This window comes from Labrus bergylta, chromosome 10, assembly GCF_963930695.1.
Source record: "Labrus bergylta chromosome 10, fLabBer1.1, whole genome shotgun sequence".
Taxonomy (NCBI): domain Eukaryota; kingdom Metazoa; phylum Chordata; class Actinopteri; order Labriformes; family Labridae; genus Labrus; species Labrus bergylta.
The window spans coordinates 24,044,397-24,188,575 of NC_089204.1; the positions used below are offsets into that span (position 1 = coordinate 24,044,397).

General features: G+C 40.2%; 4 protein-coding genes across 4 annotated transcripts in view; 1 reads left to right on the plus strand and 3 right to left on the minus strand.

Moving 5' to 3' along the window:
• Positions 1-16,267: 16,267 nt before the first annotated feature.
• sfrp5 (secreted frizzled-related protein 5) lies at positions 16,268-31,250 on the minus strand. Its single transcript, XM_020650982.3, has 3 exons — positions 30,228-31,250; positions 22,190-22,267; positions 16,268-17,875 (listed from the first exon to the last, which is right to left on the minus strand). Exons 1-3 carry the CDS (start codon positions 30,784-30,786, stop codon positions 17,547-17,549), a joined length of 966 nt encoding a protein of 321 aa, XP_020506638.1. The 5' UTR covers positions 30,787-31,250; the 3' UTR covers positions 16,268-17,546.
• Positions 31,251-60,212: 28,962 nt separating this feature from the next.
• golga7bb (golgin A7 family, member Bb) lies at positions 60,213-80,184 on the plus strand. Its single transcript, XM_020651001.2, has 5 exons — positions 60,213-60,346; positions 66,122-66,247; positions 68,064-68,216; positions 73,072-73,173; positions 74,992-80,184. Exons 1-5 carry the CDS (start codon positions 60,335-60,337, stop codon positions 75,073-75,075), a joined length of 477 nt encoding a protein of 158 aa, XP_020506657.1. The 5' UTR covers positions 60,213-60,334; the 3' UTR covers positions 75,076-80,184.
• A 4,764-nt stretch (positions 80,185-84,948) lies between these two features.
• Positions 84,949-112,581, minus strand: crtac1b (cartilage acidic protein 1b). Its single transcript, XM_065959675.1, has 15 exons — positions 111,713-112,581; positions 108,361-108,548; positions 106,476-106,672; positions 104,516-104,652; positions 101,715-101,871; positions 98,835-98,969; positions 98,591-98,733; positions 94,057-94,193; positions 92,211-92,293; positions 91,890-91,990; positions 91,630-91,798; positions 90,149-90,294; positions 89,340-89,382; positions 89,103-89,246; positions 84,949-87,944 (listed from the first exon to the last, which is right to left on the minus strand). Exons 2-15 carry the CDS (start codon positions 108,540-108,542, stop codon positions 87,817-87,819), a joined length of 1,902 nt encoding a protein of 633 aa, XP_065815747.1. The 5' UTR covers positions 108,543-108,548; positions 111,713-112,581; the 3' UTR covers positions 84,949-87,816.
• Positions 112,582-125,848: 13,267 nt separating this feature from the next.
• Positions 125,849-144,179, minus strand: part of loxl4 (lysyl oxidase-like 4) — a 26,926-nt gene continuing 8,595 nt past the window's right edge. The window contains exons 5-15 of the mRNA XM_065959214.1: positions 141,204-141,242; positions 140,022-140,235; positions 139,763-139,940; positions 134,858-135,012; positions 134,600-134,767; positions 133,993-134,155; positions 133,666-133,909; positions 132,528-132,643; positions 132,082-132,218; positions 129,249-129,360; positions 125,849-128,682 (exon numbers count right to left, since the gene is read on the minus strand). Coding sequence (XP_065815286.1) covers positions 128,612-128,682; positions 129,249-129,360; positions 132,082-132,218; positions 132,528-132,643; positions 133,666-133,909; positions 133,993-134,155; positions 134,600-134,767; positions 134,858-135,012; positions 139,763-139,940; positions 140,022-140,235; positions 141,204-141,242 — 1,597 coding nt within the window. The 3' untranslated portion in view covers positions 125,849-128,611. The remainder of the gene's footprint in view (positions 128,683-129,248; positions 129,361-132,081; positions 132,219-132,527; positions 132,644-133,665; positions 133,910-133,992; positions 134,156-134,599; positions 134,768-134,857; positions 135,013-139,762; positions 139,941-140,021; positions 140,236-141,203; positions 141,243-144,179) is intronic.

Here is a 144,179-nt window from a genome sequence, read left to right on the forward strand (position 1 = left end):
ACATATGGTTCCCATCATGTCTATGCTAATCAAAATATTTTAGTGAACTTCAGGGCCCAGCCGATACTGCCAATGTCAAACTGGCAGTACACCACGCTTGTCAACAGACGAGACAAATATGATCACACAGGTTGGCTTTGGAATCATTGATAGAGCTCATGACCTTGACTAGATGAAACATGTCAGAAAAAAAGCCCCTGAACTAAAGTTGAACCTGAGTTTTTAGTAATAGAATAAAAAATGAATGACTGTGGGGTCGGATAGCCTAGCAATTATGTTGCATTCCTCATGTATGGAGGGTATAGTCCTTTGGGGGGGGGAGTAGCAGAGAGAACTCCCATGATTCCCTGCAAGCCTCAACATAATCTTTCGTTATTGTATTGATTGAGAGCCCCCTGGTGGTGGAATCTACATACTGTGCCTTTAAATCATTGGCTAAAGGATGATTGAGAAAGTCGGTTTACCTATTCTTTCAGCAGCCACCCTTGTTGTCAATGTTGGCTGAGTAAGTGTTAAATGGTAAAAAAAGCTTTGTCGTTAGCGTTATCTTTCCTGCGCCACATTCTGACCCCTCTCTGCCTCAGCGTCGCAGAAGCTTTCATCAGTCATCAGAGCTGCTCTCCTCAGCCTATCATCAGCTGTCATTAGTGCTTTGAGAGGCCCCTGCTCTCACTCACACACATGCACACACACTAAGGTGACACAGCACAGGCTATACTTCAAGGTTAGGACTGAATGCTTCAGTCTTTGATGATAATTCAGCCACAAAAAGAACGAGAGCCGTTTCATCCTTGACTCGTTTGTTTTGTACAACGTTCACTGTAATCTGATATGTGACTCTTGCCTTGTGTATGTTTTTGACCTTGTGTAGGAGAAACAACCTTTACTCAGCACACACCCTAATTGATTGCTATTTGTCATTGACCTGAAAGGTTGCTACACCCAAACACACACACACACAAACACACACACATACATACATTCAAAACGCCCCTCTCTGATACGATATCTTCTCCAAAGGCATAGCTTGTTGACAGGTAGCCAATAAAGCCATCATCTTCCAGAGCTAAGGGATGAATTATTGTAACCATTCTGTCCCTGTCTCACTGAATACACATATCCGTCTCCCCTGTAGTTACTTTGACAAAGACATGACCCAGTTTTCACCCTGAAGGCGTGCAACAGGCCTTTATCATTACAGGCTTTTTCATGGTACATGCGTATCCCTTCCACCCTGTCAGCGGACACCGCAAGCATACTTTTCCTTTTTCAACTACTCTTATGTAAGTAGTCTTAATCCTTGGGAAAAAAATCCTTGGGAGCTCCCTTTAAACATTCAGTTTGGCTAATAAAACATGAGCGGTTACATGTGCTGCCTGCTGCTTAAATACATCAGACATTTACATGCCACATTAGAGAAGGGTTGCTTTGTGGGAGTAGCTTTCTGCTGATCCTCTAGCTTTAGGTTTCTTCATGCATAAATGTTGAGAAAGCAAAGCTAAAAAGAGAGGAAAGTATTTTATTTTTGATTAATCATGTCTTTACTTGCTGCTAGAAGCTGAAACTAAGGCCTCTTCTCGGGCGCTGTCTCTAGTGTGACTAACTCTCAGAGTCCCTGATGCTGTTGGGAAAATCTGTGTGTTTGCTTTGGCGCTGGGAAAACCTGTAAAAGTCTATTCTTAGCCTTTGAAAAATTAAATCAGGCAGCCGCAAAGCTGCTGGCTGTGAACTGAGTGACTGTATCATGTTAGCGCCTGGTAAACATGGATAAACACTGAGACACACATCAGCGACAAACCTGAGTGTTTCAAGTGTAACCATGAGGTTAATTAAAGGCGTGTACATGTGCATGTATGTTCTTTATGCTGCAGGTATGTACATGTATGTTTGTAAATGTCCCTCTACATCAACAGAGCTGCCAGTAGTTGATCTGCACTCAGAGAGAGAGAGAGAGAGAGAGTCAGGGGGCTTCAAGGCTGTGCTCGACCAAAGAGTTGTCATTGCTCCAAACAGATCATTCTCTCTTCTATACTTCTCTTAGCATATTCACGCTCTGGTCATAATAAAGACAACAGTCGTAATATCAACACATACAGTTAAATGCCATTTGTATTTGTTACAGGGGTCAAGAAAATCAAATACTAACTTTCTTGCACCACTATGGCATTAAGTACACTATAGAGCACCTTTAAAGGGACCCAATGACGCTTTGCATCAGAACACACAAACAAAGACATTGTAATTATAAGTCCATTAGCTGAGTTGAACCTGAAAGTACGCAGGTCGGTGTGGGGAATGGAGGGCAAATTAGTGTCCGATGGGGTCTGGGGAATCATGGGAGTTCTCTCTGCCACCCCCCCCAAGGAAGAGAATATGTTTACCAACAATGACCCAAGTATAATTTACATGACGTTTTTTTTTTTTTTTATCAAAGCAGCACATACAGAAACAGCAGCAGCTTCCAGTAGCAATTTTCGCCTCCTTATGTAGCGGTCTTTGACGTAACATCTGGTGTTTCCACGGCAACGATGAACATTCTTACTAGTGGACGCCTCGACAAGACCGTCCCGTTACAACTATGAAGTACAGATTTTTCTGGCTTTGATAACTGTTGGAAATATTTGAGGTAATGTAAGTACTCAACAGCAAATAAAATGAATGAATTAAGATATTTTAATGTAAACTTTGTTATAAAATTTGACATGTTGTACGTTTAAGTCAACATTGGCCCCCAAACTCCACCCCTAGTGGACGATGGTTTTCTCAAATCAATGTTGCTTTAATTAAACCCCTCATCAATACAATACAACCAGGGGTCTACATCCACAAAATGAGCTACAGGTCACATGACAAATTGGGCCACAGACAAAGCGGCTGTATTTGACGACTTGGAAGTGACAAGTGGCGAAAGGAAGCACAGAGAACAAAAACACTGAAAAATAAGCTCTCATCGCACGGTCATTCAAAGAATCAGGTCACCGCATTGAATTTTTGGGAATGAGGGTAAGTGTGGATCAAAAGGTGACGCCATGCCTTCCAGGCAAAGGCTTTGTCCCCTGGGAAGCACCCATGACACATCCAGCAAATCCAGCTCATCAAAGGCCTGGGGTGGTGAGTAAACAGAGACTTACTGGTCATTGCCCAGTGGTCAGAAGTGTGAATGAAAGGTGGAGAAATGAGAGTAGCTGGGTGTCTGTTAGAAGGAGGGATGTCCGGGAAAAGGGTATTATGGACAAAACATGACAAGAGAATGAGGTGGCAGGGTGGTATTTTGTTTTCTGCCATGAGAACAGATCAGCACAGTCTTTTTCACTTGCAGGGCACGTCCACAGCCTTGGAATCTCCCTTTTGTAGCTGCCTGCCATTATGTATCACAGAGGCAAGTGCGCTCCTTGAAAAACGCTGCCATCCAGCTGTAACTGCAGATATCTATTCTGCAACTGCTGCGCTAGCTGCTCGTGTCCCGCGTTTTAAAATATTACTGTGTGTATCTGCAGATGTGTGAACGTTTGTGTGTGCTGACTGGTCGTGATGGCTCTTTTCTTTATACGCTGGCGTTGACAGGCAGAGACAGAGGTTGTGTAGAGTGAGATGAAGGAGCCAGAGGGGCTCTTTCAGATAGCTGAAGGTCAAAACGACCAAGGGCTCCATCATCACTCACTCACATTGACTGGACTGACCACAAGATGACTGGCTTTTGCTCGTGTACATGCCTGTTTCAGTGTGTTATTACATAGATACACCATAAGGACAACACAGACATTCCCTGTCTTTTTTTATTCACGTTTTATGCTTTTAAAGGTTAAATTTAAAAAAAGAAAATGGACTGTTGACTGAACAAAACACAACAAACATCAGCACTTTGTGTTACCAGAAGTCATGAATTAGCATCCTAGGCCAGCACAATTGGTAGGGAGCTTACATTTTTATATTATTGAACTGCTGTCCTAATAACATTATACTAACAACTTAATTGCTGCCTGGTTTATGGTCACATATATTTTTTGTTGCTTTGTAGAATGAATCACAAACAAAATGAATACCAAAATGTTTTTAGTTAAGGTTAGAGAAAGAATGGGGTTTAGATGAAACTGTGTTTGAAAAATCTGTTGTAGCAACCTTTGTTCATTATCAATTAATCTCCAGATTGTATTTGCGGTTAATCTATTTGTCATTGAATCTCTGCTCACTGTTTTAATGTAAATTCTGTAAAAATCTACCTCATGTAATTCGACCCATCTGTTGCACAAAATATATAAATATTTTTTGGTCGTTTTAACTTTAGTATCCTTTGCACTCCTACCACTGCATCCACTATCTTATGTAGGGCTGTACATATCATCATAACAGTCACATTTCATATATTTGTTCTTGCACCTGGCCAGTAAAACAGATTCTGTATCTGATTCTAAACAATTAGTCTAAATGCTTTTCAAAAGCTTAATATTGTGGCCTAGGGGTTAGTGCGCGCCCCATGTACAGAGGCTGTGGTCCTCTGGGTGGGTGGCCCGGGTAGGGGTCTGACCTGTGCCTCTTTTCCTGCATATCATTCCCCACTCTCTCGCTCCTTGAGTTCTGACAATTTCCACTATCCTGTATTTACTCATGCAAATTAATCTAAACAGTATAAACTTTCATATATTCGTAAACTACTTATGTCTTTGGAGATTGGGCTAGACAAATACAACCTGTACTCCTTGCTGTTTCTTCTTCAGACTCCCATTGGACTGAGAGGATTTAACAGCAAGCATTGAGGCAACACTTGAAAGAATATACAGTAATCCACTGTAGATTATAATGCTAATTTATTGCACTTATCTGGATTTGTACATTTTTGTGACTTTTTTTTGTTTAAGGATCGGCTTAAAAACATTGTACTTGACAGCTCTAACAAAGCATTGTACAGGGGGAGCAGCTTCTCACTTTTACATAATGCAAGTAGAAGGATTGTGTAGTCTGTTGTGTGGCTTGAAAAAGAGATCACGCTTATCCCATGATCCCTTGGGCTCATAACACCCTTTAAGTCCTTGAGAAAACCACAAAGATTGCATGGTGGTCCATCTGACAGCAAGGGAAGTTTCTCTTACTTACAGAAAAATCCATCCATCCCCTGCAGACATAACTCATTTAATGCAGGTCATGTGTTATGTTGAAACGATCTGAATGTTCACTGTGTGGTGCAGTGTAATTAAAAAGCAGTGTATTGTCCCACCATGCGGTCTAGATGGCTGCACCCGCTCCCTCTTAGTGGCTGTGATCTCACTGAGTCTAACTAAACAAATACTTCATCCCTCTGAGGAGGAGGGGCGGGGTGCAGACACTGTGAATGAAGGGGAGAGAAATCCGTACCATGCAGCATAATGAAATATGTATTAAAGGAGAGAGAAGGGAGATACGGACATTAAAAAAAGACACATCCATATACAGTGCTTGACCTTCAGGGCTTCAGATTTTCATTGTATGTAAGCTACAAAAACCTGGCTGCTTTTTAAAGCTTCATCCTGACCCACCTGAAGACCCAACGTCAAGATATGAAACCAGAAAACCAACAAACATGGTGGTATTTAAAGGGCTGTAGGTCATTTTCAGTGTTTTCTATAACATTAGAATGTTGTATGTTGTAGTGCCTCTCTTCATCCTGTACTCCAAACTAACTCTGTCACCATGTGCCAGCTTCACTGCTATTGCATATCATTTAGGCTATTAAGCAATCCGCAGAGCAATGACTTCATCACAGGAAGATTGATTTAAGTGCTTTCAGATGCACGTGCCTTAACTGTATCTACTCATGAAACATGCTGAGGGTCTGTTTCCCCATATTACTTTCAGCTGGTGCATTTTTACCACATGTGCATTGGGTTTACAGTTATTCACGTGAAAAAAAAACCTGGTTTTAAGTAGCACTTTGCAATTAATTGCAATTTCATGGTAATCACAATATGAGCTGCCGCAATTAACACATCACAAAAGTCTGAATTAATCCAATAAATAACCAAATAATTAATGATTATATATAATTGGTATACAGTATGGTCATGCTTTTACACCTTTTTCATTTTAACCAGCCGTCAAATCTTAGATAGAAATAGGGAGGGCTAAAGTAAAAAAGGTTGGGAACTAATGTTTTAAAGCATGTAGAACAGCAGATAGAATTACAATGTGATTTATAGCTTCAATACACTCTTTGATATTTGTCTATTTATTTATTTGCCTGCTTCTTATCATTATTGTAATATGAAGCAATTTTATCTCAACTTTCCAGATTTCCAAATTTCTTTCTTTTTTTTATTCATGCTCAGGCCTAGTTTTAACACCATCTCAACAAGGTTTACACAAGTACATTTATTTTGTAAATAAAAGTCTCCCTCTGATGCCCTGTGTAACCTTTTAGTGTTAATGTGTCATAACTAAAACGAGATTGGACAGAATATAATAAAAACCTGTATGTAAGGGTTTTTCCACTGAGGCGTCTTCCTGTTTGTTCTTTAGTCTCGTTTATCTGTATCCAAAAACTGCCTCGTGACTTTTTTTCTGTTTTAGAAAAAGCTCCAGCTCTTTAAATAGGTTCAGTCTGGATTTGGAGGAGGCTGACTGATGTGTGGTGAAAACCTGTGTCCTCTCGGTCTCTCTAAAACGTCTCCAGGAAGCTCTGCACTGTGTCTCTCATCCCTTAAACTCTGATGTCTGAAACAGAGAGGCACATGCAGACACAGTTATGTAGAGATGAACAGATAAAAGTGAAAAGCGACAGATCCATTAAAACAACTTTGAATGAACAGAGGGTGGGTCTGCTGGAATGCCTAACGTGCTTGTCCTGGCCAGAGATCAGTGTTCACAATATGTGAGAATTACTCAACCTATTTATGAAAATGAACAGGATTGCTCCAGTACATTGGTACATGTTTAAAGAGTCCAAAAGGTTTAAAACCCATGTTAGCAAAAAAATCTGCATAAACCATTTACATCTGGCCCAGGTCTGCTAGATGTCGACAAAAGGTCTGTGGTGGAATCCAGAGCTGTCTTTTTCCTGCTCCCTCTGCTGCTTATACGTCCAACTAACTTACGATTTGTTACATCGTGACATATTCTACATCAAAATACAGAATCTGTAGGCAACGGACACAATTTTGGTACTGGAAGTTCTCTATGAGTAATACTGTCGACTGGCTTTTAAGAAGCGATTTGCTGTATGCAGGAGAACAGTTTGCATGGATAGCAAAAGAGGCAGAAGCCATCAGCTGTAAAAACCCATCTGAAATCTAATAATCTATATTTATCTTAAATTTATCTCAACAAACAGACATCCGCATACATGCATAGCCAACAATCCACTCTTGGACGATGATAGCCGACGACTTCTGAGATTGTGTTTTTGATCATTTGATTCTAAAAATGTAACAAAATGGTAACAGAATGGTCGACACAATCTCCCATGTTGTGTTTTAACCCTTTATTGTCTAAAACCAACAGTTTGTTCCACAATGGTACAGAAAAATACATATGTCTACTTTCTGGAGCTTGCCCTGGCAACTTTGGGCCATTTTTCGAGGACAAATTGCTCGAATCATTTATTAATCTTTGTCTGTCAACTGACTGATTTTATTCAGTACCGTTCTATGAAAGCACTGCTGGGTGCGGCATAGCAGTGGGATAGCGGATATGTTCTTCTACACAAATTATTCAGGTTGTAAACTTTACAGAACACAGTCACACAATGACCACAAAACTAAGCGTTATTAGGTGTAGAAAAGTCATAGAAATTGAGGATCTGCAACGCTGGAAAGTATGTCTCTACCCTGTTGCACATCCTCCCTTCAATGCCTTATCGGTGCTCTGCTCTCAGTGTTGACTGACATTGATTTTGCCAAAACAAGATGGTTGGAACCCGCCCAGCTGCCTCCTCTGATACAGTCAACTGGCCAAACCCTATCATAAATATTCACATTTTTTAACCAAAACATCTGCTGCTTCAGGTTTTCAAACATGGGAATTTACTGTTTTTATCTGCTATACTGCACTGTTAGTTTAATATCTTTAAGTTTTACACTGACAAATAAGTAATATGAAGATGTCATTTAAGGCTCATGGAATTAACATAATCAACATTTCCTTTTATTTTAGCAACTTAAGAATGATTTTGAACAATCACATTTTATAATGATCCATAATACATATTCAAAATTTTTGCATCCTTTCACTGTGTTTTACAAGAAGGAGCTGGTTAAGTGTTATCCAGGTCTGACTGGAGAATATCATGACACCGGTACTACTTGAAATCTGTATTCACTGCTAAGATGCTCTCACAAACCTGTTTTTGTTGCACGTCTCGATGTCTCTGTGGTCAGATTCTTAATATTTTGGCTTCCGGCGGGCGCTCACTCGACTTAGACCACACAACCCTAGTATCCCACAATACAGAACAACACAACTATTATTTTGAAACATTTTCCATTGAAACATGCCTCCTCCTCCTCCTCCTCCTCCTGCCCGAGTGGTCTGCATTGCCAAACATGTGCTGCTCTTTTTGAAATGCTGGATCATTAATGTCCATAAACACTTCAAACGCAGAGAAGCGATCGCTGTGGAGCTGGCTCCGTGAAGCTGCATTTGGTGGGGTTATTGTTTTAGGCAGTGGAGGAAAGTACAGAGAGTTTTTGGGCAAACAGTCTGCTCATGGAAAGGATTCAGATGATCAAGTCTGAGTAGTTTGTATTCACACCAAGAACAAATACCAGGGGGAAACATTTAAGAACTTAGGTTATAGCAGATTTACGTGAATATTTATTCAGGAAGGTTTAATGGTAAAGACTTCTGTCTTTAAGTGGTAAGACTTTCTGCTTAAGTTTTAAAATCAGGGTTTCATTTGCGTATTAAAATTCTAAGCACATGTTGGAGACGCCCTGCTTTAGAAATATGGATAAGTGCTTAACTCTAATCTTTAAGTAATCCCATCTTTTCAGTGCCAGATAAGCATAATGTTTTTTCAAGCACCATTACAAGGTTGCTAATTGAATGTTGTACATGTTTCCAGCTGGGAGGAGTGTTTTCAGTCTTGTAGTTATAGGACAGATGTATGTTTTGTCATCCCTGAGACCTTTGTGATGATATCCTTGGATTTATTGTAAGCAAAGCCTGGCAGAAAAGAGGTGTGAGATGCAGAATGGGATCAATGATAATGACACAATGATAAAAGTTATTCTCTTTGTCTGAGAGTTAATAATAGTTTGAACTAAGGAATTTCATCAGGGAGCAGAGTCTCTTGGCCTAAGGCTAAAGTTGTTCAGATGATTGAAAGACTGAGCAGGAGGCTAAAACAGGCTTAAGTAGTGCTTTGAGACTCCCTAATTAGGATGAAAACACTTGTGTAATCCAATCAAGCTTTTCAGTAATTGCTGTGACTAGGGTTAATAGAGAGGGCTAAACTAGAACTACAAGATATTTAAAAAAAAATCAGTTAGTAAGTTCGTGTTAATCAAGAATTCCAAATATTTCCTTGTTCCAACCTCTCAGATGTGAGGATTGGGAAGCTTCCCTTTTCAGTCATTGAATTGTGAATGTCCTACAAACAATGTTAAGTTGTCACTGTGGCTGGTCAATTTCCGTTGATATTCATTTAAATCAATACATCCAAGCAAATAATAATGTATATTTTGATTATGGAAACACTTACTTGTCTCATTTGAGGTGAAGAGCAAAAACAAGGTGGCAAACTCAGACAACAGTGAGTTCTATGTGTTTTTTTTTTTACAACTCTCTTGCATGCATTCAGATGAAGCTAGAGCTAGCCGTCGTGTCTCTCAAGGAACCGTTGACTGCTCTTGGAAAGAGGGAAGACACTTGATTACAGAGCTCACAATAGCACAGGGACTGTTTCCAGCTAACAATAGCAGAATGCCACACTGACCTCACTGAGCTACACTGATTAGCCTGCTCTGTCTGAAAAGAGACTGACATGTAGGAGATGGGAGATTATGTCAATTAGTGGCCACCGTCCCTGCTGACCAGACTACCTCATCTCTTCGGGTCTGATGGGGTCAGCGGTCACGACCTGACTGCCAAAACATGGAGGCTGCTAAACCTTCGCCACCAAGGGGGGCTTTGACGCTGTGTGTGTGCGTGTGTGCATGCTGACTGGTTAAACTGTGCGCGCACATAAGCACACTCTCATCTCCTTGTGACCTTCTGCCCATCCCTGCCTGACCTTGACCTCTGCTGACAAACGGAGAGTAAAAGAGGTCAACAGGTCTCTGGGGAAACAGATTTATTTATTTGCTGATGCCTGTCTTTCATAATACGTGTAAATCTCTGCGCTTGTTGAGGGTTGTAATTGTCCGTGCACTATGGGTGTGTAAACTTTGGTTTCCACTCGTCTGTTGATGTCAATATTTGTTTTTATATTTGCCTTTGGATCTTGGCACTCTCCTGTATAAACACAGATGGGTGTTCAGCTGCAACTATTACTTTATCCTCTTTCATGATTTTGTGAGTTTGTGTATGTGTGTCACTTCTTTCCACACGGCTGTAAATCTTGTCGCTGACATGTTGGTTCAGTGGGGAAACAGCAGGTTTGGGACACACTGATGGCCTTCACATATGGCGTCAGGACCGGGCCCATGGGAGGCCTTCTACTCCACCTATTCATTTATTCATTTTCCACTGCAGAGGAGACACTGAGGCCAATGTGATTGTTTCCGAGAGCCGAAGTCCCTGGAGAGCAGCTTGGGTGTTTTCTTATCCAGGCACCCCCCCCTTCAATTCTTTCCCTGAACCTTCTCTGTCCCTTTGCCCTCTTCTCCCCAAGTCGATGTTAATGTGCATGTGTGTGTGTGTGTGTGTGTGTGTGCATGGTGGATCTAACCTTATCACCCCAGTGCAGCAGGTCAGCTGACAGGCCTTGAATGTCATTGTTGCAGTGTCATTGTGTCACTAAGTCAAAGGGGAACACAGATTGAACAAGGACACGCTAATATGTGACAGTCACCCATTACTTCTCTCACTCAACCGCATCATGTTGCTATCTTCATTGGATAGCTATGTGGACAAAAAGGATATGCAGCAGAGTGCCGTTAAAATAAATTGTTGTTTTATTTACTACTGTAAAATACATTTCCAATCACAGTCTAGATTGCATTGAAAAAGTTCAACTTTTTCATTTTTTTTACGATTACTTTTTATTAACTAGATGAAAACTCATGCAACGTCACGGTATGCCATTTAAAAATATATATATAAAAACGTAAACCTTAATGAACTTTAATGACTTATATTTCATTATGAGACAGGTTTAGACCAAACCTTAAAGGAAAAAAAAAATAAAGAGGCAGATAACATATCAGACATTGTAAAGAGTTAACACAAATTAGAGACAATAATACAAAAAGCATCATCAATGCGTGAAGAGCATGACATAATAATAACGTGCTTTAACAGACAATCAACATCCTGACAAAAACAGGTAGCTTTCTTCAGATATAGTTAAAACTGTCACATAGCTCCTTAGGTGATTCATTTTTCCAGTTCAGTTTTTCACATTTTCAGTGTCAGGGTTTTTAGCTCTTTCCAATATCTCAGAATTGACCGTGGACATGTTATTAAACCAGTTGTTAACGTTGTGTATGATTATTTACTTTAATCAAAGCTGAGGTGATCGGGGTAGTTGGCATTTTAAACAATCCTCTCTAAGTTGTAGAGTTTTTTTCCATAATGGGAAAACTATTAGGCATTCCCTTGAAGCACGAATCTCCGTGCCACTTTCTGTTTTACACTTCCAACATAGACTGTCCTTTAATAACCCCATACTATTTAGTCTCGCAGGGGTATAATAATATCTATAGAGTATTTTATGCTGAATAAATTTGCCTCTGGCTTCTCTTAGTATGTAGTATCTATTAGTGTATTGAATATTAACCACTGTATCCTTTTATGTATTATATGACCAATGTCCTGCCAGTATAGAGCCCTTATGAACACCTTTTTGAAATAACTAAATTGGTTGTGAAATACAAGGACTATTTTTCTTATTTGGTTTGAAAACATAGTTCACATAATTCATTCATCGACTGAATGACTCACTGGGTGGAGGAACTGTGGAGGAATTCGCTCACTCCTGCATAATTTGAGGAGTTGAAAGCTGTCAGATGTGCTGAAGTCAACTGTCAGTTGATTATTAATAAGTAACAGAACAAGTTTTAATTAAAACAATTCCTGATGACTGCTCAGTTACTGATTATTACCGTTTTGAGACATCAGGTCATCACTGAATGTAGCTAATATACATTAAAATATGATAACTTAGTCACTGAAAGATGCTAAATGGATGGAGGATTATTAAATCACTCCAGATAATCTATAACCTATAGAAAAACTATAACCTTGTATTACTGTACAATAAAGAGAATGATGTCCTTTCTAGGCTAAGGCTTAAATTATAGGACTAATAATAACACCCTCAACCTCATGTGTACTTCTGGGCAAAAATAAAGAAAGCATTCATGATTCAGAATCTATATGTAATGTTTTTTTCTCTGTAAAACCTAATTTGAATAACTGTTGAACTGATGTTGGTTCTGTCATTCCTGTATTCATACGTAGATTCGCTAATTCACAGTCAAATATATCAAGTAGAATTATTGATAACACGGTACACCTGTTTCCATAAAGTCCTTGTAGCTCTATACACATCAATCAACCAAGTCTGATAGAAGGGTTGTTACCCACAAAGGGCGGAAGGGAAACATCTGTATCAGATACACCTTTACACATCTGGAGAGAAGAGGACTATAAGCAAATCAGCAGAATGAAAAGCAAGCCGTCACATCCACCAGTCTGAGATGATTTAACAAGTTGCTAAATTAACTGAGAGAGTGTGACAGAGAGAACAAATTATCCCTGTAAGTCTGAAGAGCACTGATTTCATATTCCACATTCATTGTTAAATATATTCAGACTCCACATGGCAGTGGTTTAGAAATAAAATTACTGTAACAATCCCCTTTTATCATTTATATTCATCATGACTGAGAAAATCACTAAGCCAGCTGAAAGCGGCTTATCAGCTGGAGCGAGTGTGCATGTGGATGGGAGCTGTGTTGTGGAGAGCAGCCTGCTCACTGTGAGTGTACAACATGGAGAAAGTTTCTCTGACTTTATTATAAGGAAAAATTTATTCCCTGGCTCGCCCCGAGGCCTTTTAAAGGGAGTCTACACGGCATGCATACACACATCAGCAGACACACAACAACAACAAAACATCACATCTTTAATGCATTTTACTGAGTGAGGCAGGCCAAGGCTCGGAGCCACTGCAGTCCTCATATCCATGTGCTGCTGTTTCCATTTTCTCCCTTCTTCTACATGAATGTACGACTCTCTCCATGCTGTCCTCCTTTCCTGCAGACAGGTGGTCTGTGGTTCAGACCAGAAGGATGTTGGCTTACTTACTAATGCTGTTTTAATGGTGCCTTGTGTAGTGGGTAAAGAGAGAGGCATGCTGCATCTAATATAAATTCTTCTGACCCTCCAGAATGTTATATAATGGCCTTTTTTTTTGGTGAGGTAGACCAGTCAAATCCGATTAACGTGCACATGAGGTTGTGTGTACATGTGTTTGGGTGTGTGTGTTTGTGTTCAAGAGCTGCGTTCAAGTTTTAGTTAAAAGAAAATTGACAAGATCCAATTAAATCTTGATATTTCCAATTTTTCCGGACTTTTATTTAACAACTGGTAACAATTTCAGTCATTAGTGCAATTTTACTTGTTTTAAGAATTTTTGTTATCTGTAGCCAATGTTCAGAACTTGTCCAAAGACAATGAATGGAACAGCCAAGCAGGACAAAAACGGTAACCAACACCACTTTTCTTATTTTTAAAGTGGGAATTTTCTTACCAGATAAAATACTAACCTAAGGATGTAAATAAAATACACCAGGGTTGTATGACTTTAATGTCTTGTCTTTGTTGATGATGATGATAGTCTAAAGTCTCATCAACTACTTGTTCGAGACTTTTTAAGACACCTCAACTCATGTTTGTCATTTTTACTGAGGTAAATTGTCAAAACAGAAAAGGTGAAAATATTATATGTTAAAACCGGAGCCTATCTCAGACATCTAGCCAATAATCTATATTTATAATATAATATTTTTATTATTATATATATTTATTTACATCTATAATTAATATAAAAAAAAACTCTTTGACTTTGGCTGCCGATAGCCTAGTGGTTGTATTTCACACCACATGTTTGGAGGCTGGACTCACAGCGGCTGTGGGTTTGGATATGTCCTCGGGCCTTTGCTACATGTCGTCCCCCCCTCTACCATCCCAGTGTTTCCTGTCTCTCTTCAGCTGTCCTGTCTGGTAAAGACAAAAAGGCCCCCAAACTTAAAAATAAAAAATAAAAACCCTGACTGAGAATAAAAAACAGGAGTGCAGAAATGCTATCTCATTTCATGGTTAAAGGAATCATTTCTGCTCCTCTTCTAAAAAATATGAATATCTTTACAGTGTAAACATTCAGATTTCATCAGCTCATATCCCAAATAAACTTAATCAAAAATTATTTTCACTATTGTGAAAAAAGTTAATTTGGGTCGATCACACCAATCTCTCTGGTTTTAATCAAAAGACATGGAACTTTACAAAACAACCAATCAAAAACAAGTTATACAATTAACTCTAAGAATATTCAATCTGTTTTTCTTTTGTGTGCATGCGTGAAAAAAGGTGCTTCTTATCAGCACAGTGCAATAAAAACAGACAATGTGGCCTTTCTTTGAAAGTGTGTGTGTGTGTGAGTGCACTTGAATACCTATCTTACAGTGGCCTACAGCATCGTAACATATTCAGTAAAAGAGGACATTTTTTAGATCACTTGTTGAGTATGTTCTTAATCAAAAAATATTGTCACAACCACTCTGGTCAATTTTTTAGTGTTTTATGTGTGTCATGTCGTAGTGCTGTCTATTAAGCAGCACATGTAACCAGTCAGTGTTACAGTTCATGTATGTTGATTGAATTGGTTTATGTTTAAAATGAGGAGCTAAGTGAGACAATGGAAGCTTGTATTAAAATCTATCCCAAAAGGTGTCTTTTAAGTTGTAGTGTGTGTGTGTGCGTGTGTGTGTTTCTTTGTGTATTGAAGGTCCCTCATCAGCCCCTTATTAACTAGACTAAGTGACCTTTGAGAAGGTGCTGATCGACGTCTTTGGGATCCAGCCAAGTTTCTCCCTTGTCTCCTGTTTCACCTTCCCTCTTCATTGTCTCGCTCTGCATTGAGTTCACTGATTAAAAACATCTTGTTTTATGAAAGCCGCTCATTGCATCTCTCTAAGCAACATTGTATATCCACCTGTATGACATTAAAACTTCTTCCATGATTTTTATCTTGTTTGATCATGCACAGAGGATTTAAATGTTTTAAAGTCTATAAAAATCAGTCGTGTCCAACACATTTCTTCTTATTACCCCTGTCCTGTCCTGTTTCTGTCATTCCACACTTTAGAGCCAGAGTATGCTCTATCTCAAAAATCAGATGGAAAAAGGTCATCACTTTACTGGCTTTCACACTCCAAACAGTTTCCAAAAGTCTCCACATTTCGGGAAATATGGGCGGAAAACTATAAAAATTGTACAGTTTCACAATTGATCCATTTTGCAATTTTGGAGAACAAAGATGCCAAATTCTTTTCACTGCCGTGAATTTGTTATGTGTGCGTCTGGACTGATTAAGTTCTGGGTGGTTTTGATAAACTTGGTCGCTCACATTGCAGCCTGCTGTCTGTCTGTGTCACCCCTTTACTCTTAAGAATAAAAAGCTGGTGGTTCTGTAGCCCAGGCTTTGTGTAGAGCCAAAGGCCTAGAGTGAATCTCGAGGATTTCGGCATTTCGAGGAGTAATTGAGGTTATATAAATGAAGGGTATCAGGCAGTCTGTGTAGAAACTCACAATCTGTTCTTGTCCAGTTAAAGCTCTGCTGTATGTTCTAGTAGGACATCTGGATTGTTAAATGGAATTAAGAAATATTAAATTGGAGTTTCCTTTTCTATCAATGCCAAGTGTTGACTGCAGTTGATTCGCTGGAAAGGAAACTCAGTAGTTTAACCAAATATATTTTAAATGCAGTGGAATTAAAGAGAACCACCTATATGTGTCTGCAAATAGTACAAGTTCCCGCTGTGTGTTTCTTAGCCCAACAAACAAGTTGTCCAAAAAAAAGTTCTTTGTAGGTCAATCATAATGGCAAATAAATGGCACATTTCAAAATAAATTCTTTATAAAAATTTCAAATATATTTTATTCATTTACTTTCTTGTAAAACAAAGTCGTATTTCAGTAACAGGACTACTTACAGGTTAACTGATTAGAAAGTATTGTAAAAGTTAAATTTTCATCTTTAATTGCTATTGAAACAATGAATTCAGGTGCTATGTCTGTATGTATGATTTCTGCTTTTATACAATATAAGTTTAACTGAAGAAGATTCAAAACTTGAGTACAAAAAAAGAAAGATTGAAAGTGATAGTCAAAAGTCGCGAGTACCAGAGACTTATCAACCCAACACTGTAGGTTCTGTCCAGAGTCTCTTTCTCTCTCCTTCTTCTTTTATTCTCCACTCGTTTTGAGAAACATGTTTTCTCTACCACAACCTCACTCCCTCCAATTGAAAAAGCAAAATATATTCAAGTTCCCCTCTTTCAGGCCACAGAAACAGTGCTGTACAAAGTCAGTGGAAGCATCATCCAGTCTGCCAGTCTGTCTTGTCCAATCGGTCTTCTTTCCCAGCAGGGATAAAAGAATAAAAGCACAGTTTTCTAATCATCTAGTATTAATCTGAGTTACTTTTTTTACATGATCAAAAAATACAGTTAGGTGGATCATCTACATGTCTTTGCTTTGATGTTGTTCTTGGGGCTCTGTGCCATTCTGCCTTTTGCAGAGTCTTATTGTTGGGTATAATTTCTCGCCTTATACAGAATCAAAGCCCATTGTCCTGTTCTGTACATCTAATCAAGACATTATCAAACATAATTTCCCTCCAATAATTGCCTCAAATATTAAGGTTACTGTTTCTTAATGATACTGTCTCATTTTTATAGTTTCTTTAGGATAACATACAAGTGATTGATTTGCACTATCAGACGAGTAAAGTATAATTGCTAAGGAAGAGTATTCCCATTTAAGTGGAAATATGACATAGTCTGTTTTTAAAATAATCTCATCCAACTTGTTCAAAATCTGTTGTTTCTTCTGAGATTGTTTCATTCTTAGGGAGTTGCCGATAGTGCAACCTGTTCAACTCTCTAACTTAAAAAAACTGTGACTGATCTAAGCAGATCAGGTTGACCCCTAAGACTACCAGAATTATCCTTAATCTCAGAAGAAACCTCATTTATTCCCATCCTCTTCTACGATAAAGTAGTGGGCCAGAAATAGAATTTGCCAGGATCTGGATTTTAAAGATACAATATTGAAAATGATATTAAGATCTGCTTTGAACAAGGTAGAATGTGGGAAATGATCGTTAAATCTATGAAAAGTGAGACACATCACTGGAAGACGGTGTGGTAGGTGGGACACTGGTGGGACTTCATGTACTTGATGGCAAACTTGAGCTCCTTGCTCTTCTTATCCCACTTGTGAATAGACATGAGCAGCAGCTGCTGGTCCACCTTGCGGCCCATGATTAGGAAGTTGGTGCCCAGGCTGTCCAGCTGGGCGCATGGGCAGTTGGCTCCGTTCTTGATGTACAGGGTCAGCTTCTTCAGGTCCTTCTTCCTCAGGACCCCCTGCTTTAAAACTTTCTTCTTCTTTTGCGCTGCAATCAGCTTTCGATCGCCCTTCTCCTTTTTCACCTCCTTGATTTTCATCTTGAGGACTGAGGGAGAAAGAGAGTTTCACTCTGTTACACTTTGACGCTGTATATATGACAATTGTATTGCACTTTTACCCTCTACCTTAAGCAGCTGTAATCTTTCTGTAAGACCAGCACTAAGCTCTTTGCCGGGGGAAGCAGCTATTTTACACCTCTCCTGAGTATCATCATTTACCTTTTCCTGCAGCGTATAAAAACTGCATCCTGTGGGTTTGTTTGTATGTGTGACGTGGGGAAAAGCCATTAAAAACTAGTGACAGCTTTTGTGAGTTAGAACCAAGATATTTGGAGTCAACCCTTGATCCCTTGACAGTGAGGACAAGTCATGAGTCTTCATAGCTAATGGCAATTCTCTGAGTTTTCTGAATGCTGACAATTAGACAACACTGCAACTAAACATTTTTCTTAAAGAACAAGGCCGAAGTATTGCATTTAAGCAAGCTGTTTGGCTATACAAGCCCTTTCTGCTGTTTTGTTTATGCCATGGTATTTACCATGCAAAAACTTGAAAATTGGTTGCATGTATTGTCAAATCTCAGTCTACATCAAGCCTTGGGAGTAAGGTATGAAATAATTCATGTCTCATGGAATTCAAGTCCAAGACGAGGCTCAAGTCTTCATAATTTGGACAATACTCTCACCTGAGACAGATTCTCAGTTTGAAAGTCTTTACTTCTTAGCTATGTTTCTATATAATCCCTATCAGTTTGGAACTGTCTCTGATGTTTTAAATGCTGATTTAAGTGTTTGGAATATTGTTCTTACTATGCGCGACAATCCTATAGTTTTATCAAAATATAAAGAACATGGCATCTATTTACAATTTTCAGTATATATTGTGAGTTCAGTTTCAGTAAAATCCATTTGAACAATCTCAGTTTGAGCCTTGGGATTGAAGTTCAAAGTTTAGCACATGAGAGATTACAATTTTAAACTGCCAAACATTTGAGAAAGGAATTCTCTGGATGAACATTTTGACAGCTGAAATTAATCATGGGCCGGGCAAAGGCGCGGGGTCGGTATGAAACATTGCTATGTACCCAGGCCGGTTGGATGATCGCCATTTCACTTCTCGCCTGCTCGTCTATGGTTGCATAAACATCTCCGGGTAAACTCTGATACGTGTACACAGTGCAGTACATATTAAGCGATAACATGTTAAAGAAGGAATGTTTGTTGGGCTGCAGCTTCTCATCTGCAATCTGATTCACATCCAACTCCTTCACTGAGGACTGGTGTTTTACGTGCGTGCCTACATACATTAGTGAGTGTGTGCTTTTGTGAATGAATGCATTCATGTGTAAGTGTGTGTTTAAAGATGAATTTGATTGAATAATTTCCCTTCCGGAATCACTTTGAATGCACGCCCATATTCAGTCCAAAGTGATTCTGTGGGACCCTAAGTGCAGCCTGGCCAGTGTCATCTTGACAAGCTTTGCTTACGTATTTACACAAACCCTTCTCTTTTTAAAGTGAGCTAAGGGGATGTAGAGGTGGAAAAATAGGAGAAAAGTGGCTCTCTGTACAGCACAAATACACATTTTTAATTAATGTTTCAATAAACATTTTTGGTCTCAATAGTTTATTAAGGTATTTTTTTCAAAACTCTATGGATGGTACATTTATTTGCAAATCATCTTTTTATATTATATTTAAGGCTCAGAGTTCTGTCTGCTTCTCGATTGGCCAGAAGTTATTAGTCAGCATTTCCAATATGGCAACTGCCATAGTTAATTTATAACGCTTCTTCACAAACCAATGCAATGGGTGACATCACAGATACCATGACCATGTTTTATACATTCTATGGGGAAAAGATGAAATTTGATATACATACTCTCTTATCTGAGAATCTATGATGGCCTATCAGAATATCAATAGGTAAAGGATTAGTGAAGAGGCGGCCCTTTACAACTTAACTGAAGTAAAAACAGTGATAAACGTAAGTAAACACAATGTTCTAGGCAGGTCAAAAGAGATCCAGCTTCTTAACAATGAAAAATCTGACTTTAGGCTCAGCGTACCTTATATACCTATTAAACTTGCTTTGCAGTTCACCCCTCAGGTGTAAGCTTGTCTGTACACTTTAAGACTTACTTCCCTCCCTTATTCTTTTCTTGTACTTGTCATTTACTGCTGAATGATACAACAAGGAATGCGAAGAGATCAGACATCAAAAGTAGGCTGTAATAAAACACTGAGTACATAAATGCTCTGAGGGCAAATAGTGTCTGAAGATGAATAGGTAAAACATTCAGGAGGCGTGAGATCAAGCTGGAGTCAGCTATCGCCTTATTCTGAAACATGGTGGAGTCATTCTTGCCTTGATCTTCAAATCCATACGTCATGTTTATCTTGACTTTTCTACTCATCCCAATGCCACATACATTAATAGCCAATAAAATGTCCGTCTTTTGCCGGCTATCTGCTCACACATGTGGTGATGTTTCATTGTAATGAACAGAAAGAATCTCTGTGTTGTTGTCTCCCACATGTTATACGATTGAGAAGTGTAATCCCTGAATAAAGCAGACAAATAATTATCTTGAGTTGTGATTAATTATAGGGATGAGCCTAAGTTTTGGCCGCAGTTCAGATTATGAGCAAAGTGCATAAAGATGAATTTTGTTGTTGTAGCTGGACACAATGTGTTGGGTGTTCATCAAGTTATGATTTATGACGGGTCATGGTCTGTATATTCAGGACATTTTGTAGGTGTTGGTGACTAGGAGACACATTGCGAAACTGCAGATAATTCCTCCGTGGGATTTTACAGCATAGGAAAATGGTTTTCAGTTTTGGGCAAGCCCCATTTCATTTTCAATTACACTATTCCCACTAATCTGTTTAGACACATGAGCCAAGTTCTTCATGAGACCCCTGGGTTAGAAGTTTTTTTTCGCCAGTAGAAAAAGAGCAGGATCATCTGAACAGTGAAAATACAGAACACTGTGTCGTTAAGTCTCAGGACTGAGGCAATAGTCCATGTAGGCAGAAATTCTGCTGCTGTGAAGTGTGAGGGGCCAACAGCCTTGATGAGCAGGAATAATGGAATAATTGCGTTTTGGCTATGAGTGCCGATCATAACTGCGGTAAAGCTGGAATGTCGGAAAGTTTAAAAAAATGGTGTTGAAAGCACCATTGGGACTAAAAAAAATTCAAAATAATTTATCAATTCATGTGAAGAAAAAGGTCATGGGAACATTGATACATTAATGTGTCTTTAGCTTCTTACTGTCTGACTTAAAAAAAAAAAAAAAAAAAAGAAAAAAACATCTGGTTCCGCTAAAGACAAAAAATTGAAGCAATAAATTAGCAGTAGAAAAAGCCCAAACCTTATTTCATACTTGCCAGCAAAGTAACTTTTAATTCAAAGTAAAGCAGAACTTAAGTGATTAAAGCATTTTAAACATGTTAGATAAGATTGAAGATAAGCTATCACCTGGAGCTATGGTTTGTCTGAAACCAAAGGCTTTAGTTAATTCATATTTATACATGAGCATAGAACTGTGCATCCTATTTGTAATGTACAGAAATATTATTTTGTGCAGTAGCCCAGCTACTAACTATGTTAATGTAGTTATTACAATAACAGTTGAAGATGTTTAGACTTTTATCATTAACTACCAAAACTATCAGTCAATCATTATTCTTCATTGTTACTGTTTATACAACACATACCCTTTTACCATTATTACCAACATTGTATCTATACAGTAAATGTGTTACATTAGTTGTTGTTGCTGCTGCTGCTCTGTTGGGCTGGTCAACATCTGGTTCAGTTCCTGTTTCTGCCTGTTAAAACAGTTTTTCCCTTGCCACTGTTGCTTTGCTAAATGAACATTTTTGGTCCCTGTACAGTAAATAAAATAATGTGTACAGTCTAGACCTGCTCTTTTTGTTTTAAGATAACACTTGTTATGAATTGGTGCGTTACAAATAAAGATGAATTGATTGATTGATTAAATGTTTGATACTTTATGTGCAATTACCTTACTTAAAAGCCTTACCTTTCTTAAAACCCTTTTCTTTTCTTTTTTTTTACAATTTTAATACCGTGCCTTAACATTTTCTTTCCTCTAATGTATTTATTTATTTTATTTAAGCAATCCCACTTTGGTTGATATGTCACTCATCATCTCATTATAAAACATTAAGGCAGACAAATCAAAGTTATGCTCAGATTATTAAATGTGTATCCAAAACTCTGGAAAACAAGTTATTGTTTAAACTTAAGATTGGATCAAACCTTCCTTTATGCGGTCCTATATTTTCCTCACTCACTCTTCCCCCGTACTCCTAAGTGCTCCTACTTACCAAAGTCACTGGCACAGTAGTGCTCCATGATGTTGTCTGCTTTCAACTCGTTGTCACAGGGAGGGCACACCTTTGACACTGAGGGGACAGAAAGATAATACATCATTAGCATCTACACCAGATCCATTTTTTATATATATATAATGGCTGAGTTGGGGTAAATGTTGGTGAGGTGCAAACAGAAGCCACTCAGTATGAAATCGTTAAGCCATGGACACTTTTGAACCACTTATTCTCGCCCCCCTCTTCGTGTCAGAGGCTATTTGCTGTGGAGCGAATATGCAGTCCAGCAGGCTGACTGATGTTTGCCCTGCAATTAAACCGTACAAAATGTTTTTATTCTGGGCCTTGTATATTTTGGTGGTGCAGGCGTGGTCATGGCTGTGCAGAAAGGTAAATGCTGTTGCAGGAACAGCTGAACATGGTGAAAAGTGATTCTGTAGACAGCCACAGCTAGCAGCACTTAGGCCACACAGCAACCACACATTGTGAAACAGCCAGAGAAAACCAAAGAAACAAGTTCAGTTTATTTTTAACTCCAAATTTATGGTCATGTCTGCTTCACTCCAAAAGCATGTTTAACCTCACTTACTGTGATTTTGGTCTGTGTTTATATTGTGCACCCACACAATAGAGATACACAATGTGACAGAGGATGATTTTCTTTCCCTATTTGAAACATTTTGCTTGTTTATAAAATGAAACACTCACGTTTACAGTATAGACCATGGACTGTATAAAACTATAGTCAGCAAAAAAGCTATCAGAGTGAAGCCAACATATTTAGAGCCCCTACTGCTGACTTGCTAGCTCATAACCTCTACCTCCTCCATGTTAACAGTTGGGACATGGGTCAAAAAGAAAAATGCATTTTCTCAAACCCGATTTCAGGTATCATAGTTAGTTTTTATGATGATGATTTATATCAAGTTTTTGTTTTTTTGCCAAAAGATTAGTTTTAATAAACTATTTGATAGCTGACAAAGGTGACTGGAGAGTTCTCTAAGGGTTTATCAGAGTAGAGGAGGAACTACGAGAGGACATTTTATGAAGACTTACACAAGAGTTGTTTAACTACAGTATACATAACCATGAGTATCTTCTTCAAACTGACATGAGAATCTGTACAGCTCATACTGTCCTGAGGGATCTTTGCCATTATATCTGTAAATTGAATATTTTGACAAGCAGAATGGGCAGCACATGGCTCCAAATGACACAACCAGCCTTTATCAGTGCCTGTCACAATGATATTATTACCAAATTTCCCCCTGGGGATACATAAATGATTACTGATTCTCGTTCTGTAATAAAGCTTCATTTTTGGACACTGGAAGGAGATAGAGATGATTCATTGATAATATGTTGTCATTGGTACATACCTGCCAAAATATGCTTGTAAATGTGAAAAATTATTATCCATTGACCATCTTCCTTCTCAGTTTTATTTTTGTCTAGGCCTGTAAATCCCTTATTCTGCTCCTTGTCAGACACACAAACACACACTACCTTGCAATTTTCTCCAAAGGCTCTTCAATATAAAACTTTATTATGAAAATTACGACATAAACTCCATGTAATCCTAGAGGGGCGGGTTGTAGCTGCACACATCTCATATCAATCCACTCATCTGCAAAACAGAGCCCTGGGCCAATCCAGACAACAAGGAATAATATTAGAAGGAGTCAGAGAGAGGGGAAGGATGTGGTTTCTAAATTGTCCCAACATCCCATGTATACAGTCAACCTACAGGGCGGAGAAATATCATGAGCAAAGATATGCCTGAGTGAGCAGCCTTTTTCAGGGGGACTGTTTATAGTGAAGCTAAATTTTCTGTCATTCAATTACTGCGAGACTCAAACTATGTTCGGATAACTCCCACAAAAGCTCTTTTCAGATGATTGTCACACTTAACAAGCTCACACTTGTACACTCAAAACTTTGATACTTTTCCATAACGTGTTTTATAAAGATACAATCTCTTTTTCTCTAATGTTCGACATATCTGAAAAGTACAAATGTTTTTTAAACCAAAGCTGCCACGAGCAAAAGAGGGAGTGCAGCAGTGGTCAATTCAAATTCACAGGTTGGTTCAACTGAATTATGAGTGATAACACTGTGTCTATATTGTCAATGTATTTGTGCAGTTTACACATTCCATTGCCTAGGACTTCTTTAATTGTTGCTGTGGCATCAGAACATGAATTGATATCGTTTGATTTTTACTACATTTGTTAAAATTCTGGTATCAAGACATACTTAGTACACACACACACACACACTGCACTGCACACAAAGGATTATCCCAGCACAATCCAGCCCAGGCCCCTGGGTTAAGAGTCAGAGCTCAAAGGTTATCACCTCTACCCAAACCTCAGCGTCTGGGCAGATAATGACAAGGGTCAAAGTTTAGCATGCTTCGCTGCTTGGGTCGTGGGGAGGTGAACCCCCGAACCGCCACCGAGTGTATAAATGTGTGTGTACGTGTGTGTGTGTGTGTGTGTCAGAGAGAGTTGAACCATGTTCTTGAAGAGTAGCTGCCAGTTTTTCTTCCTTCCCATGCTTTCCATAGCGGGACCTGCGAGGCCTACAGGGTCAAGCCTCTAATTGTCTGGTGCTGACATGTAGACTGGCATGGAAACATACAAGCACACATCTCACACACATCTCACACACACACACACACACACTGATCAAGATCAACGCCAAAATCTGTATTTGTCTGTTTTGAATGATTCCCTTGAAGCTGTGTTGCATTTGATTCAGACTCCACCGCAATTCATTCTGGTTTCACAGGGGTGGTATGTTGGCAGGATTCCCAGTTGTGTGGATGCCGGCGCATGTGTCAGGAGAAACTGGCCCCCTCCATGAGACTTTGCTGAGCTCGAAGCGAAAAAACAACCATTTGGATGCCACTAAGAAATCAATTAAGCAATGACTGGCTGCCCCTATCAAGGTCTGGTCTCTGTTGGAGGTTCACAGTCATGCGTGATGGAAATCAGTCCTGCGTGGCTAATGTGTTTTTTTTTCTTTTAAACATTTATCCCCAGCAATATTTTGACATGAGCTCATTCATGTATTTTGAGCTCATTCGTGTATATTGCCTTCATATCAAAGCAGGTTCTACCATTCAGTGCGATAAAACTGTGAGCACAGCGTTCTTGCTTTGGTTGACTTTGGACTTGGACCACTTCTCTTGTGCTGCTTTTCATCATTTGCATTCTGGGTTACACTTAACTTTGGCTTTATTACAGAAACTTTAACGCTCCAATCATGGTGATAAATGTTGAAGTATTGTCTCCCAGAGCTGTTGGTGGGGAGGAAGAGGTCAAGAGTCTATGATTAAGTATAAGGAGAGGAGGATGGGAGCAGGGTGAACAGGGAGGTGGTCTGTTGTAAAAACCCGTCTGTTAATCTTCAAATGGTGAACCAGAGTGGAAACGACATGCGGCAGGAGTCCAGTAATTTAACCACACAACTTGACTTAGTCATAGCTCTGAAGTTAATACACTTTCTCCTTCTACTCCCTCAATGTCATTTTCTTCTTTCTTTCAAATAACCAGGTTTAAAAGAAGATAGAGACATGATTAAACAACATCCAACCTTAACAAAATCTCCTAGGTACTAAAGACACTTTTAAAAGTCTATTGATTGAGACTTTTCATGTTATTGGTTAAAGTTCTAGTTTTTCAAGTTTCAAGTAACTATATAGTTTTGGTAAAGAGAAGCACTATAAGGAAGCAAGTTTGAGCGCCAAAATAAAGGTTTTCCTCTAAAACATATGTCTGCTCTGACATCTGAATACATGACAACAAAATGAAGATATTTTCATTTTGTGGTGACTAGATGGTGCAATAGGAAATTGCTTTGTGCAGTTTCTATAATTATGTTGACGCCCTGATTATAATTGATTCCTTGAAGACTTCATTAGTCATTAGATGACACTCAGAAATCCTTTTCCGACCACACACTGTTGAAAATATTCAAATGACATTACTTGTTTGCAATATTTCCCAATTTCTCACTTCCAGAAAGTGCAAAGCGACAAACCTCTGTTCCTAACCGTTTTCTTTCTCATTCACACATATTCACACAGAAGACAACTCAATTCATCCAATCTGTCATTTGACCCCCTGAAGTGTCTTGTATCTTGTCCCTTGCTGCCCGACCGTCACACTGACTTTGTTTTATGTTAGGAACGTTCCATTTAAACTATGCATGGGTCACTATCTCACACCTCATTTGGGCCCTGTAAGTTACGAGCAGGGCAACACTTATGACATAAAACGGTACTGTGCCGGAGATGAAATGCAGCGTGTGATTTATGTCCGAGGTCCTAACATCTGTTTTAATGCGGCATGCAGACGGACAGAGGAGGACTTAAATACAACCCACAGGCAGCCTTCGGGGCCCCGAAAACACGGCCCTCCTCGCATCTGTAGGAATCTTATACAGCAGAGAAAATACATCCTCAAAAGGCAGAGGCAGTCTTCCATGCACAAAGCGTTGGATCACATTTTCCCTTTCATATAGCAGCCAGGGCCACATGAGTAGCACCCATTGTGCTGCTGGGGACCCGACAGTGCGGCCTGTCTCTTATAGCATGGTTGTAACTTACACTAAGACAGACAATATCTTTCACACTACGCAATCTTACCACTTTCACTAGACAACGTGCACATTGTGTTGAAGATTCAATGAAACATGCAATTTGCTTAGGAAGTTTACCCCATGCACCTTAAAAGAAAGGGCATCATCTTGGCTATGCTTTCATACCCGAAATGATGAGCTGATGCTGATAGCGGCTGAAGGCAGCATGATTAAATCCTTAAGTTAGCATTAACTTTGCTCTAACAGACAGACTTGGCTCAGCTGGCTTTTTTCACTCCCTGGATGCTTCTGCCCTCTTTTGTCAGCACTCTGCTGGTCTCCCCTGCCACAATATCTACCTCATCATCACAACCCATACACACACATACACGCAAAAATGTCACCACAAGTACGCACACGTGTCAAAAATCAGTCCCACACTCACAAAACCAGAGCTCAGCCGGTTGGGATGTTCCTCTCTTTGACACAGACAGAAAGTTGGAAAGTGAACCTAAATTCTGTACTGCTAGTTTCCACAGGATCCCTCCAACCGTGGTATATCATGTAATCACAGAACAGCTCAGATAGCATCGGGGCCTCCAAGACAGGGAGGTAGGACGGCACTTAATTCCTGCACTTGATCCAATTCCCAAAGATTCACCTGGATTACCACCAGAGTCCTCATTTGATCCTGGGTGACGAGAATAATCCATGTCCTTTGACAAAAAGGGTTCCCAGGAAACTTTCTCTAATAGATTTAATCTGAGATTTCTTTTTGTTATTGCTGGCTTTGTTTTTGCATGTGTGCATGTGTGTTTGTGTGTGCGCGTTTGTTTTAGAGCCAAAAGCTTGTCCTCAGAATGGCCTTGTCGGCACATCTGAGAATCTCTGGTTCTTAACAAAATGTCAGCGACTGAGCCTCCGGGCTACAAGTGATACGGGTTCACTCTCGGTTTCAAAAACACACATTTACACCCTTTCACACAAGCACACATTTAAATGTAATCATTTAAGCTCAACCAATCAGCCATGTTTTATTCATTTCTTCAAAATTCCATGCAACATGTTTGTTTCTTTTTTTTCTCCCGGCACAACATTTCTCAATAACAGATATCCCTCAACTTATTATCCCTGATCCGCTATCTCACCACTATCTGTAATCTAACTGCCTCTGATCATGATTTGATTAGATAGCGTCAACAAGCAGTCTCCTGTTTGGAGGAGGTGACATATTAGGTCTGAGCTGCCTCCCTCTCAAGGAGCGTGTACCAGAATGAGTTATGTTCCTGCAAAGCCAAAATGTCACATAGCTGACACCAGTCCTACAAAAACAGCCACCATTTTTCTTCTAATGGATTAAGACAGCTCTGCATCCTTGAACTATTTGTTCTTACTTTCCTGGAGAGAAAGTTCAGTAGCTATCAGATCACGGTGAACATTATTGATAAAAAGCAAAGTTATGTCACACAGCTGGTTTTAACTCACAGGAAAAAAAAAGTTGTTGGCTGCCATTTTAGTAATAAAAAAAAACAATATTAACTATCAAGAAGGAAACAAATTCCCTTTATACTTAAAAAAAAAAAAAAAAAAAAAGCATTAAAGAAGCAATAAAAACGTTTTTAATTTGAAATGATACCGAAAAATTACGCAAAGTTCTTTTAATTTTTTTTTTAAAGTTAAGATAAAAAGAGTCTTACTCAACAAAATCTGACTTTTATAGGAGAACAGATGATCCACTGAAAAAAGGGGGCTGAAATCTAAGAGTTTTGGATTGGAAAAAAATGTTTTCCATTTAAGAACTTTTCAATCTTTATTAGATAAGAAATGGCTATAAACTGTAAAAGGCAAGAAGTGGAATAAAGAGAATAATAAAGCATTTTCTTGCAGTCCTTATTGAAAGCAGAGCCTGTAAGAAGCAGCTTTTTTTCCCCCCCTTTTCTCTGCACTGTCTGCCTCTCTTCACTCCCCAGCCTCCCTCTTCTCTCCTCTCCTTTCACTCCTCTCCATTCGGGACAATCACACTTTAGCCATTCCCATTCTCCCTCTGCCTCTCTTGTCCTGTCATGTCCACTAATTAGCAGGAGCTCAGTAATTGGCCTTCTTGCTAATTGGCCGGCTGGCTGCCAGACCCAACAAAGGCCGAGCAGGCTGGGACACAGTGGGGACTGTCCCCCCCTTCAGTGTCTAAAGACCCTCATCGACTCTCTCTCTCCCCCTCTCTGAGCTGACTGCTTTTGTGAATAGGCTGCTTAAGTTCTCGCTGTGAATTCACACACATGCACGCACACACTTATTTCTTTCTATTTAGTTCCCACTCTTTCTCTCGAACTCACTCCATCTGTCTGTCGTCTTGCTCGCTGCCTGAGAGAAATTAAATCACATTTTCCATTTTTGTCAATTAAATCCTTACTAAAAACCCTGATGTTTCCTTTCATATTTAATCCGTCTTGGTTTTCTTTTGGTCCATTTAAAGACACTCTGCAGGCCAGCTTGCATGCATGACAGCTCCAAATGAGACATTCTCCATCCACTCACTTGTTGGATTGATTGATTAGCTGTTGATTGATGTCTGCTGATAAAGGTGTGTGTGTTTGCATGTGAGTGTGTTTCACCTTTCCACTTCTGATGTGTTTAACATTACAGGCCATTCATCTTAACTCAGGGAGCGATCTGACTGCCGGAGTCTCTCAGTCTCCTGTCTGTCTGTCTCTCTTGGCCTGTCTCTGTGGCACCCTGAGGGGGGAGAGATGGCAGGGGAGCCGTCCTGAACCGTCCTATCACTCAGGAACTTTCGCCTGTAGCCTCTTCCTGCTCACGTCTACCTAACTAAACTTCTCTGGATAGTCTCTCATTTACAGCTCTGTCTGTCATCATTTTAGTTTAGGGAAACCATAAGAGCCTCAAAGCCATTTTCAAGTTCCTTAAGTATCTGACTTTACAGGCGCTTAGGCACTCGACTGTCTTCAGTAATGTTTTGAAGCAAGATGGTTCAAGCCATTAACTCAAACTACTCTATGTTCGCATCTCTTTTCATTGTAGGCAGCTTTATTTTATTTCAATAGTAGAAGAAGTATACAACACTACATTTTTTCAATTACAAATATTTTATTTTTCAACCCATGTATCTTTTTAAATTGTAACGATTGTTTAAAATCTAATTAACAAACATGTGTGTACCATGTTTTGGACAGAATATTAATAACTAATACAGCAGTATGACTCTGTGTTGGAAAGATTTGCAGTCTTTTAAATAAATTAAGAGTTTAAATTGTTGAATCTTTTTATTCATGAATGAAAATTTGATCCATTTTGAGAGGACACAGAAACAAGGGTTTTTGCGTTCAGACTTTTGTCCAATTCCATTATGGACTTTTTCATTCTAAGTGTGCTCTGCAATATTTACTGCGTTAATGCTTGTGTGTTAGAATGGTTTCATGTGCACACCTACCTGGTGGCGGGGTTGCTTGGTTCCCAGTGAACTGCATGGGGATGCAGAGGTCGTTATCAATGGGAAACTTATCACAGGTCAGCATCTCCGGCCAGGGGAAGCCGTAGGTCTCCATGACCGGAGCACAGCTGTCCCTCACAGCCTCACATAGCGAGCGGCATGGGTAGATCGGCCTGTCCAGACACACAGGTGCAAACAGGGAGCACAGGAAAACCTGGGTGTCAGCATGGCAGCGTTTGGCCAGGAGGGGCACCCAGCTGCCTGCCTGCTGCTTGACTTCTGGCATGGTCTCGTGGTCCAGCAGGTTTGGAAGCCTCATCTTCTTGTAGCCAACGTTGTGGCACAGGCGCAGGTCAGCTGGTATGTCCACACACTGCGGCTGCTTGGTGTAGAAGCGGCCATTGTGGAAGTTGTCCGACTGCCAGCTGTAGTAGTCGTACTCATCTGCGGCCGAGACTGTGAGGGGGAGGAGGAGGAGGGAGAAAAGCGACAGGCCCAGTGCCAGGCTGAAGGAGCCCTGGGTTAATGCCCACCTGGGGCTCTTTTGTCCATGTGCCATGCCTCTCTGAGCTCCTACCAACAGTTCAAGAAGGTTGTATCCAAAGTCTCCAAAGTGACTCAGTGAGGACAATGTGCAGCGAGAAGAGTGGAACAAGTGGTGAAGGCAAACAAGCTGTAATCCTTTTTTTTGTCCTGAGTACAGATGCAGAGGATTGAAAACAAAAGTGTTTAATTCCCTTCTTCTCTGGAAAGTCGGCCCTCTTAGCCTCCCTGAAACACCTCCCTGTGTGTGTGTGTGTATGTGTGCCTCAGGTAGTGCAGAGGGGAAGAAGCATGGACACACAAGTAGGACTGCTTATAGTCTAACTTTCCCTGTTCACAGTTTCTCGCTGTCCTTCCCTCTCCCTCTCTCAGACCTGTCTCCAGCCCTCTCTGCTCTCTGTCTATCAGTCTGTAGCTGTAATGAGGACTACCTTAGGCTTTAAGAGGCAGTGGTTGCTGCTCTGTGCAGCTGCCTGCCCCCCTAGCAGGCTCCCAGACCACTCACCTTCCTACTGGCCTCCCCTGTACTCACTCACAACAGTGTCAGCCTATCAAAGCCCCGGGGGAGGCTCCCAGTGGCCTCCAGGACACTCCTCCTACCCCTTATCCTCCAAGAAACCCCTCCTCCAAAACAAGTTACCAAGAGAGAGAGAGAACAAACTTTGGCAAGTTTCTCAAGCTCCATATTTATGTTCATCTCTCAAATATGCACTCAATTATTTGGTTGGAAACACACCCACAAACACAAAGACATTTTTCTTAGTCATGCTGTTTTTTTGTAATTCATGTATAAACTTTCTACCCCTCTAACATTTCCTCATCAGGGGCTCAACAAGCTCCCTGCACATCTCTCTACAGATAACAAATTATGTCTGCTTCTCATTTTGGCCTGCTCACTTCTGCAAATCAAAATATTTCTGGCATAACAATTCTTCAGATGACATCAACAGTGATAAAACAGGCTCAAACTCTCTTTTGCATTAAAATAAAAAATCTAGGCAGGCTATTTGTAAAAGCAGATAAAACAAAGTATTTCTGAGCTATATGGCGTGATCGTTTGGGAGATGGGCTTCATTTTGTGTTCGATTAGTGTACAAATCCCAACTCTGTTTCAAATTAGTACATTTTTGATTAAAGTCCTTTTCACACATGTACTGCACTCCTGAAAATGTCCTTACATTGTCAGGGTGGGTTGCATTTGTGAATCTAAATAGTTAAATCCATAGACCCAGAGTTTATGCCTAGCTTTTCCCTAGTTGTCCACTCGTAAAAAGTCTACTTAAGATCAGGACGAGCTTATTTGTAAATGCTGCAGGTAATAATCAAATTTTATTTTACTTTTTTACTTTTTTTTTTCTAAAATGTTGCCTTTAATTGAGAGATAGGACAGTGGATAGAGTCAGAAAGCAGGGGGAAAGAGATTGGAGAATGACGTGCAGGAAAGGAACCAAAGGCCAGATTTGAACCCTGGCCGCCTGCTTGGAGGACCACAGCCCCGGTACATGGGGCATGCGCACTAACCAGTAGGCTACCTGCACCCCTACTACTTTATACTCTTTACTACTTTCATGGGTGGCCAGGATTCTGTTAATCTTGTGTTTGTATTTCAGAACCATTCTAACACATGTTGTGCTTATATTACCCAGAAATGATCATCATTAGGAAGACTCCTCCCCCTCCTCCCCTTGAACACTCTACCCAGTCCCCCTTTCCTAAACCAAACAGAGAACTTTGAATTGTGAGAGGATGCCTGACACTCCTCCTGTAAGAGATGTAGGAAAGGCAATTTAGGAAAATATCAGAAGCTAAATGTCTTTCTTGTTTGAAAGGGACTTCAGAGAGGCCAGTAGTTTATAGTTAGAAAATGTCCTCCTTTTGTTATAGTTACACTTCTTATAGCCATGTGGTTTGCTATGGTTTTGTAACTCTTATGTATGCATGTTCTGTTGTTGCTCTGTAAAACATGGTCATAATCTGAAGTCACATATGTGAAACACTTTCACAAGTGCAAGAAATTAGCAGGTAAAGTAATGAGAGGAGAGACTGTGCAAGAGGTTTCCGAGTGTTTCTTGTGCAGCTACAGGTGGCTAGGTGGTTTACTCACACCATGGGAGTTATGCTAATGTGTGTGTTGGTTGTGAATAGAAGCCCACTGCGTCTCTGTCTCTTTCTATCAGTGCCACTGACACACTGAGGGCCTTCGCCTTGGCTGCAAATTCACAATGTATTGCATTTCAAACAGGATGTGGGATTGGTGGCACATGTGAAGGGTTTTCTTTAATCTTACGTTTGATCTACGGCCTTGCAGTGATGCTTTTCTGCATGTGAATGGCCTGTAAATGCAGATTCAAACAAGGGGTTTGTTAGCCGGTGTGAGCTGAGTTTTTATTGTAATAGAGCAATAATGAAAGGAAAAGCTGGATGCGGGGCCCATGTCGTTTTTGGATCATTGTCATTAACTGTATGTGGCAGTGCAAACAATGAGTCTAGAAAAAAGCATGTGTGTGTGTGTTTTGTGAACAGTTGGTGGTGTACTTGGATGGGAATCTTGAACACTGTTGTTCTTTGCCTGTAGCGTGGAAGATAAAATTCCAGAAACAGCAGTGAGTCCATAAAGTTTAATTCAATAAGATGAAATCACACAGATAAAAAATGCGCTTCAATATCAGACAACCAGGCACATCCATAAAACCCTTCAGTCAACTCTATCCAAGCACCCGTATAGTTTTATGATACATTCCTTTAATTCCAAAGCCAAAGGATTGCGAATACGATTGCTGCGCCGCCTAATCATTTTTTAACTTCAGGATGAAGCTGACTATGTTTGGACCTTATCTTCCTGTGCTACAGTTTAAATCCCTGTTGACTTATTGGTGTGTGCAGACACTGCAAAGAGGTTTTTCTGGGAATAAAAATGCTGCCAAACTCAATCTCCTCTTGGAGCAGTTTTCATTACCTGCAACGTGGGAAGAAAGGACGGCGTTGAGCTGTAATCAAACCTAAAATGTCGTCAGTATTACAAAAAGTAATTTCTGTTGCTATAAAGTGATGATTTGGTGAAATACGTTTGGCCATAGCTTTGGATCGTATTTCCTCACTTCTTCTCTTCCATCACTCTGCTCCTGGTCTTTTCGCCAGAGGGTTTTGTTATTCGCAACTCTGCTAACCTTTGCACCAACGCTAATCAATACAACTCACAGCTAATAATCTGTGAACCTTACTCCGTCTGGAAGGGATGGTGGGACAGTCTCGTGCACACCTCACTATCTGGTATCTTGTACACACGTTGGAGCAATGACCTATTTTAAGACTGCTAGCGTTTCCTCTCGCTACAGGCACAGTGCACTGCCTTCAAGTCACTAACAAAAGTGTCTTTCATGGTAATCAATCAACAATGGTTGTCTCCTCTTGTTCTCTTTCCCCTAACTGGCCCCTGTGGCCACAGGCCAATCAATTCCACTCTCTAGTTTCCAGCTCTCTCATTGGCTAAGAGATACAAGATTAGCCTGTATTGTTGGGCCTAAAGGTTTAGCATGGTCTGAAAAGAGTGTCTCAGCAATTGTATGAGTGAGTGTGTGTGTGTGTGTGTGTGTGTGTGTGTGTGTGTGTGTGTGTGTGTGTGTGTGTGTGTGTGTGTGTGTGTGTGTGTGTGTGTGTGTGTGTGTGTGTGTGTGTGTGTGTGTGTGTGTGTGTGTGTGTCTTAAACGGAAAGGCTTGTGTGTAAGGTGGCCAGCAGCCCAGATATGCAGCCCAAGCGGAGTTTGAAATCCAAACCACACAAGAAGATGGAGTGTGAAAGACAACAGACACAGAAGTATGTTGTATGTCTTTTCTGTGACTGAACACAAGAAACAGAAAGCATGGAAAAATATCTTCTCTGAACCTCGCTAGCATATAACCTACTGTGTAGTCTCAGCAGCTCAGTGATACTTCAATTCTAATCAGGGGAAAGAGTAAGGAGGTCTAACAGCATAATGAAGTTCTAGAGATACAGTAGTGCAGCTTCTTGTCAAAGAAATCTCTTCTATAAAAATACATTTTTGCATTACAATACACCTAAAGAAGACACACAAATGCAAAGCTCTGTGACTACAATGTACAGCAATGTAGAGGAGAAAGCTGAAAAGACCCCCACCACCACCACACACACACACACACACACACACACACACACACACACACACACACACACACACACACACACACACACACAGACACACACACACACACACACACACACACACACACACACACACCTCCCAGCTTGCAAGGCAGCAACAATAGGGATTAGTTTGCTTAACTGTCAAAATGTGTGAAACACACAGACCACTGTCTCTCACTAATAATTGTATTTTCTCTCTTTTTCCTTCTCACTTTCTAACACACACACACACACACACACACACTTCTACACACTGACCATGACTCTAACTGCAAACTGTGACTGGGAAATAACTGCTGAAGAAATGAAGGAAATAATTGCACAAGAGGAATTGTCAGACCATATGTAAGAGCAATTGTTTTATAATAAGTAAAGTTCGTTTAGTAATTAATTGTAATTTTTTCCCTCTCTTCTCAGTTTATGTTTGACATCATGTCAGATGTAAAACAGGGTGGGGTAACTTCCACAACTGGTACACTTTCTTTGTAAGTAATAATATTTTTATGAAAAATTATTTGGATCCCTCAAATATAACATTCCAAAGATGCAAAAGCAAAAATCACTCCCCGTCAAAGCACTTCATAAATTCTTCTAGTTTTCCAAATGAGCCATATAATCTGAAAGTCTGCCTCCTTATCCTGCTGGTTTGCAAACAATGTTTGCAGGGTCAGCCAGTCCACACACCACAATGGATAAAGATCCATAATCCTGCTCATGCAGACACACAAACAAACAAAATAAACCTGTGGCAGAGAGCTTTAGTTCTCAGAGAATGTCGCAGACCTGCACAAAACCTGGCAGCCTGAGTGACACCGGGAAATATCCGGCTTACACGGTGTGACTGCTTTCTGCCCGAGTCCAGCCGGCTCACTGAGCCACAGGTCAGGAATGACTCCGTCAAGGGCGACTATTGCACATAGTTGCTGAAATGTGATGAAATTATGTTGGAAGACTTTAGCACCACACAGTCACATAGTGCTTGACTCGTAGATGCCCATCACTCTGGACAGCTGTGAAGAGATACTGACAGGGGTTTGCTCTTTCCTGTCTTTGGCGTTCATGTGCACAATTTTTGTCACCTCGAGTAATTCTTCCTTTTTTTATTTCTGTTTCACCTCCAATCTTGCTTCTTCTCCTGTTGTTCTTCTAGCATTGAATGCTTGAGACGTGTGGGTTAATACATGGGGTCAGAATCAAACAATGTGACAACCTCTCCTCCCTCTGCCACACACGCTCAGCCACAGACACACACATACACCTCTCCCCTCACTGTCAACCCTTACAACCAGCTTCAGCGCCTCCTAATCAGATTCTTTGTAAAAGCGCTTTGACCAGATCACCGTCATGGAGCCCAATGTAACAGACAGAAAGGAGAAAGGGATACCCAAACTGGGGCAGAGGGCCTTTTTTAAAGTATGTGTGTGTGGTCAGTTTCCAGTTAAAACCTTTGACTAACAGGATCCCTCTTCTGAATCTTGTGACACACATACACACCGCATACAAACACAAGCAGCCGCATAACTAGTGTTATTGTACCCTGACCATAGATGACGGCTCTCGTCAGCGTTTTTGGGTTAAACTTCCTACCACAGTGTTAGAATTCACACAATTGGTACATGTGTGTAAGCGTGCATATCCAGCTCAATATCTCTGCACGGAAAAAAATGTTTCCTCTGACTGGGGTATGTAAGCTTGAGTCTTGTCTGTCAGCACATTTTAAGAAACACAGGGGGAATGTTTGATTTCAAATTGCACATGGATGCACGTACCTGTGACTTATCCGCCCGGTCAGCTAAAATGACAAGAAATGAGATGGGAGAGGGGGGAAAGAGAAGGGAAAAGAACAATTGCGAGAGTACACACCCCCTGGAGGAAATGATCTTTCACAGATCTCTTTACTAAGCTCACACGTGGCACATTTAGTCAACTTTAGAAAAACAGAAACCCTTATTGAGTGATTTCACTAACTTCATTACGAGCTGGACAAAGTTAAGAGTAACCTTTACCCCATGACGTGTTTTCACCACTTGATCTGTGTAGTTTTAAGAAAATGGGATAGGATCATTTCAAAGTGGAAATATTATTAGATTCAGAACAGGCTGCAGTTCGGGGCCAGACAGTGAAACTTAATTGTGCTGAAGTGGATTTGTTTTTACCCCAAGTTAAATTCTCAAAGCAACCTAAGGTCAGCCTGAGCCCCAGTAATTCCATCAGCATCTAAATGATTGGAAGTGTAGAAAAAATGATCGTCTGGCCTTCTGATGCACTCATTTGTTGGAATGAAAGATGTCAGCTGTTTTGACCTCACTGGTTTCCATCTGACCCCTGACATGAAATCTGAAGGATGTTCATCCCACCCTTTCTTTTTTTTTTCCTTTTCTTTACAAATTACAATATGGAAGGTTATCCGCCATACCATTTAGTAATTCTCACACAGCAGATGCAGAAATCCTGCACAGATTTACAATAATGTTAACAATGTTTCAGTATGGACATTGCAAACAATTGCTCGGTTGTGCAAAGAACAGACAGGCCGGAGAAGCTGCATCACTTTGGATCATATGCACACCTGCTCGCTCTCTTTCTCTCCCCAGCACACATGTATTCAGGCATCACATAAGGGAAGCTACTGACAAGGGAAACTGTATATCTCATTAACACACATACAAGTTAATTGCCATGAGTCAAAACAACAGCAAGGTAGCCTATAATGTCTCACTGAGGGTTCAAGTATGCCCAACACAGATGTGTTATCTTTTGGCTGAGTGTATCGCTTTACATCTAAAACGTTCCTGTCTCAGCTGTTCAGTGTTTAATACTAACACAAGCTATGAACCAAAGGTGGTGCGAGCTAGCGCTTGACTATTTTTGCTAACATACTACCTCTTCAACCCAGTCGTAATATTAGCATTAGCTAGCTTATGCCAACGTTAGCTAGACTCAGCGATTACTGTGGCCAGGCGGTTGTTTCTTGAAAGGTGTTCTGTTTAATTCTAACAACACACACAGGGAACCGAACAAGAGTGGTGATTTTATTGTTTGTTTGAGTCTGCAGGCAAGTGTAAACCTCTTACATAACCATACAGTTTAGTTTGAATCTGCCCTGATCAGATGCCTAAACCAGATTTGTTCCTCGATTGTTGGGACTCACAAATCAGGAATGAATTGGCCTAAAACTCCAGTAGTCTGAGCCTGGCTTCAGAGAGTGTTTTTGGTGTTGTTCCAAGTCTTACTGTTCCTAACGTGAACCCAAACACAAGACCTGCCGTGACTTATGAGCTGTATTGTTAAACACTTTCCTGTCACTTGATCTGTTTGTAGCCTGTGTAAATGTGCGAGTGTTTATCGATCGATCTGCTCGTCCTTCAACATAAAATCCTAAACATGTCAACGAGGACAGTGAGGACCCGTTTTTCCCCTCTCTCGCTATCTCCTCATCTTTTTGTTTATGTGTGCGTCTGTGTGTCTCTGTAACGGCCGGGGTCATCAGTTAAGGATCAGACTTCACCTCTGTTGAGAAACACTGAGATAGGAGTTTCAACAAACAGCGACGGATTTTTCCCATATCTCACTGAAAGATCGCATGATAACATGTTTTGGCTGATGGGAGAAAAGCATTTGCGTCAGCTTTCAACAGCCACTTTTTGAAACATTCAGAAAGGTCTCCTATTGTCTGATATACTGAAAACCCAACACTCTTTCACCGTTTTGTCAAATAGCTGATTATCCGGAGATTTGTGGTCTCTTCTGAGCACTTAAAGCTGCTGATTTGCAGCACGAAAGTACCTAGGGGTCTTTTTTAAAATGAAGTATGTAAAACAAAGCTGATGGTTGAAATGAGTTTCATGTGGTTTAAAAGGCTTCAATAAAACTCCAGTTTCACTTAAATGAACATTTATTATATTAGATTCCTGTGACATTATATTCCAGTCCTGTGACATCCTGCTGCTGAATATTTTGACTTTTCCCCTCTGTAGTTTCATGAGTATTTTATTATGTACAGATTACGTCCTTTGCAGAGCAGCTCACACAAGGTTATTTTCACAACCTTCCCCATTTATCAACATAAACAACTCTGACACAAAGTTTAAAACACGAGAGTAACAGCTCTTTTTATGGCACAATTGCAATAAAAATTCTGGATGTTCTCCAGTAATCAATTTTATGGACAGAGTGAAAGCACTCAGGGTTATTTCAGTTCAAGATGAAAATGAAGTGAAGCTCAACCGGATGGAGAATAGAAACAAGTCTTTAACTAATTTCAGCTGTACGGTTTTATCTCACATCGAGAAATGAAAAGGTTCTGAAATCTTTGGCAACAACTTCTTTTCCCTCCTCTTTGAAAGCATTTAGGTATATAAACCAATAATAAAAATCATTATAATGGATTCATTTGGCAGTCGCTTTTGTCCATAGCAGAATTATATAGCAAGGAGAGCTTTGGGATTGGAAGAGTCACAAAAAAGTTGTTATCTTCTTTTTTAACATCAAATAGAACTCAACCTACAAGCATTCCTTACGTAAAAATGTAAAAAAAAAATGAAAATAAAAGTCAGTGCTCAACAATACTTTTTACGATTGGTATAGAATCTTGTTTGGGGAGGGGGGGGGGGTGTTATATGCTTATGTGTATAGCTATTGCTATAAGGGAACCAAATGTTGGTTTAGTAGAGCTGAAGAAATGAACTTGAACTCGTCGTCCTTTTCCTCAATGCGTCTAGCTGTAGGGCGGCACAATACAACACAATGTCATCCTTATCACAATCAACACATCACAAAAGTCTGAATTTATCACAAGAGAAAATGATCATATTTAAAGAAAAAAGTATTTCTCAATCAGTATGTGCACATTTCACCTGTTTGATGGATGCACATAATGGTCATGCTTTAACAAAATGTTGATGCAGTCAGATGAAGCTCCAGCTCATTATCAGCTACCTTCAGATTAGGTTTACAAATAACACATCATAATTACAGTTGCAAGAAAAAGTATGTGAACCCTTTGGAATTTCCTAGTTTTCTGCATAAATTGGCCATAAAATGTGTTCTGATCTTCATCTCAGTCTCAACAATAGACAAACACAGTCTGCTTGAACTAATACCACACAAACAGTTATATGTTTTCATGTTTTTATTGAACACAACATGTAAACAGTCACAGTACAGGGTGGAAAAAGTATGTGAACCCTTGGATTTAATAACTGGTTGACCCTCCTTTGGCAGCAATAACCTCAACCAAACGTTTCCCGTAGTTGCAGATCAGACCTGCACAACGGTCAGGAGGAATTTTGGACCATTCCTCTTTACAAAACTTTTTCAGTTCAGCAATATTCTTGTGATGTCTGGTGTGAATTACTCTCTTGAGGTCATGCCACAGCATCTCTATCGGGTTGAGGTCAGGACTCTGACTGGGCCACTTCAAGGCGTATTTTCTTCTGTTGAAGCCATTCTGTTGTTGATTTACTTCTGTGCTTTGGGTCGTTGTCCTGTTGCATCGCCCATCTTCTGTTGACCTTCAGTTGGTGGACAGATGGCCTTAAGTTTTCCTGCAAAATGTCTTGATAAACTTGGGAATTCATTTTTCCGTCAATGATTAGCAATCTGTCCAGGCCCTGATGCACAAAGCAGCCCCAAACCACGATGCCCCCTCCACCATACTTCACAGTTAGGATGAGGTTTTGATGTTGGTGTACTGTGCCTTTTTTTTCTCCACACATGGTGTTGTGTGTTCCTTCCAAACAACTCACCTTTGGTTTCATCTGTCCACAGGATGTTTTGCCAGTAGTGCTGTGGAACATCCAGGTGCTCTTTTGCAAACTTTAAACGTGCAGTAACGTTTTTTTTAGACAGCAGTGGCTTTCCCCGTGGTGTCCTCCCATGAACTCCATTCTTGTTTAGTGTTTTACGTATCGTAGATTCGTCAACAGAGATGTTAGCATGTGCCAGAGATTTGTGTAAGTCTTTAGCTGACACTCTAGGATTCTTCTTCACCTCATTGAGCATTCGGCGCTGTGCTCTTGCAGTCATCTTTACAGGACGGCCACTTCTAGGGAGAGTAGCAGCAGTGCTGAACTTTCTCCATTTATAGACAATTTGTCTTACTGTGGAGGCTTTTAGAGATTCTTTTGTAACACTTTCCGGCTTCATGCAAGTCAACAATTCTTAATCGTAGGTCTTCTGAGAGCTCTTTTGTGCGAGGCATGGTTCACATCAGGCAATGCTTCTTGAGAGTTGCAAACTCAAAACTGAAGTATGTTTTTTATAGGGCAGGGCAGCTTTAACCAACACCTCCAATCTCGTCTCATTGATTGGACTCCAGGTTGGCTGACTCCTGACTCCAATTAGCTCTTGAAGAAGTCATTAGCGTAGAGGTTCACATACTTTTTCCACCCTGCACTGTGAATGTTTCCATGTTCAACAAAAACATGAAAACATATAATTGTTTGTGTGGTATTAGTTTAAGCAGACTGTGTTTGTCTATTGTTGAGACTTAGATAAAGATCAGAACACATTTTATAACCAATTTAATCAGAAAACTAGGAAATTCCAAAGGGTTTACATACTTTTTTTTGCAACTGTAAGTGATTTTAAAAAAAAAACTGCCTTTTTGTTTCAGGAGGAACATGTTGCAAACACAAACATTGTATCAAACAGCAGAATGAAACACAAACTGAGTTAAAGATGATATGCCTGATGTAATATTTGTTTAGTAACCACATTTTAGTTCATTATTTTATTTATTTTTTATTATTTTATTTAGACAAATAATCACACATCGTTTAATTTTCTCAAATCATGCAGGCTTAATATGTTCATTAAAAACAGACAGCTGTTATCTGGGTTGATTTCTGTATTTTTATATCACAAAATACTTAAAAATATTGCAATGTCAGTTTTTTCCAACATCATGCAGCCCTATAGCTACCCCCATAATGCAAAGTGTAGATATAGTGATACATTCGTATGTCTTCAACATCCTTAAATAATTTACAAGTACTTTTTTAACATACCTGTAAAAAAATGTGAATAGGTATATGAACACTTTAAAATTCAGTAATTTTACAGCTTTAGTTTTCCATTTGGTTGAACTTCCCTTTGGAACAACCTACCTACATCTCTACATTATCCTCACTTAAAAAGTATTTGAAAAGGTCACTGACTGAACAAATACAAATAATGGTACATGCTTCTTGGATCGTATTCTAACATATTTGTCTTGTAAACACACACTTCTATGTCATTGTTCCTATTTTATCTCATGTCACTAAGGTAGGGCTCCTAACCTCCCCTGCACAATGTTTTAACTTGTATCACTCTTTATTCTTTTTTTTTTTTTTTTATAATAATGTGCAAATGACCTAAGCTTGAATTAAACTAAGACATCTCAGTGGGTAACTTAGACTGCAATTATCCATTCTAATGGTCTTCCATAGCAACCACTTGCCGTCCTTGAGAAAAGCACTTAGTGGGTTTTGTTAGTGACCAGCAGGAGCGGACGTCTGGGAGGTAAAAGTGAAAATTTCATGAGTGAAAGAATGTGACATGTTGCATAAGAACATGAGTCCAGAACAAACCCTGCCCTGATGAATGAAGGTAAGAACAAACTGCTTAATTGTTAAGTACAATGGTGCTTTTCAGCAGTCTTGTGGGCAGACGGAGCTACTGTAGTGTGTTAGTGGAAGAACAGCATTCTCACATTGGCAGCAGGTCCGCTGTTCCAAAACCACTTCATCTGTCCTCTTCCAGTCTGGCTAGCATACACCTCTGCTGGTTTTGGACAACACAAACTTTGGAAAAGGAAAAGCATAATTCTCTCCTCTCTTTCTCTCACTTACTGACTGTTTCTCTCTCTTTAATGCGAGTTACCCCACACATACCAAATTTGCACGGATGAAAAATGTCAAGGGCAGACCACCTGGCTATTCCATGCCTGGTCAGAGGAAAGTCTTCCCGTTCTCATCAATGAGGCGCAGTGTGCGGAGCGTGCTCTGTCCCACTCACATATCACTGCCATTAGACAGGCATGTGCTGGGCCGTCTCCAGGGCAGCGCCTGCTGCTCCTCTCACTAAAGTCCCATTCAAGGTAATCTACACCAGCCCAACCAATTTCACAGGTGCAAAAATGTGTAACGAGGAGAACTTGAAACATTATTGCGATGTTCAGACGATCCGTGGGTGAATTCAGCAGCGTGGAAAGCTCTATTTTATGAGCCCAGGAGCTGTTGTGTTGAGTATGAAAAGCAATAAAGGACAACAGGGGTTATTCAAGCAGACACATACAAGTATAATAATACTTCAATAAAAGAAGGGGAAATAATCAACACAATGTTTGTGATTAAGAATCAAATGTGTGTTTGTCGTTCCAGTCTAGTAAAATGTCAAAGACAGTGTAATCAGGTAGTGAATATAAAGAAAGGGAAGAAAGGACATAAAAACAAATATGAGATGAGATGAGATGAGATTCAACTTTATTGTCATTACACATATGCAAGTATAGAGTAACGAAATGAGGTTTGGCATCTCACCAGAAGTGCAAATAAGCAGAAAGTGCAAGAGTCTGTGCTATGTACAGTAATTACAAAATTTACAGATGTAGACAAAAAAAGTGAATTTTTAGGTATATAAATATATACAGTCAAATTATATAATATATCAAATCAAAAGGTAAACATTATAAAATGTTCCCCTAAAGTATTAAGATGTATGGTTGTTTTCAAATTAATACTTTTTCGGACTTGAGTGTGGATTTTAAGCTTTTTAGTTTTCTTTATGTCCTGCAACTTATTTTGTCCTTTGACAGACGGCTGCTTCCCCGTTAGTTCCTACTGCTGCCATTAGTTTTTGCAGGTTTGAACCTGTGTCTTTAAGTTTGTCAAAGTCAAGTTTAAACCAAAGAGAAAAAGGTTTTGTGTACAAGAAAAAAATATTTTTTAATCTTTGCTAATTTGTGCTGATGTTGCACGAGTCCAATTTTGTTTTCGACGATATATCTTTAAAATATTCACTAATCTGTCCATTGACCTCATCTTCTGTCTTATTATTTCCTCCTCAGTTTTCTATTTCGGGGTTAGGATTAGTTTACTCAGCTCTGAACCCTTTTTTTGTATATATTTATGTGTATATGATCGTAACAGTGTATTTTGTGTTTTATAAAGTATTGTGTGCCGACTCACCCTCCGCCCCCCAAACGTGTTTTGTCTTCTTTTTATGGACACCAGATACCCATTCAGACATACACACAAACATTTTTCTTCCACTCATTTTGTTCTGCATCATATGTGACCTGAATTAGTAAGGAAAACAAACATTTAGCTTGTGTGTTTGTGTGCATAAATGAATGTCTGTGTTGTGTATGTGCTCTGATTTAACATGACCATTACAGTTCTTTCCCTCGGCCTCCAGTCATACAGTGTGTTCAGATAGAGGTAGGGGAAAGAGCTGCAGGCAGTAATGTGGGGGAACTAGATGTCCCAGGCTTAAGCAGAAATGTCTCTGCAAGATGAAGAAACAACCTTAGCTGTTCTTTGCTCTTCAATAGAAAAACGATCCAAAGTAAAAAAGATTGTACAAAAGTTGATTTATTTGGATGGACGGACACAAATTTAAGAATCTCTCCCTTTCTCTTTCTCTCTCTCTCTCTCTCTCTCTCTCTGTCTGTCTGTCTGTCTGTCTGTCTCTGTGTGCCATGTCATTTTAGATTAGCCGGCTAAACTCAGTACTTACTGTAATTAATCTAAATCTATCCAGATGGGGAATGGTTTCAGTTTCATCCGCTACAAGGAACAGTTATTAGACGCTGTATCCTTTGGGCATTTTCTCTCATTTTCTCTCATTATTTCTTTTTTTTTTCTTCTGACAGTCCAAGTGTCCTTCTCGTGACAACAGATTTGAGGACAGGCTCTGAGTCACAAGACATCTGTTCTCCTCCCTCCATTTATTCAGGTCCGTTAGTGCTGACAGACACCCTCTGTACCCCTCTCTGTGTGACGGGCACTGAAGACTTCCATTGATCATCCTCTTGGTCTTGATCCCTGAGCTCATCCGTCTGTGATTATTTCTTGTGCATGTTCGTTTCCTGGGTCACTGTTTTGATTATTGTAGCAGTCTGGTTAGACTTTGTGCCATTTGTTATAATTTCCAGAAAATAAACTCCTCCCTTCCTGAACTCGACTGCTGTCATCCTGTATGTATGGCCTATTATGGCACTAATTGTTTCCATTGGATACGGTATATAAGGCATTAGCCATGGTGTTATGGAGCTATGAACAAACAGTACCACTTTGTCCTGCTTTAATATATATATATATATAATTCAGAATATAACCATTAATGATTTAAATCTTCAATTTCACTGCCTGGAAAATGACCAGAAATAAATTCCAATGTCGGTTCAGCTCTTTTTTCTCTCTCATTTTGCACTTGGACAAGCTCAAAAGGCGATTTAATTCTGACAAGTGTTTGGAAACCATCATTGTTAAGATCGATCATCACTGCTGGAAACAGTATTCCCCCTCTGTAAAACTCATTCTTTTACTTCAGACCATTTGGCAGAATTTGAACCCGTGCACAGCTACAGAACCACAATCAATATACTCTGTAAGATCTCAGACAAATGTATCAAGGGCTCCAGATGAAATGGTCTCAGTTTTGGCTCCTTCAGTCAGACCATCCCACAGATTCTTTGCATTATCCTGTTCAAATGTGTATAAAATACAAGCCATTTTTTTGTACCACATGGACATAGAGCTCAAAACGTTATTGCACAAATCAGTCACCTTCATTCTGTTTCCCTCACCTACTCTCTCCTGCTGTGGTCTCACCTTTCTTTTTCATCCTATTACTTCTTGAAAATGTCAAAGTGATTGCTGCTGATGCTTTGAGGAGTCTGCTAGTTTCTCTGTCGCTGTTAGGAGGTGATGGGACGTTTGGAGGACAGTTCAAGCTCATGTTCCTGTGAGACAGAGAACAGGAGAAGGTGTAATTTCCTGAGTCTAAGACCCCGGTGGGCTCTAAAAATAATCTGGGCTCGCTGTTACAGTTTGGAAAATGTCTGGTTGATTAAAGGTAGCTAAGCCAAGACATTGTGTGATCTGGTCCGGGGCCACCCTGAGCAGCTTGGTAGGTATAGACCAAGGTACTGCCTATAAGTCCAGGGCTGTGGATCATCTCAGTACAGCTGCTTGAAGAAAATGAAAAAAAAACATAAAGCTAAGAATTTCTAAAGGGATTTATTGGATGATCCAGGGATCAGAAAGAATAGGGAGGGACCACAGACTTTATGAATGGACATAGCCAATTTGACAATGCATAGGTTTGTTGACTGATTCCTCAAAGCCATGAGTTTGACATGTTGGCCGCCGCTTCTTTGGTTTGCTGGAGCCATGAGTGTCCTGATTTGGACTACAGGGTGGCTCTGGAGATGAGCAAGGGGTTGACAAGTGCAAAATCGTCACAGTGAATTGATCTACTCCAGTGGCTAATTAATAAGCTGATGGATTCTATTTTTCAACTTGCTGGCTGGAGTTTATTATTCACTAGACCAAAGAAGTTAAGAATGTCGCAAACTCTCTTTTAGCATGCTCGTGTTGCAGTAGGAACAATGAGTGGCATGTGGACAAATTTTGTGCAATACACCATAAGCATATCATTGAACAAACTAAGTAAGCCAAGCGCACAAACACAGTCTCATACAACCCACTTAAAAAAAAAACAACAACTATCCCTTTAATTTAATATAAATAGGTGCAGGTGTAATGAATACCTACCTGAGTGTTTTGCTTTAGAGTGGGGATGGGCATCTTCAGTAACTTCAATATTTGTCAATTATATATTTTGTATCTGGACCTCGACTCTGTAGTAACAGCGACTTCATGGACACATTGTGTGCTGTTCGAATACAACGCCGTTAGCTGGTGGAAGCCTTCTCCTTTCACAAAACTTAATGGGAGCATATGTCCACCCAAAATCTTTGTTATTAGCAGGCTAGTCTTCTCAGCTCTGGTATCATCACAGCCACATGTGATAACAGGGCTAGATAAGATGTGATGCGAGACTTCCTCTTGTGCTTTAAGTGCATGTGGTTAAGCATAGACCTAGTATTTATTTGATATGCAAGTTTAACGCTGCGTCTACTGCATGTTATCGTCTGCTTTTTTGTCATAGTACTTCTAGAAAACACTTTTCCTGGTCAGTGCTAACTGAGTTGAACTATCATAGCCTAAAACAATGTGTGCTCAGGTCTGCAAGTATAAACATTACTCCAAAGATGACGTCAAAAATGAGTACTCAAGTAATCCTGTCTATCCACACTATAGAGACCAAAACCATCCTTTGTATCAGACTGTAAACACGTTTAATACAGCTGCAAAGTCGGTCATTGTAATATGGGGTCTGAAGGGGGTTGACTCGCCTTTGGAATCAGCCTCAAGTGGCTTCTCAAGGAACTGCAGTTTTTGGCCCTTTTTTCAGCTCCACAGTTTGCCCAATGGGAATGACAGGAGAAGACATTGCATGGTTTAATTAGACGTAGCAAGCCTGGGGAGATGACGATTGTGCACATGTGCAGCTACACACACACACACACACACACACACACACCACATACACACTCAGCTGTAATTAGTTGCATTTATGCATTAGTCTCTTCCCTGTCAGGTTCGTGCCAGAGCCCAGCACAGGGCAGGAAGGCTGTCTGAGCGAAGAAAGCACAATACACTTCAAAGCAAAAGAAAACTGGCAAAGACAGCAAGATGGCTGGGTAGATAGAGAGAGAGAGGCAGCACGCATAGAGAAACAAGGGGAGCCGAATGTCTCTCCAAAACACACTCCATGGAGAGAAGTGGAGACAAGAGAAGGGAGGAAAACTGAACGCACTGCATGCTGAAGTTATTATCTTCTTTCTTTCTCTGCATCTCAGCATACTTTTTTTTCTTCTTTGGTCCTCTGTGAGAATTGATGTTCATATGATTAGGGGAAGATTTCCGACAAATTGTTCGAGATTTTTTACTGATGAAAAATGACTGAAATTACTGTAATTGTAACAGACATGGCTGTGCTTTGTCTCTCTCTTCCCTTCTAACACACACAGCCTTTAGTCCCTCTGATTGAGCTTAAATAAAGTAGCCAGCACTTCTGGGAAGAAGTGGGCAGAGTTCTGCATTGTGTGGCTGCTGACTGATACCTGCGATGATACAAACCCTGTGAATGTGTGTGTTATTCCCTCTGCATGTTACTGTATGAATCACTGCGTGCAGCTATCACATTCTTTTAATTGCACTAAAAAGCTTCTGTGTGTGCATAATGAGGCCTGACATACACCTCTCAACAGAGAGCAGCATTATTTCATTTTTAAAAGCCTGAAAGCTGTCAAGAGTTGCTGTTAGTGTGTGCGCTTCCTCACATCATATTTTTTGTTGATTGCCGGTGCTCTTAGACGAGACTTGGATCTCCTGTTTTCCCCCCTTTATGTGACTTGTTTGACAAGAGCTTTCTCGGGATTGGCTTTCAGTGCCAGTGTATTGCAGAACAAAAGTGAAGATCTACTATCCCAGGTTCCTCTCAGGGTAAAAATGCGTTCACACAAGAAATTTGCCTTGAAATTTTGTAGCACATGTATTTGTCACTTGCCGTGACCAAAGGCATGCAATGTATCGTTGAGGTTATGATCTTGTCGTAGAGTTTGCTGAATTTCAAAACATCAATTAATAATTTGACCTCTCCTGCTTGCGTGTATTACTTCCAGCTTAGCCATAAAGTATGTGTTTCTCATTAATAGAAACCAAGGTTAAAGCAAGAATAATTTAATTTTCAAATGCAGTGCACCGTGTCAATTTTGGGTGCTGCATCAAGCAAAGGGTGGCACCACTCTTCCCATAGAAAAACAATAGCGCTGCCAGCACAGAGCGGTTTTTACTGCTGATCGTGGGTAAGAAGCCTAAGTCTGATAACACAAATGTGCCGACTTGTCAGACAAAGTATTCAGTATTCTAGGCCCACATGCTGAGAACTGAGGCACTGTTTCCCTTTAATCGTTCCAAATGTGTGTTGTGACTGGACCATTAAAACATTAATTGTGCCTCTAAAACAAAAGATGGTGGTTTATTAGAAACAGGCAAAAACAACCCAGCTGGATTTATTAAGTTCCTTCTGCATTTGTGCCCAGATGATAGAATAATACGAGCCCTTCTGTTCTTTCCGTTATTAGTCTCAAGCTCTGCTCCTTTTATGTTTCTCATTTCCCAGACACTGATGCATGGAAAAGAACTGCAGATATTATGTGTAAGCTCATCGGTCAATGAATACGCTTCTCTTTATCAGAGGAATTAGCTCAACAAAATCCTAAACCACATTACTTTATATTATTGTAACTCCATGGAGATAGCATTCAACTGTTGGATAAACTTGGATATATGTTATCCTCGTGCCTTTTTTTCTCTGACTTCTGACTTCTGTCTTTTGCATTACTTTCTTTCATCATCCACTAGAGGGAGCAGTGGACAGGGTTGATCTTTGGCCTCTGGCTGACCTCTCCTGCTTGGGTGACTTTCGATCTGAGGGGGGGGGGGGCTAATGTTTAATATACCTTGATCCCTTTGTAAAACTGGCAAGAATCGAGTCAAATCTCACAGAATGAAATTGTTGACCCAGGTTTCTATGAAAAGTGACAGGTATCAAGCTGTTTGTTTGTTTGTTTTTATATATATTGTATGAAAGGAACGCTAAGTCATACCTGGTACCTCTTAATAATGAGGAGGATTCTGCTGATGGAGAGTTGAATGACATGCTGAAAGGTCGGCCCTCAGGACCGTGCCATCTGCTCCACCATCTGAAGACAGGAAACTGACTGGCTTCACTTTAATGTCTACTACAGACTCAGTCTGTATTTCAGCCACAGCAAGAAATGAGCTTCCCAACAGCCCCAAATCCTGCTGTCACAACACGGCATTCTCGTTTGATGGGCTGAATCCTCACTTTCATTTATGATTACAGTTGTTTATTTAAATGGTGAGAAAAAGAGATGACATGCATTTAGATTTTTTAAATTATGGCTTATTTTGAGACTGTTAAGGGACATTCATGTGAAAGAAACCTTTCTGGTCTATACTGTATACTGTACACCTGGTGTCTTTATTGTAGACCTGCTCCTGTTGTGCTCCTGGAAATGGAAAAAAAGAATCATTCATATATAAAGAATTTACCATAAATAAACATCACTTTTTTTTGAAGAGCATGAAACTACACCACAGTTAACAAAGCTAAACGTATCACAATTCTAACTGGTAATTCAGTGTTCAACACTTTTTAATGGAATAAAGAAGACGTGAGTATAGTCAGCCTCTCAGATTAAGACCACTCTGCAGTCAGAGATAAACTTGTCTGCAGGTAAAAACAGTACACAATGCAGGTATAAATGTTAAAGGACCACATGTCTCGCATTTACAAAATATTAAATCATTAACCATTAACCTTGTTTATTAGGTTGCATTGTTTTTTAAAGATTTCTTTTTGGGCTTTTTGTGCCTTTAATGGAGAGATAGGGCAGTGGATAGATTTGGAAATCAGGGAGAGAGAGAGAGTAAGGTATGACATGCGGGAAAGGAGCCACAGGTGGGATTCAAACCTGGGCCGCCGCTTGCATTGTTTTTAACCATTCCTCATGAAAGTGGAATATTTTACAGACAAAGACATTTACTCACCTCTGTTCACTTTTTGTCTTTGTCATAGACTTCACATATCTAATGTGTATCATCTTTCAAGTTGTCCAACTCTCAATCCTCATTCATAATGATCTTGATTCTTCCGTCCTGTAAACAAACAGCAGCCAGGTACCTGGCAGGCTGCTCTGCTGGATGTTTCATGGAATAAATGCATTTTAATCTGAGCAGAGACTTGGCTGTGAAAAACACATCTTAAGCCAAACGGCACACCAAAACTTTGAGGGGGATTTTTTTTCTCCTCTCTCTCTTCTTCTGTCTTTTTCTTTTTTCTCCCCCCTGACAGCCTCATTTTTCTTCTCTCAGTGGGATGGCTGCGGGTGCTGGTATCATTACACTCCACTACATTACAGAGCACTCTATCATGGGGCTCAGTCCGGCAGCTTTCACGCTCACTGCTGTCAGTATCACTGACAGGCCTTCACTGAGCAAAGTCCTGAGAGCTCATAAATTCTGTATGTTTAACAAGTCGCCCCTTTGTGTCTGCTGTCTAACTGTGTGCTGCCAATATTTTCAGAGCACCATACAGGGACAGGAGCTCAATGTACACAAAATGCCTAAAAGCTGTGGCTGTCATCAACTCAGTAAGAACTGTTTTATTTGAGTTTTTCTTGTCCTCTGCTCACCCCTGCGTTCATTCAAGATGGCGTGCACTTTGGAGTCTCAAAACTCTCAAAATCAATTATTATGTAAGAAGAACAGAGTCCTCTCTCTTTTTCTCCCGCTCCCTTTCTCCCACATCTTTCCTTTCTGGCAGTGAAGACTCATGCAGCGTCATCTTCCTCCTGGCAGGACCCTCACTCTTCATTAGAGGCTCATTCTGATTATTGGAACAAGGCCCTTTTTTCCCACCACGTGTTCCTCAGCTTGTGTGTGAGTGTGTATCTGCATAATTTACTCCCTTCCCCTCATTATTATCAATACTGCTGAGCATAATCTAGGTTAAAACCCCCAGGCGGATCATGAGGGTAGCTCACATTTAAACTATTAAAATGACTGTATATGCTTTCTTTTAAGTCAAAGAGCTATTCATATTGATACAGTAGTATTTTTTTAACCATATTTCACAACTCTTCTCCAATCAATGTTAATAATCTTGCTTTTCAGATCAAATCAATGTGACCACAACAGCTTCTGCACTGCTGTAAGTAAGATGATTTAGTTAATGTCATCCATGTAAAGCAAAAAAAAGCAAAAGTAGCAGAATCCCCTCACCAAAGCATGAAATCACATCATAGTGTTACTGTTATAAATGGGTTTTTTTCTAAACCAATGGCCTCTATAATAATTGTGCACAGTGGCTTCAATGTTTGCAAAGAAAGTTCTGACACAAAGCGTTTATTTTTAGTTCTTATCGCTAAAATCAAACGTGCTGAAAATAGTGTAACTCAATGGATGAAAACGCAGAAACACTGTCTGGAAAAGTCGCAGTGCAACACCGGAGTGAAGTGTTTGTGGAAAGTTAACTCATCATTTATTCATTAGTATATTTTCACTGCACTAGTAACTATTTTAAAAGAAAAAAAAACATATTTTCATGCCTTATTTTTCAGATATTTTTGGGACTGTTTTTACAAGACACAAAAACAGGTACTAAGGTGAGGGAAACTATGGAAACGAACCAAAAGTATACGTATGTAAGAGTGCTGTAAGTTCCACCAGCTCAGTGGAAAGGCACATGTGTCTCAGAACTCTACAATGCTCTTTTCCACAGAGGCCCATGTCAAGCCTGTAAGGGCAGAGAGACCTGATTTTACTCCATGGTTTTCTGAAGACAAAAAAAGTCAAAAGAGAAAATAAAGTCTTCTCATCCTGTAGCCACGGCGAGTTCATCGTTTAATTGGAACGCAAAGTGAGAAAACAAGCCCTGAGGATTTCAGGCTTTCACTGCACTGCCTGCTTGTTTACAAATCTAGCTTCATTATTTTACAAAGCCCCAGATTAAAGCTGGATAAACATAGGCACTGAATGAAGATGAGCCAAGGCTTGCATGTTCACATTGTGACTGTGTTTCAGCGGGGAGGGCTCTTCTCTGTGTGTATCTTTAAACAAAGCTGAATGTGTCTTTATATGGCAGTGCAGCAGTGCACATATCAGCAATCTAGGCTGGAATCTGTTGGCTCCTCTCATTTCTCTCATCCTATTTTCCCTCTGGCAGTGGGTACACTGAAAGACCACAGTTGTCACCAAGGCAAACAGCGGAAAAATTATTATTCAGTCAGACAGTGAAAGCCTGTGAAGCATCATTTTAATGGGACTGTAAGGATGTAATGGTTTGCATTTCAAGTGGTTGTAACATGAAGTGCGTGTGTCTTTCTGTATCAAAATATAGAGTCAAAAGCAGTGATTGTCTTGTCATTTGTCATTATTGAAGCAAGAACACCAGGCTTGTAAATCATGCATTCACTTCACAGTGCAGCAACACAAAGTACAGGAACACGTCTATGCATATATCTGGAGTCAGTTCATTACATTAGCATTTAAATCAAATCAAATCACTTTGATAATATAGCACATTTAAAACGAACATGTTGATCCAAAGTGCTTTACAGTTGATGCAGACAATGAGCAAAAAAGTAATGTATTAAAAAAAATTTATAAACAAATTATTTATAATCAACTGTATTTTAATAGCACTTTACGGCACTTAAGTAAAACATAAAAACATAAAAAAATTGGTAATAGGTTGGAAATAGATTTTTTTTAAACAGGCAAAACTGATAAAAAAAACAGTTGTGAGTCATCAACATAGAAGTCGTATAAGAGGTTGTATATTTAAAAATAGAGCCAAGGTGGAGTATGCATATTAAAATTAATAGAGGCCCTAACATTGAGCCCTTGAGGATGCCACATTTAATGGGAGCAGGTTATGACGAGCATCAGTGAAATACTAATCTGCACTCATATTCCTATAAAACAAGTGTAATATCAGTCCCTCCTACACATATGTTGCCTCAACCTGGCAGGAGGATTTTTCATCTCTTGCTTGTCACTATCTCCCTGACTGCTTAGTTGATATCATTGTAACGATCCTAAGTTTACACATGTACACATCACATCCTCGCATCCTTCATTTTTGTTTTTATCTATTGTTTTCTGTCTTCCCCTCTTTTTTCGAAAAAGAGCTTCCTTCCCTTGCAAACCCCATCTGTGATAGCTCAGAGCAGCTAAATCCTGCTGATGTATGTCCCTTGATCGAGAGTTATTAGAGGAAGACCTGTTTTGCCTCAGGGGTGACACTCTGCCTTTTCCAGCTGTTTGATTCTGTTGTGTTCTATTTTTAGCCTGGCTTTGAATAAACATTCATACAGCTTAATTAATATTCAGTTGAGTTGGTGTTGTCCCTTCTGTCATGTTCATGGCTTTTCTGTTCCCATGTCAGCTGATGGACTACAGTCATGAAATCACATTTGGATTAACATAAAAGGAAGTTGGTCATCACCTCTGATTGTGTTTTGGCTCATTTTTTACTTTTTTCACTTTTTAAACTCTTAATCAAAGGCCTACCTAGGGACCTGCAGGTGTCCAACACATCCTATAAATAGTCTCTTTTTTTTGCCATTTATTCATCCTTTTGATTGGCCCCCATCTTCAACTCTTTTTTTGCGGTTGTAAATTTTGGTTGATGAAGCTATTTTCACATTATCTGCTGCAAACTGAACCAATGTCTCTGTTGATTTGCAACATTTCCGGCCATCACCTATATCGAAGCGAGAACATGTGTTGGTTCAGAAATGAAAAGTCTCCAACTTTGATCCGATTTCCAGCAAAAGGGACAGAACCACATCCCCGATGGACCAAGCCAACTGTTGACAGGCCACACAAACAAAAGCCAAATAATTTCACCGGTGAAATATAGAGAATGTGTTGCAAATGGTTCCAAATGCAGACTCACTGAAAAACTTGCTGTCTTATTTAGTTTGACTTCAGGATCCTATTTGTTGAAGGCATTTGAGGAGATGTTTATTTGCTTTGATAGATTCCAAGTTAATATATGTTTTTGGTCTCAGCGTTCTCATTTCCTCTCATGTTGGAGGAGAACAAGATCTCTTTCTATGAGCTCCTCTAACAGTATCTGCGTATTTGTGTGTGTGAGAGATTCCCAACTTGTGGTTAAGTCAATAGAAGAAGGTTGTTTGCTATGGCACAATGCCCGGACATCTTGGAGATAGAAAACACGACGGTACGCCCGAGTACAAATCCCATGCATCAGTCTCTTGTACAGGTAGCTTGTTCCTGCAAACAGAGACGCCGATAACCCTGTGAGACGCATACAAGCTGCACTCCATAAACAAATCTGCTCCAGCGCTCCAATCCCAGCAGCAGAGGATAATTTAAACTGTCTATGTTAGGAATGCAGAGGAAATACAATCCTCTCTCTCCAGCTCTGATTTGATGGCCAGGAATGGGGGACAGGTCAGCAAACCAGGCAGCAGAGTCGCACATAAATAAACAATAAATGAAAACAAGACAACAAACACACATAAATAAAGAGATTGACCTTGAAATGTTTTCACAGGGCAATGTCTCCACACTGTATTTTTTACAAGGACACAAATATGTGGTATTTTATTTTCAGTGTAAGGATCCAAAACAACAAGTTGATGCTGACCGTGGATAGACAGTAATTGCCTTCTATGTTATTAACTCATGGGGATCTATTTAATAAAGTTTCCTGCCCACAACAAAAACAAACCAATTTAACTGTTGCAACAGTATTTCTTTGTCTGTGATTATCCATCTTTAATGAAACACTTAGAAGACTCTGGTAGAAGCATTATGTTTTCATGTTGGCAATTTATACCCTTTCTTGTTCCCTCAATATCTCAAGAATGCCTTTGAGGAATTTATTCAAACTCAGTCCATGTCCATTAGACTTAGTGATAAACTGGTGGTCAAAGATCAAGGTAATTGTTAGCTCTCATACATTGTGTTTTTCCATTACTCAAGATTTGATAAGCGTATAATTACACAATGTCTAATAGGATAGAAAGATGAACTGATGACATTTCTAACCCCAAAAGTCAAATGTCAATTTTACGTTGATAGCATTTTATGCTTAAAGGTCACATATGGTGGAAAATACACTTTTACATGTTTTTCAAACACTAATATGTGTTCGTAGTCTGTCTACCAACCCAACAATTCTGAGAAAAGTCCATCCTCTCCATTTTTTTGTCCGGCTCCACTTTTCAGAAAATGTGTGCTCAAACAGGCTATTGAAGATTTTCCCTTTGTGACATCACAAAGGGCAGTAACCCCTCGACCAGGTGGCTGACACTCCCACAGCTAGGTGTTTGTTCTGATCTCTGAGTCTGCAATCTCACCGTAAACAGTCGGATGGCGAAAGAAAGCCAGAGAGGCGTGCATTTAAAGCTACAGACACAGAAACCCAGAAAAAACAGACATGTTTTGGGGGGCTCTGAGATTTATTTAAACTTGTTGTAAAGGAGGTTAATCCGCACTGGATAAAACGCAGGATAAGCCAAAAGCCGCGAAGGAATGGGCATCAATAGATAACAGATACTATGCATGAGTACATGACTGATTTGTTTAGTGTCCATACAAGTGAATAGTGGACCATGTCCTCTCGCTTGTCACCTCTGGTACTTGTTCTTTCTGCCAATGCAAAAAGAGTTTTGACAATAGCATGCTCTGCAATAATCTGAGAAATGTAAGGCATGTAAGGCCTTCTTATACTGCTTGGTTTTCATGGTAATGTATTCTGTCACATACTTTTTAATATACCAATCCCCCCCCCCCCACTCAGTAAAATACCTACAAGATAGAAATAATATTAAAGTCAGACAAAACATGTTTTAATGTACAGTAGGGACTGGTCAGTGAACTCTCCTCCACAGCCCAGGTGACGGTTTGATTAATCCAACATGTCAAAACCACATCAACCAAGAAACCTCCACAAAGTGCTTAATGCTACGTTAACACTGCAAGTCTACGGACACAAGAGCAGAGAAACCACAGTCATAGTTAGTGTTTTCTTTACTCCTTTTTTTCTCTTCTTTGCAGGGTCAGTATCACCGTCTTCAACATCTCACAGCGCAGGCTTCAAATAGAAAATGACAGTTTTGGAGTAAAACGGAAACCAAGAATGTTTTGCTGAAATAAATATTTCATGAAGTATGAAATTCAACAAGGCGATTTTATGTGTGGTTGTTTTGTGTGATCCTCGTTGTGCATGTGTGTTAGTGTGTGTGTATGTACAGTGGTATGGGTCATTATGATAATTTCAGGCTGCGGTAGAGTTATTATTTTCTGCTGAAGTGCAGATTCAGACACAGTGGAAGACCAGAGAGAGCTGTAATATGAAGGCTTCTTCTTTCACTTCCTCAATATGAATAGGAATGCATATGTTCAGCTGATAGAAGATTAAACGTAATAACCCAGTCATTTTCTTCCTGTCCACTTACATCAACTGCTAACCCAAAATAAAGTCAACCCCAAAGACCAAATATATATTTTAACAGAAAATACACATTAGTGTGTCAATCTTGTGACAACGTAGAAATATCTGTTAAAGCACTTCACATAATTACACTGAAATATACACACTAACAAGCTGAAAAAGAGCTACATTCTTGAGCTTTATAAAATACCAAGTAACTGCTTTGTTATTTTTCTGTCCCAGAATATACATCCCTCTTCACTGTACAAACAGCAAGGCTTGAGGGTTGTCAACGGCAGGTCACTGTGATGGGAGCAACGATCAGATGGACTGAATATGAAAAATTAAGTTCTGGCATTAATAGTCCTTAGTGGTGAAATCCTAATAACTTTGGATACCTCAGTTTATGACCTCTTAAATGAATAATTGCATGCTTGTCAGATCTTACTGCCTTGAGATGACCTCAAAGAACGCTTAGAGTTCCTATCAGAGATAATCTGTGAGCAAAAGGAAATTAAGGTATAAGTTGTGGTTATTTTAACCAACATTGCACTGATCTTAAGCCCCCTCAAGTAAACACAGTTAGTGACATCATGCATACGTTTTCCTATACAAAAAGCCAAAGGTGGGTTACTTTTCTATGACTACCTAACTTGTTTTCCCCAACAACAAAAAAAGTGACGGTGGTTAGCTAAACTTTTACTAAATCTTGTTAGATGTAAACCAAAGCTTTGGGTACAATAATTTGTTCTTCTTTTGAAGTTAATTTACAGCTTAATGTTCTAATACTGACCTGAAAGCAAACACAATAAATCATTCTACTTTCTGTTTAAAGGTATAACATTCAACATTCTACATATAAATATAGTAAAAATCTAATAAGATAATAATAATAAAGATTGTGGAGATAAGACTTTTCAAAGAGAGAGTGAAGTGAAACTCCTTCTGGATTTGATGTTTTCTGGTCTCTTTTCACATGGACAGGGCAGCGCTTCCTTCAAATATGTTTCATACATGTTTCTTTGAGTGGACTATTCCATGTCCAACCGTTAGCCATGCCACCACATGGGGAGGAGTGACAGCCACGCCCACTCAGGGACGCTGTTTGTAGAGGTATAATAACAGACAGTCCAATAGAAGGAGAACCAACAGACTTTCCAAACTGAAGAAAATACTTTTTCTATGCCCCAAAAAGACAAATATATAACAACCGAGTTTAAATTTGTTGCAGAATAAATTTTTCCCAAATGCTTATTAGCACCGATCTGTTGCTGTCTCTGTCTTACAGAACCCTATTAGAGAAACCGGACAGGAGCAGTGGGAGAAGTGTGGAGACCACAGGGAAGGGGAGAGTTTAGGTAATATAAAGGTCTTTAGAGAGCATTTGTTTTGATCTGAAAATCTGCTCTGCATGAAGTTGCATTGTAAACCTTTAAGAAAATGCCTCAAAGGCGCCTTAATAGTTTCTGTAACCTGCCCCGTGTTAGAACAGATGTTATTGGCCAGACAAGGGTCAGGTCTGCAGTTATATACAGTAATATTAGGGGAGAAATTAGTTTTGTTTTCAGGGACAGTTTTGCTCCAAAAAAACTCCAAGTAAAAACAACAATCCAAATTTAACACCAATCCAATGGCTTTGTTTTTTGTAGCACTCTAGCCTCCCTGGGTTGAAAAGATTTAAGTGTCATTATATTGAGACTTCCTACACATTATGCACATGCGGTATAATAGGCACTCATAATGAGATATTTCTGCTGCATAGGGGAACATCTTAGGCTTTTGCTTATGTGATGCATGAGCGTGTAATGTTTGAGTGTATTTGTGTGTATGTGTGTGTATGTGCCTGAAAGCCTTGAGGAGAAAATGCACTGGAGAATGCCAAATAGGGAATACACACACTCACACTCACATACACTAACACACACTAATTCAAAAATACATTGATGTATACATATCTCTCCCCCCTCCCCCCAAGGAATGTAAGTACTGTGTGATTAGATTTGAATTTTTTTAAGCAATCTAGAGCAAGCAGCATGCTCCTGGCGTATAATATTAGTTCTGAATAGTTCTCGTTTTGTTTAAGCGATTCCGTCTTATTTTTGGATTCTGCTTCGATTCACAAGTTGGAGGCTGCTGTGTCTTTATGGAAAGAGTGGAGTGTATAAATATGCCAGTTTGTGAATGTGATCTCAGCATACCTCAGGCAATGTGTATAAGTGACTGGCTATGGGACACATTTCTGCACATGTATTGAGTTATGATTCCCAAAGAAAATTGGACTTATCCAAAAAAAAAAAAAAAAACGCCTCATCAAAGTTAGTTAGGTCATCAACTTTCCTCTTTATTTTTAATCGTATCCTTAACATTTTCCCGTCCTTGGGAGAATCAAGAGCAAGATCTTTCTTCCCCGGCTGCCACATTTTCTTCCATAGCCCTATTTGTGAATTTTAAGCCGACCTTGTAAAAAATTCAAACCCAGTAAGACCTTGATCTTTTTGTGTAGTGGAAGAATTTGCTTTTCAAAAAAGGAAAAAACGGGAAAATATAGAACAGCCAAGTGGGCTGTGATAAATGTTTAATATCAGCACTTTCTAATGGTGCATTAAACATATGGGCTCTGGTATGAGTCATCACTGCATGACCGAACCAGCCTGCTTTTAAAGGGTAGCCATGTTCACCACAGTGAACACCTCCAGAATGACTGTACAGCCCTGGCTGATTATAAACACAGGTTTTTAATTGAAGTAGAGCCTGACTGTGCTGACAGTAACAAGTGATTCATGGTGGTATATCCCTTGGAACTCTTTTTTTTTTTTACCTCTTGGCTAACACTTTGGTATTATAGCTCTATCATAGCATAGAGTTGCTTTGATACTACGTTTACTAAAGTTCTAAAAACATGAACATTGCTCAAATGTTAATGCATTGTATGGACATCAGTGTAAAGTTTTTATGATCAGAAAGTGTAATTCCACCTGTGCCTGACAAGGAATCTTCAAAGTGACCTTGAGGACTTTATCTGAGAGCCAGTTACTCTCGGTTAATGTATTAAAAATCAAATTCTTAACAATTAGCATATCCTATTCTCAGTTCAGAGATAACACTCGCAGGCTCGCGCTCAGGCAAGCAGGCAAGTAACAGTCTCGCACGCGCACAAGCACGTGCATATGCTCGCTCGTGCCTCCAGTTTTCCTTGCCAAGCTGTGAAGTCGCGTGGTCCCACACGGCACGAGCATACGGTTGTCGATTTCAGCACGGGACAGATCCTTCACCCTGTTACTGCAATATGGCGACAGAGGTAAGAAATGTTTACCTTTCGCTGCCTTTCCTCTTCGTTCTGTCAACAAGAACCGAAACATGACTGTGCACCTGTTTTTTTTTTTAAAGAACTGCAGCTTGACAGATGCAGCGTTGGAAACTCAATGTCTTGCTTGTTGAATCTCCGGTATCTATAGCTTACTCTGGCTATGCTAAACATTACCTTAAATCAATTAAATTGGTCTAATAGGCATTGCTGCGATTAAAAATGCAACAGAGCATCACGTTCATTCTTAGACAAGAAAATGTGTTTTCATTCAGGAGCTTCACTTACTTTCAGCAGTGTTTATGAGCTCTGTTATTGCGGACCGATACCTCCAGACCCTTCTTCTCTTTTATTTTCATTTTCATCGTTTTGTTAAGAAATGTGAGGCAAATAGACTCGTAGAAACGAACTCACTCTTAAGCTCAGGAGACTAATGAGAGTTATGATGGTGATGGAGAAGTCAGCACCATGGACAGGGACATCCCCTCTTTCCCTATGGTATACTTCTAAATAAGCTTGACAAGGTTTAGTCCTTGCATTTTGAATGAGCTTGATACTCCATACTAATCTCTCTGGGACTTGTCATGCCTGCACTAAATGTAGTTAACATGATTGGCACCAAGTTCACCAAGCTCCTTGAGACAACAACAGAAACTCCTGTTACTATTCTGTGTCACAGTTGCAGTTTCTAGTTCCCCCAGCATCAACAGTGTTGCTTATGTATTTTTAGCCTCAGTAATGCCTGATGGCTCTCAGGCCAGCAGCACGTCTTCCTCAATGCCACCTCTACGTGTCCTTGGTGATGTCACCATAATAAAGCCATTACTGCCTTAGTTACCATAATAATTACCTCATCAAAGGCGGCTGCATTTAACTTTGGTGGGACTCTCTTACATGCAAAGCATACATGGATGTGAATGTATCCAGTACATGTTTATTCCTGTGTGTATTTGGATGTCAGATACACCTGAAATTATCTAATTTATGATTGAGTGAAGTTATAATTCCGGCATAATGATGCAGCAGGTAAAGGTGCAGTGGACAGTGTGCCAGGCAGGATTTGTGAGTGTGTGTGTTTTTTTTTTTGTTCTTCCTGAGCCTGCAAGGCATTGGCAGAGCAGCCCTGATTTTCCTCTGGTGAGCTGCCAGTGTCCCTGTCCAAGCCCCATCAATTACACGAGCACACGCATGCACACAAACACACCATGCTCACGCACAGAAAAACGTAGAGTGTGTGGAAGCAACACAGATTTTATGTCCAAGTCCATCAATTATCTATGGCATATTTAATGCTGACAGGCTGCTGCAGTTGGTAACCGTCAGTGATTGGAGTTTGAGCTGCACAGTTTGCTTCCTGTTCATGGTTTTATCCATCTGTCGCTCTCTCTCTCTCTCTCTCTCTGTCGCTCTCTTTCCCCATCTACTTTAATATTACAACTCATTCTTATTTTATGCATAGTCAGCAAATATTAAGTGACCAAGTAACCTGCTCGTACTGCAGACTGTTTGTGCTGCATGGTTGCTCTCTGGATCCATTACATCCACTCCTGCCAGATCCTCCTCTCAGTCTTAAGGCTAGCCCGGGCTGGAGAATGACACTGTTGATGAATAATGTGTGGAAGCTCAGAGGTTGGCATGGGATCAGCTCTCTTTTTAAACAACGCACCACTTTTATCCAAAGAAAATTTCCTTCTTCCTGCATTGGCTCCACAGTCACTAATCTTCCATCTAAATGTCAGAAAATTTGACTGTTTAGTCAACACCGTCTAATCTCAATGATTTATAGACCTCTGGGTACCTCAGTTTGGCAGCAAGCATGACTAACTCTGCTCCCAGTGGCAGAAAACCAGTTTTATTACCAAGAGATGAAAAGAGAGAGCTGACAGAAAGGAAAAGGTAGGAGATTGAAACGTAACTCTGAGAGCATTTACAGTGTGTGTTGTAATTGTGTGCCCTTTGCAGCATCTGCCCACTGGCAGCACTCACCCATGCTGTCGTTATGTGTTCCTTAAGCTGGAGTGACTAAAGTAGGAAACATGTCAGGGCAATGAGAGTCACACAGCCCTACAGATCCAGGCTGGGGAAAATAACTATAGGGTATGGGGGAAGGTTTTGATAGTAGGAAACGACACAGCTTCGAGGTGCATTATGTGACATCTTAAAGCTCTGGTTCAAACTGAAATTGGTCTGTTTCTGTGGATAAAATATATTTTTTAAAGATGTTTTTCTGCACCAGAGGAATTTTCAAGGGAAATCCTTCATGCTAAAATGTGAAAATTAACTTGGAATAAGTTGAATTCCTTTATGTCGAAGAAGTGGATGAAATTATTTACATGTGTTCTAACATCTTCCTGCAGTTAGATTTGCTGAAATTCTCTTTATGTTGTTGTGTTCAAAATCAAAAAATAAATCATCTTGGGGTAATATGTAATGAACCAACACAAAATACACCATGAATTTTAGTTTTGGGACATATAACTTGGTTTTCACATTTTAAAAATATTGACAGCTTTGAGTGATTTGCTGTGAACATCATCAGGTGCAACCAGTGCCCTCATATTCATAATTGTGAGTCCAATAACATGTGTTTTATTCACAGCTTTTGTTTGTTAATCAAACCAAACTGTCCTAACACTGGTCAGAAATTATAATGCTGTTAAAAAAGAGACTTATTCAAGGCACTGTTTGTGTTTTGGCCTCCCTGTTTCGTTAATTTGTTTCAATCTTTTCTTCACTTGATCCATTATATTGGTCTCTACCATCGATATGTCCTTCTTCCGTACTTATTTTCACTCTTATTTATTCAATCTCTGTGTTTAAATATAATGCAAAAACAATATAAGAAACTAAAAGCCCCTGATGTGTGGGAAGAGGGAAGTCAGACAGCTCAACGGTAAGCAGGTCTTCTTAATAGACTCCTATGTGATCTCGATGACACTTTCACATTGGTGTCTGCTTGTGTGCTATATTTAGACACAGTAATAGATAGACTGGATCTGAACCCTGGTCTCCCACCCAGGAAAGTAAACATCAGCACTCTGCCAACAGAAAACATTTATCTAAGAAGCTCAAATGGACACAGACAAGGACACTCTGCCAGTAACATCAACAACACGTAACAAAAGAAATCCTTTATGACGTCCTCTAGTATCAAACAGAGTATCTGTTGGAGGATTTTAACAAGTTGTAAATGCCTTTGAAAGGGGTACAAGCTTCCTGGTTGATCAGGGACAGAGTTTAGGAAAAAGATTTTGTGATGTTAAAGAAGCATTGATTGAGATGTTTAAACCAAACCCTGGTTAAAATGTCAGTTTTTAAAGTCCAAACAAGTTCACAAATCCAATACAGACAGTATGCAGAGAATGCATACGATAAAAATAAATAGACTCTTTGTTTGACTGGCAGCCTCACAGACTCATGACTTCTGCCTGCTTTGCTCAGTAGTGATGTAAGGCAGAGGTCACTAGGTCAATAACAGACCACAGCACACCATGAAGCCCCACTGACCTGCATGGCTCTTGGCAGGAAAACATGTTTCCTGCATCAAGTTTAACTTCAGCTTTCCTCGTTTTTCCTCTTTCATTTTCCCGTGTCCCTGTCTTTAGTGGACTCCTTATATTTTCCTTCTTCTTGATAATTCTTTCCTAATTCCCTTCTTCCTTTCCCCTGTCTTTATCTAATTTGTTTCCCTTTTTTCCTGGCTTGAATATGTCCTTATTTTCTCTACTTCCAGTGCTTTTTATCTTCAGTACTTTCCATTCTACTTTCTTTCACACTTTGTCCCTTTTCTCTTCCTCCCCTTTTGAACAAACCTCAAAGCATGAAAATCCCCAAAAATCAAAAGCTTGACCAACGAGCTTTACATCTGGCAGCACACTAAATTCCTACTTTGGACATCTGATGACTACATCTGCCTTTTAAAGTAAACCAGGAGCACAAGTAAAAGTTGAACGCAGGACCCATACTTCCAAAGAAGTATTCCCCCTGTGAATTTCTGCTTTTAAGACAGATAAATAGATGTAATGTATTGATCTTAAAGTGGGAGATTGTGGATCATACTACTGTGATGTTGAAGCGTCACTTACTTGCATGTATATCCACATATTCTCTCTGATATTATCTTAATGAACCTGACTCTCAGCCATCTGATTCTTACTTGGATTAGATGCTCCATCATGTGCTGATAATTGCTTCTATTTATAGTCCTGCTTGTTGTTCATCATGATGTCCCGAAGATAGCGCCGAGAGAGTAGAGGGGGAGTGTTAGAGAGACAGAGAAGGCAAGAAGAAGGATATAAAAAGCTCTGTTTGACAGAAAGATCCAGTACCTGAGGTGAATTTGGCTTCTAGCTGACAGAAATAGCAGCTTGGATGCTATTCCTGGTTGAGCGTGATATACCCTATATAGAGATGAAAAGCTGGCACTGTACCATGTCTGCTTGAAAATGACTCACTTGGGCTTTTACATCCAGGTAACCACAACCTCTGCTTGCTTTCACAATAACAACACTGTAGTATCAAGTAGGCCTGAACTTTATGAGAAAAATACATGATTACATTATTCCATATTGTGATAACGATATGAAGTGAGGTAATTAAACCAAAAGTGAAAAAGTTTAGATTAGCTAACCCTCAAAGTTTCTCTCTCTTTCTTCTGTTCTTCATGGTTTACATGATACCTGTATTTGCAACATGTATCATATGAATCCACTTAATTGGCAGCAATTCATCTGAGGTTAGCTCAGCTTCGTCTACTACATCAACACAGAGCGCAGCATCGTCGATGTGACCTCCATCCAATAGTTAAAGTGTATGCATTCTGAGACGGAAAGCATTGTTTGTTTTTATAAAACATTTTTTCTTATTCATAGAAACTTAGTTCAGACTTTTGTGATGTGTATATAGCAAATGCTTATACTGTATTGTATTGAAATTGTGATTCATTGTGCAACCCAGGTAGCAAACTAACCTTCACAGTTAAATCAAAAGAATGAAATTGAGTGAATATCAGTCGAAAAGATCACAACTGTCCAGATGCTGAACACATTTGGTGAAATATACATTTTCATATAGTGTGTGAAAGGGAGCTTCATGCCTCTCTTGCCTTTTTTCCTCCACCTTTTTGTTCACGTCTTAATCTCCCACTCCATCTCTAATTGCCGTACTCTTGAGAGGAGTAATTTAGATCAGCAGGGGACAAGTTGCACTGGCCCACTTGCTTGCCGCTGTTTGCTCCTCAGGGGAAGCCTGTTTGGGTGTAAAACACACCACTCAGCACCAAAGTGCTGTGAAGAGGAGTCTTTTAAAGTGCTCGTTATTACTGCTATTGGGCCTGTTGATGTAGGAGGAATAAAGTGAGGGTGCTAACTAGGACTGTTCTCCTGTGGATGTAGTAATATAGTACAATTCCCTCACTGTGTAGCCCTTTTGCACAAAGACTGTCCGGCAAGTAAATAACCTAGGATTGGCAAGACTTAATACATCTGGAAAGAAATAGATTTTAAAATATTATGTTGTAGTTATAAGATAGGCCTAAACTTCTGTTGGACTTTGCAGTATATCGGCAGAATCTGTGTAAAAGAGAGTGAAGTTGTCAGAAACAATTAGTGTGATGCTTAATGCTTGGACAGGAATTTAGTGTAAAGAAATAAAATAATCTGTATTTTGTGTAAAGCTAAAACTTTGATACTGTGATTTTGTACCAGCAAGAACAAAATGTGCACTTTGTATTTATATAACTTGTGTGCTTTCCCTCCTTTCTGTGCTTAGTTCCATAATCTGCAGGAGCTGAGGCACAATGCATCGCTGGTAACGAAGGTGTTCATACAGAGAGACTACAGCGAAGGAACCGTCTGCCGCTTCCAGAGCAAGTTCCCCTCAGAGCTCGACAACAGGGTGAGCACAAATACAGACCTGTCACTTATACACGACAAGAAAAGAGTTATTTATCAGCAAAATCACACATCACCTAAAACAACATTCATACTCTCTAACACAGTGAGAGTGATGGTACAATATGGCTTCAAACAATCCCTCTGAGGGGGGATCCGACGTAAAAGAAGGCAGGTGTATGATTGAAAACGGGGACATTGTCATTCATGTGCTAACACATGCAGAGGTGTCACAGGCACCCTTCACTCAACTAGATTTAAAAAAAGGAATCAGAGCCACTGATCCAATGTCTTTACTGAGATGAAGGGGAAAAAGTACAAAATGTCATCCATCTTTCTCCAGTTTGTCTTGATATGTGTTTTACTTTGTATTTGTCATGTTACCTCTGTCTTCTGCGATATGCACTGACGGCTCCACCTAGGAATTGTTTTTCTATGTGTTGATTGATTGTATTTTATTTACATGTCACGCACACAAAGTGCCCAACCCTCATGGATTTATAAGACACCAGAAATTCATTTGCAGTGTTTCAACAATTCAGAACATGAAACGTTGCCTCTTCCTTTGACAGCACCGAGTGAAATGTATCCGTCTTTTCACCCAGGCACAACCACAATTTTTCATAATCATCCCACCAAAAGAATTTGATGAAAGATTTTTATTCTAAAAATGCATCCCTTATGTCCTCATCGATGGGACAGTAATATAGAAAGTGATACTCACTCTCAATTTCACCTTTCACACACAAACAAACTAACTCTGTCTTCCTCTGGAGTGGCATTGAACCTGCCTGTCTCTGAAGCTTAAGGTAATGTTCCTGAACGTAACTGTGCACAGAGGGATCTTTGTCATATCCAAAATTTCACTTGATACTTGGACGGCTGGCATAGTGATAAAGAATTTGATAAAACAGTTTCCCCTTAGATGTGTTGAAATTAAACTTATGATTATGTTAAATTACTTTAGTCAAGACAAACATACCTGAAACACTACTAAATAGCAATAACAGGTAAATGTACTGAGATACTTCCTATCGCTGAACACATGAAGAAATATCTGAAACATTATGCAGATTGAGGCAAACTTTTGCAGTATGACCTCTAAGTAACTCAGCAGACAAGCGCAGAATAACTCTACTAGTGTCACAGCTTTATTCATAACATATTAAATGTATTCTGCTTATTCTCTGCAGAAAGAAAGAGCAAAGAAGAAACCCCAATGCTTTTATTTTCACACTTAATATGGACACTGGGGGAATGTGCTTTTCATTTGAGGTGCAAATTTGTTCTTTTTACTTTGCTGTTCTGGCATCTGTGGAGGTGTTTGTAGGGGGTTTTCTTTTCTTTAGATTTTCTAGTTTTTTAAGGATCTGAAGCAGACAGACCACACACACACACACACACACACACACACACACACACACACACACAGAGAGAGGGAGTCAGACTAGAATAAATATTTTCAAGAATCTACTTTTCATGATGAATGGTCTCTGTCAGGCCTTCAGACCACTGCACTTTTCTTTCACACCTTCGTCTAATTTTTCATCTTAGTTTTAAGTTTCCTCATATTCTGCAGGTGAGGTGTGTTTCTGGATTGTTTGACAAGGTAGGAATATTTCGGGTTGAGCAGAATGCAGCTGGTATGTTTGGCAAGCAGTTTTATAGCTGAACAGCTTGCACCCACACTTATGCCAGAACTCTTTTCACTCCTGCAGTCCTTATGGTGTGTATTTGTGTGTGTGTGTGTGTGTGTGTGTGTGTGTGTGTGTGTGTGTGTGCCTCCATATCTCTACATGTGTGTTTGTGTCTGCAAGTAGATTGAGCGAACATTGCTCGAGGAGACGGTGAAGACGCTGAACTCTTACTATGTGGAGGCTGAAAAAATCGGAGGTCAGTCGTACCTGGAGGGATGTTTAGCTTGTGCAACAGCGTATATCATCTTCCTCTGCATGGAGACCCGCTATGAGAAGGTAATCAACTTGTGCACACCTACTGTACATCCTTTCACAGACAACAGCCATATACCACCTGTGGAGCACTCTGGGAAACATGTTCATTTACCTTCTTTCTTAAAGTTAGATTAGATTTTACCACTATTCATTTTTCACATTCTAAGGCTGGAGGCAAAGTTACTTTTTAACATTTGTTTTTCCGTATGCGACTGGCTGCTTCATGAACGTAATCGTAAATATACTAGGCTGTACGTGACGTGTGTGACTGGAGGATGCCAGTAGCACACCAGAGAACTTAAGCTGTATACAACTACCTCATGTGTGGGATGTAAACCACAAATGGAGGAGGATAGTATAATGGATATAATAATTGATTTTTGCAATACTGTCACACGTGTTTGATTGTAATTCATACACAGGGTAACCATGATAGCACCGATAGCTCAACCTACCAGTCGCGATAGCGGTTAAGAAGAAGTAGTAACAGAGTGAGCTGTGACAGACAGCTCACACTGAGTCCTGGTCTTTTGCATCTTAAAATCTGATGTTTAGCACAGCCAGGCAGACCTTTATGCGCACTGACCAAACAGCACCGCCTCCTCATTCTGTCAGAGCAGGTGTCAGTGTTTACTGCATTTCCACTATGATAGGTCTGCCTGTTTAAAGGTTTTTTAAAACTGACGAATCACTTGTCTTAAATCCAAGATGATTAAAAGAATGAGGCTCTCATTAATACTGAAAGCAGTCGCTGTAAATACTGAAACTCCCTGTCGTGTTAATGTTGTTCTCCGTTAAGTGTAGCTCTGCTAAAGCTCAGTTAATTAACTTACAAACACAATATTTCACCCTACAAACCCCTAACCATAAAATAGAAAATGATATACAGTTATCATTTTTTGTGTATCTTTTTGGTGGTCAGGGTCTCTGGGATTATGTTTATAATGTTTATTATTGCTTATATTAAGTATGCAGCTTTCACAAAACTAATACAAACGACAAACAGCTGTGAAACCTACATGCAATTTGAGTTTCAGCTCAGTTAGTATTCATTTACAGCTGCTTTTCAGAAACTCCAATAACCACCAAGAACTTTTTTAGGAGCATATTTTTCAATGTTTAATGAAGCAGGTTCGCTCATCCACATATATATTCAGTTGTTTTTTTTGTAATACACTATGGGTCTCTGAGGCTAAGCTGACCTCTCACACAGGGCAGCTTAGCAAAAAAGAAAGAAGATAAAATCCAATTCTGAAACACCTCAAAAGCCCACACCTGTGCAGCGTTGGTCGAAGCTTGGCACGCCAACTCTTAACACCACATTTGCCTAAAGCGCAACAAAGATGTCCATGTTGAGAAAGAGCAGGTGGTTCAACCTCTGCTAGCTTTGTTGCAGGATTGAACAAGTACACAGGCATACACAACACAATCACATACACAGAAGCACACACAGTAAGTTTGATTATTTCCCTTGTGACTACAGAAGTACCTGCCGGTGTTTTAGAATAAACTCGAGTGTAGCGTGAAGTCCCAGCATGCCTCATTGTTCTGATCTCTGTCACCCACGACATTCATCTCTTTGGTCTTGTTGCATTTTGCAAACATTTCTTAATCAAAGCGCCACAGAGGGACTGGAAGCTTTATCAAGAAGCACAAAAAGGATTTTTTGCTGTGTTGATGCCATGCAGAAATGTCCCAATCTGAAGTTCCTTTCATCTCCCTGTCAGCTGGGTGCTGCTCTGTTGAGACTTTCAGATGCTATCAGCCCCACAGGAGAGCTGTTTATTTACATGTTTAACTTACTCACATCTTGGCTGAATCACATTATTACCGACAATAATCAAATATACCCACCCAAGTCGATGCTGTTTCCACACGCCAGTGAGCATGGACCTGTGTGCGGATTCAGTGGAGCACCCAAATCCTTGATGCTTATATCTCACCCCATCAAAGGACACTGATTGCTCCCAGCATGTCAGAACAGATTCATGTGCACAAAGCATTCAGAAAGCTTCCCTCATGCAATAGTATGTGCCCTCCATCTATTTCCTCCTTCAATTATTCACAAGAATGTGACTCCACATATGGGACTTTCTCGAACATACATATGCACGCATATTCCCCTTTAAATTTCACTCTAGCAGAGGAAAAGAATCCTGTGACATGCATGTGAAACAGACTGTGACACCTTAGCTTCTTAGGCGATACACTGACACACTCACAAAGCCAACACACACACACACACATATATCAACACAACAGAGAAACAGCTTGTGTACTTGACTGTCATATTGTTACGCTGAAGAGGATTGAGCTGCCCTGAGAGCTGGCTAGCAGCGAAACGGTTGGCCTTTTCACTGCACAACAATAACCCCATTAGTCAGGACTGGGCTCTGTGACTCTGTTCCTTGATATTTGGTTGCCTTTGATGGAGTTTTCAACAAAAGACACAGTTATGTTTTGTGTAGAGGAATTAGTGCATACACTGTCATTATTCCAAGCCAAGTACTGATTGTATTCTGCTTACTTGACATAGATCTGACTGATTTAAAGCAGCACAATTAAGCTAACCACTGCCCATTGATGGCTTTTTACATTGTTTTACACAGAGGGACCTCATGATTGATAGTAACATTATCCAGACAGTGTATTTCAAAAGTTGTTTCTTCCTCTTACAATGGGAGATAGAAAGAAGTATTCTTCTGTGGTTTAGTCTCTGCTTGCAGGGGTCACTATATGAGCAGCTGTGCCTGCAGCTGTAACAGGCCTTTGACCTCCTGGAGGAGTGCTTCTCTGTGTGTTGCTCACTCTCTGTTGTTTTCTTATCTCTGAAGGCAGAAAGTGCTGAACTGACCTTAAGTTAACTTTAAGAAGAGGATGTGAGCTTTTTCATGTTGAATGGAAAAGTTTAGGAATTCATGAAAAAGTTGTTTTACCCCTGACACAGCATGCTACAAAAAAATTAACTGCTGCTTATAACTAAACCCTTTTTATGTAGATATTTGTGCCGTGTTGCTCAAGATAGTAGTCTGTAAAAAAGTGTGACAGGAAAATAAAGTATTTTTTGTCATTGTGCAAAAAACTCCTTTAACTGCTTCGTGCAATTAAAATAAAAAATAAATGCCTAAATAGGAAAAAACCCAATACAACAGAGTCGATAAGACAAAGACCACAAATGCACTGAAGTAGAAAAATAAGAGAATTAATGGATATTAAATAATCTGTAGGTATTTACAGATAGTTTAGATTACTTCGGTTGTGATAGGTCTTTGTCCTAATGACCTTTATTTTTGGATCTTAATTGCAAATAGCAACAGCTCGTGAAGCTTACCCATTAAGACTGCATTTTAGTAATTTCCCTGCGTCCTCAAATGCCAAACCCACAAAAATAAGAACAAAGCTGACTTTGAAAGACTTTTTGTTCAAGCAGAATTGAGGAACTTTCATTTTGTGGTGACTTAAGCAGTTATTTCTTACCTCTTTGCTCATCCTGTCTTATCCATTTTGGTGGAGAGAGGTTCTTTTGATCTGCAGGCTATGAACCTCCCAAAAGTAACTATATAGTAACTGACACACTTCTGATGGTCTATTTTGCTTCCATAAGTCATATAAACATTAATATTAGATTAAGCCATTCTCATAACCAGTTAAAAATCAGAATATTTTGGTTTAATATACATTACAATGTAAATTATTAATTCTAATCCAGGCTGTTATTTTCAGTCTGAAGTGATAAAACTGTGTTATTCCAGCTCAGACACGCAGATATGCAAAGGATTTCTCCTCCTTCCTCAGAGTGCTGACAGCTCCCTCAGTGTACATGAGTCCCAGTGGAGCGTGGTTTAGCTGATTGACACGGTTAGGCAGAGTCTAGGAGAGGCATGGCACAGCGGTACTGTATGTGTCCACAGAGGCATAGCTGAGGCTAAATAAGCTGCTCTAATGATGCCACTGTGACTAACATCTAACCATTTAGCATCACCGTCCATCAGTCAGCAGTCATTTGGTTGCTATCAGCTGCAACCTGGGACAACATCACAGTGCTTGAGTTTGAATAAACACTCCAAATCTCCAGGGTAAACTGCGTGTGGAGTTGTAATGCTTACTGAATTTATTTGCAAAAGTGGAGTCTAAACTTGGGGCTCAGCTTCACTCCACTGCAGCTCTGTGGTCTGTTTTTTGCACAGTTGAAGAAATTCTCACTTGCTAGACTGAAAATAGATTCTTTACTAAAACAGTCTAAAGAAACTGTCCACCTCACTTTTTAGAGGGTTACTAAATGGCCCAGACAGTTAACCAAGGCATGACATTTAGCCTGAGACAGCCATGTTTGGAATTAGGAACTAAAGCCTCTAAATGGAAAACTTCAAAAAGAGAAAAGCTACGGCTCGTCAATTCTAGTAATTCAATTCATACAGCTTTGCTTGACATGAGTGGCTTGGAGCTATGTATAAAAATAACTGCCGTACTTACAGTATAATGGAATTACTTTGAGTTTAGACTGTAATGTTCAGGAAAAACAAAGACGTGCAATGACTAGAAAAGAATATGTATCACATGCCGCATGCTAACTATGCACAAAAGACCACAAATTATTTCTTCCATTTTTCAGTTTTTCCACCAGGAGGATGTTATGCCAATCTTTACCCTCTTGTAGGTTTATGTTCAGTGTAACCTGCACTTTGGAAAGTAATATGCAGATAATGGATTCCCATTCAGAATGTCTGTTGATATTACTTATACTGTACTGCGTGTTCTGCGAGTGTTTTTGAGGTTTTCAGCATGCCCCCAATAATGGTTCTACTGAAAACTTCAAGATCTCCCATTGTATATTTGTCTTTTTTAACCCTTCTTCATCTTCCCTGATTTCTTCCAGGTGCTGAAGAAGATATCCAGCTACATACAGGAGCAGAACGAGAAGATCTACGCTCCCAGAGGTCTGCTGCTCACGGACCCTGTAGAGCGAGGAATGAGGGTCGTATCCTTCACTAATCTGCTGTTCTCTCTGTTCAAGTTTGAATTAATTAATAGGAAAATGAGGCTCAGACATGTACAGTAGATGGAACCAGTAGTTAAGAGTTTTTAGATTTTAGACTTCATTAGTCTGAGCTCCAAGTTAGGGTTGTTTTCACTGAGAAACATCTGTGTTGAATTAATGAACAAGAAACACCTCCTGCCGCTCACACAATACCTTTAAGGTGTCCTTGAATGAATGAAGGAACCCAAACGCCAGCTGCTGCAGAGGAGCTGTTCATTGCCCAACTGCTGTTCCCTAGAGAAATCTTGAACTTGAAGCAGGGCAAGGCTGAAAAAAGCATGCATGCTTTGTCAAATGTCCTCTTAGAAGAGAGGTGAAAGAAACAGAGTGATGTGATGAATCATCAGCCCAAGGTGTTTGTGCTTCAAATGTGTTTATGTTGCTAAAGCTATGTGCTCTGTTTCATCATTCCAAAACTGGGTGATGTATCACAATCAATTTCAACATCTGTTACTCTTGAGATCACTTATCCTATTTTACTTCAAAGTTGAGTTGCTAAATTTTCATATTGCCAGCAAAGGATCCTCATGGGAGAGAGTGTGTGTCCAGTAGACCATCACACAGGCCTGGCCCAAGCTGACTGTAAGAGCTGGCTCCAAGTCACAGGGCGAACCAATTTCCAACACGTATTAGTCAGCACAGTGCTTCACAATGTGGTCTCTGTTTGTGAAGACGAGTAGAGGCGTGTTTCTCCTGAAGAGCAATGAAAGCATGTGTCTTACTTCTATCAGTGTTCCCTTATTGGCATGATCCCTCAGTCTCGGATCACAAGAACAGTTTTATTTTTCAGAATCCAATAAAGGAATTCCTGTGCAGAGATGCTCTGACACCATTTTATTCTTCTTGGGACTGAATGTAATACATTAACCTGCGTGTTTCCAAATTCAGATTACTAGCCTAGTACCTGTGCAGTTAAAAAGATACATATTTTTTTATTTGCATCCTAGTAATGCTGTATTACTGGGATGCATTTGCTACCAGTGTTGTTTAAAACCTTTTTGTTTTGTTGTCAAGGATTTTCAAATGATTTACTTTTTGCTTCCTCTATCTAACATTAAACTCTGCTGACACAGTCGCATAGTTACTTGCTTTTGTAAATTGTAAACAACTCCTGGTAACTCTGAAACGTAGTTGCCAGTGGCAGCAACAATATATTCAAGTTAACGAGCTGTGAAGGTTGCTGTATTGGACATTCTCTGGGGGTTAATGCATTACCTGAACGGTGCATAGGCTGGCATACTCGACCATACCGGACAACACATGTTGGGCATTTCCATTACTTGAATATGTATAAAATGCTTTGGCCATTGGGACCTCACGTTTGTAAACAAGTACATGGAATGACTTTATTTTCCTGTCCCAGACTATTTTTTTATTTTAAGCATTGGGACATATTTTAACCCTTTCATGAGCTGTTCCAGATGCTACAACTGTTTTTTTAATTAACATGTTTGATTTAATCACAGCCGAAACAAGATTTTTTTGCAATTGGAGCTCCTTAGAGATGAGTACGAGCTGAGAAATAAGCAGTATCAACTGAGGGAGCAACAGGATACCAGGAGGAGAAGGAGAAAATATTGAAGCCATTCACTGATCTCTCCAAGTACATAAAAGCTCATGAGGTGGATGTTCGGCCAAACGCTGCGGACACAAAACTGTGGGATGAAAAATGAGTTTTGAAAGTTGGAGCACTTTCTACATCCTGTGTTTTAAAACTATCTCTGTCATTATGGTCCTTGACTCTCTGTGTGTCTGCAGCTAGAGATCAGTCTGTTTGAGGACCGGGGCTCGGGCAGCTCCAGTCCCAGCAGCACCATGTCGTCGGCAGGCAGCGCTCGGTGACTGGAGGGGCAGCGCCAGGCTTACGGGTACCACCACAGGGGCAGCGGGACACTCACCAACATCCGCATGCTGAAACATGAGAGCACGAGGTTCTAAGACGAGTGGCGAGAACAAGGCGTGGAGGTGATCTACAGCATTCACACTCTCCCTGCCACCTGAGAACAGGAGCTGGCTTACACAAACACACTGGATTAAACACAAGTGCAACAGAACCCCCAAACACAAGCGCTAGACAAATATACAAGCCAACATCAAGAGTGTCTATGAGGGAATATCCTTCACTATCCAACAGATATTCATCATCATCTCTGTTGTTCCAATTGTTCCATTCATTTTTCATCACGTCCGTTTCCATGACTCACACCACCTCTGTCTTAAAGCTGATTCAGCTGGCTTAAGCTTAATTTAACTGGACATCAATGCTTGATTGTTTTCACGGAGGTCACTGTCACTATGTGTATCTACTGAGGCAGCCTTAAGTCTGTGCAGCAGCTCTGAAATGTAGAAGGAGGAAAAGTACCAGCCTCCCGGGAGACAGAATGTTCTCCGGTCTCGCTGAATGATTGCATTCATGTCAGGTGGTTGAGGTCAACCTGCTCTGAATGCTGGCAAATTGGGCCCGCAGTGGGACCATACGGTTCTACGCTCTGTTCACATGCATTTGGCTTCAGTATCAAACGGCTAACAGAGAGCACCTTGAATTGTTTATTCTTCTCATTCACAGCAGTTGATGCTGGTGATCCACATCACAGCTGTAGGTCACAACGCTCCTATGCGCTCTCTTTTCTCTCTCTCTCTCTTTCCATTCAAGTCAATTCAATGGCTTTGTTGGTGAAGTGTTATAAACAGCAACTTCACCAGAGCATAAAAGCACAGTTTGATTAGAATTTTGACATTCATCCAAAACAAAACAAAACCAAAAAATGATGGTAGAAGCAACAAAACATTAAGGTACATATCTTTATATTTTGCACTATGGATGAAAAATACATTAGATTAACATTTTTACAGCACAAACTATCATGTTTACAGCCTGGTACAAAAAACAAAATAGGTCTGATTAGCTCATGTCTTGATCGGCACACATTGTGCATTTTAAAATAACTTCTAAGGATAAGCATTATTCACAATAAGGCGTGTAGCTGACCTGATGACAGGCTGGCGCGGTGTGTCAATTTGTCAAACCTGCCTCAGCTCCTGCTCTTAGATCTTCGTTTAGTTGACTGAAGTTAGTGAGTCAGCACTGTGACCGCAATCGATGGGACTACAAAGCCCCCTGCAGTAACAGATGGGTGACGTCACTCTGGCTTCGTCCATTAATATTTACAGTCTATGGTTTACAGCTGACTGACTGTTAGATGCACAAGTTAACCTAAAAGCAGTCCTTTGCACTTGATCTTTGTAAAGATTTCATATCAGACCACTCAAGTGGTACCTCTTTTTATTCTTGAATCATTTTGAAGATACAGTTAATGCCACATAGACTTTCAAATACAAGCAGACCATGCATAAGTACAAAATGTACAAACATCTCATTTAAAGGCTGAAGACAGAAAAAAACTGGTGATAGCAAAACATTATGTATCTATATTATAAAGACAAGGGAGACTAGTTCTCAAAAAGGCAAATCCGTAAAAAAACATCTTCAGATAAAATTTACAAGCATAAACAAATGGAAAAGTTCAAGGGGGTGAATACTTATGCAAGGTTTTCGATACACACACGTACACCCCAGTGGCCATTGGCCATGCTCTCCTTCACAAACACAAACAAACACACACACACACACACACACACACACACACACATTCTGGCAGACACAGAGATGGACTCAACCAAGCCCGACAATATTTTCTGTGGTCTCATCTAGTTGGGAACACAAAATAACCCAGGATTTGTAAGAGCAGGCCAGTTGGCCTGGTTTTGAGGACATGTGTGTCGTGCGTCAGTGCCATCAGTCACTAGTCCTATCTAGTGAGAGATGAAAGTCTGCTGATCATTAGGGAGACGTCAACGTGTACAGATCAGTGTGCTTAAAGAGATCTGAACACTGACATGTTTTTTTCCTGAGAAACTGAAACAGTGTGGGTTGTTATCTCTGCAGCTGTTTGATGTATGTTATCCAGTATGGGTGTTAATGACAGGTATGTGCAGGAGAAGCTGTCCACATAAAGTTTATTGAACCTGAACCTCAAATAGTCAAGCTGTCTTGGCTCTCATGCAGATGCAGGTTTTTAAATTGTTTTTTGTTTGATTAAAAAACAATAAATAATCAAAATTAGGTATTTAGAAGAGAGTGTTTTTCACATAAACACAACAAAAATAAGAATCAAAGAGTGTGTCTTTTAATTAGTGCCATCCTTCATTCTGAAATGTAATTTGGGCAGTTTGTCATTGTGTCAGTGGAGCACAGTTATAGCTCCCTCTAGGGTCAGACTGAGGAAGTTCTGCATTCCCAAGAGACAATCTCAAAAGGAATTAGTCTAAAGAAAACATGAAATTAATATATTTATATGACATTAATTTTTCACACTACATCACTATTCAGCAGGCACATTTTCCAGACAAACATCTTCAATACACCCAAGACAGACTAGCCTGAGGAGCATTTCTGTCTTTGTGGGGAATCACTGCTAACAGTGTGTGTGCGTGTGTGTGTGTGTGTGTGTGTGTGTGGAGGCTGACGAAACAAAAGATGATCATTATGTGACAAAAATGTTGATGCCGGTAGACAGCACACCCACACGTTGTCTTACAAAAGACAAGACCTCCTGAAAACACTTGAGCCCTGCCTCAGTGTCTGCATGTTCTATTTCTGTTGCCATATTTCCCTTCGTTATGTTATTTTACCATTTTGAGTTTTATTTCCTGTTTACTCCCTCATACCATAAAGTCTTTGTTCCTTCTGACAGTGTAGTCGTTTACCTCTACTTAAGCCACTTAGCAAAACCTACAACAGAGACCCCTCCAACCAGCGTTTTGTACTTTGACCAGAGCGTGTCATTTTGGAGTTAAACTACTTACTGGGAAGACATTGAAGAATCTCTTCAGTGTAGGGGATAGTTTATTTTCATCATGACACTTTACTTCCTGGATGAACCAACAGAGACTTTTTCCCCACAGAAGTTGAGTTCAGTTGTGCTTGTGTTCGGCCTCCTGTGCTTTTTGATGCCTTCATGTTTCATCCCAGTGGAATGGATACCCAACCTGGGGCTGATGGACTGCAAAATTGACTCTAAATATGACTCTCAACACTGCCAATAAGCAAACAACGGAGCTCATTGGACAATGTATAAAGAAATAAACAATGAGTATGTATGAAATGTAAAGGAGAAGAGCAGTATTGTACATGCTTATCTATGATTATATCCATGCTGAGTGTGTGGGGTGTAAAGAAGTTGCGGGGGAAATGCCATAATGCTATTTTATTCCAAACATCACTGTTGCTCAAAACTATTTCTTAAACCCAATTTTTAATATTTTCATAACCTCTCTGATTTGGGCATCCAGTGATGGAGCAGCTATAAAAGCAGATTGTACAGCGTTAAACTGCTGTGTAGTGTTATCTGTAAAATGAAGACATTTTTTGTCTTTGTCCAAAATAGTTTGAAGTATTGGTGATGTAGATATTGTTAATAATAATAACAATATGTGGAGTTATTATTGTGGAGTTTGATAGATGATTAATGTCGAAGGTAATTATGATAACACTCAGGGGAACGATCAAAATGTGCCAAATACAAGGGTGAAAAGTCTTAAAGGATAAGTTCACATATTTAGTTGTTCTAGCAGCTAAAGTGTTGCTAACATTGGTCGTGTGGTTGGTGCTCGTTGCTTACCGAACTCAAAATATTTACATTTCTGGATGTACTGATATGAGAATTGGTGCAGATGTCCATGTTGGAAAGAGGTTTAAACCACCTGATTCTAATTTGATTAAATTAGATTTTATCAGCTCAACATTAGCAGGATGGGTTGGTCTTTTTTAAAATGTTATCATGCTAACCTTAGCGTTTTGCTCAAAGCACCACTGATAAACCTGACATAGTTGCTAGCGTTGCTTTAGCCTTTTGGTCCATTAAAAGTAGATAAATATCACCTTGCAATCAAAACATTGGAGTTGAGATAAATTACTTATTAATTAGCGTAAATAACACCTCCAGTTAAACTTTTAAAGGTTTAACTTTGGACTTTAATGCCTGTATTCAAACACAAGTACATAGCCTCTGTACATAGGGCTAGTATACTAACAACTAGGCTACCACCGCCCTCCTTCAGTTAAACTTTCATTGGACATGTTACAATGGCATGTAAAACTGAACTGATCCTTTAAGACTGAAAAGAAAAAGAAGCACTGTGAGGGGTATTGTGAGGCGTTAATGTAGCCTGTTCTTTCGATATACAAAGACAAGGGAACAAAGACTAGGACATAGTAATAAATGTATTTTTATCAAAAGATTAGCATTGAGATAGGACTACATTATCAAGGAGCAGATTCAGCTTTGGGTCTTTGATCCTCCATCATGCTCACTGTCAAGATAACCTCTGTGCCAACACATCTTTGGAGGAGAAGCAGAGATATATGAATCACCACTTACAAGTGATAATATGTAGTCCATATCAGTGCGACAATGTCAAATATTTATCATGAACTGTATTTGAAAGTGCAGAAAGTTTGTTCAGTCGACAGTGTTTCCCGGTTGTATGTGAAACTGTTACAAGTGAAAGATTAGTCATTGTGCGATATGTCTTCCTGAAGTGTAAAGTGAAATGTAGAGTTCTGGCACCAGCCTTTTCGTGTTGCTCTGAGCTGGTCTGGCTTGAAGGAGACTAAGACTGCATTGATGTTTAATGCTGCATGATGTTTGTGTAAACAAAGCGAGCACCAGATGACGAGAAGCGAACCCCCCTCATCAACGAAATCCCTCGGTTGTGCTGCTGAGAGAGAAGAATTTATATCTTATCTTGATGTTATTTATGTGTTTGCATCCGATTATTTACATATTAATTGACTCATGTATTATTTCTCAAAGCTGATTACTATTCAAAGCCTGGGGAGTCGAGCTTCAACTGTCGTCGAGACATGAATAAAGTGTCTGATGAAGCTGGTTTGAAAGAGAATTATTTTAACTGGAGGCAGCTGTCTTTTTTCTTTTTTTTTTTACAATGTTCAATTTATGAGGTATATGCTTCGTCTTCCCGGTTTATTAAACACATTTTTTGGAAAATTCAGAATAGGACAAAGTCATTTTATCAGCCTGAAGTATGTAACTGTAGAGAGTAAGTAAGTAAGCTGGTAGGGCTCAAACATGCTCACATATTTACTGAATCTAGTTATTCAGTCCTAAATTCATGTGACTTTACATCAGGTGAAAAAAGGGTTAGGGTTAGGGTCAATGACCATTGGCCGATAGGTTGAAGTAAAATAGGCTGTGTTCTATCCACTGTACAAAAATGGACAACACGTCTCCACTTCCTCCTTTTTTTTTTACAGAAGTTAAGCCAAAATACTCCACATGACAGGCACCTTCATACTACGCACTGTGATTTCATTCGGGGCCAGAGTTGCTAAGTAGACTAAAACAGCAAATATCCCTCAAGTTGGTACGGTCCACTTCAGAATGGATATGTTGGTTTGAAGCAGATACATTGTTGAGGAACGTTCAATGACACTCTTGTTCGTATGTGTTACACTTACACTCACTTTAACTCCTCTACTCTATTAATCTGGTGCTCTGCTGTGATTCTGTTCTTATATATTTTAAGTATTTTAAACCCCAGCTGAGTGAAGCGCCATCCCGTCCCATATGAACACAACGCTGAAAACAACAAGCCCAGAGGGAATTTGACTCCACTCTGTTTTTAGAAAGGCATTACTCAGCAATCTATTTACTGAGGATATAATAGATATCTGATATTAACATTGAGAAGGTTGGCTTTATCACCTCTACTGTGGACAGTCAGTCGGGGAAAAAGCTCAAAATATTTTAGCTTCACTTTTGGAAATGCTGGCATGTTGTCCATCTATTTAGTCTATGCGTTAAACATAAAACATAAAACCTTTTGAGCTTGTATGGGGAACATGTTGCAAAATCTGTGCTTAATTACTCAGAGCAGATACATAGTGAAGGTGAAGTTTATCTAGAGTAATGTTTGGTTGCCAAGTGATGAAAAAATGGACAACAGCTCTGTTGTCATCTCTGTGAACTCTAAACGAAAACTGCTTTGCCAAACGAAACACTGAAGTTAAACATTTAAAAGGAGCATTTTTTAAATTCTCAAATATACCAAATATTAGCGTCTGTAACTAATCAAATCAAAGCTTCTTTGTTCAACATGGGGACGAAGGTAGAAATTGTTTTCCTGTGACAATCAGAATCCCTATGCGATCCTTGTATTAGCAGATATCTGTCCTTATCAAAACGTCTCTGATACTGAAGAGTGTTTATTTGCTGTAGGATTTCATAAACTCATAATCTTTAAGTCACACATCAAAATAAGTGTGTAGCACTTCTGATTGGTCAGATTTCACCGGGAGGGTATGTGTTATAGTCTAAAAACTTCAACTAATCACTACTTCACTGCCTAACTCAAAACAGGAGGACGATAACTGTATTAGCATTAGTCACTCAGCAAAATGTTTCCCTTAGAAGTTGTGTGTCAACTGTTTTTAACACTCAAAGTTGTGTTAACAGCTCGTTGCAGAGCCCAAACTGACCAAAAAAAGAGCCGGCAGCTCTATGTGTGTGTGTGAGCATGAGTGTGTGCCTTTGTTTATAAAGTGTGCAGTAGATCAATCATGGCCTGCTCATAAGGCCAAAAATTAGTGATAAAGTTCTGGCTCATATTGAGGCTTAGTGAAGATCACTGACGTGGAGACTGTGAGACTGAACTGATATTTTCTTAAAGACAGCAGAGGAGTGAAGAAACATCTCAACACCTGGCAGAAAAGGTCACTTTCACGCTAACAAGCTATTCTTTCCCTCTACACAGACCTCCTTTGTTCTCCTTTTTTTTTTTTCCAAAAAACCTCCTGCCACAAGTTGTTGCGGCATTTGTTTTGAAATTCCAAGTTTTAAATTCCTCAATTTTGGCTGCACTGCAATTTCTGTGTGTATTTCCTCAAAACCTTTCCTGCTCTTTTATTTCTTGCTCTCTACACATAAAATAAAAACAGGCTTTACTTTCGCCAAAAAAAGTAACTTCTTGTATTTAATAGTTAAAATGTTTATTACTACAAATGACAGAAAATCAGTACCCCACCTCTGCTTGTGTTCCAAAAAGTATTTTGGCTAGCTGCAGTGTCTGGCACACACACAGAGAGCAGTCATTAAAGTGAAGTTTACAATTGTGTGCATGCGGGTAATGCATCAAACATGGATGCAGGAGAAGCAGTTGGCTTCAGAGAAACGTCAGGCCTCTAGTGACATTAGAGGAGGACGTTCATATCTATATTCTGTTCTGGCGACTCGTGTGTGACTGAATTATTCAAACACAATTTACTTCCGTTCCCTGAACCAAAAAACAAACAAAACAACAGGATTTGAGTCACATAAAATTGCTAACTCTGATGGTTGTCTCTTGAGGCTTCAAAACATTTATCAACATCTGCCCAAATTCAATCTCACTCTGAGTTATGGCTGTGAATTAAACTGTGTTTAAGGGTTTCCATCACTTCTGGTTTATTGTATAATGTATGTATGTTTTGTGTGCTCTTAAAATCACACTGCCGAATCATCTTTAGAAATGACAAAGAGGTAACACGTGAAGAAAACTGCCAGATTTGTATTTTAGTCACATTTGATCGATTGTGCTAACCCAGGATTTTTTTTTAGACTCTCTTTTAAAGCCATGTCCCTCCACCTCACAGCTGCCCTGCCTGCTGTTGTTTTTGGCATGAATATCCCCTAAACCTCAGTGTGATTGACTGCCCTTGTGTTGCCTTTTATCCGCTTGACCTCTCCCAAATGCAGCGCTGAATGCAACATTACAACACAACTGAAGGCGTCTAAAGACTGTAAACGTTTGTGTCCCTTCTGATCACCTTGGTCAATTGGGAGACATTCTCCTTCGATATGTTGCAATGCCTTCGAAACACATTTTTGAAAGATTTATTTTTGTGCTTTTTTTGTGTTTATTTGATAGGACAGTGGATAGAGCAGGGAATGGGAGCGAATGGGGAATGACATGCAGGAAAGGATCCACAGGCCGGACTTGAACCTCTAGCTAAGTCCTTGGAATGTCTTGTTCAGCGCAGCAGGAAACCCCGTTCGCATGATCATGCTGTGTCTCTTGTGTTTAAAAAAACTTTGCAGAGGTTTAGTATGGACATTTAACATGGTAACAATACACAGTACGTTTCTAAATGTATGACAGTTAGGCGTCTTGTTGCTGTTAACCAGGTGATTTAAGGCCCGCCTTCACTTCAACTCTTTGCCTGTCAATGAATTGAGTTAGGCAGAGGTAGCATTACATATATTGACAAGGCCATAGTTTGATAACATTTGTCTTAGCATTCAGGAATAGTTGATCTTAGTTTAAATATTCCAATTCAAAAAGGTGTGCTTAGGTAATTAAAATCAGGTATGATGAAGAATTCATTTAATCTCAGGCTACGATGAACCTCAATCCAGCCCTGACTAGAATAAGGCCTCCTCTCCTCTGGCCTGCAAACACAAGGAGAGATTGCCCACAGCAGTCTACTCAGGAAGCTCTGAAACAGTTGTTAGCATCAGGAACAAGCCCATTTCAGAAAAAACTAAAGATAAAATAAACATAGCTGCTCTCTGGCTGCAGCTGAAATAAAATGGCCTCTACAATGTATACATCCACATTCACCCAACTTTTTGTTCTGAACTCCTTCCGCTCCGTTTTCCTGGTTATTTCCGTACAGCACAAATATTTTCTTTAACATGTCGTTCTATATCTGATCCTGTGTCATTTTCTGTGAACATTCATGGAGTGTGTACATTGTGTAATAGCTGTTTGAGGTTTGATTAAGGGATTAGAAGTTTGAAGTGCAGGCAGAAAGAGGCATTTAGATTATTTTTCCATGTGGAGCACATGCCTGCACACACACGTACACACACACACACACACACACACACACACACACACACACACACACACAGTCACATACACACAAAGTGGTCCAAACTCCCCTGAAACACACACGTTGAGCATTGTGTTCCAGGTTTTATTTTTCACAGGGACATCTCAGCTTGCAGTTCATTTCAGCAGAAAGAAACACAGCTGGAGCTTCTGGGACGCAAACAATGCAGCGGCAGTGAACATGCCAGACAGACGCGCACACACACACACACACACTCACACACACACACACACACTCAGAGCATCCTTCCTGCAGTCCGTTGGACTTCATTCAATAACACACAGTTAAAGAATCACAGAGTGGATTTGATTTAAGCTTACCTTGTCCTTAGACTGTTCTGTTATTGTGATTACTGATACATTGTGTAATTTCTCTTTTCTGTTGTTTTATACCTTCACTTTATCCCAAAATATGTCTTTCTACTTCCAGGCATGTCTTAAGTGTCGTCTTTAATGATGCGATTCCTCACCGTGAATGCTTTGCTCTCGTTTATTTCCTTCAGCATTACCTCAGGCTTTGGATTAACTCCAGTTTGACTGGATCCACAAAACTTCATATCTGAATTGAGTCTTGTGTAAAAACTGCAATTTTGCCTGCATGTTTGAACGGGTGGCGTCGAAACATTAAATACAGTACATAGTATATTTAGTTGCACATTGCATGTACACATATGAACAGTATGAGATCTCCAGTGGCTAACAATATTCAGTGGTTTCCTTTCTCTGTTTACAAACTTCAAAATGAGCTGAAATGCTACAACCTATTTCAACACATTTATAGGAAAAGATACAAACGGGATTCACACAAGCATGTGTTGGACATGAAATGATTACATTGTTATTAAGAGTGTGATTAAGTAGGAGAATGTGGGCAAAGTGGTCAAAAAACAACTTTGTCCTTTTTTTCAAAGCGTGCAAGTTTTATAACCATGTGTTGATCTAAGTGTTCATGCATACTGTGAGCTATCAGTCCTCTGTGATACAGTTCAAGAGTGTGATTGAAACTATAGAAAAGGTCTTTTTTTTTCTTTACAATAACATCTCTCAGCAACCTCAGTTGATCCTCTTTGACATAATTGTACGGTGAACATATCTGAGCAGATATATTCAAATATCACCCTTCAGCGGACACGATCTTGCTGAACCCCTTGTGACTCTCCCTCCACAGATTCTTTGGCTTACACACAGAAAAGCATGACAACATCTTCGACGTGGATCCAACAAAGATCCATGGTGAGTCATTTTAATTGCCTCAACACATCCATCATCGTTTGTTTATTAGTTCTTCATGCTCCGATGCCTCTCCGAGAGGAAAAAGTCCAGTCTCTAAATCTCAGTGGACATGTTGGATATTTACAGGTGGCATCTGTGGTCTGAGTCTAACTCATTAGAGCACTCGAACTGATGTCCAGGGACGTTGTTTGGTGCTCTTTCTTAAATGGAATGTGTGAGGTTTCAGATTTTAAAAAAAGTCCCAAAAAATGTAACGCTTCCCTCAGCGAGTGAAAAAAGAGAGGAATTACACACACACACACACACACACACACCCACACACACCCACACACACTCGGCCTCTACCTCTGGAGGACTGTACAGGCCAGTTCTCGAAGAACAATCTATCCCCTGCTGAGACACCGATCGTGGGCTTACACTGGATACGTTTGGGGTTGTGTTGCGTAGTTTGTACACTGGGATTGCAGAGAGGAGAACTGATGCTCCCCTACGGAATAATGTGGAAGCAAAACACTGTCAGTCATCTGTTTTTGCACAACTTTTTGTTCCAAAATATTTGATAAAAAAAACTGCCGAGAAACATTTGGCAAGGATTGATGGTTAATAATAAATGTGGTGTTTTATGTGATTAACTGCATTGTTTGTGTGTGGCCTTTTTGACAAGAGACAGGAAATATGTGGGAGGGAGAGGGGGACAGTTGCTAATTGGGGAGTCGAACCAACAAAGAGCACGATTGAGGACCGAAGCCCCTAAACCGGTGCCCCAACTGCATTTTTAAAGTGCACTTCATGTAAGTTGTATCAAGACGGATCAGCTGACAAACATCTGGGTCCTTGAGAGGTTAAACTCTCTTTGCCTTAAATTCTCTCCCCTTTTTATCTTTGTGTTTTATTTATCATTAAATGGATACAGTTTAGTGGACTAACGTTATCATTCAAATAAATATATGTTCCTATTAGAATAATAGAACATGGGCCATCTTTTCCATTATCAGTCAATCACACAAATACTGGCAGCAATCTTACTACTACTATAATCTCTACAATGAAAGGACTGTAGTTCAGCAGAACCAGCAGTGTGCTGCTATTTGAGTGACATTTGATACGACGGCTGTTTCCGACTGCTTCAGGAAATCGATTATTTAGAAATAAGCTTTCAAAATGTATATATTAGTCATTCATTTAGTTTGTTAGCATTAGGACTGAATGGCATCAGCAGGAAAGGGAAGTTAGTTTGTTGAAAGAGACAAAAATATGAACCCCGTCTGGCTTCATTTTATATCACAAACCATTCAGTAAGTTTTAAAATGCTCTTAATGGGTTAAAGGCACTTTCCAGCCACTGTGCTTCAACTCTAACATTTGAAACTCACTGATGTTACATGTAAGGGACAATTTAGTTTACTTTAAAGTTTTTCTTAAGAACAATACTTTTATTTTAGAAACACATGCTCCTTAAGAATCCACATCTTATGTGCTTGTCGCCTGCTCTTTATTTTATTTCAGCAGAAAAACAAGCAATATACACTAAGTTGAGGATAAGTATTAGCAGTAAATATGGTATGGTAATGTCCATTCAAAACATCTACATCAAGTTTTATGTAATTAAAACTTTGCCAAGTCAGTTGTGAACGGTTCAAGTTCTTTACATGAATTAATTAGCTCCTGCCTGCGTTTGTGCTCTCACACACAGATCTGTGTGTTTATTCATCACTGTGCTGTTGTTCTATTCATAGGTAACAAAATATCACCAACCATTGGAGACAGATGGTCTGGCATATGTTCCGCTACCCAACTGCCTTTTTGGACTCGACAAACACTCTCACATACACACACACTCAAACGCACACAAACAAACACAGAACCTAAAGCTTCGAGACCTGCTGGTTCTCAGCATCCCAGTTAGCCCATTATAAGAATGAGAGTGACACTGTAAGGATTAACATAGTGGCATTGTTGAGCTGCAGATGGGGCCTCAGCGTGCCTCTAATGACTGTGGTCGCTGCAGCCAGTAGATCTGTCTGCTGTGTGTGCAGAGGTTTATGTGCTGCAGCTCCACTTATTGACTTGGCCTCAGTTCAGGTCCCACAAAGATAAGTGCCAGGTGATGACGTGAGGGCTCTGCGGGTGTGACACAGTTAGTTCTGAACCCCGTAGCTCCCAGCGAGCATGCTCCCTGTGTGTGTCTTTACAGTCCAGAAGGGGCCGGGAGCCAAGAGGTGACACATAGCAGCAGTGAGGAAGGGGTTAGACTGGAAATAACAGGTGGAAAAACCATAGCAGAGATCCACAGAGGAGGAGAAGGAGGTCGATGTTTCATGTTAAGTTTCTCCAAGAGTTTCTGTACATTCCCCTTTTAGGAGTGGAGGGTGTTGTGATAGGGAGAAGACAGCAACAGCTACAGTAGTCCAATCCTCAGATGGGTAGAGACGAGGGGCAGCACAGAGACCGAGAGCCCCCAGAGAGAGAAGCCTGACCACTTGTTTTCCCCAGAAGACCGCGTTCCCCCAAAGTAAGCCACCTGGGCTGCAGAGAAAGACAAAACAGAGGACAAGGGAAAGTCCACCAACATCTGCATTCAACCACGTAACATAGAGTCACAACGTATTAAAGATTGTTTTTTAATCTAAATTTAAAAGGTTTCTGTGAACTCTTCACAGTATACTGGGTTTGAATTGGTCGTCTGTGAAGGTTCTCAGTTATCCAGTGGGTGTGAAATCCACACTAAACCAGACGTTGAAACTAATTAGTTTGTAGCATAAGATGAGTCATGGTTTAGTTCCACCACAAAGACATAAGGTTCATCTTACCTAGGAGAGCGAAACGTCCAAATTACCCAAAATATTTTCGCAGAAATGACGTTTTCACTTCCCACTACCAGTCAGTGAAAAGCATTATTCTTAATTCAGTGTTTGTCACAGTTCTGCCTCTCGTGCCTAATTGTCTCAGAGACAGAGTAACGACTGAAAATAACGTCTGTCAACTGTGTACTGAAATGTAGGCGGAAGTAAAATATGACAAAGCGTTGTGATTAGATGATAACAAAATAAATAACCTTAATCTACAACCAGTATAAAACAACAGTGATGTTGAGTAGTGAAATCATCAACTAGAGCATACGGTCATTGAACTGTACTCTATTGTTGGATGGATGAAATCATCACCGCTCAAAACAAAGTCATCATGCATTTCTGAGGGACGTAATCTATCAGTGAGACACTATACACCATGACAACAGCTCAAATGTTCATAGTGCAGATTTCAATCAAAATATTATCAGTTACGTCGCAGTGCAGTGAAGTGCTCTGACCAGCGAATGACCTGTTTTTTTAAATTGATCTCCCAGTGCTTATGAAGTTTATTTAAACTTAAATTTTAGTGGATGTCCTTGATTACACGTACAGTATAACCTCAGTATCATTTACGCATATTTTCTTTTCAGTCCACATTTTTAGCGGCTCTCATGTCTGTAAGAGAGCACATTCATGTGAGGGAGGTGGTCATGCAAGACAGCAGGGTCCAGAGAGGGGACACGGCCTGAGGAATGCGCACCTTTAAGCCTTTACTGAAAAAGCAGAGTAATTAAGGCAGCTTAAGGCATCTCATTCTCTGGCTGTGCTACCTTTGTTCTCCTGATCGCTGTAATCCAGCTAAGTCTAGCCTGACTCTGCCAGGACCACTCACCCACACAGGCCGACCCATCGTCGTTGGGCTCGAAGCCCTGGTTGCATCTCCTCTTGGCGCGGCACTTATAGCTGCCGTAGGTGTTGGTGCAGACGGACCGGTCAGAGGGGCACACAGAGGGAAACTGGGTACACTCATCTTCATCTGAGGGAGGTGGAGGCGAGAGGAAGAAACACACTTTGTCTTTATTTTAGACACAAGCAGAGGGAGCATCAAAACAAAATATGAAGAACTTACCTGTGCACCGGCCGTTCTCATTCAGAGCAAACCCATGACCACACTGTAACACACAGACAGCCTCATCAGAAACAAGAAGGTTTGTGGATGAAAAATCTTGTATACCAGCTAGATATTTATTTACATGATTATCCAGATAGGTTCACCTAAAGGAATTCATTTTGGGGCTAAAAATAGAAGAATAGCTTAGAAATACGCACATATCTAACATATTAAAAAATAGCCCCCTCAAAAGGTTAGAGTAACAAAGGCTGCATCTTATCATCTTATTCATATATGACAATAAATCACAATCTATCAAACTGGATCGTGATGCGTTTTGTTACAACACATCCGTGCTACACGCAGACAGAGCTGTCACACACCTCCATGTATATATCAAATGAGTGAATATTATTAGTTCATCCCTAGTCCAGTGTTGTCTTTTATTGGTACCCATCTTAACTGTCCTCAACTTCACTCTTAATGTAAATGAGTCTTTGCTCTTTGCATGACTGGACTACCTGGTAGAAGGCAGATAATTAACTGCTGAGCCCTCATGATACCCAGGTTCTTTCCACTTTCTCTGCATTACTACATGATCTAACAGTGGCTGAGCTGTTATTTGACTAAAGGAAAAGTACTTGTAGAAAATGCATAATATAAACAAAACCTAAGACTTTCAGTCTTAATTCAAAGGGCTCCTAAAGAGTTGATCATTACTGATTTGATTTAAGCAGATACACAACCCATTTTTTAAGTTCTCTAAAGTGACAAATTCTATTCAACTTTAAATTAGAATATCTCATTGCTTTGAAGCTCTGCTGCACCTCTATCTCCACTGTAGGAGTGACCTCCTCCTCGTCTCTTGGATAGTGGATCTCTAACACTGAGTTGATGTCTGAAGGTTCCAGGGGCCGGGCCAAAGATCGACCATCCGGCCAGTACACCTCCACATTGGTAGCCACATCCTTACCTAGTCAGACACGAAACATCAACATAAACACAAGTGGTTATCGAGGACTCATAAGGTTCAGTACATACTGTCAGTTAATACAGGCTGTTTTTCTGTTTTTCACTGACACTGTCACAGTGAAAGACAGAGCTGCATTCTCCTCTTCTCTCTCCATTAACTGCTTTAATCAGGCAGAGAGAAAGCCCCTCTCCAGAGGGCCTCTGCAGCCTTAATTAAAGTGGCATTTCTAATGTAAACAGATCTTGAGTTACCTTGCCAGACAGTGATTTACTCAGCAGGTGTGCTGCCTGAGAGCCAAAGAATTATTCACCTGTTCTGAAGCCACATGACGCCTCTTCATGTAGTAGAAAGAGTTTATCTCAACTGTAGCTTTTTACAGAGTGCAGGACTGTTCTGAAGCAACCATGCTGCTCCTCGAGTCTCTTATGAGTAATCAGGCATTAAAACTGAGCCCCTGCAGAACAGACCACGCTTACTGAGCAGGGAGAAGGGCCAGCAGAGGGTGAGCTACCAGGCCTGGATGACTACCAGCTGACAGTCCCTTAGAGGGCAGGGGGAGTCAGGAAGCTGGTTCCAGGCTGGCTTCCAGCTGCAGCATCTGTCCCTCATCTGTCCCCACTTTGTCTAACAAGCACCATCCTACACACAACTCCCATGGGTGTCTAATCAAGTGGAGGTATTGAAACTATCTTTTCATTTCCGTTCACACTGCGGTGCTCTTTATCACTCACTCTGTCTATTTCTCTTCGTCAGTCTGTCCTTTACCCAGCTGAACAAAGATTTGTGCTAAAATTGTTGGTTGTTCCTGATTTAGTGACTCAGATGTGAGAATTTAGTTGCTTTTCATCATTCTACTGAAACAGTTTTATAGCAGTTAAGACGATTCAGTCATTACTCTGACAATTCCTAATTAAACATCATAAGATCAGCCCTACTAGAGAACACGCTCAAATAGCTAAGACGTTGCAGTTTCAATACCTGCAACAGCAGAATTGAAATAAGGACATATATAATGTACTGAATTAGAGGTGGGAAAAAAATTGATTTATGTAAAAATCGAGATTCCTATCTTCTGAGATTTAAAATAGAGTCATAACTTCCAAAAATCTTTTTTTTGGCGCTAATCAGTCACTCCCTGCTAAGTGCTAAGGCTATCTCTTAAACTCACAAATCCCAAACAGAGCAACAAATTCAGCCAGTCTCACAGATGACTGGAGTAGATCCTGAAGTATGAACGAATCCAGAATCATTTTGAATCGAATCGTGACCCCAAGAATTGAAATTGAATCGTGAGACACCCAACGATTCCCAGCCCTATACTGAATGAAAACTTACCAAGGCCAAAGTGTGCCACAGGCTCCATCTCACACAGGTATCCTGAGCCTCCATCTATGATCCGTGTGTGTGGGCCGCTTTTTTTAGTGTACAACACCACTTTAGCTCCTCTGGCAAAGGCTCCAAACTTGGTCCTGGGAATGACTCGCAGCCAGGCGTTAGTGGTGCCCTAAGACATAAAACAGGTGATAAGAAAGGGTCAGATTATTCTATACTTATTTATAGTTTTGAGGTTTTTATGACATTTCTTTATTACTCACCAGATTGACTTTATAAACAGAGAGCGGCTGTGCTGCACTTTCACCATGAGACACCAGCAGCTCAAGGCGCCCGTCTCCATCGAAGTCAGTGGCCACAGCTCCTGCAGATCCATCACAGTAATGATGCAGGTAAACACTGCAGGAAACAGCCTTTGTAGCATTCATTATTCTCATGGACGGTCATATAACTAATTATGTGGAACATTAAAGCGCATGAGGGATTTCAAATAGCTAGTGGAGCTCTGGTGCCACCTAATGGTAGGATGTAGGAATAGCAGGTTCTTGTCTTTGTTAATGATCAGTCTTGATACAGATACTCACCAGTTCCTCGTCCTTCAGGCTCTGATGCCTCTCCAACGTTCAGCTCTTCTATCTGAGGGTCTCCATGCTCTCTCCTGCTCACCCTGTCAAATCAAAAGTTCCCGCAATCGATATCAAACTCTAATACTGTGGCCACTATGAATAAAAAAATGTGAAGTGTTGGAAGGAAATGAAGCTTTTTTACTCAAATGCATTTAAAAAAGAAAGACTGTCCTTATAAATCCACAATATGGTAACTAATTACTTTACAGATTATTTAACATACGATACATGAAATCATCATATCAAATGAGATTCATTGCTCATATTGTGTAGTCTCAATGCTGCCCCCATTACTATAGTATTTTGTACACCTAACATTGCATTAAAAATAAAGAGAATAGTAGGTTACATTTACAGAGCTTACAGAGCTCCAAAAAATTGGAAAATAAGTTTCTGGTGCACACCAGCATATATCCTGTGAGCACGAGAAGGTGTTGTATGAGCACAAGATAGTTTCTGATAGATAGATAGAGAGATACTTTATTGAGCCCAAGGTATGTTCAACAATAGTGAGCACCAGAAACCTTTTTTTTTTTTGGTCCACCCATGTCCCCTTAGGAGCTCCATATGAATATAATATCTACAACATAGATAATTCACACAGCTGAAACACAAGAAACAACAACAAGACAAAGTACGCACAAACACCCACAGAGCCAACAGGAAGGGGAGGAGGGGGGGGGGGATACGATTAAGAAAGTGAGTGGCTATGTAGACAATGCACTATTATTATTTTCTATTATAACACTTTGCTTTCTCTTCTTGCATTACTGTCACAAATGAGAAGCCACAGGTGCTACACTTTCAATATTTCAACATCAGATTTTTCTCTATTGATTATTAGTATTCATGTGTATGTATCTGATGCACTAATCTTTAGAAAAACTAAATATCAATGATTTTGATTTGATTGTCTTCTATTCACTCTGGTCAAAACGTGTGTTTAATGTAATCTATGAAAGCTATTCAAATCATTTCCTGCTACAGTACAGTATCTATAATGGTAAAACCCTTGTCTGTATACTTCAGATTCTTTAAGTCATAATTTAATTTCAAAGTGCATCAATGTGAAGATTCTGGCTGCTAAACCCCACTGCTCAACTAAATATTGATTAGCTATATTAAATTAATTATCTGAGGTATAATAGTTTGAGCTAGTCTCCTCAGTGCCAGAGATTTAAATGAGCTGATTCATCGTCATACTAGACAATGGTGGAGCCACGAGCTGTGAAGCAGTGACCCCTGTCAGCCCTTCACCGTGTGCACCAAGACAAAATTCTGCGCCAGTGACTCGACGTTCAGGAATATTCTGATCCAGGAAATCTCTGGGGCTTACGCTGATTATTGATATTCAGGATGAATTGACCCACCAGCTCATGGCAACATTCATCATGACTGCTGCATCCTATTCAAGAAAATAAGCCAGATCAGATTTTTTAATCAGACAGGATGGGTTTATTCTACTATTAAGTCCTAACAATTGATATGTATCATATATTGCATTTTGAGAGGCTGAGTTCATTAATATTATCTCGAGTGGAAGCCAAACCGTCAGCCAAAAAAGAGACCTAAAACTGTCTTAATGAAAGATTCATCCATGTGTGGAGGAGGAGGCGGGATGCCAGACTAGATAAGTATCCTTGGCTGATGGTTTAAAATTCTTCTCAGCTTCCAATCTCAGTTTTAGAATATTAAATCAAGACACAGGAGTAATCTATTAAGCTCATTACCAAATGAATACCTAAACGCAGCATAATACTTTGTGTTTATATTTTCAAGGTGTATGTATGTATGTGTTTCGTACCTAAAGAGCCTGTTGGCAGAGGGACCCCTGTAGGCGATGTTATTGAAAAAGACCTCCAGCTCGTTGTCATTGTCGAAGTCTGCAGCGATAACGGTGCGAACAGGAGACGGCATAGAAAATTTCTGGGATGCTATGTCCTAAGAGGAAAAAAAGGGACATTAGAAACACACAAACACACACAAAAACACAAACCTATGCAGGGACGCCATGACAGCAGTTTGTTTTTCAGTTGAGGGATTTTAAAAACAGACAAGCTTTTGCAAATTTGATTTACTTCTAAACAACTTCTTAGACTTTTGCCATTAAATATGTCTGTATGGTCTTGCTCATCACATCTTTGTACGTTGGTGAAGCTACCTCACAAGTTAACACTTTTATTTATGCTCACTGAAATCATTTAAGTCTGATGTGTTTGTCATATTGAAAGAATTCTGTTCTAGTTTAAATATTTGTTATTATATTTTGGGGATAAGGGCTCAGTTTATGAATAGTTTGTAATTATCCAACAGTCTCTAATATTTGCTTTCCAGACACAAAAACATGACATTTCCTTTGTGTTACTTTTCATTCTGATGATAGCGTATTCTGTTTCAATAAAGTAAACACAGAAACATTAGCTTTTTTTTATTGATAGGGTTATCTGTTGGTCAATTCCAGTGTTTGAAGGGGTTGATTATCATGCTAAAGGAAACTGTATTGTTGCTGAAAATCAACAGTAAGAAATGCAGCTTGATCGCCAAAAAAACTCTTGAAGCCGAATGTGAGAACATCACAGAGCCAATCATAAATCAGTGAAGGATCATTTTAGAGTTAAAAGAAAGAAAGAGATCTTCAGTGCAGCACAACATCAGAGCCAGCATGCTGTGTGTGTTCAGTCCAACATGTTGACAGGTGGTGTGAACTGAGCCAATGACTAGAGAGACTCTTCCATAACCTGAAGGTCACAAATGCAATTCTCACAACAAACAGCATCAATAATCAGCGTCCAGTCCTTGAGTGAGACACTGATCTGTCATCACTCACTGTAAGTCACCCTGGCTCAGAGTTTCCACTGAAGCCTAAAGATAAGAACTGAGACCCTTTTTACATCCTCTGGCATCAGAAAAGTAGACTGCAGCTCTCCAGGCCAAAAAAAAGAGTCTTCTCAGCAGAGGAGTTTTTGCACGAGAAAGTAACAGATATCTCCCCGCTTCAGTGACACGGTGATAAGTTGGAAAGAGTTATAGAGCAGCCCTTCACTCCCCCCTGTATTTACTCCCTGTTTTAATTATAAGGCTCATAAAGCCAAAGGGGGAGGGGAGGGGGGGACCACAGTGACCTTCTGCTTCTCAGGTGAAGGAGAGTGGATGGCCAACTGAGGCTACGATGGAGGGGAGGGGGGGGGGGGGGGGGGGGGGACAGATCTGAGTTTACTGTAATACAAGGTTGGTGAAGAGAAGGGCCGTAAAGACAATGAAAGCCACTCTCCCAACAAAAAAAAAAGAATATACTGGGAAAGTTTTTAGAAACGACTATTCAAAACTTTCTCATGTCAACTCTCTATTTCTTCTGAAAAGGAAACTATTTTAACTCTAAATAAATATTAAGAATAACAATTTTGGTTTTTTAAATCATGTACTTATGATACAGTACAGCAATTAGCAAAGTGTTTGCTGTGGTCCCTCCAGTGGGTTGTAGTGGTACTACAAGTAACCCACAAGAGTCTTTAACGATAAATCATAACGATGAAATAAATGATTTCAATCTTAAAAATCATGTGAGGGAATTTTAGCTGGTTATGAAACAGGCTGAAATGAATCATACGGCTTTTTGTGAGCTACAAAAAAAAAGACTATCGGCGACAACATTGACCATTTCTACATAGTTATTTTTTAACTGCCTGTTGCCATTGCTGCAGTGTAGGTGTCCAACGGTAAAGACTTTCCAATGAGTATTAAACACTATTAAATGAAAGCAGGATCGGATTATTCATCCAAAAACATTTATTTATTTATAAAATGTTCTGTTAACAACTATGTGTTGCTTGATAGTTTGTAACATGTATGTGGATGGATTTTAGAAAATGTCTGTTTATGAAATAAAAACATATTGAGGGAAATTTCTTAAATTGGTGTTGAGTGTTGAGATTTAAGGTTCAGGTGTGCCCACGAATATCTTTGGATTTTCAAATCATCGTCAATGACAAATCTTAGACTGTCTGATATATTAGAGTGTTATGTTTTTATTACAAACTTTAACGTATAGTGATTATAATGGAGACTGAAATTATTCTTCTAAACTCCACCTCATTGTGCCAATTAAGTCAGTTTTTAAATGTTTCGGTTCACAATACCTGCCAGGGCAAAACTTCGAGTTGGGACCTTTTCTAGCTTTTTAAATATGTATTAGGTATTTGTGTTTTGTGTGTGTGTGTGTGTGTGTGTGTGTGTGTGTGTGTGCGGGCTTGTTAAACCTATTGCAAGGAAAACCTCAGCAATAGATTTTAATTAAAGCACAAACGGGCCTAATCGGCACTTTCCACCACCCAGGCAAGCTGCTGTTTCAGCCCAATTTAATTAGCGGTTTACTGGAGTGATACAACGGCTTCATTATGCATGCCAAAGGTCAACACGGCAAGTAGGAGTGTCAGCGTGTGGGGGAAAGGGGTCTTAAACGTGTTGTTGTGGGCTTGTGATTTAACAATCTTGGTTTAAAAAAACATCAGCTTGCTTATTCAATTTGTCTTCTCTCTGTTTGTGTGTGTATTGGAGCGCTTAGTGTGTGTGTGTGTGTGTGTGTGTGTGTGTGTGTGTGTGTGTGTGTGTGTGTGTGTGTGTGTGTGTGTGTCTAAGTCTAAGGCTGATGGAACTGTCCCTGGGCTAAGCATCACACATTAACCCCTTATTCGACCCCTATAAAGATGTCTCTTGTGACGTTTATCTCTTTGGTAAAAAAAATGCTGCAGCAGGTGCTGAGAGATAGATCACTGAGCACAAAACCTTCACAGATTTACACGCAGGACAGCCCGTCTCTGTGTCTGCTGCTCTCCACTGTACTACACAAACACGTGCTCGCAGCAGGCCGCCTCTCAGGAGTCGTCTATATCCGTCGATTCAGTAAATCACTGCCCGTCCGTCTTTAAATCCCACACACTTAAATCCTAAAGCTGGCCAGCACTGAGTAGTCCTAATTCACTTGCCGTTCATTAGCATAGATAACTGTGATTCACAGAGTTAATGAGTGGGATCTGCTGTTTGTGTGCGGCTTGTTCATTTAGACATTGATTATACTGAGAGAGGAAAAGAGAAACAACCTCACTCTAAAGTTGTCCGTCATCATTTGCTGTGCCTGATCTAGTGAGCTTATCACAGACTGTAGATAATCAATAAGTAGTAATTACTCTGGAATATCCACAGAACCACCTGTGATCTGTTTTTAATGGAAATACTTTTTTCCACAGAAAGAGTAAAAACCAAAGCTGTTGACACCAGTCCAGAATACAACTAGAATCAAATGACAGAGATGTATTTTGCAATGTGGGTCACTTAAAAGGCATTAGTATGACATGGTAGAGGAATCTGAGGGTGGTTTCATGTGATGATATCTGATTATTTTTCTACCTTCCCAAAACCAACAATCATACAATCATACCTATAATGGCCAGGTGAGCAGGTGTGTAAAAGTAAGAAGAGTTTGAATTTCTCTGCAAGCTCCATTTTTACTCTTCACCAACTTGTTAATAAAGTATTTTTTTCACATATCCTCTGTAACTTTGTTTTACTTCCCTCTATATATTTTTTTCACACATCCTGTTAATTTAGCTTATTTTTTTAGTTTAAAAGGTTCAATACCCAGGTGATTCTTTTTCAGCTGTTGATGCAGCACCAGGAGTCGGATCACAGCCCACTTCTGTATAAAAAGGGGGAACCAGCAGGATCGGACGGGGGCCTCTGTATGTGTGTAATGCCGGTGCTGTTGTTTACAAGTCACACCTGTAAAGCTCCCAGAACGCTGGATGATGCATTCAAATCACACTCTGTTGGGGCGCCGGTGGCCTAGTGTTTAGTTCCCGCACCCCATGTACGAAGGGTAGTCCTCGAAGTGGATGGCACAAGTTTGAATCTCACTTGTGGCTCCTTTCCCGCAACGTCATTCCCAACTCACTCTCTCCCCAATCTCTGACTCTGTCCAGTGAATGTTCAGTCTCTCAAATAAAAGACCCAAAATAAGTCTTCAAAGAACACACTCTTGGACACCTATATGATGGTGTTGTTTGGTTCAGTGTAGATACAAAAACAGATATGAACTCAGAACTTTGTGCTTATGATGGGGCGCCCGTTTCCCAGCATGTCATTCCCCACCCTCTGTCCTTCCCACTCTATCCACTGTCCTATCAAATAAAGGCAAAACCCTATAGAACAGGTATAGCTGATACTCTTTCAGCATAAATCACCTTTGTACATAAACTCAATAAGGCAATGAAAGTCTCGCTCTGCAATCAGCATTTCTTCTAGTTGTACATTTTTGAATCCTCTGAAAACAGCCTTGGACTGACCTTGAACTTCTGTTTGCGGTTATTCATCTGTATGTACAGACGATGAGGTCCGTTCCAGTTCCCGTAGACGATGTCTGTCTTTCCATCACGGTTGAAATCTGCCAGAGCTACTCCTCTGCCGTGCTGCATTGGGTCCTCCAAACCTACAGGTAAAGAGTATACTCTTTATTCTGAATGATAGCCCGCCTTCTGTATTGTTCTTTTTTTTTTTTTTCTCAATATAAATATGTAATGGTTCCTTTACCTGCCTGCTGTGCCACATCAGTAAAAGTTCCATCTCCGTTGTTCTTGAACAGGAAATTGGGTCCATACTCATTGTCGCAAAACACGTCGGACAGGGTTTGACTGACGATGGGGCCAACAACAACGCCGCGCCCTCCTGCCCAAAGAGAAAGAGGCACAATGCAGCTCAGTGGTAAGAGAAAATAAGATGGGAAGACAAGAGAGCGAACAGACAGTTTTAGAAAGAAAATAACGTGGGAAGAGTGAAAAAAAATAAATAAATAAGCCAGGGAGAGAGATCAGCTCCATAACAGAAATGAACAGCGAGAGTTTATTACAGTCTTTCCAGGCCATTTCCTCTATGCAGGGCAGATCTTTCTGCTGACACAGACACTGACTATGATGGGCTACACACACAAACAAACAAACAAACACACCTACAGTAGGAACAAGCGCAGACATACAAATACACATGCACAGAATCTTTTGCATTAAACAAAAACCATCTGTAATTTTCTCATTGTGAAAAGACCTTTGCAACTCGTCACTCCACTCAATATCACCACAGGAATTTCCAATGACATTCTATAAAGTGAAGTGTCTCGCTAAAGTGTCTCATCTGAGACCGGTGGAGTCTAATTACAGAGTGGAGAGGGCTCTCTGATTGCCCTTCGAGTATGCAGAGTCAGTGCTGTGAGTCAGGACTTGTTCCTGATTTACTGGCCCGCTCCATCAGCCCAGACAAATATCACTCGCCCCCTATGGCCATAAACCGCTAATGTCTCCCCAGAGATATGTAACCATTAGATATACAACTTCACCCACTGTCCCTCTGCTCTGATTAACGGCAGTTTGATGACAAAGCCGTCCGCCCTACATCATTCACAGCATTGTGAGCCGGCTCAGCTCTTGCTGCCCCCCCTCACAGTGACTTAGATGACATCCTGCATGCAAAAAAGATCCCCGGATGATGAAGATTGATTCTGCGGCACTCAATCACAAAGTCGTCAACCATTTCCAAAAGTTAGTTGGACACCAGCGTCAAGGACATTCAAGTGGTTACAATAAAGTATCGCACAGGCGGCTTTTTTTTTTTTTTTTTTTTCCTCCTCATGATGGTCTCCGTTATCAAAGGAACAGATCATTGTGAAATTGTTCATGTTGGCGTTTATTGTTCTCCTCCTCTAAACTACAGCAGATATCTATCACAGGGTTAAATGCATGTTGATGCAAGCTTGGGAAGTGTTGTGATGAATTTCAGTGTTATTTTTATAGTAAACAAAATCTATTTCAAGGTCACCCATTCGGTCTCAAAAGCTTTAAATGGCAACTTTTGTCCGTCTAACTCCTTTGCTCATTTTGAATCTCTAGTGTTCCTCAGAAGCAAGAACTTTAGCAACAAGGCAGCAAAAAAAGAAAACATCAAGAATTTAAAACAACAGGTGGCAATAAAATATTGAACTCAAATACCCCAAATAGAAATACAACAAAGGGTCAGAAGAGGCCTTTTGGTGGATGGTGTACAGCTTAAGGCTTATATTTAAATTTAATTTGTTTCAAACAGAATCAATGAAATGTTAAACTAAAGAAAGTATTTTCTTTTCTCTAAAGCTGTTGTAATGAACTTTCATTTCTTAAAATGTTACTGGTCTTTCAAAGTGTGTTATACATACAGTATTTTCTAGAGACACTGTAAGACTCCTGCACTGCAGACAATCATTTCATGTTTGACCCTGATTTAACCAACCTCTTCTCCCAATGTTTAACTGATACATCTGGTCATCCAGAGACAAAGTGGTACCTCTTAACTCCTTGCTATTTCTGTCTGGAACTTTTGTAAAGCTGTATTTGCATACTTTACACGTGTTCATGAACCACTAACTGTGAATTTTTTAGTGGAAAATGTCAACAAAGGCACTACTTGTTGACTGAAACTGACGCTGTGGCAACAGCAGCAAGCGTTAAGATATCTACCTACAATAGTTTAATCTTATTGTTTGCTTTTGGAGGAGCAGTATTAATTATAACTGCTTCATGACCACATTTCCACGTTATTTTCTTTCTAAAACTGTCTGGTCGCTCTCTTGTCTTCCCATCTTATTTTCTCTTACCACATGACCACATCCCTAAAGCTTTAAAGAGAGGACAATGAGAAATGCTGAGGTGTATTTTGGGTGATTCTTAAAATGTCTGCAGCTCCACTCTAGTGATTTCATCTTTTACTCTGATAATGTTACCTTGCTACTTAGTTTCAAAATGTACAAACTAATCAGTCAGCATGCAAGCAGTGATTATTTTCAATATGTGAAATAACACCAGCTTCTTGTTGTCAGCCTCTGTTGAAAACACAGACTCTTGTCAAACTGTCTCTGGCTCATTAAAAGTAGTGTCCAGTACAGTAGTGGTCTCCATGTATTTGTATTCACACCTTCAGATGTCTGAGGGAACCTCACCAGGCTGTGATAGATGCTATCTCTGGACTGTTGAGCCGCTCTGATGTATGTGTGTGCCGTCCTTCCTCTTCGCCTCCGTGTGACTTTGACTGTAGTAAACAGCTGACGGGGCCAAAAGAGCCCACATACACATCTCCCTCTCTTTCTTCGCTTACACTTAACACCCATCATGCTGTCTTTCTTTCTGCTTCCTTTTTTTCACCTGGCACCCATCCAACTCTTCCTTACTTGCCTCACATCTTCCTCTAAAGTCCAATATTTCAGACTCTGTCTACGACAAGCACATGCTCCTCTGCAGATGTCTGTATAAATCAGACTGAAGGTCCAGCAGTGCTCAATGTTCTTAAAGGGAAGGTCTACGTCACACACACACACACACACACACACACACACACACACACACACACACGCACACACACACTGAGAGTCATGCATTTCTTCACACCTACCTGTGAACTTGTTGACTCCCGCCTGCTCCGCCACATTAGAGAGAGCAATGACGCCCTGGGAGAGGTCACTCGCTGTCTCATCCATTTCAATGAGAGCATGAGGACCCACGGTTCCACTGGCATAGTTAGCTATGTAGATGGCATAACGTCCAGTACCCTGGAAAGAAATAAACAACAAAAACAAGTACGGTTCCCATTCAATGTGACACGATACGATACGTCACTGTGGGGAAATTCGTCTTAAACTGAAGTGTAGTCCTATATTAGGACTAAAAAAAATCAATAATCAGCAATATACATGTAAACTCAAAAGCACATACCAATGACAACACAAGCAACATATATTGCATGTTTTCCATAGTGCACAAGTTCACATGGGGCCCTCAGAAATAAAACAAATCATCAACATTTTAGCTGAAAAACTTCTCAGCAAACACACTGACACATCCAACAGTTACAAAGAAACTAAAGAAATCTTGTTTAAACCATGTGGCTGACCACCTGATGACTTCAGGTTTAAAATCCCTCCTCTTTTTGTCTCTGTTTTTGGTCCCCACCAACTCCTGAAAAATATAGCTGGCCGCAAAATCCGTCGCTGTTTACAGGATGGTCACCGACTCTTCTCCTGCAGTTCGGTGCTCAGCATGTCGTGTACAGATTATTGTTAGAAAAAAAAGAAAGAGAGCAACAAAATTGACCCTAAAAAAGTAAAATTGCAGATTGGACATCTTAACAATGAGACAATTGTAAATCAGAATAAAGTTTTGTTGAGATCTGCAGAATGGGATGATCACTTCCTGTAGATGTATCACTGTGAGTAATTGTCTTTTTGACTGTTTAGTTTAACAACTTCATTTTACACATTCTCATCCTAAAAAACATTGTTCTATATCCTGAGTTAAAATGACCAAGCTGTTATATCTAACATTACCTTTATCCTTTAACCCTGTCTGTATTCTGTTGGTATCTCTATGAATAGTTTGAAGTTTCAGCCTCTTCCAATGAAACCTTTTCTTCCCCCCTCATCTCCGCCTTTTCCCTGTTTCCTACCCTTACTCCCTCTTTCTCAGCCTCCTTCCATCCTCCTTCCTCCGCCTCCCTTTGGAGATTAATTTCACACTCCATTATCAGTCAGAGTCCCTGCAGACACAAACTCACAGATGGAACCACACTAATAGACTACACACTCGATTCCAATGAGCTTTCCCACCAGGCCTAACATATTTCAATCAATACAAACACATGAACATATGCAAAAGCACACACATACACACGCCATCTCACCATTTATGTTAGCTTTACTTTATTTTCACAAGACAAGGAAAGTAAATGAGTCTTGTTGATGTAAATGCCATGAAGCGACACATTATGGCCTGTGAGAGGAGTGAGTTGGACTCACACACACACACACACACACAGAGCTTGAAAAAAATGTGAATGAACTACAATGTAAGACCTGAAGGCCACTGGCCGTTACTTAACAAACTTAAAAGTCAACGATTTTTCAATAAGTCTTTGCCCAAGGCTAATTTCTGTCACTGGAATTGGCATTGTGAATAGTGTGACATGCATGCCTGCAGAGTGCATGTGGGTGCACGGATATTAGCCTGCAAGCCTTTTACATCCAACTTTACAGCGATCACAGAGACGTCTGAGTGAGCTACCACCTCCTATGTTGCATTTTCACCTTTTTTTAAAAGAGATTAATATCGTGCTTTCTATTTAACCCATTGCAATTATTCAGAATTTTGAGCTTGACTTATTTCCATAGCCTCTATCCTGCCACAGAGTGGTTGCAAAGGGAACCACTCCATCAGTTCAATGTGAGATCCCTCAATATGTCACCTTCATCAGTTTGTCAAAGACTAATGATGGCACGTCACTTTCAAGGAGACTGGGAGGGATGAAACAGTTGGATGACTAATTATCCCTCTTTTTTTCTCTTGAACGATAACACATTATTTGTGACTAAAATACCAAATCAGTAACTACCTTGCACACTAAACAAAATGCATTCAATTTGGGCCATGCAAAGTTATGCTGTTGTTCCAAATGTATTCTAATAGAACTTGATCAGCACTAGGAAAATGTATTTCAGTCTTTCCTCTGTCAGTCTGCAGGAACCTGCATGGAAGAGCACACTTTGGCTTCCTCTAAAAGCATTATGCCATTAAAAGCAGATATCTTTCCAATCAGTTTGGCTGCTGCACAACCTATCAGTGCTCACTGAGATGGGACTGTGGGTTTTTTATTTTTTTTAACCACAGTCCGATCTCCGTAAAAAAAAAATCTATTGTAATCCCCACTGTCTTCTTCCCACTATTACTTCCTTTATCCCCTCCCCTGATTGGATGTAAGAGCTGTATGCGTGTGTGAGATAAGAGACAAAGAGAGTACGAGCGTGTCCGTCACAGAGAGAAAAAAGGGCGTAAAAGAGGTGGAAAGAGGGAAGAAAACAATGGGAAAGTGACTGAGAGAGCGAGAGAAAATGCTACGGGCAGAAAGCAGTACTGTGCAGTCATCACTCCTCCCCTCATACGATGTTCTATAAAACAAACGAGCCCTGGCTTCTGTAATTACACTGGTGCGATGGACAGAAGAGAGAAAATGGCACACCATTCCCCCAAATGAACTGTCATAGCACATGCTGAGAAGGGCGGCGTAGGCAGGGCATGAGTTATCACTGGTAAACAAACAGACCCATCCATGCATGTACACAGAAGACACTCGAGGGAGTTTGTGAGTGTGCGGATTTGAATTTAGTCTGTGTGCATAAGTGTGTTTGTGTGTGTATTTAGTACCTTTCTGTCCACACAGGCCACTGAGCGCCCAGCCATTCGGTTGGCCACATCTCTGTGTTCGTTAATGTCGTCGTTCAGCAGATCTTCAAAGCGTCCATTACGGAACTTAAACAGCTTGTCAGTGTATGTTGCCCGACCTTGATGAGGAGAGATGCAGTGTCAGAGAGGCAAAGATCCTCCAGAGTAAAGAGTTTTACAACGTATTCACACGGCAGCTATTTTATTCCTGTTAATATACTCAGACTAGAGAGCTCAAATGCTGTCATGTCATACTGCTGGTTTCAAGGGGTTAAAGCGTAGGGAATATGACAAAGAGGTTTCATTTCATTGACTCCTGACAGATCAGCAACTAAAGACAGTGGCTAATGAAAACCCCTGAGGGACACTGAGATATATGTTTTTGTGAAATCATCTTATTTGATGATTTATTAGCTCCAGTCTAACAAACGATAATGTTTTCATTCAATCACTTCAAAGCTGACTTACTATACGTTAGGAATTTACGCATTTCTAATCATATTGTATAACACTAACACTGATATTAACATTCAGCACTTCCTCGCTAATAAAAAAAATAGCTAGGAGGCGGTTGAATCTTTACATAAGTGCCAGTCTTTCAGGCTTTCAAAATAAGCAACTGGAAAGACATTGAAAGTGATAACTCTGAGTCAAATTGGGACGATTTTTCAAATCAAGATACAGTATTTGATGCTTCATTAACCACTGTGGGAAAACAGTTAATAGTAGTATTGAACCCCTTCCTTGCTAGGAAGTGTCTGAATGCTAATGTTTGCTGTTTGACACTAGTTAATTGATAATCAAACATGTTTTAACGTGAGAAAACTGGCAAATGGTGGCATAGGGCGTTTGGATTTGATTGATAAGAAATTAAAAAGACAACAGATATTGAAAATACATCATTAGCTAGCATCAGACAGAAGTTATTGTTAGCATTCAGCCACTTCCCAGCTACAAGTAGCATTTACTAGGACTATACGTCTTTCTGTTTGCATCAAAATTTAACCTTTATAAAGCTACCAAAATGTATTGTTAGCATACTTTCTTGTTTATAGGGGGTCTAATGGTGACTAGAAGTTGATTGTTTGCTAACCTTTGGTGTTGTCTGACAGAAGCTAATGGGTTTTCAAATAGGCTCTGTTGTTTTACATTGAAACAGGCTAATGTCCCACGGATTTGATTACCAACTGACTAAAGACTGTGGCAAGTGGCTACCTGACAGGACACCAGGCCATATGTTTGTTCAATAAACACATCTTACTTTTTAGTTAACAGCAGAAAACAGTTAATGTTAGTATAAAATCCTTCCTAGTTTACATCAATATTAGATAGAAATGCACGCCCTACTCATCAAATCCTGTAAGACTTGCAGGCTTATGGTAAATTGTTAGGAAGAGGTTGAACGCTAACATTTGGTGTTATCTGACTGTAGCTTAAGTGCTATTAAATATTTAATAACGCTCAATGCCCCTGCACTTTAACTACCGTGTCCTTTCAATTTGCTGTTGAATCTGGGAGTGATGAAATGATCAAGATTTGTGAGATTTCCTACGTTTGCATGAACTACGACCTGGAACACAGCAGTACTTCCTGATAGCGGCCTTTGAGCTTCCCACCTTTCTAGGGATGTCAGAGGAAAACGGCCGCCATGTGAACGTGGTCAATTGTGCATTACAAGAACTTTGAGCGATTGTTAACAACAATAAGCTTAAAGTGACCTTTATCATTTTCATAAAATGATAGAGGTGAGGTGTTGCAGCTGTGGCAGTCTGTGCTCTGAAGCTCTCGGATTGATTAATAGCAGCACAAAGCGTATCTGTTATCTGATGAAGACTCCGATGAGATAAGCTTAATATCTGCATACTGATCCTCCTGCTTTGTCTCTGTACAAGAAAAGAGGTAACAGAGAGTGTCTGAGTGTTTAAAAAAAAATCTACTGTACCAGAGAAAGCGTTATTGGTGTTGAGGACATAAATCTCCTCCCGACCGTCTCCGTCGATGTCACACGCTGTCACTCCGATGGCGTTGCCTTGACGGTCTCTCAGGGCATAGAAGGGGGAGCTACGGTTGTCAACAGCGATGTTGACAAGCCTTTTCCTCTGCTTGTCATACTTTAAAACCAGGTTCGGGCCATTGTAGCTGTCAAAAGGCACCAAAGGAAAGCTGTTACATCTTCATTACATACGCCTGTCAGCAGGAAATTTGAAGCCTGAATAAAATAGTGTTTTTTTTTGTTTTTTAAGACACAACTAGATTGTTTTGCAGAATTTTATTAAAGCAAGATGTTTAAGTCCCCTGATAACTTTGATACAAATCTTAAAGATACAATCCACTGATTTTACTGTTCTTAGTCTGCTATAGATCTTGGGAAACACCACTCTTGCTTGCCTTAATAAGTGATGACACTTAAGGTAAACAGTTAATTTATGCTATAAGAAAAAAATGATGTAAGGAGTTTGTAAGTGAACTTACCACTGCTCACATTTCAGCTGAAGCTATCAGCTCAAGGCTACATGATCCACTACTAGCTTGATCCTGATTTCAAGAAAACTAGAAACTAATTCTCACTCGAAAAATTATAATGAATAACTTCTTGGAGTTTGAGCGTCTCTGAAAACTTAATAATAAACCTACATAATGGAGAAGTGACAACAATGGCAGCACTCACCTAAGAACACATGTTAATAATATTCCCTGAACTTCTTTAGATTCTTCTATAGAGCGCCAATCAATGTACTTACCGTATTGTATTGTATATATTTATATATGTTTAGTTTTTTTTTATATATGTTAATGGGTTATATTTAATATTATGATGCGAAAGAACATCTGGCAAAGGGACTGCCGATGAAAATGAACCTTTTGGCTAACTCAGGTACATATACATCCGTCTGAATGTTGATTAATGTACAATGTCCCTTTTCAAATCAATATATAATTAAAGAATTTTTGAAACTCTATGAGAAATATTTTAAATGTTTGTTCAGTATGGGGCACCAGTTGACCCAGCAGTTAGGTCGAGCCCCCTGTACACAGGCAAACCAGGCAGCCAGGGTACAAGTCCGGCTGCTTTCCTGCATGTCATTCCCCACTCTCTCTCCCCAATGTCCTACTCTATCCACTGTCCTGTCAAATAAAGTAATGAAAGAGCCAAACTAAATCTTAAAATAAGTGTTTGTTAAGTTTAAAGTTGGAGAGAAAATGGGCCAGAAGGTGACAAAAATCTAATTAATCAACACCTGTGAAAACTCTTCCCTGTTCTGACTATTAACACAGTCCTACGGTTTAAAAGTAAACAAGGTCAATTTAGTATAATCTAAAACACTTCAACTAAAGAATCTACTAAATGGGGTCTTTTTATGCCCTCCTATCAAGGATACTCACACAGGATGTCTTGGCGAAATGACATTTATTAAGCGGGGTCATTTTGCTCCGTCTATATTCTGTTAAGCATTGAGAAATTTATTACTGCCTCTCTGGATGGAGGCAAGCTTGCCAAACTGTTCCCATCAATGCACTCAATCCAATCACATCCATTTTCATCAGCTGAGTGAGCCGCAGGGCATCCTCACCATCCTCATCTTTTAGGCTTTTATCTTTAACCTTTAGCTTAGAAAATGACAGGGACGTTTTAATTCAGCCTCTGATTTAGAGTTGGATATCACTCAACAGTTAATTAATTGCTCTAATTGTCCATAATGATACAACATGAGAACAAATGTTACACTGTGGGAAGCCCAGGGGGATATTAGGGGTTTAGGTTTCATCAAGCCTGAATAAAAAACGTAACACTGTTTTACAGGATCTGCTGCTTCCCCCGCTCTCACCCCGCTACAAACATCTCCAGGTCTCCATCCCCGTCCACATCGGTGACGGCCATGCCGTAGTTCAGCTGGGTGGGGTTGTTGTCGTAGTCAGGAGGCAGGACGGTCTTGGTTACGGCTGAAAACATTGGCTCTGATCGCTGAGCCGAGGAGAGGGCAGGTAGGAGCAACACCAGCCACAACATCCTCACCTGGAGGTGAAACACACACTGTTTGCATCACCACAGCGTCAGGAAGGCTTTTATCATCTTACTGTTTGTCTTTCTGCGGCTCCAAACTACATCTGCTGCTTTTTCCTCCCAAAAAGAAAATATTTCAAATGTGCTGAGAAAAGGTGCAGCTATTTTTGAAGTCCAAGTAAAAAGTAGATCAATGCAGCTTTTACATCTCTCCTAAAACACACTTAAACACCACCCTGTCTGGTTGATCTCCAGCACACTTTGTCCTGAGAGTCTGCACAAATGAGAATCAGATAAACTGTAAGTCATAAACTTCTAAACTGCAACACATGCCCCTGTAGCAAATTCTTCAAATCCATCGCGGGGCGAACATCAGCAGATCGCTGGCAGAGCTTTCTGCAATACTCAGACATAAAGATGAAGATCTACCACCGCAATCAGCAGCGTTCTGCAGGGTTAGATCTGAACTACCCATCACAGGAGGACAGGCCGAGAAAATACAGGACAGAAAATCCATACGTGGAGAGGGCATTAGCCCGAGGCCAGAAGAAGAAACCAATACGACCTGATAGAACCAGGAGGTGCTGTTTCCTCACAGACAGTGAGCAACTCTAAATTAGGAAAGCTTTTTGGGATCAAAGGGCTGTGTGATGTGTTAGTGTCCTTTTGGTGCTCAGTGGATAAAAGGTGAACATGAAGGAATTGATCCAATCGACCTGTGAGGTGCAGGCAGGTAGAGGCGGGGTCTCTGATGCTGAAAACATAAGAGAAACACAACTGAGGAGTTTAAAAAACAGGAAGGTCACCTCCTTAAAGCTAAAATAATACGCTCATCCTCAACAGCTCTGCAAAATTTCACACACACAACACACACACACACACACACACACACACACACACACACACACACACACACACTAAATGGCATTCATGCTGACAGCTTGATTTGCTCTGCCCGCGGATTTATGAACGCAGCCTTCATCATCACGCTCGTTCCACCTGTAATGCCATTGAGCCGTTCCCATCTCCACTCCTGCACTGCTGCAGATTCTTCCTCTCTGCTCCGAGTGTCCAGGTGATGTATGGCTCTTTAACATCTCGCTCAACAATTCAATTTGAGATAAAACCGCATTGCTGTTTGAGTAATACTCTGAAAAGCACAACGGCAGGGAGAGGAAGCACCTCCGCTGACACCTGCAGAAATATGGCCCGAGCTGATGCTAGCTCCCACGGCGAGCGGAGTCTAGTGATAACGCTGGTTTGAAGCGATGTAGACTGTGTGTGTTAGCAAAGGGGTTGATTAACAACAAAAGGGGCAGGAGAAGAGGCAGTTTCTACCCACTGAAGAGGATGTAATGACAAATGAGCTGTGCAGGTGCAGACAACAAACGGCAGCTTTAAAGACTTATATCTAAATGCTCTTTGTTAGAAACAGATAGACTACTATTAATCAAAAAAAGGAGGATAAGGAAACTTCAAAACATAAAAACAATGTTTGCTGGAAAAAGAGTAAAATCTTTGGATATGTCTTTGTGTCCAGGTCCCCTGAGAAAATTCTTTGAAATACACAATTAGGCGGGATTAACAACTTCTTTTAGAAGATACCACGTCTACTGAAAACTTCAATCTGTCCAGCTGAACTTCAAGCCATTAAAAATCAGGTTAGAATAAAAGACCGATATTTTTCCATGGTACTGACAGAGGAATGTAACCAGTCTGAACGCAGAGAAAAAAGTAACAAATTCCCAATAATGTAGCAGTTTCAGGACGTAGAAAATGACATGGAAGTGCTCTAAACCACTGGGGACCAGTCTGCTGAAATGGAGGAGTTCTACATTATCCAGTCAAGGACGTACACTCACTTTGCCCCGCATTAACTGCAGTAAAAAAAAAAACAAGACACCCCACATGAGACGTCAAGCAAAGTTGCGATTTGACTTTTGCACACACAACAATTTACAAAACTATTGATGCACTCATTGTTTTAGTGTGTACCATCTGCAGGGTCAACAGAAAGCCGGCACACTATCAGAGTATAGGACTCGTCAAAATGAGGTAATTTGTAGTAAAACAGTCAGAGACCATGAAATAAGTGTGGAAGAGAATCTGTTGTTTGGAGCAGAGAAATGTTTTCGATTTGGTTATTTATGTTGGCATTAAGAGGCCATTATCACAGCATGCAACATCAGCATGTGCCTTCTGGAGCGTTCAAGCCCAGCTCAGATCCTGATAACACTGCGACAAAGAGCCAGCAACATCTTCACTTTCACACACACACACACACCACACACACACACACACACACACACACGCGCACACACACACGCACACACACACAAAGTCTCTTCTGTGTGAAGGACACACACACTGCAGAACTATTGTACCAGACCCTTTGAATTACACTTTGAGAATTCAAAAATGTCCATTCATATTAAGCTAACACCACAACAGCCTCACAACAGATCACTGATCAAATCAACAGTTAAAAACATTTTATCTGTCAAAACGAAACTAAATGATTTAAATATTTTTGATAAATCTGGGTGAAAACAGAAAACTTTTTTTTTTTTTTACCAAAACATCAAGCTCAAAAAGTTTAACATTTTGGCATTGAACTTTCTTAGAATGTTTCATTTTTTTAATATATGAGATTATTTTATATGATATAACTCTCTACTCTAAATTACATACCACATGAAAGCAAATGGAAACATATACAAAAATAATAAACTGAAAAGAATTACCCCCGAAAATTGCAAAGATAAAAAACTGGTCTGGAGTTGAACAGAAAAAACTCGAAATCTTTACAATTATTCACAAATAGAAATTCCACACATTTTTTAGTGTTTTCAGAGATTTCAGTTGCACTTGATAAATTGAAACAATCGTATTTCTTAGTGCTGCTCGGCTTTTTCGATATTTTAAAACCACTTTTGTGAAGCAGCTCTTCATCGTGCCATGTGATGATGAAATAGCCTTACGAGCTCTCCGACTCTAACTTGTCAAGTAAGCATCTTACAACTCGATATTATTTTTCACCCTGAGCGCAAAATTGCGTTGAAATCAGAACTGAGATCAACTTTCTATCATCTCTCTGAGCAGCAGAGCTCTGCTCTCATCCTGACCCGGAGAAATACACGAAGCAGCTTCAGCAGCAAGTAAACTCAGGTACTCACAGATGCTGAGACGCTCAGGAAAAATCCGACAAATCCTCCAGCGATTAACAGCAGCAAGAGAGAGAGAGGGGGAGAAAAAAAAGGGAGAGGGAGGTACAGTCAAATAATTGTGCTGTTGATCCCGCAGTTATCTCAAGGGTTTTTCCCACTTATCCCCTTTAAACAACTTCCAAAAGATTTGCTTTACGAAATCACTTGTGATGTTGGAGCCAATCCCTGGACAGCCTGCGAGATGTTTAAACAAAGAGCCAATAAGGGAGCTGAAAAGCGGCAGGTGGGCGTGTCCGCAGGTGTTCATTATGGCAGCGGGGCGCAGCTGGAATGATGGTGTGCTGGTTTGCAGCTTCATTGGTTCAGTCGGGATGCTGTGACTCCTGCACACGTCCACGTGCGACAATACAGTCATCCTTGTGTCTTTTTTGATGTTTTTTTTTTCTTTGGCAAAAACTTATTAAAATCTGGGTATAAATAAAAAACTATCTCAACAAAAGTGGGCACAGGTGTAATAAATAGTTAATTTTTTACAGTTTTGAGTAAAACACATTTTTTTATGGGCTTCAAAACTCACGCTCTCTGTTATAAAATCTTGATGCATGTGCAGTTGTGTGCTCAAGCCTGGTTTTTAGGGGTCACTGATATGAAAAAGGTTGGCAGAGTGTTGTTTATGTCATTAATCATAGTTCGGTAGTCACTCATATCTGTCAAACTGTGGCCCCACCCTCCAAACACTGCAGCTTGTAAACAAACCATGAAACAGAACAGGGACGTCAATAAAAGCCGGTTCATCATCACAAAATCTTTATTTTCATGCTCAAACACTCAAATATGCATGTGAATATTAATAATACAGTTAAACAATTATTGGCTAACCCTTAAGGTTACCCTGACTGAGCAATTAAAGGCATACTTACCCACCAAACTGTGTTTTGCTTTAATTAAAAATTTGTCTTTATCTTAGAGGGAACCAGGGAGCTGCTTCAGCTTTTTGAGAACTAAAAGGAAAAAAACATCACATTTGCATAAAACAGTCTAACAGGCATCTATTGTCCTTAAAAAATAATAGATACTGTAATTATCTTAGAGTTTAATAACAGATCATTGTCTTAGAGTGATGAGCAAAAAGTTAGTGATCTGTCTCATAACAGTCAGAAGTGTATGTATGAATGGGAGTGTGTGTTACTTTGCAGGTTTACTGCTGCCAGATGTATAATTCTTATGTCACGCTCCAGTGAGTCCAGCCTCACAGAGACCCCCAATGAAATGAGGTGTGTGTGTGTGTGTGTGTGTGTGTGTGTGTGTGTGTGTGTATGCGCGTGTGCATGCATGGTTGCCGGTGGTGAAATGAGATGTTCACATCCCAAGGACGTCTCCCACCATAATTTAAACTCACTGGTGCTGGAAGACTTCAAACCGAAAGTGCTGAAGTCATAAAGCAGTGCACTTCTGTCTTTACTGTTATTGTCTGTGATCTGCAGGTGTAAATCTGCGGGCAGGTGGCTGTGACTCAAACAATGCAAACAGCCCGGACAGAAAGCTTCTCCATGCTGTGATCGCTGTGTTTGGTCTCCAGGCTATAAAATTAAGTTAAAGACCCAAAGTCACCGCTGCTTTTACTTATTTGATTGCTCTTGTGTTGCCGTTTATCTGCTCCATTTGATTTGCCAGCTGAAGCACTTTGACACGGCTACAAAATGTGAAGGGTTAGAGAAAGAAAAAATCCTCCAGGCTTACCTTCAGCTATTTACTCCCTGATCTACAGTCTCAGGGTGTTTTTATTTATGATGGGACAAAGCCACATCTATCAGCGCTCAGCTGAAGCCGCTGACAGTGAAAAGTGTGACTTTGAGACGGAGAGTGAATTGTATTCCTTCCCTCGAGGCAGACTGGGAAAAATCCCAGACAAGATGTTGTGGCTTGTGTCTACATCCCTTACACACCCTCACCAAGCACTTCTCGCCACCTTATTTCACCCTCGCTTGTCGCCAAGGTCGTGCCCCACCTCCCTCCCTCCTTGTACGCAATGATCTTAAAATAGAGCTTCTTTAAGTGAAGATGAGGAGGTTGGAAAGCTCAAGGGAAGAACGAGGCAGGGAGGGGCTCTTACTACAGCATGAAGAAATGTCCCTTTTCCTCTTTAAGGGCTGCTGAGAGATCTATAGTACTACAGCATCATGATGAATCCCCTCTGCGCTGGATAGGGGAACACTTCTCATATCATTAAGCTTTAGTAATGGTCCCGGTGCAGCGCTTCCTCTGCCAGAGTTGCCCGACGTTCAGTCCTCGGGCTAACAGGCCTGCAGGAAACCTACAGATACACATTGTTCCACTTCTGCTTCTGCAGCTGGGATGCCTCAGATATATAACTGAGAAGGAAGCAGGTTCCTGGAGCAAATTCAGCTGGATTCAGACTGTATACTCTTTATCGATATCATGACTCTTAGTCTTAGTACTATTAGTAGACTCTTAGTTCCTTGTTTGGGTCAAGCTCTTTAAAACCCAGAATTTTACACTTTCCGTAAAACAACTTCACACAATACGCCTTTCCTCTTTGTTTCTTTTTCATGCCCAGTTCTTTTCACGTCCCAATATTTTGCCACAAACTCTCTGGTAAAATTGGCAAGACTGCACAATTCTGAAACGGTGACATGTCAACACATTTGATACAACGTGGATCTTCATCAGATGAAGACAACGCCTCCTTGTGACTTTAAATATGATGTCATGACGGGCGCCAGACATAAAGCCTAGGGTTTATATCTCGAGCCCCATGTACAGAGGCTATAGACCTCAACACAGTGGCCGTGGGTTTGAATTTGATCTCATCCCTTTGCTGCATGTCATCCGCCCACTCTCTCCACCTAATGTTTCCTTTCTCTCTTTAGCTGTACTCTCTAATAAAGGCAAATTAGCCTTGGTGTCATGCATTCCTGTCATCCCTGCGTGAAGTGATAGCTGAAGCATTAAGACACTTTATTCTCGGAAAAAGATTTTTGCAGTTGAAAATAATGTCTCTTGTTTTTCACACCCTTAATGTTCTTTATTGTTTTGTTTATTGCTTTATTCTCTGATTTCTTTCATGCTCAGAGCTTACAGTTCATGTTCTGTGTGGATGAGCTGCAGCTCTAAACTTTGAACCTGTGCACTCTGCTGTACTTCAGGGTGTGAGCGCATGTGTTCCTGCATGCATTGGAGTAACTGCACTTAGGTTTTTTTCTCAACACACACACATTCACACACATACTCACAAGCTGGGATATAGGTTTAGCCAACAGGGTCCTTCATAGATCAGCCTCCCCTGACAGCTCTCTTAAATGTCCTTGGCAGCCCCCCAACCCCCAGCTCCTGTTCTCCTCTCTGTTCCTGCACCTTTTTCTCTCTGGCCGAGCCTCTGATGGATGCTGCTATATTTCTCTGCCGCTCTCCTCTGAAATGCTCCTATAACCACTGGGCCCTGTAATGCATGACGCAATCTGTATATCCCATTAAGTGTCACTTTGTGAATGAACCTGTTTCTTCACAGACATACTGACATGTAGAAGATAGAGGCTGGAAACGGATCTGCTCATTTAATGTCAAGATAAATGTCTCTTGAGATGTAAAGTTTCCAGGACTTTACAAATGTATTTCTACCAAAAGTTCAAGGAACTACATTTTCAAGAATTGAAAGTGTTCCTCCAGCTCATTGTTGTATGTGTTTCCACCAGTATTATACAACTTGTAATGAATAGATGAATTAGTCTGCTGACTTAACTAAACCCTGGTTCCTGCAGTGGAAATACACTGAGATCACTGTGAAACTTATTCCAGTGAAAAGGCAGCTGTAGTCTCAGGGGCTTCTTATCAAGGGACTTAAAGGTTCCTCATCATGTTCAGCGCTGAATGGCCCCACCCAGAAGTCCATCTATTCTCAGAAAGCACTCGCCCTCTGACAGAAACCTTCAGGAAAGTTCCTGCAGTGGAAACACAGCTATGGTCTCAAGGGCTGCATTCAAGGGACTTAACGGGTTCTTCATTTGCAATGTACTGTCCTCAGAGCAGCGACCTTTTGAGGTGTAAAAAAAGGATCCCTGAAACTGTATTTAGACTCCCTGTGGTTGAAACACCTCTTCAAAAAGTCCAGTTTTTTTTTTTTAAGTTCCTGAAATGGAAACGTACAGTTGCTTTGGACTCAAAGTTTTCCTTCCAGCAGCCCTTACTGCTTGCATTTATATATTGTGACAGCTGTTCAGTTGTTTTATTTAATGTGCTGATAATTATTCACATGATCTGCTTCTGTAGCTACAGATTACAGTTTACAGAAGTGTCAATTCTCCTTTTCCCAAAGCAACAGCTCATCCGTTTAACTTGGACGTCGTCACAAGACTGTGAAGAATTACACTTGTTTGTTTTCTCTTCACCCTCCACAGTCACTGACTAATATTTGTTTTGTTTGTGTGGTTTTTTTTTCACATCACAAGGTTTTGTAGACTCTTACGCTAGCGTTGCTATCAATCACATTTTTTAATTTAATGTATGAATATTTGATTTATGTTGCTCAGGCAGAAGATATAAATCTATTTTGCGGAGAGAGAAGGAGGAGGGGGGATAACAGCACTGATGTTCCCTTATTGATTGGCTGGCTTAATAGTGTTTGTTCTTTATAGCTGATCTCAGGAAATAAAGCAAATAAATAGTTGAGAATGAGCTCAGTCGCTGCTACGCTCAAAGAGATGGAGTGAGGAGGGAAGAACAGGAATAGAAAGGAAAGATACAGCAGGAAATCTAAAGAAGAAATACTGCTAATTGGTCACGTGCACATTCTTTAAATTGGAGATGACACAGAACATGAATTCAGTTCATCTACAAAGAAAGAATTAATTTACTAGAATGACATTTTTTCTCTTTTGTATCCTTTGTGTGCGACTTCAAAACCAGGTCATGAGTCACATGATGTTTTCATCACTTTTAAAGGAAGCTGCTGGCTTTTTCATGCTAAAATACAATTAGCTTCCAGGTACCACTGTCCTTTGTGTGTTCAAAATCCTGACCTTTATCGACATCTAACCAAGTGACAGAACATGATGTTTTTTTTTTTTGTAAACCCAGAAGCCACATGGTTAGACGTCAGTCTGGAGTCACATGCTCTCGGCTAATGCGGACTGTCAGGCCATTATTTGCTCTAAGACTGTTTTACAATTCTCCGAGGATTTGTCAAATTGATTTGAAAACCAAACAGTGGTTATTGCCCAGCACCAGGCTCCTTGGAGTGATGAATGGGATTTGTCTTGACATGTCAAGTTAAGTTAAGGGAAAGGAGAGAAAAAAAAAAACTTAAAGGAGAGTACTTGAGCATGTTATATAAATGCATAAAAGTCATAACTGAGCCTGGATTAGAGCTCACATTTCAGAGCTTTTCATTGAGATCAATTATAATATTTAAATGTCTCTTGAATCTAGATCATCCACCTGCTTTCTGTTCCCAATCCTGTGGAAGAAAATAACTAAAAACACCTCTTATCATTGATTTTTGTATTCTCCAACTTTCCATACCAAGAGGAGGAGAGCAGCGCATAAATCCAGCCCATTAGCCCCCTGGTCTCCTGATGACAGTTCCCGCCCCACGGCTGATGTAAACCAAACTTCCTGTTTCGGAGATGAAGAAGCCTGTCAAGCAGCAGCAGCCACATCAACCCCCTGTCTCCCTCCTTCTGAGATGCTATGGCATTAATCGCAAATCGATTCTGAATGAGGTACGAGGGAAACAAGTGAGAAACGAACGGATGCCACTTTCTCCGGCAGGCGAAGACGCTGGCAGGAAGGCTGGTTTGACCACAAGGTATTTTAAAAGTGTGAAAACATTTCCCCTGACATTTCCGTCTTCTCCTGCTGGCTCTGTGTCAGCAATTGCTGGCAAGACGGATTGCCACGGCAAAGTCTGAAATGTGACGGCCCTAATACAAAGAAACATGCAGGTTTTATATTAAAACTGCTGCTAACAAGACTACAATTGTAATTTGATACAACCATAAAATAATTGACTAAGCCATCATGACATCCTCCATCGGTTTGTAGATTGCCTTTTTCAATCTCAAACCCGACTTTTCGGCCACCGCCATGTTGGTTTCCTGGAGCCAGAAGTGACCTTATTTAGGCGAGGCGGTGAAGCTGAAGAGGAGTGAGTGTTTGGCAAACAAAGTTTAAAAGCTAAATATTCTACACCCATGGCTAATTCATTAGCTGGTAAATGAGCTAATAGATAGAAGTATTAACCACAGGATAAGATGTCTGTTTGTGGTTGTAGTTAAGCTGAGTGGTTTATTATTAATCTAAAGAAGCTAAGAGATACTTTTGTAAGTAGTTGACTAGCAGGTATCCTTTAGAACGTAATGGCACTTTTATCAATTAACAACAATCCTGACTTCAATGCACTGGCTACTAAAGAATAATCAACGATTGAAAAAAAATCTAAAACATTTTAAATGTAGAAGCAGAAACCTGCTAACTAGTGCCAACATAACAGTACAATTATAAAGCCATATGATTTGAATGTTATTTGTGAAACAACAAACATGGCCAAGATGCCGAGTTCAGTGACTGGTATAGTGGCAGAGACAGCGAGTCACACAGCTGAGACAACCAACGGTTACTCAAACCAACTACATCTCTAAATACCTCAAGTTTATTATAACTTTAAGCCTTGATGTAATTAATTGTGAAAGATATAAAAAAAAAAATATCTCCTCTCATTTGGCATTTTCGTGAAAAGAGAAACTAAATTAAGAGACAAAAATGTTTTGTTCGTTTTTTTAAATCAGGTTTTAAACACGTTAAATTCAGCTGGAGAGTTGGTCATTTTGATATGGGGGCTTTATGGGGATTGACTCACTTTTGGAGCCAGCCTCAAGTGGCCACTCGAGGAACTGCAGTTTATTTGCCTTTTGCATATGCTTAATTTCTCAACCCTTGGGATTAAAAAGGGGCCACAGTGGCAGCAAAGGGGCCACAGTGGCAGCAAAGGGGCCACAGTGGCAGCAAAGGGGCCACAGTGGCAGCAAAGGGGCCACAGTGGCAGCAAAGGGGCCACAGTGGCAGCAAAGGGGCCACAGTGGCAGCAAAGGGGCCACAGTGGCAGCAAAGGGGCCACAGTGGCAGCAAAGGGGCCACAGTGGCAGCAAAGGGGCCACAGTGGCAGCAAAGGGACCTGCGGATTTCACATTGTGTTTGTATCTTTTCATAAAAGATTGTTGAAGTGATAAAGCTGATTTCCAGGCAAAATCTCCCAGTCTACAGGCTTCTCCAAATGACCTCATGATGGTAGGAATGAACACTTATTCATCTCATCATTCCCAAAATAGTTTATTGATCTCAGCCTTGGGGGAAATGACTACATCATCTCCTTAATTTGCCCGTGTCATTATGAGTAACTCTGACCTGTTACTGGACATTTATTCCTAATGCTTCAGAAAATCTCCCAGCCTGTGAAGCTGTAGTATGGCATTTTAACCACAAGCACTTACAACAAATGTCTGTTAGTGTTAAGATCTGTTTCTACCTACAGTATATGAGGTCAGCTTAATATGAGAGTTTTCTCGTTTGTTGAAGTAAACTTAATGTTTGCCAGTAAAAATTGCGAGATAGTTGACAAGTGATTTGTGATGTAAAAAAAACAACGCTGTTTTTGCTGCCAACCTCAGTGAGGCACTTTCCTTCCTCCTGTGTCTCTGCAGCTGTCGCCTCAGTGGGATAATCAGCAGTTATACTGCAAGGTAATTCCTGTTCAGGAGTGCATGTGGTCGACACTGCGGAAATTCATTTTTTGGTTTAATTTCAGGCCTATTGATCGTGGAGCGCTTTACGGCTGCATGACATCCATAATCACAACAATGGTGTGACAGCGCAGATAAATAATGTGGCAAAGGCACAGAGAGAAGGAGGGATGTAGGGATGAAAGGGACGCAGATTTGAAAAAAAAAAAAAGGATGAGCCAGGTTCCATCTCTTACTGCACTCTGTATTAATTACTGAACCCCACCCTATTTCACCCTCCCAACCCCGACCCCCGTCACCTGATTGATCTCCCCTCAGAGGCCATAAATTAGTTTTCTTCCAAAAGTTAAGCTGAAATCTGTTTGTTTAAGCATCCATTAAAGGATAGGAGCCAGTGCACTACAGTAATTACCATGGCTACTGTAATATCTATAATTATTGTGATTAGTGGAGCAGAATTAAGTCACTGCTATACAAACCACGAGGGGCCAAAGCCACAACATGATTTTGAGGTTTTGCATATACTAATGCTGTAGTGAGTGTAAGCCAACAAGCTGATTCATGCGACACCAGATGCATACTGAAAAGCAGAACACCAAACAGGGAGATTATAAACTTGGGAGCATGTAATGCAATTTGTGCTGGTGGAGAATGTTGACCAATGTACAACATGCAACTGTTTTAAAAATAGTTGCTTCGATATTATTTTACACTTTTTGTAAGATATTTGTGGAATTATGAATACATTCCCGGCAGTTTGTTGAGTCATTTTCTCATCGGTAAGCATAAACGCCTTTTTCAGAGACAGTAAGGGCCAGTGTGGTCAGCGTGACTGTGGGCAGAGACTTTAAGAGAGTCCAGAGAGCTGGTTTAGACCAGCAGCAGAGGCTTCTGGAAGTCCTCTGCCTCATACATGTGTACACAAAGATCTGTTTATTTATTCACCACAACTTTGCACAACCTGCCTCCATGTCAGGAACATCTGTAAAGCTACATAGTAAATATGTCATACAATGAGATGTGATGCATTGAAGTCCAAAATGTGACCTTTCTTAGCGTACATGCAGTTAAATGATAATGTTATAGGCGTAAACAGAGTTACTGGTGATGCAGCAGTGCATAAAGCGTGCCCTCTCTTGTTGTTGGAGTCTGAGGGGGCTGACAGCTCCCACTCATAAAATGTCTCAAGTCAGAAAGGCGATAAGAATGCAGGGTTAATGCAGCTTGGCACACAGTTTTATTTGTGCAGAGGTGGAGAAGTCACACTCTGGAGAGGCAGAGAGCAGAGAGGATACTGTTGCAGGACAGGAAGCAGTGTGAATATACAGTAGAGGTGCTAAGCCAGGAAGAAAATAAAGGCAAGAGGAAAAGGAAGTAGCCATTTTATTAGAACCATATTAGTGTATATATATATATATATAAGTGACATTCTAGAAAATTATGCACAAGCGTTCTTAAAGGGCACATACTGTGTTTTACTGCACCCCACATGAAGGTACAGGGTCGTTACAGAATCACTTTTTAAAGACAAGTTAAATGCAGCATAAGAATATGCAAAGTTACCGTGAGTAATTGTATTCATAAGTCATGTTGCATCTACTTACTACTTTTTTTTTTTTTTTTATCCTGAGCTGCAGAAATGTTCTGCTGCTACACATGCATATGTGATGGGACTTGACTTGGTAGCAAAACATTTTCTTGTCTGTGTTAGGGATGAGCGACACCGAGAGCAAACTGTATCCCGAGTGATCCGCACCACTGATCAGCCGTAGCTATTTGTATGTGAGTCAACACACGCTTTGCTGTCTCTTTTGGGGAGGGCCAGTGACCCCATTATGGACAGGACCTGTAAAGAGAGGCATACTTTTCTTATCTGCATGCCCTTGGAGTACGCGCCCATTGATATGCCACCTTGACTCTATCTTCATGCCAAGATGCTTCCAATTATGCGAGCCGCTGGAGTGAGGCGGAGCGTAGGTTTCTGTACGATGAAAACTGGTCCATGGGTAATGTGATCCTGCTGCTTTTCCCCCCACAGGGATGGTTTCTGCTCATGGAGGGAGGATTAAAGAACAGCTATTTCACTACTCAACACTTCCAGGTTCACCACTTTCCCCCAGGTCTCATGACCCCATGAGGTAGACTGATCTATTTAGTAAATGGCTCATCGCTGGGGCCTGAGCTCTGCATGTACCTGCATCTATTACACCCAACCATTCAATACATCATATGTGGGGATTTTTGCTGTGACATCAGTTCCTGTGTCATTAATCTTTACTTGAATGCTGCTTTTAAGGGCAGGCGGATGTTGTCAGACAGCCGGGCGGAGGTGATGGTACAGTCAGGGCAGCCCTGTGACTGACAGCAGGCTGTCACTCAGCTGAAGTGATGAGCTCGATGTTCGACAGCCACTGGGAAAATGAGAGATGGATGGAGGGGAGATATAGTGTCTGACTCTTTATAGCCTTTGGAAGCTTCTTCACCTACCAAGATGTTTGTGTCAAACATAATTCTCATCTTTTTATGTCTTTTTCTTGTCAGGCGTCCTAAAATCCCTCTCCCTCTGTGTTTGAATTTGCACTTTTTATGCCTGAACTGTCGACCTATCCAAGACATGACAACAGACCAACAGTAATATTATACGGATCGTATCTTGAAAAAAATAAGCAAGCATTCAAACTTTATCAGAATTTCACTCTAAATCTGAAATACATTGAGAGTAGCATTTATACAGTACATTTCAAGTTGGAAAAAAACTCATTTGATAAACTGTTCGCCACTGTCAAAAGTTAAGGTTAGCTTTCAACCATTAACATTATGGTTTGATAGTGTTATATGATATATAGGAACTGGTACATTGCTAGCCAACATAAACATCGTTTGGGGTCTCTCACACTTTAAAAATCTTTTAAGATTTTGAAAACTTTTACTGTGTATCAGGCATTAGCCAGTCAGCATGGCGTATAGCTTTCAGAACAGAGAGAGTAATCTCATCTAACGACAAAAGCTAACTGTTAACTATAACATGGATAGTAACAAATCATTTAGTGCTGCACTGATTGTCACATTTAGCATTGCTATGTGCAGAGCCAGTGTGATGTTACCCCCAACACTCTTAAAAAATGTCTATATGGCAAATTAAAATGTATTTAAAACTAGTAGGTCTGATACTTATGAAGGTTTATTTACACTCAGATTTCAGTGGATACTTATTGCTTCTTTGAGACTATAGATTTTATATATCATATATTGGCCTTTTTTTTTTTTCTGGCTGAATTTCCATTCAATTCATATCTTAATATTTTAGTGAGGAAGTGCTCTTTGGTTCCAGAAGATGGCAGCACCTCTTTACCAAATGTTGTTATAGCCTCTGCTATATAGTATAGTTTCCCTGCATTTAAAACTCTGCTGTGTAATTCATTGAGATCTATGCAGCCATTGGGGGGGAAGTCACCATCTTGCCTTTTTTTTTTTTTTTACCATAAACAACAGTCCTGGAAATGCTTCCCATTCCCAGCATGCTTCTCCTCTTTTTAATCTTATGAAAGGAAGCTTTAAAGACTAAAACATAGCTTGTCATACACACTGTGATTTATGAGAAATACGAAACACAATTCACAAAACTTCAGTCACTTCCACTTGTATTGCAGGTCTCCCTTCTCCTCCCTTTCTCCTCTCTCTGTCTCTCTCTCTCTCTCTCTTGACTTGCCCCACTCGTTCGTTCCCCCCTCTCCCTTTTTGCCTCTGCTCCACCCTATAATCACGCCGGTTCATGGCTCTCATTTGGAGTGGTATATATAGCAGTAATTGTCAGGGTGCAGTACGGAGACTGGGCAGAGCATGTGTACTCTCTCACAGGGCTGTTTTGCAATAAATCTCGTCGTACAGAGGAGAGGGCTGGGGGGGGGGCTGGGGGGGTATATGGGGGGTATATGGGTACGTGCACAAGCTCTTGCACACACATTAGACACATTCAGCTATACGAAATAGTCAAACAAGCACATAAAGAAGCAGATTAAAATGTACAAGCACCTAAGAAAAGGCATTGTGCTAATTTGCAGGCACTCTCCATGCTCCTCTTAGGCATTATACCTCACTGCCTATTCATTTAGTCTCTGGATGGGCCAGACATGGAAATTGAACGTGTCTCATAATGTGTTCTTTACTAAACAGAATGGGACAATTATGCAAATGTGGTCATTATTCAGGAGAGCGTCTCCTTATCAGTAAACATTAACAATCCCAGGTGATGAGTTTGGCCCTCTTGTGAGCCACTGAAACACAATCACATACAGAACACATACTAAATAATGACAACAGGTGATCAGTTACCAAAGGAAACACTAATGAGACTTCTCATCAGCTTCTAAGGTGATGCAGTAGCAGCTCTTTGCCCTGATAAGGGGATGCAATAAAAGGCAGACATTCCTGCTCAATAATCTGACGTTTGATCAGAAAAATCCCTCGCTGTGTCTGTCTGCCTTATGAACCATGGAACACTGATTCCAAAAGAGATGACGGTATGCAGTCCATTTGTTTGTATGTGTGTTTGTGTGACAGGGGGGGGTGGGGGGGTTGGTGGGGTGGAGGGAGTGCACTTGTAGCTTGTATGGACAGGTCTGTCATTCAGACAGCGCACACAGTCTCCATTGTGGAGCTGTCTGTGGTCCCCATCGGGTCAGGGTGGGGTGGCAAAGGGGGCCTCTCGAAAAAAAAACACGTGCTGCAAACAGGAAGTGGGCCTGTAAGGATAAAATGAGAGCTGCATTGCTGAGTGTTTATGGATGGAGTTTGGGCATATTTCCTTAGCTTTTTTTTTTTCCCCTTACATCGCTTCTCTCTCCTGTTCGAGGTTTAACGCAAGATAGGGCCGCCTTTAGAGCAGATCCTTGACACTTTGTGTCTTTTTGGCTCTTTCCAAAGTGGTGACTACATTTTTCATAGAACGAGTGATACGGCACCAGGAGCAAGCAGATTTATTTCTATATTCTTTTTTTCTGGTTAACAGGCTCAACAGATTTGACATAAACAGTTTCTACGGGCCCCATGTGGACAACCATTTGTGATCCACAAATCCACTACATGTTATCTCCCACTCTCTCCTCCCAACATTTCCTGTCTCTATTCAGCTGTCCTATCTATATCCTAAAGATAAAAGATAACAACCTTTAAAAAAAATAGGTAAGTAGGTTGTATCTTTTCAGTACGTGCGAGGCGATGATTAGTATTAAATATAATGAAATCAACCCCTGAACTTAAGTCAAAGATCGAACTTTACAGCTTTTTAAAACTCTCCCAACGAAGGGCTCGAAACTATTTCAAACATCACCAGCTGACATCAAATTAATCCTTAATATAAAATCATTCACAATAAATGTTAAGGGTATAAACAAACAAGAGTTGCACATTTTTTATTGTAATTCAAAATATTTAGTAATGGTGTTTGAAATATGTGTACTGTTATCTGATGTATTAGGGTTTATTTATTGTATTTTAAATCAGTTATTGCCTGTAGTGTTACTTGTATTTTGACACTGAAAGATGAATATTTAATCACACTGTGTGTGTAAAGAACCAGCTCAGGACAAGAGGTGAAAATCGGCAAAAGCTGAACTCCTGTGCAACACCTTAGTTACATCGGTATTTTATAGTCCCTGGTTTGGTTTAACTTTATTCCAAACAAAAAGGAAAGTTTTTAAGTCGTAGATAACCTTTGAAGTCTTCTGTACTTGCTTGCTTTATGAGTTTATACAAACAGTGTGCTGAGATTGCATGAAAGGATGCTGAATGTGTGTTAGTACACTCGGTGAACCCAGGTGCTCTGCTTTCAAGTGTTCCCTTCCTGTTTGCCCAGCAGCTATTTCATCCCAGCCAGTGACCACTTCACAGCCCCGCTGTTTTCTTTCTGGGTGGACATGTCAGCTATGATCAAATCAGACTTTTGTTAAGAGTAAATTTCCTTTCCAGACATAGCTGATTACTCCACCCTCCTCTACCAGATATGCTATGAATTTAGTCATTAATTCCTGGACACTTCTGTGTATTTTTCTTACTGAAATAGTTAGGCAGCGATTTCTCGGTTCCCATGAGAGGCGGTGTTTGCAAAGGATTAAGTAGCAGAAAATTGAACTGCTTGAAAAGGTTGGTGTTTGGGGAAAGCGTGGTTATTTTATGGGAAACCTTGAAAAAACAAAGTTACAGTATTTCACCACCCTTTAGGTGTCTAAAACCAAGAACCAAAAGTGCTTTAGGGACCAGTTGGAAGAATCAGATCAAATACTGCATTAAATATTTCATCTGCTCCTCTGTTGGTGCAGATAAAACCCACAATTCAAGGCACGTTTTCCAGCATCGTGCATTAACAAGAAGGAGGCAGGAAGCAGGAGACAGCTTAGTATGTGATGGAGTTTTATTGATTCACAGTAATGATGAATGAATGGATTGGGATATGTTGCTCAACTGAAATATGCTTTTGAGTCACCCAGTGTCAATCCACAGATATCCTCACTTTCCTCTAGAAGGAAGTGAAGCTTTCATACTTTCAATTTTAACCTGCAAAAATAAACAAGTGGATCACTTTCTATAAGCGTGCTGACAAAAAGAGCAGCTCCTGTTCATTTGGTGTCATCGTGTATATGCGTCACAGCTAAAGCTACAGCGACTCTTAATCACATGAAATGAAGTGTTGTTTTTTTACTCTTTAGATGAGGTCAAAGTCCCTGAGAGCACAGCTTTCTGTGAATGTGATTGTAGATAAGCACCACATAGCTCACACTCTCAGCTGTAAAGACTTAATAAAAGCAGAACTGGCCATGGAAAACTATGTCCCCGTGCTATGCCTACAGCATGGGTACAAATACAGTAATGTGATGACAGTGGTGAGTATGAACCAACTTCAGTTATGGAAAATAGTTTTTAAAAAACACACAAAGAACAGACAATTGTTATATGTCAAAAGCAACTGTACAAAAGGACAAAAAAAATATATCATTAAACACTTATTTCAGACCTTCAGCCCTATCCCGTAACATTGAATCTGATTTTTGAGTAAGTCAGCCTCCTGTGCGTTCAGGTGGGCATGATTATTAAAAAAAAAAGATTATTCAAGGAAGCTACAAAGTCATTTTTAGCCTTCTTTGTGGAGCCAAAATCACACAGCACAGTGAGGAGGAAGATCATTTGCTCAAGGAGTTAATTAATTCTACATTTGTCTTTCAAAGTGACATATTGTTTCCACTACTTGTCCTGGAAAGTGTCCATTGGAAAAAACAGTCTTAACAGTTATTTAACCACTGAGACAATAAGCCAAACACATCAAACACATTAATGTGGTAAAACAACATGATTAACACAAGTTCCATGTTGTAAAGAAAATGGAGCTGAGTCGTTGCAAAAAAGTAAGCGAAGAGAGTGTAGGAAATATAAATTTATAGATTTTATGCAGGCCCCGCTTCAGTTAAAATAAGGCCACTGTTTACTGTGCCGAAGCATGAATTGAGAGGTTTATTTTTTCTCCCAGACAAACATGTTGTTCTCGTTGGGCAGCTGAAGATGCCAGCTTGTGGTCGCTGTATGGCTGCCTACAAAAAAAAAGGCAGCTCTGCTAGTAAAAACTGCAAGTCTTTGTCCAAACTTCATCCCATTCTCTCTTTCTGTCTCCGACTTTCTGAATTCTTTTCTTCCAAACGCCGCCTCTTTCCCTAACTCCCTCAGAAACGCAGAATCGTTCTGGTGGTTTGTCTGAAAGGGGACACCCTGATTCTTGCTCTTACCCTGATTCCACGAGTTACAATTCCATAGTGTTTCTTCATAAAGCACATGCTATAGCCCTAACCTTAACCTTAAGTCTAACCCAAACAGACGTAATTAAAAGGCTTTTTATATGCTCTCTAAAGCCTGCCCGCCTGCCTACCACAAAACTGTGGTTTCACCAGTTTTCCCTCCCATCAGAGAGGCTGGAAGAGAAAATCTGTACAGTTACATTGGTTTTAATAACTCAAATAAAATATATGAACAATTATTCAGCTGCATAAAGATATTGTTCTGATACTATATCCAGTAACGACTGTATGAAATCACTTCTTTCCCTTGTTCATTAACTTGGAAAAACTAAAACAGTATAGTTAATTATACTCCAGCTAGCTAAATCTTTACTGAGCATGCTCTGTATGTGTAAAGAGTGAATAAATAAACTTGCAGCATAAATAGAAAATTGCATATGAAAATTAAACACAGTTTAAGTTGTTTGTTCAGTTGAACACCATTAAAGTCAGTTTGGTGGCTGATTAAAAAAGTATGATGGGGAGGGGGGGACCAGAATACTGATGTTGAAAAGATAAAGTGCTTTGTTCCATAAAAATCATTTCACCTCTTCTAACCTACTGTAGATGAGAAGCAAAACTTTGAGCACAACTACACTTAAACAAATGTGTTTTTTAAAAGCCAGAGCACTTGTAAAAATATCAGACAAACAGTGAAAGTACACGACTCGACTGTTCCCCTGAAACTCAGTGAGGTTAATATGAGATACAGTATATTTAAAGAGCACCAATATGAAGTTATGTTAAAGAGGTTAGGAATTATTCAATAAGTTAGAGAAGGGTTAATTAATGCAAACAAAGCCAATTAGAGCATTTTTCTAAATGTACATCGTATCCCCTATTTGCAACAGAAACTAACTACATCATCGTTTTTTTTTTTTTTGTCAGATTTTCATATATCACATCTTGAGAATATTTTTTCCCAACAGCGACTGGTTTCCCCAATATCTTATTTATGAACTATTTAAAGCAACGTTATAATCTTTCATGCGTATATTTTTGAATAACCCACTGAAGTTACAAGTTGTCCACATTCACAAAAATCAGTACAGTTAACTTAAAATCAATATCCGATATCTTCTTCCTTAAGTGGAGTGAAAAAAAACAAAAAAACATGTGGAGCTGTCCGGCATCTGTTGCCCTCTCGTCATGAACGGAGTCCTTGCAATGGTCGCTACTGTGAATCTTTTATGAATCTTTATCCACAACTGGGAAAGAGGAGAACAGGCGCCAGTTTGTGTGTTATTGTGGGTCTTAAGGTCCAGAGGGCCTTTGACCTCCGCCCACCCTGACAAGTCTCTGGGCCCCACTTGAAGACTGGGCCCTGGAACAGGCTACACAAAGTTGTTGGTGATTTGCCTCTGGTGCTCGAACAGGTCTTCAATCTCAGCACTGTATGCATCACCTAGAATGGGAAAAAGAACATGATTTGTCAGTGGTGGATAAGGTGAGAATCAAGACCATGTTAACATTACAACTTTTTTTCCTCTGATGTCAGCCTGCTGTGTACCAGGTAGTAAAATGTATAAATGTAATGCATCTTACTATCATGGTCTTTTACTGTTTTTGGATTAATCAGCAACTAAAAAGACCAAAATCAGAGAAAATCCAGAGGAACACTGGGCCTTAATTCAACAAATGAGAACCTATTTAACCTACCTCTAAAAAAAAATTTAATGGTTGTATTCAATCACTTCCTAGCTTAGTTTACGTTATGTTGGCTAGGAAATAAAGTCTGCAGATTTTCTCTATTCGTTGTCTTTTTAGTATTTGATCAGTCTAGAAAAGGTAAAATTATCATTATTTGTCAGATACCCTAAAATCTATACGACCTACAACCGTGAACATAATTTAGGTATAACGTTGTAACAGCTTTCTGAATTATCACTGCGAGTGCCACTTCAGAGAAAAAGGGCCGCTGTAAGGTGAATATGGAGAAGTGACAAAGTGTCAAAAATGTTCTGTTCACACCTGCATGACAGCCGTACATGTAAGCCCTGTGGCCGTCATATTTGCACCGACATCTCATGACGTTGTTCATAAAGTCAGACTCAGCCATGTCCATCGAGGGGTTAATTTCCACCTGCAAAACACACAATGGAATAATAGGTATGTTGTCAATAACATGTGATTCCATATCATAACAGGCTAGCAGACATTTCTGGCCTTTTGACCTGAAGGTTGCCATTTTTTTATTTCCCCAGCAATTATAAGAAAAAAGAGATCATTTATCACTTTGATATTCTGATTTTGTAACTCAGCACATGGTCAAAAAAGACTCGACCTCTTCTCTCTACACGCTGAAAAAGCTGTTACAATAAAGAACACTTGCATATAAAATTGTCAGAGGGCCGGGTATTAAACAGCACTCGTGGCTGCTGTTGTTTTATAGTCAATCTTTTTCTCATCTATAAAAAGCGGGATGACTTTTCCATACTGTATTCCCGTGTTGAAAGATAAACCCGCTGCACTTTCTCATAGACTTGATGTTGGAATAACCTTCACTTGGTAGCCTGCAGCTTTGCATTTGGACCGAGTAACGTGGTGGTGAACACTTGCTTTTAACACGTGTTATGCAAAGCGTGGAACAAAGTGGTAGTTCTTTGAGGGAAGCCCATCGTAAAATACTTTATAACTTGTGTGAAAACATGTCAGAAAGAGACTTCTTCCCACAAAAAACATGATAACTGGCTTTATGAGAGGTTATGCAACTTCTGTGTTCATTTGTGGAATGTGGTTGATGCACAGCGTAGCTCCTGCAGGGGACAGATCTGCTCCTCATACCGACGCAGGTATGCAATAATAAGCACTGAATCAGCTTGAAATTAAAGTCTGTTGCAATGGAGTTGTTATCCATAGATGTGTTTGCATGTCTGCAATCCATCTTATTCTGAGGGCTGCCATACACTGTGCTAATAGTCTGTTATTTACAGAGCAGCTTCATAACTGCTGATACAACCTTTTTCCTAATCTGGTCGGGTGATAATACTGAGAAGTCATTTACTCTAATAGCTGCTCTGTAAACTGCAACACCCACTTTAAGTACATGTTACAGCTAACAGCTACAGAAAGAAAGAAGTCAAACGACACTAAAATAAACGGGGAGAACTTTTTTTAAAAAACTTAAAGTGAAAAAAGTCTTCTCTTTGAATTTTTGAATTACAGCGTTGGACCGGAGCGTGTGAGGCTTTCGCAGAGTGCCGGTTCGGTGGCAGAACGTGTTGCTCAGTGAGAAAGTGGCAATGAAAATAAAAACAGGGCAGGAGGAATTCCTTGGTGGCAAATTAGCCGTTTCTAATGGAAGGGGGGGACTAGCTGCTGTTTGACTAAAGGGAGGCAATAGTTAATTTGGGTAATTGGTGTGTTTCATTAGCAGTGGGTGGTTCAAGGGAAGGCCTGCTGAAACCTTCCTGTGAACACAAGGATCAGAACAGTTTGGCATCATCTGCAATTCAACAGATCAATGTAAGAACACAGCGGAGGAGAGCTGCACTTAGAGCTGTTCTGCAGCCTTGGTTAAAAAAACTCAGCCTCCATTTGGCTTACTTTGTGTTTTCTCTTGTTTTTCTCTCTTGTTCAAAGTCAAACTTGGCTGTGTCCTCTTGGTGCTGGTCTCCTCAAATGACCCTGACCTTTTCACCGTCTGTACTTCTTTGAATATCACTCTTTCATTCGTCTTGACTCCGTTTCATTCCTTGTCTTTCATTCAATTTTTCACTTCCACATTGTGCTGAACCATTAAACAACTTCATAATTATACCCTGGTCAACATGCTGGAAATACATCCAGTCATCACATGCATTTATATGTACATGTGTCTCGAGAAAATGTAATAAGTGCATCTTCAATAGAGAGTAGAGAAATGTAATTACACAGATTGAGTTTGACCTCTTAGACAAACTGAGTAGCAGCAGTAAATAACACACAGTGAGACATTTGTGGAGCGTGATTGTCTGTGTGAGATCTGAGGACGCTGCAAACCAAGTTGGGATCAGAAGTCTGAATGGGCGAAGAAGGATAATGGGAAATAGAGTCCTTGATGTGTTTGAGTTCAGTGCCACAATGACTCGACTTATTGACCGGGGTTGCAGTAATAACAGGCAGAGGGGTGGTTGAGGTGATGAGGCAGGGCGGGAGGTTTTTACTAAAATAGACAAAAAACCCAACCAGTCATGTTGAAATCCACCTTAAGAGCCTTTGATCATCTCATGAACTCAATCTTTGGCTTCAAAGGAGGATTTAAACATTTGGGAGGGATCTTCTTTTTGAGAGTTAGAGGAAAAGATTGCTCTACTTTTACAACTTGTATGCCATATATAAAGCTACAGCTTGCAGCTTTGCAAAAAGTCAGGAACCTCGGAGTAAGAGGTAGCCTAGATTTGATTTACTTTTTTTAGATTTCTATAGCCAGTGTGAAGATTTTTTGTGATTTTACATGTTGCTTTGTAATACACATTTTTTTTACACTGTTATTGATATATATATATAGGTTTGCATTTAATTAACCTTAAAAGTTCAAATGATTGACCCAACCTGCAATTTTCTATTTGATTTTGTCACACATTCATCTGACAAAGATTTAAGAGGGATAGAAACATTGGGACATTTAGTATTCCTTGGCGAGATGCAAAGTTCTTCGAATATAACTCTTAAATAGGGATAAAAAAAAGGGATTTTGTACAAAATGCCAAACTATCCCTATAAACACAAAGTTGGTGTTTGTTATATTTCATGAAAAAATTAACAGTGAACTTTTCCCAAACTCCACAAGGGAAGAAAAGTGAAATATAAAACAGCTTCTGACCTGGAAGATGTAGTCTCCTGGACGCACATCTGTGACGTCGACCCACTGACAGTCGATATCGTGGCGATATGTGTCCCAACAGCCCACAGAGATGCCCTGGTCTCCCATGTTATAGCAAGAGAAGCGCTTCTGGACTCCTAACACACAAACACACACACACACAGACAGATGACATTATCAATCACAACATCAGAGCTCATTTAATGCTTAAGAGCCTTTAGCTTCCTGAATTGTGTTCGACAACATATGAACGCTGCTTTTTCACATGAGCCATTTCACCCCTGATATAACAAGCAAATGGAGAGTGAACAAACAACAACAGCACTGATCTAATACATTAACCACAAAGTAACAGTCTAAATGGCTGCAGCTGAAATATTGATATTAATTTCCTGTCACTAATGGGACACAGTATTTTAGTGGGACTCATGAATAGTGAACATTACCATCAGGGCAGTACGTGTCCTCCAGACAGAAACTGGCCTTGTGTCCCTCTGCAACCCTCGTGCCGTTCAGAGTCAGCAGGTCGTAATGTGTGAACACCTCGATGCTGTGGTAGTGCCTGGGACGACAGAAGGGAAACTCCAGGTGAGAGTGTGTGTGTATGTGTGTGTGTCTGTTCGTCCATGAGTGTGTGCATTTATGCTAAGTGAACACTGGCTCACTATGGCTTGTAGCCTAATGACCTCACTGCTTGAACATGAGCGTGGGTGTCACCGTAACACCTCTCACAGACGCTTGTTTTAGCGGCAGCTATGTTGAGCTGTTTACTCATTGCGATTGAATGGAGGGCTTTGAAACTGGCGTCTATAGAAGTGATTTGTTGTAACAAACTGACCCGTGCGTGGGCCACCCTGTCCTTTGTATTACAGCTGACCTGTCCAAACTGGATTTCCACAGACACATGTTGCAGGGCGGCTAATGAACCTGGAGAGATGACAGCACTGTTGCAGGCCACCCGTAATGTACCGGGATAAATCTCACACAGCCGTCACTGTGGCTTCAAATGGCTCCTTCTTCTGTCCTGACGACATGCCTCAAAGTGCTCTCGTCATCTGACAAGAAGCAAACTAACTGAGGGGAGAAAACCGCTACACTGAATGGAATGTGTTAACAGTGAACCTGAGGACAATATTTCATCTATTTCAACTAATGGACAAAATGCTGCTGAGGCACGATGCCACACAAGGCCTCTTGTGTTTAATGCTTATGTTGCGTGCCGACCGCGTGTCAATCTAAATGGGCTCTGGCACTGAGATCACACTTCAGCTTGTTTTCTTTCCTGGCAGCAATTGAATGCAATTAAATTAAATATAACTTAAATTACTCAACGTGAAGGGAGCTATGTCATTAATGCACGTACAAGCTATTTTATACTTGGAACAGGTGTTTGTCAGAATGTTTTTGACAGCCTGTAAAAACTCACCTGCATCCAGGACACTCAAAACCACAGTTTTCTCACTTGGAACGTCGACAAGTGCAACCACAACACAACTTATAGTAAATATTTAAACAGTTGTTCCATCGCTACATCCCACTAACACTCTATGTTACACCTCCCTAATTCTTTCAGGGATGATTTACCTGTGACACTGGTGCCATGTCCAGCTCTCTCTTGTTGCTTTGGGTCTGAAATCGGAGCGACCCAGGTTCATGATTCGAGAGGAGAAGCGCAGAAGACGCCGGTGACCATAAGGCCAGTTCATCCTGGCAGCAGACGAGGACAGACAGTTCTCCTCGTTTGCACAGGTGAGCAGGTGGAGAGGTCTGTCTTCCAGGTAGGCTGTCTCCTGGACCAGCTGGGCATCCAGGACGAGGTCAGGTGCAGCTGAAGAAGATTTAAAGGTTAAAAGTTATGAGGGGATTCAAGCAGATTTAAGTTGAGGAGATAGAGGAGGTTGGTTGACTTACTGTCTGAACAGCTGACCCCAGCAGCCTTAGTTCCACCTCCTCGAGGACAGTGGACGTGGTTGTTTCGACGACATTGCTGAATGGAAAACTCGGTGCCCACACAGTGACTTCCACTGAGAATCACTTCAGCTGCATTTTGGTCACCAGTCCAGTACCAGGTCTCCTGTCAAAGGGAGGGCGGTATCATCGTTCATTGTCGGCATCATAGCTCATTGTCTTTCACAGTGAAAACAGGGGCTGGGACTATGGATTAGTCTCCATCCTTTCATCTGTTTAAACATCTGTTTGTTTATTCTTTCATCTATAACTTTGACACTGCTGATGGGTTTTTGACACATTTTGGACAAATGACCCCTCTCATCTGACATTTTCACAATTACACTAATTAGTTTAAAGGAGGGAGTGCTACATTGTTTTGTTTATTTGGGACATCATGCCCATTTTTCTTTTTTTTAAAACACTGAGAAACAACATTTGAAAACAGTTGAAGGGGGTTTGTTGTTGCATTTTTCAAAATCCCCCAGTTAACGGGAGGCACGATAATCAGGAATCAAAATGACAAGCTTGCTTCAGTTATCTATGTTGTGTTGATCAAGCGTTCGGTTACCTGATGAGCGCTGGCAGCGAAGCCCAGTCCGAGCTGTCTGCACACCACCATGGCCTCGTTGATGCCCCAGTTTTCACTACACACAGATCCCCATCGCTTACGCCCTCCGATCTCCATCAGAACCTCCACACGGCCCTCTGATGGGACTCTACCACCAGCGAGCCGCACCTAGAAACGGATTTGGTAAAAGTGATTAAATCTTTGTTATTCATTAATGAGAGCTGATAGGTATATATTGTAATAGTGCAGTTTTCATACCGTGTTTTCTATGCCAGTTTTAGGGACGTTACAGCGTACTGATGCATCCTGGCTGTGTTTGAATGTCCACGGTTGGACTTCTTGGAAGTAGCAGTCTAGGATTGAGCGCTCTGATCCCATACACTGCACACTGTTCATATGGATAGGTCCAGTACCTGAAGAGGGAGGAGGAGATGAGGTTAGATTTTAAGACTCTGCTGACAAAAATAAAGCAAAAGAAATACAGAAACCAGAATAGCATGGACATAACTGCGGGGGAATATTTCCTGTGCACAGTTAAGGGCCACCCAGTGTAGACACAATGACATTAGCAGACTTTATTCTTCAAGGACACGGCACACATAAAAGGATCTGTATTCCATGATGTGCTTTCTCTACTTTAGTGTGAAACCCGACAATAAAAAGCTCCTATCTGACATGATAAAATGCTCCTACAAGCCGAGCAGCAGCGCCACAAACATCTACTTTGGGGATCTGTCACACCTCATCACACCCATTATGTAGCTCTAAGCAAAACAGCAACAACATTGTGTGTAGTCCACCACCCCGGGCGAGCAAACAAGCCCAAATCTTTGTCAACTAAATAAAAGACTTTCTCTAGTATGTTAAAAAAAAAAAAAAACAGATAAACTTGAAACAACATAAAAGATAATGGGAAGGATTTGTGAAAGCAAAGATCTGCTGCCGTACAGATGGTAGTACATGAAAACAAATTACAAACTTTAGCTTCAGTGTATTTCTAAAACAAAATGCACAAACTGAAATAAACAACCTTTAACCACATAATCCAGGGGAAAAAAAAGAGAAAACCCAACAAAGAATGGGTGAAAAAAAAATAAAACTGAAATGGTTGAGGATAGATTGCAGCCTAACTCAATCTGCCTGTGTTGGTTTTGGTAGATTGTAGGCCTGCTTGCATACTGGTCACCATGCGTGGGATCATACGTATGAAAAAGAAACATTTAAACCACTTCCGCCTCTATCTGCATGGTAAAGGCCACAAAGTAGATTCCCACTGTTTAAGTTATCAAGACAAACACAGGGGCCACTGTTTGAAATGCACAGTGGCATGCTGTATTTAAATCTCAGTTTGGGAAATCCACAAAAAAAAAACAAAAAAAAAAACTTCCAAGAAACTGACCACACACGCTACATGATCACAAACACACACAGGCATTCTGGGTGTTTTACTTCCGTGTGTACCTATAGCACATATAGTATACGTACTTTACAGTGAAATAACAATGTTGGTCAGAAACAGAAACATTGTCCCTGTAATTAAAGTTAGGTGATAAATGTAATGGTGATGGGAGTGACAGAGCTGGAAGATGGACTCTGAAACAAGATTAGAAAACATTTCTTCACTCTCATTCTTCCTGACTCCAAGTTTTCCAAATGATCAAAGATGAATTTCGACATGAAATGTCTGAGACTGACAGCAGATCCAGCACTTACATTGTAAATGTGCAGGCTTAAATTTTGGTATTTACAAGACACACTTTGAGCTCGGTCACCATAAAATTGGAGCTGGCAAAAGCCACCGATAATTTGTACAGATTAGAAAATTGACTTTCGAGGATGGAAACTGAATAACATGGGTCACATTCTTGTTGAGAATAGCACAAATAGTTGGTTAGTGGTTGCAAGGGACACCCTTTTTCTTTTCCGCTCTGAAATTACACTCCGCTTTTGGACACATTAATGTAGTGTATGTTGTTTTTTTTCTTTTTAGTGGAACTTCTCTTTCAATGCTTCAAACAAAGCTGTTCTGTCATCATGAATGTGTTTCTTAGCCAAGCGCTTAAAACATTTTAGTTTGTAAATAGATCGGTCTGTCTGTGGGCTTTAAGGCAGTGGGAGCCAACTGGCATTAGAATCATGTTTCTTTTGCAAATGGGATTTCAAGCTGGCTAACAAGGGGCAACCTACAGGCCTAAACAAGTTACCGGTAAGTAGACATGGAAGTGCCAACAACTGCAATTTTATAAATGGACACATGTGGCTGGCTGATAAGCAAAACAGCAAACAAATGATGTGGCTTGTTTTTGCCTGAATACAGAAAACATGGTTGTCTCCTGTCAGCTAGTGCCACAAAAAAGTCTCTCTGGGCCCACAGCAGCTTTTACTGGAAATATGATTGAACATCTTTTTTCAGACGTGTCAGTACTTTCTGATACCATCAATGTGAAAATATTTGTTTCTGTGAAAATTGTATTATTTTAAAGAACATGGTATTTAAAAGTATCCTGGTATGGAAAATTTGACATATACTTCACTTATTCAACTGGAGGAGGTTGTGTGTTTCTCTGTGTGCGGTGTGTGTGGGTGTGTGTTTGCCTGTCGTTCTCATTAATTGCTTTCGTGCATTTAAGAAATCTGATCATTCAGACAACATTCAAAGGAAGGATATCTACCTGACAGACTGTCTACCTCACTCTGCAGCCAACTAGCCAGTTAAACAAAACCCTTATCACGTCTGAGCATCTCAAACATCACACACTCTCCTGTGAGGTCCTGTTGGTTTAAACGGCTCACTGGAAGATCTGATGGAGATCACAAGGGTTCTTTTCTCACATGCTGTCAAAAAGCAAGTGCACCTGAGCGTTATCAATGTAGATGCCTTTTAAGATATAGGAAATCCAAGAGTTTGCACACACGCTTACAACTTCAATGTATGAAGCACATTTTTCTTCTGAGTGAGAGTGCCTTCTACCAAAAGTCTAATTTAGGCCTTTACCAACGACATATAGGCCTGTGTTTATGTGGCCTAAGAACACATGGGAAATTATATGTCACAGTAAAATGTCTAAGGGACTGCATTTTATAGAAGGGAAGATATGAGAAGACTTTGAAGTGCAATCACTCTGCAATGGCAGTACATGTAGAAGTACAGTAAAGGATGGAGACACAAAAAGGGAGTACTGCACTGTATGGGTACAGGCGGATGTGAAAGGATTTCTCAGAGAAACTACAGCTTGTGATATTTTGAATAATTATGTGGCCGTGTTTTAATCGTGAAAGTGCAATGAACACAAAGCAGAATATTTTAGGTGCAAAGGGTTAAGTTTGCACATGTCCAAGTGGTGTTAAAAAGTTGTAAACAAGGCTGTGATTCACTTGATTAGTGAGCGTCATTGCTCTCAATTAAAACCAGTATAATGTGTGAATAATGTGTGTGTGTGTGGATATTCTCTAGGAGCCAGGTGTCATTTGCATGTGATTTAATCAAGGTAAACACAGTGGACCGCTGTTCATTATGGCTCTGTGCTCTCAGACACATTTATCAAAATAACTGTCCCGCTGCCTGTAGGTGACTGCAGGAATGAAATGAAGCTTTTAATACTGAATTAGGCAGCAGGGGACAATAAATACAAAAGAATTACAATCACTGACTTCATAGATAGCTGCAGACTAATTTGCAGATTAAATATTAGTTTTGACGTTGATTAAAATGCATCAAATAGTTGCAAAGGGTTCTAAAGTGGTGGCGGAGGAATTTTATCCCAGAATCAGACATAGATCGTCTGTAGATGTATATTTTTAGTACAACATCTTTTAGGCGTTTTCGCCCAAATACCAACAACTCAATCCGTAACTGAACCATACACTTAACATTTGTCACCAAAAATGAAGAAAAAGGAACTCTACAGCCAATTTAACAGTCAGTCACTCTAAGTTTACTGAGCAGAGTATAGAAAACCTGCATTTGTAGGAGTGAAGAAGGAGTAATAAGAGGTTAACATAACGGCTAAACTTGCCATTTGACAATTAAAACAGAGCCACATCTTAGTGTTATAATCCAGAGCCTGATTTGAACACATATACTCAGACATATATGGCACGGTTAAGAAACCTATACATGCTAACACTTTCAGGCTTTCACTTCCCTAAATGTAGCTTTGTGGTTGGATCAGAGAAAACCTATTTCGGGTATAGAAAATTTAAAGCTTTCTAGCCCTCCTGACAATTAGACACCTCTCCCTCAGACTGCTGGAACCACGGTGAAGCTGAAGTTTTAAAGAAACGAGTGAAGGTGCTGATTGAAACCAGACGACAAGGAGTTCAAAGCCTGGTGAAATTAAAGTCAGGCTTGAAAAGGAAATTAAGAGAAAGGTAGCGTGTATGACATCATCCACATAGCACCACTAAAACAACTTCATAGGTTATCCAACACATACAAAAATATCATTTCTATGATCAACTGAGAAGCTTAACCAGCAGACTGTCATCCCACATTTCATCTTGATCAGCATGATTAGAGACTACACCCTAACCCTGAGGTATCGGGAAGCCGTTCTCACATCTTCTAAGGGTGGGGACGCCACTAGCACAGCTGGATGTCGACTGGATACGTGCATCACCAAAGCTGAAATTTTTAAAATCGAACGGAAAAAGACCACAGGACTCAGTTTTCACACAGTAAACTCAAAGCTTAGCTAGCAAGATCATGTCTGTGGATTTTCCTACAAAATGCAGATGTACACCACCATGGCTTACGGTATTTCATTTTGTGTGTGTCTGTGTGTGTGTGTCTGTGTGTGTCTGTGTGTGTGTGTTGGCAACTGTGCATGGTATTTCCTCAGCTGGATGCCCTGGCACAGTACTCATGTAATCACAGCTAGAGATACAGCAATAAACACACATGCAGCTTCAGGTAACATACACAGACAAACACACATGCCCATACATTATCTGATCAGTCAGGGCAGATGGGTGCGGCGTCTTGAGATAAGCTAAACATAAGCAAAACACTGGAAAAGTCTCCCTGTGTTCTCTAGAAATCCATGACGCATGATAAACACATCAATCATCCAAACTGCAGGGCAGACTGCAAAGATTAAATGTGGCGTTTTCCAGAATTTCCTGTCTGAGTTGATTAAAAGTGGCAGCTGTTGTCTCTCTTACCTTGACCCATAAAGGCTCCATGCAGGGCATCCTGGGCACTACCAAAGCCCAGTTCTCTGCACACCACACTTGCTGCAGTTCTTTCCCACATATGGTCCACAATGGTCCCCCATTTTCCATCTCGGAGCACCTCCACACGACCCTCGCCCAGCCTGGGGCCGGCCTTCAGACGTACAGGCTGTACAACAAAAAAACACTTACATACAGTTCATAAACATAGTGTTATTATTCTTTGAAGGCCTGACTTTATGAAGCTTACCACAACTGGATAAGGGGCCTGGGGTCTTCCTGAGGAGATGCGAGCAAACTGAGGTCCTGCTACACATTTGACCACTGCATGTCTCCCGTTCTTACAAGGGGCCGGACTACGGGGGATTGACAGCTGAGCAAGGCACTCTGACAGGGAGTTCTCGATGCCTCGACAGTGAACTTTCTCTACCCAGAATCCTTTCTTCTTTGCCATGAGGCTCAGTCTGGAAAAAGGAGAATGTTTTTTGTGATGTATTCTTGATGCTTCATACAACTCGTTTTTTTGTTTTTTTTAGTATTGCTCTGAAACATTAAATATTAACGACTGAATAAGCAACAATAAGATATCAAGTTCAGAGAAAATCCAGCAGATTTGAATGACTGTGCAGGCAATATAGACAAACAACCCTCAAACTTTCATCACATTGTCATGACTGTGTGAGTGCTGCTGAAGTTCAAGAGATTGCTGTTTTCCACCTGAGCTCTGTCCAAATGCAAAAATCCAACATAACATGGTCCGTTTGAACTGTAACAAAATCCGTTGTGTTGATGTAGTTTAAAGTGTTCTGCTATCCATTTCATAGGTGGAAGTTAGCATTCACAATATGCTCACAAGATTTTTTCATATGTAATGCTCAGCGTTGGCAGCCCAGTGTTTTAGGAAGTTCAATACCCCCTAGCTGACCCTCAGCACCTGTCCTTAAAATATGTCTACATTCACCAGGTAACACTTGGTGTAAACAGCTTGATGCCTGCTGTGTGACTTTTTTGTGTGATTGGTTTGAGGACTAAATGTGTAACTTTTCATAATAAATACCCAAGTGCCCAATAAAGTACCCAAGACAAGGGCAGCTTACTCAGAGTTAAATGAGTATATTTTGGTTTTGGTTTGAAGCACATTTTAAAAACTTTTTTTTGATGTGTGCTATCAGGTAAACAAACCCTAAATCACATAGTTGATACTACTTTTGATTTGGATTCACAGACTGTTTAAATGAGGTTGAACTAACTCATCAGCTCCGCAAGTATCTTACTGCTGCTGTTATGAAATGAATATCGTCAAATATTTTTATCTTGGGGCTCTGTCTTAACCTTAATGTCTGCCTGTGTGGAAACCTTGTTTAGAAAGATGCATGTAGATACAGTTATTATTATGAATATGGCAACATGAGGAAAAGTTGTATTTCATTACCTGGTTGAAGGATCTGCTATCTTGGTATCCCATATTTTCCTGTAAAACACCAAAAGAACAGACGGATGTTATCTCTTTTAAAAGATCTGCGTATTTGTTGAGGCTACAAACACACCACATCCTGTGAGGTTGATCTGGGCGAACAATTTCTCATGCAAGAAGCAGTGACTGTAGGATAAACTGTAGCACCTGCTGTCGGTTTTATATGAAACACGGCCCCCACAGTAGTTGTCTGCCACAGTAACGGCACAAACACGCCAAGTAAAGTCATTCGACATTGGTACTTTGTGATGACTGAAAATGGTTACAGCTCAGACACTGACTTTATCGCCGAGATGAATAATGCAGCTCCAAATAGAACATCTGTGTATAAAACCAGAATGAGCTGTGCGTGCGGCTTTGTGGTGAGGGTGAAGTGAGGTAAATCGACGGCGACAACTTGTGTAGCATTAGGAGGAATGTACTGTTCTTTTTCTCTTTTTACTAACTTCGCTTTCCGTCTCTCTCTTCCTTGCTTTATAGGATCAGTAGTATATTTCCATCTGGAATGTGGGCTGCTTGCTTTTTACTGTGTTTATGTTTAGAGTTAACGGCCAGTGTATCATATGTTCCTGAGCTGTAACAGCACTTCCTGTCACCAACATAAGGTTAAGTGTTCGACTGGAACCTGCAGCTGGCTAATTTTTATCTAAATAACCCACCTTTACATTAAGTCACATCATGTACTTGCTTTTCAAACTAGTTTGAACCCTTTGAAGTATAGGACATCTGCAAAGCTTGTTGCAATACTGTGCCAGGGTTTGTACATAACTACAGGATGTACAAGCTATAAAAGGATAAGAAAACACAATATATTTTCAACCAGATCGTTAACCTCTAAAGCCACACGCAGTCCAAAAAAATCATGACATTCAACATCAGTGATGTACAACATTTCTGGGAAAACATGGTTTGACCAAGCACGATACGCAAACAAAAAGTCTGGCACTAAGCTGCCATGCCCGAGAAATGCCAGAAGCAAAGAAAGATTTATGCAGCGAGTAGACAACTGACTGGAGGGAGCGCAGGAGAGGAAAGCCGGCTGTTCTCTTGGCTGACACATAAAGCAGAAATGCCACACAGACCATGCCAGGACATCCTCAAACCACTACAGAGGGCATGCAGCATCACCAACATTCACATCAATTACACTTAAACACTCAGAGAACCACACGCTACAGCCTGATATTACAAGGGGCCCATTATTGGCCAATATGTCCTTACAACAGATATTCTGTTGGAGCTATTTAGCTTCTGATTTCCCAAATATTCTAAGTAATCTTTACTACATTATTCAATGAAAATGGCAGATCAAATTGATCACATTTATCCAAAGGCTTTCTTATAATGTCTTCCAACATGCACACAACTCCTGAATATTTCCTGAAGTTTTTGGTGTGAGCTGCATTTGTGAACTTGAATCTTTTTTAACCCGACTTTGCTGGCTAACGATAATTTTAGCGAGGAAGCGGTTGAATGCTAACATTAGCTTTTGTCTGACTGTAGTGGGTTTTAAAATATGTCTTTAAACCTTGAGTTATGGTCTAATGTCCCTCCAGATTTTCTCTAGACTTCTTTCTTTACAGTTGCTGACCAAGTTAGAAAGCTGTGATAATGATTTGTAAAATTCCCGATAGATAAACAATTTATCATCTACAGTGGTCCAATAATTATTATTTGAGCGTACCAACGTAAAGTTGAAGTAATCAGCAAATCAGCTGGTGTGCTCTGTGAACAACAAAACACGCATATTTAATCTCTGTGTAGCTTTACGTCAGCATGGCATCAGCATATTCTTCTGGCTATATATGTGGCTACTGACAAGCAAACACAAAAAACCTCTTTCCTGACTCATGCAGATTTCAGTGGCACTGCCCTTTAACGAAAAAACACACCCGAGTATATTTGTAAGAAAAGTCAATATTTGAATTTCTGACATGGACTCCAAACGTTCCTGTAAAAGGTAAGGTCAGAAAATAACACAAACAAACTGCAGATGATGGAATCAAGAGAGGCATTGTCACTCACATGATGTGATGTGGAAGTTTGTTTGTGTGAAGTCATGGACTGCTGACTGAACAGTTTCCAAAGGTCATATAACAACCTGTTTCCTGAAGCTGTAAGTAGTCAATGGGCCAGAGGAGATGAGGACCTCCCATTTAAAATATTAGTTTGGTAGGTACTTTAATTCCAGAAAGCATCTATCAAATAGTGGCATGTTAACATTACAGATAATCATTTTGAATAAATTCTACTTTAATTTTTAAGAAAAAGTGCAGCTCATTGTAGACCAATAGAGTGCTAACATTACAAACATTTAGAAATAAAAACAGCCTAAGCAGCATGGCTCGCTAACTTTCAAATTGTCCAACATTAGACCTAAGGCAGAAAAATCCTTTAAACCACATTCATCGCTCTTAAAAAAGCTGCATGTCATGTCACGAGACTTGCTGTAAACTGTGACTCACACATTGTATAGAATTTAGCACTTATATTTTACAGTGTCTTGTAAAACCTCTTAAATGTGTCTACCATGTGGCTCTGCAGTAGCATGTCATCCGTCAGAGACACTGAGAAACATGCACATTCACCCTAAATTACCCATGATGTGGCAAACATGTCTGTGAAATGTTTGTGATCTCACTACAGTCTGTGGGCCAGCCATGTTCACGATTCCAAACAACAACTAGACTAAACAATCTTTAAACTGTACCCTAGGCCCTTCCTTTGGCTGGCTTATAGCACAGCTTCAAGACCTTCTATTCATATATGAACAATAACTGTAAATGTAGTTTGAGAAGTAAAAACTGTGTTGCTGATACATCAGTAATAGAAGTGTTGCTTTGCTTAGCTCAACAGTGTATGCAGCACTTGTTGATGAGCCAACAGAGCAGAGTCTAATGATAGGGAGTCCCACCCGCCTGTTAAAGACGAGCA

What these genes read in the sequence shown, in the direction of transcription:
- sfrp5 (XM_020650982.3), bottom strand. Translation starts at nt 30,786, where the DNA reads ATGGCACATGGACAAAAGAGCCCCAGGTGGGCATTAACCCAGGGCTCC. An exon ending in CCAAGCAACCCCGCCACCAG is followed by an intron (nt 22,268 to 30,227) that starts GTAGGTGTGCAC and finishes CTGTCCCCTCAG; the next exon opens with TGTCAAAGGTGTGCCCTCCC. An exon ending in CTACTGTGCCAGTGACTTTG is followed by an intron (nt 17,876 to 22,189) that starts GTAAGTAGGAGC and finishes TTTCTCCCTCAG; the next exon opens with TCCTCAAGATGAAAATCAAG.
- golga7bb (XM_020651001.2), top strand. An exon ending in CCTCAGAGCTCGACAACAGG is followed by an intron (nt 66,248 to 68,063) that starts GTGAGCACAAAT and finishes GTCTGCAAGTAG; the next exon opens with ATTGAGCGAACATTGCTCGA. An exon ending in TAGAGCGAGGAATGAGGGTC is followed by an intron (nt 73,174 to 74,991) that starts GTATCCTTCACT and finishes GTGTGTCTGCAG; the next exon opens with CTAGAGATCAGTCTGTTTGA.
- crtac1b (XM_065959675.1), bottom strand. Translation starts at nt 108,542, where the DNA reads ATGTTGTGGCTGGTGTTGCTCCTACCTGCCCTCTCCTCGGCTCAGCGA. An exon ending in CTGGAGATGTTTGTAGCGGG is followed by an intron (nt 106,673 to 108,360) that starts GTGAGAGCGGGG and finishes GCCTTTTGACAG; the next exon opens with CTACAATGGCCCGAACCTGG. An exon ending in GGGAGTCAACAAGTTCACAG is followed by an intron (nt 98,970 to 101,714) that starts GTAGGTGTGAAG and finishes CTCTTTGGGCAG; the next exon opens with GAGGGCGCGGCGTTGTTGTT.